Raw genomic sequence first — 139,035 nt, 5'->3', positions numbered from 1 at the left:
CCTCTACAAAGAAGCAGGGGCAGCTATGGTGGTGAAATCAGAAATAGTAGAGGGATGTCAGGCCAAGAAACACTGACACGTTTCTCATGTATGACAGTAGTTTCTGATAGGGCCAAGCAGCTGCTGTGCCTCCTCCTGCCATTGGATCTCTTGTCTGTTTGACTTTTCCCACCCTCTAATGATAGAGAAGAAAAACCAGAAAGGTTGTTTCTCAGATGCATTGGGAATGCACTTAATCAATCTAAATACCTACAAGAAGTCAAATACAAAATCGCAGATTTAAAAATAAAAGGCTCACGCCCCAGAATGGGATAATGCTGCCCAAGGGATAACGGCAGAACCGTGTCCCAGGAAGGCAGAAGCAAGCCCAGCAGAACGAAGCTGGCAAGGGTCTGTCCTACCCTCCAAGGCCCCTCCAGTTTGTGGTGCCCCAGCCCGCAAGAAGGGGCAGCCCATCATCCCAATTCATCAGAGCTCCTGAAGCCTATCTTGCGACCGTGCAAAATATGGATAATGCAAAGCAACCAAAGGGATCTCATTTGAGGAGCTAAGGTAGCAATTTGGAAAACGGTAGCTTACTACTCCAGGTGTCTTGCCACCTTTCAACTTCAACCTTTCCGGTTCAGGCACTTGTACCTTTGCCTCCAACCACCCCCGAGAGCACAGCAGACTCCTCGGTAGACCCGGAACAGCTGATGAGCCTTTCAGAGGAAAGAAGGTAAAATGAGCTCCCTTTGTTTAAAATGAGAACTGATTCCAGTTGATCGTGGTTTTACCTCTCTAATAAACACTGTGGAATGTCAAGGTTTGCAGGGTCTTTCGTTTCAGGAAAATGAAAAGCAAAGAAACAGAAAGGGAAAACAGGTCTCTGGAGAAGAGGCTGAAAGCACACCAGAAGAGAAAAGGAGAGAAGAAAAGCTTTTCGAGATCAAGCGCTGAAAAAATTCAGGAAGGTCAAGAAGCCCAGGTGTATCCAGACACTGCTGTCCATCTCTCAAAACTCTGAACACTGCACTAAGTGCATGAACTATTTTTAGCGTGCACAAAGATGGCCCCGGATAGGAAGCAGACACCTGCCTTTTGGAAAAAAATGCGTGTCAGCAGGAAACTGCCGTTCCCAATGTTGCAGGTTTGGTTTTGCACTTACTGAAGTACTGTTTGCTCAAGGGTAAGCAGACACCTTGCCACAAGAGCCTCGACCCTTAGCTATTTACCTAGCTACCGAAATAAAGAGGCAAAGTAAGTCCCGCTGTTCTGTCCATGTTAGCAATCCTCACGCTGCCCTGCATCATCTGGATCCCAAATATGCAGCAACGTTGTTCCAGGTCACTACATACGCTTTAGATGCTGGCCCTTTTTCAAAAGGCCGCGGTTCACCTGAGGTAATTTGGGGGCGGGTGGTGGTGTTTGTGGTGGTGGTGTGTGTATTGGGATGGACACTTTTTAGTTTCTTACTTCTTCTTCCCTTACCAGTAAACAGAGGTCTATTTCTCAAGATCTTGAGAAATGTCCTGAAAAAAAGTTTTCATGACTTTTTTGTATATAGATGAATACTCTTTTAATGTACACTATTTCACTGTTGCTAGAAGTACTATATTCCACTTCACATGGCTTGCTTCAGTGACAGCCTTGTACCGTAAATTCATATCGTGTACCCCCTTTTTCTTGGGGTCCACAAGTTGCGATGCCTGCAGTTTGTAGTCCCTGCATGCACAGGCTATCTGCCCTGGCTGAAACCTGACAGGATAACAAACGGTGATTGCTTCAGGCAGCTTCCCTATGCAGATGTCCCCGGAACCCCTTTGGAAGAGTAACCCGGAGAGGGTGCTTCAGGGAAACCACAGGCACTTCCAAAGCACGGAACTAATGAGCAGGACATGCACGGGAGAGTCTGTGTTTAGTAGCCACCTTATAGCTTGAAGTGAGCGATTCTTATTTGCTTTCCAAATCCATTTTCCTCCTGCCTAACCCAACTGGAAGAGTGAGTTCCACCGCATTTTGTTGTGATGTACTGAATGTATTCTTTTTTAAAAGCAGGTGCCACCTTCTTGGCTTTGCTTCACGCTTTGTGCTGTCCCCTTTTTCTACGTACAAGAAACCCCGCTGAAGACAGAGCGTTGATGGTTCTATTCAGCTGCAGGGGAACTGCCATGGCGGCTGTAAGAGAGGGGCAGGGCCGGGCGCAGGCCGGGGGGTTTATCCGTTCTGAGCCCCTCGACCCCTGCTGTGCATATCTGACAGCCCTGCCTCGCTCACAGCCGCTGTCCCAGAGGGAACAAAGCCCAGGAGAGAAAGTTCTCTGTCGGCTCAGGGGAAGCACCATGCAGGGGTGCAGCACCCTCGTGTTGCAGCCAAAGTGATAAACGGGCCTTGCTTAGCGCAGCTCTCCGTGCAAAAACCTCCGTGGCTGCAAGGATCTCAAGCCTCGACTCTGAGCGCTCAATGGAGCTCCCTCCCAGCCAGCCGAGATTCCCGACCGTCCTGACGTGGCGCTTTCCCTCCCAGCAGCGCCCATGCCCATTGACTGCCTTTCGCTTGCAGCCGGCTCTAATGCCGGCATCAACCCTGCACTCCAGTTTTTGGCCTCTCTGAGTGTTGCTCACTAGGATAGCCCCGAGAGTGACACCCCCTCACCCCCACCCCCCCACCCCCAACCCCCCTGCCGGCTGCCCCCATTGTGTCCATAGGGATAGCGGTTTGCCTGCGGGCATGGTGGGATGGTGTTTCTTCCAGGAACCACATCTGGGGGGGCTTGCGCCGCCCGGGCTCACAGCTGGGGAGGCGGATTCCCCGCTCGCAGGGGCTGGGGGCGAGGGGAAGTGTTTTAGGGACGGACCATGGGGGCCGGAGGGAGGGGTTTGAGGGACGGACGCCGAGGAAGGCCTCCTGCCTGCAGCGATGGCTCAGGCCCAGGGCAGGGCTCTTCTCTGGATGCCACGGGGTCGGTTGCAAAGGAGCAGGCTGCCCCATGCAGGGAGCAGGTGCGTGCCGGGGCTGCCAGGGGCCCTGCCTGCCTGTTCCCAGCCCAGCCCCAGCTGGGGCCAGCCCTGCGCTGCAGCCCTGGGGCCGAGGCGCACGGAGCCGGGCATTGCTGAGGGTGCTGCACCCTGACGGGCCCCGCCGCCAGCTGCCGGCTGCCCTGGGCTGCCCCTCGCTCTCCCCAGCTCTGCCTGCTGCCAGTGCCGGGGGCATCGCCACGGGGCTTGCCCCCTGCCCACAGCTGCCCTGACCCACATCTGCAGCTGTACGTGGTGCCCACATCGCACAGCTGGGGCGGGGGTGGCAGGTCTCTCTGGTGGCAGCCTGGGGCTGGGGGCAAAGCCAAGCCCATCCCTCGCTTGTGATCTTTGTCCCCAGGGAGAGCCAGTGCAGACGTGTGCTGCGCTGGAGAGTGTCCCGCGGGGAGGTGACGGCCGACTGCAGAGCAGCACTGAGACAGGCGCGACAGCAACGGCAGCCGGTGGCCGCAGAGCAGCCCAGGGGAGCTGGTTCCCTCGACGGGCCCCAAAGCAGCCTTCCTCAGCCCCAGCTTTTGGTGACGTGTGGAGCAGCGCAGGGATGTCTCTCAGGATTACAAGGTTATGGTATGCCACTGGTTAAGCGAGTAAAGTGTTAAAGCGTGTTATTGTTATGGACAGAATGTGGGTTTGCTGACCTGGGTTCCTGGGGTAATGGTAGTGTGATCTTGTGTTCTGTGTGTTGGTTTTTTTTTGTGGAGAGTGCCTTTTCTCAGCTTTTTGGCCTTTGCAGGGTTTGGATGGGGGCCATTGGTTTGTGTGTGAAGATTCTTCTGGTTGTTTTTCTGCTGTGCTGGTGGATGGTGGTGTTTTTTCTGTCTTGAAACCATCCTTACTGGTCTAATATATCTCCTGCAGGTCAGGCAGTGTCACTTCTGGTGTGGTCTGACTCATTTCTGGTGAGTTGGTAGGTAGGTATGGAGGACTTGTGGTCCCTCCTGGGAGGATGACTACTAGAGGACTAAGAGGCAAATCTGTGGAGGGGTGAGAGGACTGCTGGCCCATAAGTAGTGACTGTCAGAGGACTAAGTGTACTTGAATTTACGTGGGCTTCCAAATTCATGGTTGTTTCTCCTGCCTTGCGGAAGAGCCATGGGAAGTCACCAGCCACACGGAAGGATAAAGGGTTTCCCACGGCTACGTGGCTTTCTGGGTTTTGCTTTTGAGTAAGAAAGTCTTGTCTCTACATGAGTGCAACTATGAACGGTCAATTTTGCTGACTTTAGAAAGCAGGGAGCAGCACTTTTCTGATGTGCCTCACAAGGCTGCAAGGACAGAGTGAGAACCAGCAAGAGGATTCCTTCCTGTCACCTTCTCCAGGGGAACAGTGCTGCACTTTCACAAGGTGAGCTCTGGTTCTGCGTGAGGGCACAAGTTTTTGGTCAATTTTCTCACCACAGAAAGCCGGGAGCCAAACTTTTGTGCTGTGCCTCATCACATGGCTTCCAAGTCAGGGTGAGAAACAGCCAGAGAATTCCTCCCTGTCACCTTCTCCAGGGGAGCAGTGCTGCACTTTTCCAAGACGTATTTTTTTGTTTGGCTCTGCATGAGTGCAAAAGGTTTGAGTCAATTTTCTCACCACAGAAAGCAGGGAGCAGAACTTTTGTTCTGTGCCTGACAGGGCTACCAGGGCAGGGTGAAAAGCAGCAAGAGAATTCATTCCTGGAACCTCCTCCAGGGGAGCAGTGCTGCACGTTCCCAAGGTGGCTTCTTTTGGAATGTGAATGATTCCATGTATGAGTGGTCAATTTTCTTTTTCTCAGAGCAGAAAGCAGGGAGCAGAACTTTTGTGCTGTTCCTTACATGGCTGCAAGGGGAGGGTGAGAAACAGCAAGAGAACTCCTTCCTTGCACCTTCTCCAGGGGAGCAGTGTTGCATTTTTACTTTCCAAGGTGACTTCTTGGGTCTGTGTATTATTGCAAATGTGCCGTGTAAATTTTTCTCACCCCAGAGAGCAGGGAGCAGAATGTTTGTGCTGTGCCTCACACGTCTGCCAGGGCAGGGTGAGAAGCAGCAAGAGAATTCCTTCCTGGCACCTTCTCCAGGGGAGCCATGCTGCGCTTTCCCAAAATGTGTTTTTTTGGCTCTGCATGAGTGCAAAAGCTTTTGGTCAATTTTTCACCACAGAAAGCAGGGAGCAGAACTTTTATGATGTGCATCATATGTCTGCCAGGGCAGGTTGAGAAGCAGCAAGAGATTTCCTTCCTTGCACCTTCTCCAGGGGAGCCATGCTGCCCTTTCCCAAAATGTATTTTTTTGGCTCTGCATGAGTGCAAAAGCTTTTGGTCAATTTTTCACCACAGAAAGCAGGGAGCAGAACTTTTATGATGTGCGTCATATGTCTGCCAGGGCAGGTTGAGAAGCAGCAAGAGGATTCCTTTCTGGCACCTTCTCCAGGGGAATTTCCCAGTTCCCGAGAGACTGCTGGTGCCGGCTGCAAGGGCGCTCCCAGACAAAGGGTGGTCCTGTGTGATGCTGGGGTTGGAATTGGTGATGTCTCCTTTCCTTAGTCTCGTTAAGGCTTTGCAGTGACAATTTGGTGCTTCGCTCCTATTGCTCCTTTATCATATCGCTCACAATAGCTACTGCTGTTTCCTTTCATCGTATTGCATGCTATTGTCCTTTATTATAATACAAGAAACTACCTTGGATATGTTTCAATGATTGATGTATTTGATCGATTTGATGTGGAGTTCATCTTTGCTGGGTATCCAGTCAGTCAGCAAGACATAATTTGGTGTAGTGGGCAGCATATGAAGCAAAAATGTCTTTATTTAGGAAAAAAAAAATGTTCCTCGACTTGCTATTGTCAGGTGGGAACCATTTCCTTATGGTGTTTGGGCCAGAGTGGTCTGGTGGTGCTGGGCAGTTGGGCCATGCCAGGGACAGAGGTACGGGGGCAGGGGAGGGGGCGGAGGAAGGGGTTTAGGGACGGACGGGTGGGAATTGATGAAGGATTTTAGGGATGGACCGGGGTGTGGGGGTGTTTGTGGGTATGGGGGGGGGGTGTGGGTGTGGGTGTGTGCCCCACCCCGCAGCTCCCCTCAGCTGCTTCCTCCTCACCAGCACCTGCTCAGCACCCCAGAGGGGCTTCCCGGAGAGTTCCCGGAGAGCCGGGGAAGGGGCTGTCCTGCACCGCCCCTCCAGACGGGCGCCGCGCAGGCAGACCCCCGAGCCCCGCCGAGGCCGCTGGCCGCCCCCCTCCCGCCGCGTCTCCTCACGTGCGCCCCGCGCCTCGCGCAGCCAGCGACCCCGACCGCCGCTGCCACGCGCGCACAGCTGGCGGGAAGAGGGGCCCCTCGGCCTCGTGCCCAGCACAGGCTTCGCTGCAGGCCTACGAGAGGTAAAGCCGGTCCCGGGGCACCATCCTGGTGAAGAAGAGAGAAGTGCGTGACCTGCCAACACAGGGGTGGCCCCGCCCCCATGTGCCCTTTGGTCGGTTGCTATGGGAACGAGTCGGGCTGTTCCCCTGGCAACCGGCTGACAAAGGGCACACAGGGGAGGGACCACCCGTATGTTGGGAGGTCACACACATCTCTTCTTGACCACGATGGCAGCAGGCCCCTCGGCCTCGTGCCCAGCACAGGCTTAGCTGCGGGCCTACTAGAGGTAAAGCCAGCTTGGGGTGTCCCCCTTTCCAAGAGGCTTCTTAGGTTGCACATCCTCTGCCTTCCTAACGAGGAGCTCTGGTTTTGATGCCCACTGTGCTGTCAGGAAAAATCCCCCCTGAGTTTCTGTGTGGTTCAGCAAGAGAACAGGGCAGCAGACTGGCCCTGTAGGCGCTTCTCAAGAGGCCGGCTGGAAAAGTGCTCAGGAAACACGTCATTTGCCTTCCTGGAGTGACTTGTGTGCATCTTGAGTGGTGCTGGTAACAGTGTTGCCTCCTCTGTCTCTTCCAGTGGCATACCCAGATTGTGTGTGTGCGTGGGAAGTCGACGATGAGCTCGGTGGCAGTTTTGAGCCAGGAGAGCTTTGCCAAACACCGCAGTGGCTTGACGCAGCAGCAGGTGAAAGGTGAGAAGACACAGCTGAGTTCCTGTGATGTGCCTCTAAGTAGAGACTGCGCAGGCAAGGTTCCTTGCTCTTAGCCAAGCTCGCTCCATGCCTCCGGCTCCCCCTAATTAGGTGTCCAGGCACGGCGTTCGCCATTCCTAGGCTGGCGGCCTGCCAGACTCTGGCTTTCCACCAACAGGAGCACATCGGTGGTGCTGCACAGTGCAGGGCCAGGCGGAGGCAAGCCTCAGATCTTCACAGAGCTCTGGCTAGCAACGCTGTCAGCCGTGGGGCAGGGCATGTGCAAGCAGGGGTCATTGGGCTGCAAGAGAGCCTCGTGGGATCAGTGTGCTGGATTGTCACTTCCTCCTCTGCTCAGCCAGGTGCTGGGGAAAGTCGGTATAACCGTATTGGCTGACTCACTGATGGGTCTCGGCACCCATTCTCCAGCTGCGAGCTGGCCCGCTTGGCACAGCCCAGTGCCCAGCTGAGTCGAACATAAGCTACAGGCTTTCCCTGGACTCTGCCCCAACTAGAGTGCTTCTGCTTCTCTCTGCCTTCTTCCTGGGCATGTGTCTGTCCTGTCCCCTTCTGACCTACAGCCTTGCTGTGTCCCTTTGATTTCTTTCTCCTTGGCCTGTTGTCCCCTGATGAAGCTCCTCTCAACAAAGCTGGCGATAATGTGCTGTGTTTGCTGCCACCATTCACTTGCACGGTTGCTTCCTGCATCCGTAGCGGCACCTACTGCAGTCTGTGCTGTGCTGAGCTCAGCTGAGCTCCAGACTCGGCTGCTCTCCACAAGCATAACTGTAGCAGGGTGAATAGTAGTGCACAAGTCCTTTGTTGTCCCTCTTTGATGATGCCTCAATAGAGTTGCACTGCCTATGAATGGGGGCGTTTCTGTGGGGAGAGCATCTCATTGGCCTTGTTTGCTTCACCCCAGTAACAGCTTTAAACTCGGAAGAAGAGAAGGATCCTCCCACCTACGAGGAAGCCTTCCCTGCGCTCCCTGAGAAAGCACCATGTTTGGAAGCTGCCCGGGAACCTGCTGGGCCCTGGAGCAAAATCCGGCCAATAAAGGCTTCTGTCATCACTCAGGTTGGTGGGAGTGGGTGTCTTATCTCCCTCCTTTTCATCCCTCCAAAAAGTAGGTGAAGCGAAGCTTTCCCTGGAGTATGAAATCCCTTAGTGTGCCAGAGTAACTGCCTCTTTGCTGTCCTTTGCCCTGGGGCACAAGGAAGACTGCGGCTGAATGCTAGGACAGCTCTGGAGGGGGAGGGATGTGTTGAAAACTGCCCAGACAAAGCTCTGCATCCCTGTTGCACAGTCAGCTGGAACAGGCCTGAAGGGAGGATTGCAGAGGGAGGCACTGACAATCAAAAGCACACTGACACCTTGCTGTGCCCTGCTTGTGTCTGTCCCGTGGCTGAGCAGGTGTTCCATGTGCCACTGGAGGAGAGGAAATACAAGGACATGGATCGGTTGGGAGAAAGCAAGCAGGCCAAGATCTGCCTTGACATCATGCAGAAGACGGGAGCTCACCTGGAGCTGTCTCTCGCAAAGGACCAGGGCCTTTCGATCGTGGTCTCTGGCAAGCCGGAAGCAGTCACGAAGGCTCGGAAGCAGATTGTCGCTCGACTGCAGACTCAGGTGAGGGCATCTAACTGTTTCTGCCTTCAGCTTTGCTCTTCCCCAAGACTCGCAAATGCTTTGAGACCCTTGGGCCCGTGTGCTTGTAAGCCAAAGAGGTGTGTTGTTACATGACTAATTCAGCTTTGCCATACGTTTTCAAAGCACCCAATTGGCAATTTGGAATGGGAATGAGGCTTAAAATAGGGTTCCAAGGTAATTACAGGCCGTGGTGTTGCATGAAGCGTGGAGTCTGCGATCTCTGGAACATTTGAGTTGCAACCAGTGACTTTGTGCTGAGGTGCTGGTGCTGGAGGGGGTGCAGGAGCCTCACACACAAAGCTAGTAGTGTGTGAGAACGGGACTGTGCTTTTCCTGAAGCCCTTCAGAGAAGAACGTGGAAGGCTGGGAGAAAGAAAAGTAGAGAAAAGGAAGTCCTGCCAAAAGCCAAAAGCTTCGGGTCAGGGTTCTGCCTTGTGTAGCTCAAGGCACACTGGTAAGGAGCCACAACCCTGTTGTTTCGGTTGCTTCAGTCCTCTAGGTTTTGATCTCTTACCTTAAGGTTCTTGAGCTCATAGTCAAGGTGGTAGCTCTTGTTAGGATGTATCGCAGCCAGGTGTTGCAGTGTGTTTTAAAGTATAATGCCAAAGGTAGGTAATGCGATGTTAATACCATGTCTGCTTAGTGCTATTCAGCCCCTGTGTCATACCCTGCCAGAGGAAAGAGAAAGGAACAAAACCCTACATCCACAATGTGCATCTGAAAAATCAGTTCAGGTCGTGCCGCCACAGATCCATGAGCCACTGTTCTCAAATATACCTCCTACTGCCCTGGCCCCAGGTCGGGAAGGTGTGTCTGTATTCCAGCTTCTCTTAGGCTTGGCTGGCTTCAGGACAGGAACACAGAGCTGAAAAGTCACACCGAGTGATCTTTTCTTCATCTTTCATTTTTCCATTATAGCTTGAATGTTCATTGTCTGATTGCTGTTAGTGGTTACCTAATCACAGGGACCAGGAGCACGATAGCAGTCATCAGCTACCAGACCTGTACAAACTCAGTGAGAAGGGAAGAAGTCAGGAAGCCCTCGTATAGACCAGCCCTTTAATGGTAGATTGAGAAGGACCCCTTTTGCATGTGGGGCCTTCTAGAAGCAGTCCCAGGAGCAGCACGTGCTACACTTGAAGACACCTTAGCACTTAAGTAGCGGTGAGCATCTGCTAGCTGCCTGCCTCCTGCAGTAGGTTTCTGGTGTTGAATTTCTCTTTCCTAGGAGTCATACTGTATGTCTTGTTCTCTGTAGCCTTGGCAGCAGGTGTCAGAGTTCAGATAAACTCCAGCTGTGCGCTGTCATCTCAGTTGTTGTCTGGTGTCTTACACTGGAGGAGAGGCACCTCCTCGTCTGTGTCGGAAGGCCTTTGCTAATTCAGGGTACCGCTCCTGTGCAAACAGAAGGGTTTTGAGGGAAAGGTGGGGTCTATACTCCTGGCACGGAGGCGCTGTAGATCAACTGGTACAGTGTCAGCCCTCAGACAGAGTGTGCTGGGAAGGCGTTGTGTTTGCTCTGAGGAGCAGTACCACTGAGCAGCGTCTACCTTGCTTTCCCTGGCTCTGTTCCTGTGGATCTGCCAGTGCAGGCAAGGCTTTTCACAGATGCTTGGTTCTTCTGCTGCAGGCTTCGGCAACAGTTGCCATCCCCAAGGAGCACCACCGTTTTGTCATTGGAAAGAAGGGTGCGAAGCTGCAGGACCTGAAGCTCAAAACTGCAACCAAAATGCAGGTCCCCCGCCCAGATGACCCCAGCAACCAGATCAAGATCAGCGGCACTAAAGAAGGGATTGAGAAGGCCCGGCACGAGATCCTGCTTATCTCCGCTGAGCAGGTACCTCAGTACTGTGATCTCTCTCATGGCATTGGCTGCTCAGCCATTTTGCTTCCCCGTGGTGTAGTCGGAGTTTGCAGCCACCGTGGCTACAGTCAGTGGCTAACGTTAGCCTGAACGGAGACGTATGCTGTGCCACTCGCTGGCTGTGTGAGCACCGCTGCCAGGTCCTGAAACTTCTTGTGCTGCGTTTTGTCCATCTCTGAAGCCAAAACAAGCATTTGATAGTTGAAGCGATGCGTCTTAGGTGCCAGCTGAGATAAGGCAGGAGATCACAGGGGTGAATATCGTAAACAAGGAGCAGCAGCAGCAACCGTATTTGTAGATTGAAAGAGGTGGAGATCTACAAGCCCGCCAACTGAGAAGGTTGCTTGGGCCAGAGTGTCAGGCAGGACACCCCTGGGAACTTAGCTGTGCCTGGCAGAGACTGTAATATAGAGGGCAGTTCCCACCAAGGTCTGTTGTGGGCTCTTCCAGGATAAGGGTGCCGTGGAGCGGCTGGACGTGGAGAAAGTGTACCACCCTTTCATTGCTGGCCCTTACAACAAGCTGGTGAGGGAGCTCATGCAGGACACAGGGACGCGCATCAACATTCCTCCACCCAGTGTCAACAAGACCGAGATAGTCTTCACCGGAGAAAAGGAGCGACTAGCCCAGGCTGTGGCTCGAGTTAAGAAGATCTATGAGGAGAAGGTACGCATGGTCCATAAAGCTTCCCACCTTCCCCTGGCACCTGCTCCTAGGCACTCTTCCCTTCTTGTTCTACTTTTGTGCATCCCTCCGTTGCATCTGGCTCAGCAGCCCTTGCAGTACATGACCCCGAATCCTACCGTTTCCTCACTCGGCAGAGTGGGAGCCGGGCTGATACTATCCGGGAGGTGACAGATTTCTCGCTTTTCTGTACCGTGGGAATTAGCAGGCCACCAAGAGCTCCCCTGGCTCTTGTTCACACCGGGGCTACTAAGGAAGGAAAGAAGTGTGAAGTCTACAGCGGTGGCCAGCTGACAGTATCAAAGTTGCTACCTAAGTAGAAGTTGCTGAAGAGCGAATGTCACTCCAGTTTATTTCCCACAGCCAACGCTGCTGTGAATATCCTTGTTGTGGGTTGCTGGGCTGTTTTTCCTCGTGGTTAGGTCTGTATTTGTACCGGTCTGGATTTCAACAATCGGCTTATAGCCTGCACAGTGTTGCATCACAGCACTGCCTGGGAGACGGCTGGGAGTTGAACCCTGTTGTCCAACGGGGGGACGGGGGGGACGACAACGACATGCCTGTGTGTGTGTGTGGTCTCTTCCATGCCGTGTCCCAGGGAGCTTGACACAGCATGCTAGTTTTGTACTTCCCCTGTGAATTTTTGAGCACAAGGCTTTCTGTAGGCAGGGGCCCAAGGGGTGCTAGGGTACTGCCGAGCCACTGTGCTCAGCTTGGCTTTGCTCTTTGCTGGGTGCAGAGTCTGACTGCATCTTGTGCCTCTTCCTGTCGCTCTTGTCCTTCCCCGCCCCCTTGTGATTGACACCTCAGTGTCTCTGCCCCTACAGAAAAAGAAGACTACTACTATTGCAGTGGAGGTGAAGAAGTCCCAGCACAAGTATGTCATCGGCCCCAAGGGGAATTCCCTGCAGGAGATCTTGGAGAAGACTGGAGTCTCTGTTGAGATCCCACCCATTGACAGTAGCTCGGAGACGCTGATACTGCGAGGCGAGCCTGAAAAACTGGGGCAAGCATTGACTGAAGTCTTTGCAAAGGTACTTACAAGATGGGCTAGGCCTCCTTTGAAGGTCCCATGAAGATACATTTGTGAGCACTGACGGCTGTAGCGGGGGTGCTCTCTCTTGGGCCATTAGAGGTGCAGCTTAGAAGTCAATACCGGAGGTGCAGCATGGGAATTGGAACTGAATTGTTGGGAAGGCCTCTTCCAGTTTGTCCATCAAACAGCTTCTCTGTTTTTCTGTCTCTCAGGCCAACAGTTTTACCGTCTCCTCGGTCTCTGCCCCCTCTTGGCTTCATCGTTTCATTATTGGAAAGAAAGGACAGAACCTGGCCAAAATAACTCAGCAGATGCCAAAGGTATGGATGAGCTGGTTAGCTTAGCACCCCCGGCGTAGAAAAAGGTTTAGTCCAGATCACTCGTCACGGGAGAGAGAGGTGTATTCTAGCGTGGGTAAACCCAGGGGGAAATGACACAGATCTTTGCTGTTCAAGGGAACCCTCTCTTTTACTGCTGCAAACACTGCTCATCCTATGTTATTGTCATGGGTTGAGCCCTTCCAAGGAAGCTTTATGTGGTGCTGTTTTGAGAACTGATGTAGCAGGATACCTGGAAATGCTGAGTGCGGCAAGGCTTCTCCCTGGTGAGTTAGACGGTATCTAGATAAAGGCTAGATGAGTAAACTTCTCCAAAGCCCTTGCAGAAACCGGGACAGCACCAGAGCCTTGGGCTCTAGGCACTGCCATATGGCTGACATCGTTAAGTTACTGACTTGGGAAATTGTGGGGATTTTGTTTGGGCTTTTTGGGAAGAGGCGCATCTCTTAGTGGCAGGGATCGATGGTGTAGGCCTGACCAAGGGTATTGGCCTGGCTTGGATCTTGGCAAATTCTTAAGAGATTCATTGTCTTTCACCTCAAGGTTCGCATCAAATTCACTGGAGGAGAGGATAACATCACTTTGGAAGGGCCTACAGAAGATGTGCATGTGGCTCAGGAACAGATTGAAGCCATGGTCAAGGAACTGATGAGCTGGAGTTACTAGTTCCAGTAAGAAACTGGGGGAAGAAGGGGCAACAGAGCAGAGGGGCCCCTGCTTAGGGCCCTGCTTAGGGCCAGAAAAAATTAGAACTTGGTTTTTGGCAATTGTTCATTGAAACACGTACTTTGTGTGCTAACGCAAACTGTCAGCATTCCTAGAGTTGTATGTAACATGCCGCCTGTGTGGCTGAGGGCTGCCCGGCAAGTGTGATGTGTGTGAGAGACACAGTTCAACTGTGAAGTGAGTGGGGGGTCCCGATCTGCGTTTCCGTGTTCCCCGCGAGGGGGCCGGCCAGAGACGGACGAAGCGATTGAAAAGTCGACGTATGAAGTGGTGGAATGCACTATTAGATATTAGAATGGGGAACTGTGGACCAAACACTAGAACGAATGTCATTTGGGAAAAGCACGAACGCGGGGCCCCAGGTCAGTAAAGGGGAGTCAGAGGCCTTGGGAATACAGCCTATTAAACCCTGTTCCACAGGCAGTAACGTAACATTTGAGAACCGAACGGCAAGTCAGGAAGATCCTTTCTTGCTGTGGCAGGCCGCTTGTGTAAGGCTTTTATTGTCTGCCGAGGCTGCTGGAGTAAATGAAGAGAACCAGTGCTTTGGGCGGGAGTGCTGAGGCAAGGCACTTTGTAAAGCGTTCCCCAAAGCAAGGGCAACCAAGTCACGCCTCGTCCTGGCTTTGTGGCTTTAGCAGTGCTTCCTGGCTCTTATTGTTGCAGGTGCTGTTTTCCTGCCTGAAGCCCTGGGGCTCCTGGGTAGCCGCCACCCCCGCAGCCCGCAGCTGCTGTCCTCAATAAAATGATCTTTCCTCTCTTCTGACTACGTCTGCCATGTGATAATTGGGGACTGGGCAGATATTGTTTGGTGGTGCGTCCTAGGGGAGGACTTTGGGATCATCCCTTGGCCCAGACTCCTTGCCAGTGGGCATCACGGCTGAGCTTTATGACTCACAGCACAGTCACACAGGGAGGTGGGGGCCGGATGGCACCTCTGGAGGTGTCACTGTCCCCTCAGCTCCTGCTCGGATTCTGGCTAAGACACAGCCTGTGCTCAGGCTCGATGGATGCTCCACTGGGGAGCAGCGCCATTAGCTCAGAGCCGGGACAACACGCAGGCAGACACGGTGCCGCCGCTGACCATCACCTGCAGCTCGCTGTCCCCTGCGGCCGTCATCCCTGCACACTGACTGATGGGCAGTTTCTCCAGATGCCCACGCTCAGGGCAACGGTATAAAGCAAACTGCCACGCTGGCCACTACAAATAGGTCGGCTCGCCCAAAAAGCTTTTCCAGCAGCTCCAACAGCAGCCGGACTGCTGAGGCTTTTGTGCGTCCCAGTGTGATACGGGAGACGCCCGCACCCTGATGGAGGACGAAGGATGAGCACTCTCACCATCAACCAGCTAACTGTTGCTCATAGGCTGCTGTGGTTCAAGCGGGGCCGCCAGCTGTGCAACACACAGCTGCTCGCTCCCTCCCTCCCTCCCTCCCCAGGGGGATGGCAGGGAGAACTGGGAGGCTCAAAGGGAGAAAACTCGTAGGCTGAGGCCAAGGCTTTGATGTGTGCAGGGGAACGTGCTGGTGCAGTTTGTGATTGAAAACTGCGGGGACATCTTTGGGGAGGAGGTGGCCGGCCCCTCCCCTCCATCAGCTGAGGAGGTGCCAGCACCTGTGGACAGGTGCACAGGTATGAGGAGGGGCTGAGGGTTTTCAAAATCTGGGGCTTCTGGTCCAATTCCTTATTGTGCTGCTGGTGGATTTTGGTTTAGGTGTTGTCCACTTCCACGAGGTCACTTTGCTGCACGTGCTTTTGTGTTCCATGGGTGCGTTTGGAAGATCAAAGGAGCCGTGCAGGTGAAGCAAACGCAGAGCCCCAGGCAAAAGACTTCTTGCACACAGCACCCTCTCTGTTCATCCTCTACAAAGAAGCAGGGGCAGCTATGGTGGTGAAATCAGAAATAGTAGAGGGATGTCAGGCCAAGAAACACTGACACGTTTCTCATGTATGACAGTAGTTTCTGATAGGGCCAAGCAGCTGCTGTGCCTCCTCCTGCCATTAGATCTCTTGTCTGTTTGACTTTTCCCACCCTCTAATGATAGAGAAGAAAAACCAGAAAGGTTGTTTCTCAGATGCATTGGGAATGTGCTTAATCAATCTAAATACCTACAAGAAGTCAAATACAAAATCGCAGATTTAAAAATAAAAGGCTCACGCCCCAGAATGGGATAATGCTGCCCAAGGGATAACGGCAGAACCGTGTCCCAGGAAGGCAGAAGAAAGCCCAGCAGAACGAAGCTGGCAAGGGTCTGTCCTACCCTCCAAGGCCCCTCCAGTTTGTGGTGCCCCAGCCCGCAAGAAGGGGCAGCCCATCATCCCAATTCATCAGAGCTCCTGAAGCCTATCTTGCGACTGTGCAAAATATGGATAATGCAAAGCAACCAAAGGGATCTTATTTGAGGAGCTAAGGTAGCAATTTGGAAAACGGTAGCTTACTACTCCAGGTGTCTTGCCACCTTTCAACTTCAACCTTTCCGGTTCAGGCACTTGTACCTTTGCCTCCAACCACCCCCGAGAGCACAGCAGACTCCTCGGTAGACCCGGAACAGCTGATGAGCCTTTCAGAGGAAAGAAGGTAAAATGAGCTCCCTTTGTTTAAAATGAGAACTGATTCCAGTTGATCGTGGTTTTACCTCTCTAATAAACACTGTGGAATGTCAAGGTTTGCAGGGTCTTTCGTTTCAGGAAAATGAAAAGCAAAGAAACAGAAAGGGAAAACAGGTCTCTGGAGAAGAGGCTGAAAGCACACCAGAAGAGAAAAGGAGAGAAGAAAAGCTTTTCGAGATCAAGCGCTGAAAAAATTCAGGAAGGTCAAGAAGCCCAGGTGTATCCAGACACTGCTGTCCATCTCTCAAAACTCTGAACACTGCACTAAGTGCATGAACTATTTTTAGCGTGCACAAAGATGGCCCCGGATAGGAAGCAGACACCTGCCTTTTGGAAAAAAATGCGTGTCAGCAGGAAACTGCCGTTCCCAATGTTGCAGGTTTGGTTTTGCACTTACTGAAGTACTGTTTGCTCAAGGGTAAGCAGACACCTCGCCACAAGAGCCTCGATCCTTAGCTATTTACCTAGCTACCGAAATAAAGAGGCAAAGTAAGTCCCGCTGTTCTGTCCATGTTAGCAATCCTCACGCTGCCCTGTATCATCTGGATCCCAAATATGCAGCAACGTTGTTCCAGGTCACTACATACGCTTTAGATGCTGGCCCTTTTTCAAAAGGCCGCGGTTCACCTGAGGTAATTTGGGGGCGGGTGGTGGTGTTTGTGGTGGTGGTGTGTGTATTGGGATGGACACTTTTTAGTTTCTTACTTCTTCTTCCCTTACCAGTAAACAGAGGTCTATTTCTCAAGATCTTGAGAAATGTCCTGAAAAAAAGTTTTCATGACTTTTTTGTATATAGATGAATACTCTTTTAATGTACACTATTTCACTGTTGCTAGAAGTACTATATTCCACTTCACGTGGCTTGCTTCAGTGACAGCCTTGTACCGTAAATTCATATCGTGTACCCCCTTTTTCTTGGGGTCCACAAGTTGCGATGCCTGCAGTTTGTAGTCCCTGCATGCACAGGCTATCTGCCCTGGCTGAAACCTGACAGGATAACAAACGGTGATTGCTTCAGGCAGCTTCCCTATGCAGATGTCCCCGGAACCCCTTTGGAAGAGTAACCCGGAGAGGGTGCTTCAGGGAAACCACAGGCACTTCCAAAGCACGGAACTAATGAGCAGGACATGCACGGGAGAGTCTGTGTTTAGTAGCCACCTTATAGCTTGAAGTGAGCGATTCTTATTTGCTTTCCAAATCCATTTTCCTCCTGCCTAACCCAACTGGAAGAGTGAGTTCCACCGCATTTTGTTGTGATGTACTGAATGTATTCTTTTTTAAAAGCAGGTGCCACCTTCTTGGCTTTGCTTCACGCTTTGTGCTGTCCCCTTTTTCTATGTACAAGAAACCCCACTGAAGACAGAGCGTTGATGGTTCTATTCAGCTGCAGGGGAACTGCCATGGCGGCTGTAAGAGAGGGGCAGGGCCGGGCGCAGGCCGGGGGGTTTATCCGTTCTGAGCCCCTCGACCCCAGCTGTGCATATCTGACAGCCCTGCCTCGCTCACAGCCGCTGTCCCAGAGGGAACAAAGCCCAGGAGAGAAAGTTCTCTGTCGGCTCAGGGGAAGCACCATGCAGGGGTGCAGCACCCTCGTGTTGCAGCCAAAGTGATAAACGGGCCTTGCTTAGCGCAGCTCTCCGTGCAAAAACCTCCGTGGCTGCAAGGATCTCAAGCCTCGACTCTGAGCGCTCGATGGAGCTCCCTCCCAGCCAGCCGAGATTCCCGACCGTCCTGACGTGGCGCTTTCCCTCCCAGCAGCGCCCATGCCCATTGACTGCCTTTCGCTTGCAGCCGGCTCTAATGCCGGCATCAACCCTGCACTCCAGTTTTTTGCCTCTCTGAGTGTTGCTCACTAGGATAGCCCCGAGAGTGACACCCCCTCACCCCCACCCCCCCACCCCCAACCCCCCTGCCGGCTGCCCCCATTGTGTCCATAGGGATAGCGGTTTGCCTGCGGGCATGGTGGGATGGTGTTTCTTCCAGGAACCACATCTGGGGGGGCTTGCGCCGCCCGGGCTCACAGCTGGGGAGGCGGATTCCCCGCTCGCAGGGGCTGGGGGCGAGGGGAAGTGTTTTAGGGACGGACCATGGGGGCCGGAGGGAGGGGTTTGAGGGACGGACGCCGAGGAAGGCCTCCTGCCTGCAGCGATGGCTCAGGCCCAGGGCAGGGCTCTTCTCTGGATGCCACGGGGTCGGTTGCAAAGGAGCAGGCTGCCCCATGCAGGGAGCAGGTGCGTGCCGGGGCTGCCAGGGGCCCTGCCTGCCTGTTCCCAGCCCAGCCCCAGCTGGGGCCAGCCCTGCGCTGCAGCCCTGGGGCCGAGGCGCACGGAGCCGGGCATTGCTGAGGGTGCTGCACCCTGACGGGCCCCGCCGCCAGCTGCCGGCTGCCCTGGGCTGCCCCTCGCTCTCCCCAGCTCTGCCTGCTGCCAGCGCCGGGGGCACCGCCACGGGGCTTGCCCCCTGCCCACAGCTGCCCTGACCCACATCTGCAGCTGTACGTGGTGCCCACATCGCACAGCTGGGGCGGGGGTGGCAGGTCTCTCTGATGGCAGCCTGGGGCTGGGGGCAAAGCCAAGCCCATCCCTCGCTTGTGATCTTTGTCCCCAGGGAGAGCCAGTGCAGACGTGTGCTGCGCTGGGGAGTGTCCCGCGGGGAGGTGACGGCCGACTGCAGAGCAGCACTGAGACCCGCGCGACAGCAACGGCAGCCGGTGGCCACAGAGCAGCCCAGGGGAGCTGGTTCCCTCGACGGGCCCCAAAGCAGCCTTCCTCAGCCCCTGCTTTTGGTGACGTGTGGAGCAGCGCAGGGATGTCTCTCAGGCTTCCAGGCCTGAGGAGGCTTTCCTCCCCAGGGGCACTGTTAGAAATCCTGCTCCCAGGATTAAAGCACCCCTCCCCACCATGGATCCGAGGCTGTGTATCCAGCCCCCTGGAGCTGAGTACAGGTTCCCTGAGCGGTCTCTCAGGGAGGATGGGGCCACCTGCCTGGTGGCTCTGACACAGAAATGATGAGCTGAAGCCCTCTGATGGTGGCTGGCCGGCTCAAAGCCTCCGAGTGCCTCAGCCTCTGTCCCCAGGAGCGTTTATCCCAGGCCCTGTTTCAGGGTGTGAAGATGGGTGCCGGTGATGTCCTGGTGCCTCCGTCTGGCTCCCACTTCAAGGTTGTGATGCCTGAGGTCAGGGACCACCTGAAGGCCTTGGCAGAGATCTCAAGGGACTTTGTGTTCCATCTTGTGTTGCCTCAGGGCTACAATGTGCTGTGGTTTGGGGGCAACAAGGTTATGGTATGCCAGAGGTCAGGCCAGTTCGTGTCAAAGTGTGTTATTGTTATGGACAGAATCTGGGTTTGTTGGCCCTGCGTTCCTGGGGTTATGGCATTTTTATCTTATCTTGTGAACTGTGTGGTGGGTTTCTTTGTGGAGAGTGCCTTTTTTCACCTCTGTTGCCTTTGTGGGGTTTGGATGGGGGCCTTTGGTTTGTGTACAGAGTTTCTTCTGGTTGTTTTTCTGCTGTACTGTTGGGTGGTGGTGTTTTTTCTGTCTTGAAACCATCGTTACTGGTCTAATATATCTCCTGCAGGTCAGGCAGTGTCACTTCTGGTGTGGTCTGACTCATTTCTGGTGAGTTGGTAGGTAGGTATGGAGGACTTGTGGTCCCTCCATGGAGAATGACTGCTAGAGGACTAAGAGGCAGATCTGTGGAGGGGTGAGAGGACTGCTGGCCCATAAGTAGTGACTGTCAGAGGACTAAGTGTACTTGAATTTACGTGGGCTTCCAAATTCATGGTTGTTTCTCCTGCCTTGTGGAAGAGCCATGGGAAGTCACCAGCCACACGGAAGGACAAGGGGTTTCCCAAGGCTACGTGGCTTTTTGGGGTTTTCTTTTGAGTAAGAAAGTCTTGTCTCTACATGAGCGCAACTGTGAACGGTCAATTTTGCTGACTTTAGAAAGCAGGGAGCAGCACTTTTCTGATGTGCCTCACAAGGCTGCAAGGACAGAGTGAGAACCAGCAAGAGGATTCCTTCCTGTCACCTTCTCCAGGGGAACAGTGCTGCACTTTCACAAGGTGAGCTCTGGTTCTGCATGAGTGCACAAGTTTTTGGTCAATTTTCTCACCACAGGAAGCAGGGAGCCGAACTTTTGCTCTGTGCCTCATCACATGGCTTCCAGGTCAGGGTGAGAAACAGCCAGAGAATTCCTCCCTGTCACCTTCTCCAGGGGAGCACTGCTGCACTTTGTCAAGGTGAGTTTTTTTGGGCTGTACATGATTGCCAATGAAAAGAGGTCAATTTTCTCACCACACAAAGCAGGGAGCAGAACTTTTGTTCTGTGCCTGACAGGGCTACCAGGGCAGGGTGAAAAGCAGCAAGAGAATTCATTCCTGGAACCTTCTCCAGGGGAGCAGTGCTGCACGTTCCCAAGGTGGCTTCTTTTGGAATGTGAATGATTCCATGTATGAGTGGTCAATTTTCTTTTTCTCAGAGCAGAAAGCAGGGAGCAGAACTTTTGTGCTGTTCCTTACATGGCTGCAAGGGGAGGGTGAGAAACAGCAAGAGAACTCCTTCCTTGCACCTTCTCCAGGGGAGCAGTGTTGCATTTTTACTTTCCAAGGTGACTTCTTGGGTCTGTGTATTATTGCAAATGTGCCGTGTAAATTTTTCTCACCCCAGAGAGCAGGGAGCAGAATGTTTGTGCTGTGCCTCACACGTCTGCCAGGGCAGGGTGAGAAGCAGCAAGAGAATTCCTTCCTGGCACCTTCTCCAGGGGAGCCATGCTGCGCTTTCCCAAAATGTGTTTTTTTGGCTCTGCATGAGTGCAAAAGCTTTTGGTCAATTTTTCACCACAGAAAGCAGGGAGCAGAACTTTTATGATGTGCATCATATGTCTGCCAGGGCAGGTTGAGAAGCAGCAAGAGATTTCCTTCCTTGCACCTTCTCCAGGGGAGCCATGCTGCCCTTTCCCAAAATGTATTTTTTTGGCTCTGCATGAGTGCAAAAGCTTTTGGTCAATTTTTCACCACAGAAAGCAGGGAGCAGAACTTTTATGATGTGCGTCATATGTCTGCCAGGGCAGGTTGAGAAGCAGCAAGAGGATTCCTTTCTGGCACCTTCTCCAGGGGAATTTCCCAGTTCCCGAGAGACTGCTGGTGCCGGCTGCAAGGGCGCTCCCAGACAAAGGGTGGTCCTGTGTGATGCTGGGGTTGGAATTGGTGATGTCTCCTTTCCTTAGTCTCGTTAAGGCTTTGCAGTGACAATTTGGTGCTTCGCTCCTATTGCTCCTTTATCATATCGCTCACAATAGCTACTGCTGTTTCCTTTCATCGTATTGCATGCTATCGTCCTTTATTATAATACAAGAAACTACCTTGGATATGTTTCAATGATTGATGTATTTGATCGATTTGATGTGGAGTTCATCTTTGCTGGGTATCCAGTCAGTCAGCAAGACATAATTTGGTGTAGTGGGCAGCATATGAAGCAAAAATGTCTTTATTTAGGAAAAAAAAAATGTTCCTCGACTTGCTATTGTCAGGTGGGAACCATTTCCTTATGGTGTTTGGGCCAGAGTGGTCTGGTGGTGCTGGGCAGTTGGGCCATGCCAGGGACAGAGGTACGGGGGCAGGGGAGGGGGCGGAGGAAGGGGTTTAGGGACGGACGGGTGGGAATTGATGAAGGATTTTAGGGATGGACCGGGGTGTGGGGGTGTTTGTGGGTATGGGGGGGGGGTGTGGGTGTGGGTGTGTGCCCCACCCCGCAGCTCCCCTCAGCTGCTTCCTCCTCACCAGCACCTGCTCAGCACCCCAGAGGGGCTTCCCGGAGAGTTCCCGGAGAGCCGGGGAAGGGGCTGTCCTGCACCGCCCCTCCAGACGGGCGCCGCGCAGGCAGACCCCCGAGCCCCGCCGAGGCCGCTGGCCGCCCCCCTCCCGCCGCGTCTCCTCACGTGCGCCCCGCGCCTCGCGCAGCCAGCGACCCCGACCGCCGCTGCCACGCGCGCACAGCTGGCGGGAAGAGGGGCCCCTCGGCCTCGTGCCCAGCACAGGCTTCGCTGCAGGCCTACGAGAGGTAAAGCCGGTCCCGGGGCACCATCCTGGTGAAGAAGAGAGAAGTGCGTGACCTGCCAACACAGGGGTGGCCCCGCCCCCATGTGCCCTTTGGTCGGTTGCTATGGGAACGAGTCGGGCTGTTCCCCTGGCAACCGGCTGACAAAGGGCACACAGGGGAGGGACCACCCGTATGTTGGGAGGTCACACACATCTCTTCTTGACCACGATGGCAGCAGGCCCCTCGGCCTCGTGCCCAGCACAGGCTTAGCTGCGGGCCTACTAGAGGTAAAGCCAGCTTGGGGTGTCCCCCTTTCCAAGAGGCTTCTTAGGTTGCACATCCTCTGCCTTCCTAACGAGGAGCTCTGGTTTTGATGCCCACTGTGCTGTCAGGAAAAATCCCCCCTGAGTTTCTGTGTGGTTCAGCAAGAGAACAGGGCAGCAGACTGGCCCTGTAGGCGCTTCTCAAGAGGCCGGCTGGAAAAGTGCTCAGGAAACACGTCATTTGCCTTCCTGGAGTGACTTGTGTGCATCTTGAGTGGTGCTGGTAACAGTGTTGCCTCCTCTGTCTCTTCCAGTGGCATACCCGGATTGTGTGTGTGCGTGGGAAGTCGACGATGAGCTCGGTGGCAGTTTTGAGCCAGGAGAGCTTTGCCAAACACCGCAGTGGCTTGACGCAGCAGCAGGTGAAAGGTGAGAAGACACAGCTGAGTTCCTGTGATGTGCCTCTAAATAGAGACTGCGCAGGCAAGGTTCCTTGCTCTTAGCCAAGCTCGCTCCATGCCTCCGGCTCCCGCTAAGTGTCCAGGCACGGCGTTCGCCATTCCTAGGCTGGCGGCCTGCCAGACTCTGGCTTTCCACCAACAGGAGCACATCGGTGGTGCTGCACAGTGCAGGGCCAGGCGGAGGCAAGCCTCAGATCTTCACAGAGCTCTGGCTAGCAACGCTGTCAGCCGTGGGGCAGGGCATGTGCAAGCAGGGGTCATTGGGCTGCAAGAGAGCCTCGTGGGATCAGTGTGCTGGATTGTCACTTCCTCCTCTGCTCAGCCAGGTGCTGGGGAAAGTCGGTATAACCGTATTGGCTGACTCACTGATGGGTCTCGGCACCCATTCTCCAGCTGCGAGCTGGCCCGCTTGGCACAGCCCAGTGCCCAGCTGAGTCGAACATAAGCTACAGGCTTTCCCTGGACTCTGCCCCAACTAGAGTGCTTCTGCTTCTCTCTGCCTTCTTCCTGGGCATGTGTCTGTCTTGTCCCCTTCTGACCTACAGCCTTGCTGTGTCCCTTTGATTTCTTTCTCCTTGGCCTGTTGTCCCCTGATGAAGCTCCTCTCAACAAAGCTGGCGATAATGTGCTGTGTTTGCTGCCACCATTCACTTGCACGGTTGCTTCCTGCATCCGTAGCGGCACCTACTGCAGTCTGTGCTGTGCTGAGCTCAGCTGAGCTCCAGACTCGGCTGCTCTCCACAAGCATAACTGTAGCAGGGTGAATAGTAGTGCACAAGTCCTTTGTTGTCCCTCTTTGATGATGCCTCAATAGAGTTGCACTGCCTATGAATGGGGACGTTTCTGTGGGGAGAGCATCTCATTGGCCTTGTTTGCTTCACCCCAGTAACAGCTTTAAACTCGGAAGAAGAGAAGGATCCTCCCACCTACGAGGAAGCCTTCCCTGCGCTCCCTGAGAAAGCACCATGTTTGGAAGCTGCCCGGGAACCTGCTGGGCCCTGGAGCAAAATCCGGCCAATAAAGGCTTCTGTCATCACTCAGGTTGGTGGGAGTGGGTGTCTTATCTCCCTCCTTTTCATCCCTCCAAAAAGTAGGTGAAGCGAAGCTTTCCCTGGAGTATGAAATCCCTTAGTGTGCCAGAGTAACTGCCTCTTTGCTGTCCTTTGCCCTGGGGCACAAGGAAGACTGCGGCTGAATGCTAGGACAGCTCTGGAGGGGGAGGGATGTGTTGAAAACTGCCCAGACAAAGCTCTGCATCCCTGTTGCACAGTCAGCTGGAACAGGCCTGAAGGGAGGATTGCAGAGGGAGGCACTGACAATCAAAAGCACACTAACACCTTGCTGTGCCCTGCTTGTGTCTGTCCCGTGGCTGAGCAGGTGTTCCATGTGCCACTGGAGGAGAGGAAATACAAGGACATGGATCGGTTGGGAGAAAGCAAGCAGGCCAAGATCTGCCTTGACATCATGCAGAAGACGGGAGCTCACCTGGAGCTGTCTCTCGCAAAGGACCAGGGCCTTTCGATCGTGGTCTCTGGCAAGCCGGAAGCAGTCACGAAGGCTCGGAAGCAGATTGTCGCTCGACTGCAGACTCAGGTGAGGGCATCTAACTGTTTCTGCCTTCAGCTTTGCTCTTCCCCAAGACTCGCAAATGCTTTGAGACCCTTGGGCCCGTGTGCTTGTAAGCCAAAGAGGTGTGTTGTTACATGACTAATTCAGCTTTGCCATACGTTTTCAAAGCACCCAATTGGCAATTTGGAATGGGAATGAGGCTTAAAATAGGGTTCCAAGGTAATTACAGGCCGTGGTGTTGCATGAAGCGTGGAGTCTGCGATCTCTGGAACATTTGAGTTGCAACCAGTGACTTTGTGCTGAGGTGCTGGTGCTGGAGGGGGTGCAGGAGCCTCACACACAAAGCTAGTAGTGTGTGAGAACGGGACTGTGCTTTTCCTGAAGCCCTTCAGAGGAGAACGTGGAAGGCTGGGAGAAAGAAAAGTAGAGAAAAGGAAGTCCTGCCAAAAGCCAAAAGCTTCGGGTCAGGGTTCTGCCTTGTGTAGCTCAAGGCACACTGGTAAGGAGCCACAACCCTGTTGTTTCGGTTGCTTCAGTCCTCTAGGTTTTGATCTCTTACCTTAAGGTTCTTGAGCTCATAGTCAAGGTGGTAGCTCTTGTTAGGATGTATCGCAGCCAGGTGTTGCAGTGTGTTTTAAAGTATAATGCCAAAGGTAGGTAATGCGATGTTAATACCATGTCTGCTTAGTGCTGTTCAGCCCCTGTGTCATACCCTGCCAGAGGAAAGAGAAAGGAACAAAACCCTACATCCACAATGTGCATCTGAAAAATCAGTTCAGGTCATGCCGCCACAGATCCGTGAGCCACTGTTCTCAAATATACCTCCTACTGCCCTGGCCCCAGGTCGGGAAGGTGTGTCTGTATTCCAGCTTCTCTTAGGCTTGGCTGGCTTCAGGACAGGAACACAGAGCTGAAAAGTCACACCGAGTGATCTTTTCTTCATCTTTCATTTTTCCATTATAGCTTGAATGTTCATTGTCTGATTGCTGTTAGTGGTTACCTAATCACAGGGACCAGGAGCACGATAGCAGTCATCAGCTACCAGACCTGTACAAACTCAGTGAGAAGGGAAGAAGTCAGGAAGCCCTCGTATAGACCAGCCCTTTAATGGTAGATTGAGAAGGACCCCTTTTGCATGTGGGGCCTTCTAGAAGCAGTCCCAGGAGCAGCACGTGCTACACTTGAAGACACCTTAGCACTTAAGTAGCGGTGAGCATCTGCTAGCTGCCTGCCTCCTGCAGTAGGTTTCTGGTGTTGAATTTCTCTTTCCTAGGAGTCATACTGTATGTCTTGTTCTCTGTAGCCTTGGCAGCAGGTGTCAGAGTTCAGATAAACTCCAGCTGTGCGCTGTCATCACAGTTGTTGTCTGGTGTCTTACACTAGAGGAGAGGCACCTCCTCGTCTGTGTCGGAAGGCCTTTGCTAATTCAGGGTACCGCTCCTGTGCAAACAGAAGGGTTTTGAGGGAAAGGTGGGGTCTATACTCCTGGCACGGAGGCGCTGTAGATCAGCTGGTACAGTGTCAGCCCTCAGACAGAGTGCGCTGGGAAGGCGTTGTGTTTGCTCTGAGGAGCAGTACCACTGAGCAGCGTCTACCTTGCTTTCCCTGGCTCTGTTCCTGTGGATCTGCCAGTGCAGGCAAGGCTTTTCACAGATGCTTGGTTCTTCTGCTGCAGGCTTCGGCAACAGTTGCCATCCCCAAGGAGCACCACCGTTTTGTCATTGGAAAGAAGGGTGCGAAGCTGCAGGACCTGAAGCTCAAAACTGCAACCAAAATGCAGGTCCCCCGCCCAGATGACCCCAGCAACCAGATCAAGATCAGCGGCACTAAAGAAGGGATTGAGAAGGCCCGGCACGAGATCCTGCTTATCTCCGCTGAGCAGGTACCTCAGTACTGTGATCTCTCTCATGGCATTGGCTGCTCAGCCATTTTGCTTCCCCGTGGTGTAGTCGGAGTTTGCAGCCACCGTGGCTACAGTCAGTGGCTAACGTTAGCCTGAACGGAGACGTATGCTGTGCCACTCGCTGGCTGTGTGAGCACCGCTGCCAGGTCCTGAAACTTCTTGTGCTGCGTTTTGTCCATCTCTGAAGCCAAAACAAGCATTTGATAGTTGAAGCGATGCGTCTTAGGTGCCAGCTGAGATAAGGCAGGAGATCACAGGGGTGAATATCGTAAACAAGGAGCAGCAGCAGCAACCGTATTTGTAGATTGAAAGAGGTGGAGATCTACAAGCCCGCCAACTGAGAAGGTTGCTTGGGCCAGAGTGTCAGGCAGGACACCCCTGGGAACTTAGCTGTGCCTGGCAGAGACTGTAATATAGAGGGCAGTTCCCACCAAGGTCTGTTGTGGGCTCTTCCAGGATAAGCGTGCCGTGGAGCGGCTGGACGTGGAGAAAGTGTACCACCCTTTCATTGCTGGCCCTTACAACAAGCTGGTGAGGGAGCTCATGCAGGACACAGGGACGCGCATCAACATTCCTCCACCCAGTGTCAACAAGACCGAGATAGTCTTCACCGGAGAAAAGGAGCGACTAGCCCAGGCTGTGGCTCGAGTTAAGAAGATCTATGAGGAGAAGGTACGCATGGTCCATAAAGCTTCCCACCTTCCCCTGGCACCTGCTCCTAGGCACTCTTCCCTTCTTGTTCTACTTTTGTGCATCCCTCCGTTGCATCTGGCTCAGCAGCCCTTGCAGTACATGACCCCGAATCCCACCGTTTCCTCACTCGGCAGAGTGGGAGCTGGGCTGATACTATCCGGGAGGTGACAGATTTCTCGCTTTTCTGTACCGTGGGAATTAGCAGGCCACCAAGAGCTCCCCTGGCTCTTGTTCACACCGGGGCTACTAAGGAAGGAAAGAAGTGTGAAGTCTACAGCGGTGGCCAGCTGACAGTATCAAAGTTGCTACCTAAGTAGAAGTTGCTGAAGAGCGAATGTCACTCCAGTTTATTTCCCACAGCCAACGCTGCTGTGAATATCCTTGTTGTGGGTTGCTGGGCTGTTTTTCCTCGTGGTTAGGTCTGTATTTGTACCGGTCTGGATTTCAACAATCGGCTTATAGCCTGCACAGTGTTGCATCACAGCACTGCCTGGGAGACGGCTGGGAGTTGAACCCTGTTGTCCAACGGGGGGACGGGGACGACGACAACGACATGCCTGTGTGTGTGTGTGGTCTCTTCCATGCCGTGTCCCAGGGAGCTTGACACAGCATGCTAGTTTTGTACTTCCCCTGTGAATTTTTGAGCACAAGGCTTTCTGTAGGCAGGGGCCCAAGGGGTGCTAGGGTACTGCCGAGCCACTGTGCTCAGCTTGGCTTTGCTCTTTGCTGGGTGCAGAGTCTGACTGCATCTTGTGCCTCTTCCTGTCGCTCTTGTCCTTCCCCGCCCCCTTGTGATTGACGCCTCAGTGTCTCTGCCCCTACAGAAAAAGAAGACTACTACTATTGCAGTGGAGGTGAAGAAGTCCCAGCACAAGTATGTCATCGGCCCCAAGGGGAATTCCCTGCAGGAGATCTTGGAGAAGACTGGAGTCTCTGTCGAGATCCCACCCATTGACAGTAGCTTGGAGACGCTGATACTGCGAGGCGAGCCTGAAAAACTGGGGCAAGCATTGACTGAAGTCTTTGCAAAGGTACTTACAAGATGGGCTAGGCCTCCTTTGAAGGTCCCATGAAGATACATTTGTGAGCACTGACGGCTGTAGCGGGGGTGCTCTCTCTTGGGCCATTAGAGGTGCAGCTTAGAAGTCAATACCGGAGGTGCAGCATGGGAATTGGAACTGAATTGTTGGGAAGGTCTCTTCCAGTTTGTCCATCAAACAGCTTCTCTGTTTTTCTGTCTCTCAGGCCAACAGTTTTACCGTCTCCTCGGTCTCTGCCCCCTCTTGGCTTCATCGTTTCATTATTGGAAAGAAAGGACAGAACCTGGCCAAAATAACTCAGCAGATGCCAAAGGTATGGATGAGCTGGTTAGCTTAGCACCCCCGGCGTAGAAAAAGGTTTAGTCCAGATCACTCGTCACGGGAGAGAGAGGTGTATTCTAGCGTGGGTAAACCCAGGGGGAAATGACACAGATCTTTGCTGTTCAAGGGAACCCTCTCTTTTACTGCTGCAAACACTGCTCATCCTATGTTATTGTCATGGGTTGAGCCCTTCCAAGGAAGCTTTATGTGGTGCTGTTTTGAGAACTGATGTAGCAGGATACCTGGAAATGCTGAGTGCGGCAAGGCTTCTCCCTGGTGAGTTAGACGGTATCTAGATAAAGGCTAGATGAGTAAACTTCTCCAAAGCCCTTGCAGAAACCGGGACAGCACCAGAGCCTTGGGCTCTAGGCACTGCCATATGGCTGACATCGTTAAGTTACTGACTTGGGAAATTGTGGGGATTTTGTTTGGGCTTTTTGGGAAGAGGCGCATCTCTTAGTGGCAGGGATCGATGGTGTAGGCCTGACCAAGGGTATTGGCCTGGCTTGGATCTTGGCAAATTCTTAAGAGATTCATTGTCTTTCACCTCAAGGTTCGCATCAAATTCACTGGAGGAGAGGATAACATCACTTTGGAAGGGCCTACAGAAGATGTGCATGTGGCTCAGGAACAGATTGAAGCCATGGTCAAGGAACTGATGAGCTGGAGTTACTAGTTCCAGTAAGAAACTGGGGGAAGAAGGGGCAACAGAGCAGAGGGGCCCCTGCTTAGGGCCCTGCTTAGGGCCAGAAAAAATTAGAACTTGTTTTTTGGCAATTGTTCATTGAAACACGTACTTTGTGTGCTAACGCAAACTGTCAGCATTCCTAGAGTTGTATGTAACATGCTGCCTGTGTGGCTGAGGGCTGCCCGGCAAGTGTGATGTGTGTGAGAGACACAGTTTAACTGTGAAGTGAGTGGGGGGTCCCGATCTGCGTTTCCGTGTTCCCCGCGAGGGGGCCGGCCAGAGACGGACGAAGCGATTGAAAAGTCGACGTATGAAGTGGTGGAATGCACTATTAGATATTAGAACGGGGAACTGTGGACCAAACACTAGAACGAATATCATTTGGGAAAAGCACGAACGCGGGGCCCCAGGTCAGTAAAGGGGAGTCAGAGGCCTTGGGAATACAGCCTATTAAACCCTGTTCCACAGGCAGTAACGTAACATTTGAGAACCGAATGGCAAGTCAGGAAGATCCTTTCTTGCTGTGGCAGGCCGCTTGTGTAAGGCTTTTATTGTCTGCTCAGGATGCTGGAGTAAATGAAGAGAACCAGTGCTTTGGGCGGGAGTGCTGAGGCAAGGCACTTTGTAAAGCATTCCCCAAAGCAAGGGCAACCAAGTCACGCCTCGTCCTGGCTTTGTGGCTTTAGCAGTGCTTCCTGGCTCTTATTGTTGCAGGTGCTGTTTTCCTGCCTGAAGCCCTGGGGCTCCTAGGTAGCCGCCACCCCCCCAGCCCGCAGCTGCTGTCCTCAATAAAATGATCTTTCCTCTCTTCTGACTACGTCTGCCATGTGATAATTGGGGACTGGGCAGATATTGTTTGGTGGTGCGTCCTAGGGGAGGACTTTGGGATCATCCCTTGGCCCAGACTCCTTGCCAGTGGGCATCACGGCTGAGCTTTATGACTCACAGCACAGTCACACAGGGAGGTGGGGGCCGGATGGCACCTCTGGAGGTGTCACTGTCCCCTCAGCTCCTGCTCGGATTCTGGCTAAGACACAGCCTGTGCTCAGGCTCGATGGATGCTCCACTGGGGAGCAGCGCCATTAGCTCAGAGCCGGGACAACACGCAGGCAGACACGGTGCCGCCGCTGACCATCACCTGCAGCTCGCTGTCCCCTGCGGCCGTCATCCCTGCACACTGACTGATGGGCAGTTTCTCCAGATGCCCACGCTCAGGGCAACGGTATAAAGCAAACTGCCACGCTGGCCACTACAAATACGTCGGCTCGCCCAAAAAGCTTTTCCAGCAGCTCCAACAGCAGCCGGACTGCTGAGGCTTTTGTGCGTCCCAGTGTGATACGGGAGACGCCCGCACCCTGATGGAGGACGAAGGATGAGCACTCTCACCATCAACCAGCTAACTGTTGCTCATAGGCTGCTGTGGTTCAAGCGGGGCCGCCAGCTGTGCAACACACAGCTGCTCGCTCCCTCCCTCCCTCCCTCCCCAGGGGGATGGCAGGGAGAACTGGGAGGCTCAAAGGGAGAAAACTCGTAGGCTGAGGCCAAGGCTTTGATGTGTGCAGGGGAACGTGCTGGTGCAGTTTGTGATTGAAAACTGCGGGGACATCTTTGGGGAGGAGGTGGCCGGCCCCTCCCCTCCATCAGCTGAGGAGGTGCCAGCACCTGTGGACAGGTGCACAGGTATGAGGAGGGGCTGAGGGTTTTCAAAATCTGGGGCTTCTGGTCCAATTCCTTATTGTGCTGCTGGTGGATTTTGGTTTAGGTGTTGTCCACTTCCACGAGGTCACTTTGCTGCACGTGCTTTTGTGTTCCATGGGTGCGTTTGGAAGATCAAAGGAGCCGTGCAGGTGAAGCAAACGCAGAGCCCCAGGCAAAAGACTTCTTGCACACAGCACCCTCTCTGTTCATCCTCTACAAAGAAGCAGGGGCAGCTATGGTGGTGAAATCAGAAATAGTAGAGGGATGTCAGGCCAAGAAACACTGACACGTTTCTCATGTATGACAGTAGTTTCTGATAGGGCCAAGCAGCTGCTGTGCCTCCTCCTGCCATTGGATCTCTTGTCTGTTTGACTTTTCCCACCCTCTAATGATAGAGAAGAAAAACCAGAAAGGTTGTTTCTCAGATGCATTGGGAATGCACTTAATCAATCTAAATACCTACAAGAAGTCAAATACAAAATCGCAGATTTAAAAATAAAAGGCTCACGCCCCAGAATGGGATAATGCTGCCCAAGGGATAACGGCAGAACCGTGTCCCAGGAAGGCAGAAGCAAGCCCAGCAGAACGAAGCTGGCAAGGGTCTGTCCTACCCTCCAAGGCCCCTCCAGTTTGTGGTGCCCCAGCCCGCAAGAAGGGGCAGCCCATCATCCCAATTCATCAGAGCTCCTGAAGCCTATCTTGCGACCGTGCAAAATATGGATAATGCAAAGCAACCAAAGGGATCTCATTTGAGGAGCTAAGGTAGCAATTTGGAAAACGGTAGCTTACTACTCCAGGTGTCTTGCCACCTTTCAACTTCAACCTTTCCGGTTCAGGCACTTGTACCTTTGCCTCCAACCACCCCCGAGAGCACAGCAGACTCCTCGGTAGACCCGGAACAGCTGATGAGCCTTTCAGAGGAAAGAAGGTAAAATGAGCTCCCTTTGTTTAAAATGAGAACTGATTCCAGTTGATCGTGGTTTTACCTCTCTAATAAACACTGTGGAATGTCAAGGTTTGCAGGGTCTTTCGTTTCAGGAAAATGAAAAGCAAAGAAACAGAAAGGGAAAACAGGTCTCTGGAGAAGAGGCTGAAAGCACACCAGAAGAGAAAAGGAGAGAAGAAAAGCTTTTCGAGATCAAGCGCTGAAAAAATTCAGGAAGGTCAAGAAGCCCAGGTGTATCCAGACACTGCTGTCCATCTCTCAAAACTCTGAACACTGCACTAAGTGCATGAACTATTTTTAGCGTGCACAAAGATGGCCCCGGATAGGAAGCAGACACCTGCCTTTTGGAAAAAAATGCGTGTCAGCAGGAAACTGCCGTTCCCAATGTTGCAGGTTTGGTTTTGCACTTACTGAAGTACTGTTTGCTCAAGGGTAAGCAGACACCTTGCCACAAGAGCCTCGACCCTTAGCTATTTACCTAGCTACCGAAATAAAGAGGCAAAGTAAGTCCCGCTGTTCTGTCCATGTTAGCAATCCTCACGCTGCCCTGCATCATCTGGATCCCAAATATGCAGCAACGTTGTTCCAGGTCACTACATACGCTTTAGATGCTGGCCCTTTTTCAAAAGGCCGCGGTTCACCTGAGGTAATTTGGGGGCGGGTGGTGGTGTTTGTGGTGGTGGTGTGTGTATTGGGATGGACACTTTTTAGTTTCTTACTTCTTCTTCCCTTACCAGTAAACAGAGGTCTATTTCTCAAGATCTTGAGAAATGTCCTGAAAAAAAGTTTTCATGACTTTTTTGTATATAGATGAATACTCTTTTAATGTACACTATTTCACTGTTGCTAGAAGTACTATATTCCACTTCACATGGCTTGCTTCAGTGACAGCCTTGTACCGTAAATTCATATCGTGTACCCCCTTTTTCTTGGGGTCCACAAGTTGCGATGCCTGCAGTTTGTAGTCCCTGCATGCACAGGCTATCTGCCCTGGCTGAAACCTGACAGGATAACAAACGGTGATTGCTTCAGGCAGCTTCCCTATGCAGATGTCCCCGGAACCCCTTTGGAAGAGTAACCCGGAGAGGGTGCTTCAGGGAAACCACAGGCACTTCCAAAGCACGGAACTAATGAGCAGGACATGCACGGGAGAGTCTGTGTTTAGTAGCCACCTTATAGCTTGAAGTGAGCGATTCTTATTTGCTTTCCAAATCCATTTTCCTCCTGCCTAACCCAATTGGAAGAGTGAGTTCCACCGCATTTTTTTGTGATGTACTGAATGTATTCTTTTTTAAAAGCAGGTGCCACCTTCTTGGCTTTGCTTCACGCTTTGTGCTGTCCCCTTTTTCTACGTACAAGAAACCCCGCTGAAGACAGAGCGTTGATGGTTCTATTCAGCTGCAGGGGAACTGCCATGGCGGCTGTAAGAGAGGGGCAGGGCCGGGCGCAGGCCGGGGGGTTTATCCGTTCTGAGCCCCTCGACCCCTGCTGTGCATATCTGACAGCCCTGCCTCGCTCACAGCCGCTGTCCCAGAGGGAACAAAGCCCAGGAGAGAAAGTTCTCTGTCGGCTCAGGGGAAGCACCATGCAGGGGTGCAGCACCCTCGTGTTGCAGCCAAAGTGATAAACGGGCCTTGCTTAGCGCAGCTCTCCGTGCAAAAACCTCCGTGGCTGCAAGGATCTCAAGCCTCGACTCTGAGCGCTCGATGGAGCTCCCTCCCAGCCAGCCGAGATTCCCGACCGTCCTGACGTGGCGCTTTCCCTCCCAGCAGCGCCCATGCCCATTGACTGCCTTTCGCTTGCAGCCGGCTCTAATGCCGGCATCAACCCTGCACTCCAGTTTTTTGCCTCTCTGAGTGTTGCTCACTAGGATAGCCCCGAGAGTGACACCCCCTCACCCCCACCCCCCCACCCCCAACCCCCCTGCCGGCTGCCCCCATTGTGTCCATAGGGATAGCGGTTTGCCTGCGGGCATGGTGGGATGGTGTTTCTTCCAGGAACCACATCTGGGGGGGCTTGCGCCGCCCGGGCTCACAGCTGGGGAGGCAGATTCCCCGCTCGCAGGGGCTGGGGGCGAGGGGAAGTGTTTTAGGGACGGACCATGGGGGCCGGAGGGAGGGGTTTGAGGGACGGACGCCGAGGAAGGCCTCCTGCCTGCAGCGATGGCTCAGGCCCAGGGCAGGGCTCTTCTCTGGATGCCACGGGGTCGGTTGCAAAGGAGCAGGCTGCCCCATGCAGGGAGCAGGTGCGTGCCGGGGCTGCCAGGGGCCCTGCCTGCCTGTTCCCAGCCCAGCCCCAGCTGGGGCCAGCCCTGCGCTGCAGCCCTGGGGCCGAGGCGCACGGAGCCGGGCATTGCTGAGGGTGCTGCACCCTGACGGGCCCCGCCGCCAGCTGCCGGCTGCCCTGGGCTGCCCCTCGCTCTCCCCAGCTCTGCCTGCTGCCAGCGCCGGGGGCACCGCCACGGGGCTTGCCCCCTGCCCACAGCTGCCCTGACCCACATCTGCAGCTGTACGTGGTGCCCACATCGCACAGCTGGGGCGGGGGTGGCAGGTCTCTCTGATGGCAGCCTGGGGCTGGGGGCAAAGCCAAGCCCATCCCTCGCTTGTGATCTTTGTCCCCAGGGAGAGCCAGTGCAGACGTGTGCTGCGCTGGGGAGTGTCCCGCGGGGAGGTGACGGCCGACTGCAGAGCAGCACTGAGACCCGCGCGACAGCAACGGCAGCCGGTGGCCACAGAGCAGCCCAGGGGAGCTGGTTCCCTCGACGGGCCCCAAAGCAGCCTTCCTCAGCCCCTGCTTTTGGTGACGTGTGGAGCAGCGCAGGGATGTCTCTCAGGCTTCCAGGCCTGAGGAGGCTTTCCTCCCCAGGGGCACTGTTAGAAATCCTGCTCCCAGGATTAAAGCACCCCTCCCCACCATGGATCCGAGGCTGTGTATCCAGCCCCCTGGAGCTGAGTACAGGTTCCCTGAGTGGTCTCTCAGGGAGGATGGGGCCACCTGCCTGGTGGCTCTGACACAGAAATGATGAGCTGAAGCCCTCTGATGGTGGCTGGCCGGCTCAAAGCCTCCGAGTGCCTCAGCCTCTGTCCCCAGGAGCGTTTATCCCAGGCCCTGTTTCAGGGTGTGAAGATGGGTGCCGGTGATGTCCTGGTGCCTCCGTCTGGCTCCCACTTCAAGGTTGTGATGCCTGAGGTCAGGGTCCACCTGAAGGCCCTGACAGAGATCTCCAGGGACTTTGTGTTCCATCTTGTGTTGCCTCAGGGCTACAACGTGCTGTGGTTTGGGGGCAACAAGGTTATGGTATGCCAGAGGTTAAGCGAGTAAAGCGTTAAAGCGTGTTATTGTTATGGACAGAATCTGGGTTTGTTGGCTCTGAGTTCCTGGGGTTATGGTAGTGTGATCTTATTACGTGTTCTGTGTGTGGTTTTGGTTTGGGTTTTTTTGTTGGTTTTTTTTTTTTTTTTCGTGTAGTGTGCCTTTTTTCATCTTTTTGGCCTTTGCAGGGTTTGGATGGGTGCCTTTGGTTTTAGGATTTTGGGGTTTTAGTGTTTTTAGGGTTTAGGATTTTTAGGGTTTAGGGTATTTAGGCTTAAGGATGTTTAGGGTTTTTAGGGTTTAGGTTATTTAGGAGTTAGGGTTTTTAGTTTTAAGTGTGATAAGGGGTTAGGATTTAGGTTGTTTAGGGTTTAGGGGGTTTAGGTTTAAGGGTGTTATGTGTTTTTAGGGTTTAGGCTGTTTAGAGTTTTTAAGGGGTTTAGGGTGTTAAGTCTTTTTAGCATTTATGTTGTTTAGGAGTTTTATGGTTTAGGGTTTTGGAGCTTAAGGGTGCTTAGGGGTTTTAGGGTTTACGGTTTTTAGGGGTTTTAGGCTTAAAAAGGTTTAGGCGTTTTAGGGTTTAAGTTGTTTAGGTTTTAGGGTTTTTAAGTTTAACTGTGTTTAGGGTTTTTAAGGTTAAGGGTCTCTAAAATTTAGGGGGTTTATGGCTATAGGGGTTTTTTGGGGGGTTTAGGGTTTTAGGGATGTTTAGGGGTTTTAGGTTTACAGATGTTTAGCGTTTTAGGATTTAGGTTTTTTTAGGGGTTTTAGGTTTAAGGGTGTTTAGTGGTTTTGGGGTTTAGGGTTTTAGGTTATTTAGGGTTTTTAGGTTTAAGTGGGTTTACGGTTGTTAGGTTTAAGGGGGTGTTCAGGGTTAAGGGGTTTTAGGTTTAAGGGTGTTTAATGTCTAAAGGTTTCGTTTTTTTAGGGTTTAGTTTGTTTAAGTTTTAGATTTCTTAGGTTTAAGGGTTTTAAGGGTTTTTAGAGTTTAGCTTGTTTAGGGCTTTAGGATGTTAAGTGTTTTCAGAGTTTAGGTTGTTTAGGGTTTTGATTTAGGGGGTTTAGGGTTTTGGCGTTTTAGGGATTGTAGTGTTTACTTTGTTTAGGTTTTAGGGTTTTTAGGCTTAAGGGTGTTTAGGGTTTAGGTGTTTTAGGGTTTACGTTGTTTAAGATTTTGGGGTTTTAGGTTTAACGATGTTAAGGTTTTTTAGGGTTTAGGTTGTTTAGGGGTTTTAAGGTTTAAGTTGTTTAGGATTTAGAGTTTAGGTTTAAGGGTGTTAAGGGTATTTAGGGTTTAGGTTTTGGGATTTTTTTAGGGTTAAAGGAGGTTTAGGGGTATTAGGGTTTAAGTTGTTTAGGGTTTTAGTGTTTAGGTTGTTTATTGTTTAGTGTTTTTAGGGTTTCGGTTGTTCGATGTTTTTAGTGTTTAGGTTGTTTAGATTTCAGGATTTTTAGGTTTAAGGATGTTTAGGGGTTTTAGGGTTGAGGGGTTTTATGCTTTTTAGGGTTTAGGTTTTTTAGAGTTTCTAGTTTTAAGGGTCTTAAAAATTTAGGGGGTTTAGGGTTTGTGTTTTTTAGGGGGTTTAGGGTTTTTAGGGGTAAGGTTTTTTAGGGTTAAGGGTGTATCGGGTGGTTAGGGGTTTTAGGCTTAAGGAATTTAGGGTTTAGGGGGGGTTAGGTTTAAAGCTGTTCTGTTTTTTTTAGGGTTTATGTTGTTTAGGGCTTTGGGGTTTAGATTGTTTCAGATTTGGGGGTTTTAGGTTTAAGGGTGTTAAGGGTTTTAAAATTGTTTAGGGTTTAGTGGGTTTAGGTCTAAGGGGTTTTAGGGTTTAGGGCTTTTAGGGTTTAGGTTGTTTAGCTTTTAGGGGTTTTAGGTTCAGCGGTGTTAAGGGTTATTGGGATTTAGATAGTTTAAGGCTTTTATGTTTTAGGTTTTTTAGGGGTTTGGAGTTTTAGGGTTTAGTTTATTGGATTTTTAGGCTTAAGGGTGTTTATGGTTTAGGCCTTTATGGTTTTTAGGATTTAGGTTGTATTGGATTTAAGGATTTTAGTTTTAAGAGTGTTAAGAATTTTTATAATTTAGGTTTAAGGGTGTTTAGGTTTTAAGGGTTTTTAGGGTTTAGGTTGTTGAGGGTTAGCGCCAAGCGACTGTCGTTACAGAAGACAAAGGGAGAAGGAGAAAGAAGTGTCTGAACTGTCACATTCTTTGGACACCGCCAAGAGCGAGAGTCCCAGTCTCCCTGTAGAGGATGAGGCTGGGTTAATTAGCATTGATAACATACAGCTGTGGGCTGGCTGGGGGGTGGGTGGGTTGTCTGTTGTAGACAAGGTGCAGGTGTGGCTGGTTCTGTTAAGAGGTTGGGCAGCCAATGAAGAGAGAGGAGGAAGAAGCAGAGAGAAGAGAGTGAGCGAGTGAGCCCTGGGTGAGGAGAGACCAGGAGGAGGTAGCAGAGGGACTGGCATGAAGCGTATGTTGGTATGTGGTGGTAAAAGACCTTGTTGTAGCTTCTAGTTTGGAAAGTGCTGTGACATCTTCTCTCTTGTGCGTCCCAGGCTCTACCTGCCCCTCCTCTGGCCCCGTCTCTTACCTGTACTGCTGTGACTGTTTTGGTGTTGCAGGTTGACTCGAGCCAGACCAAAACTGCTCTTATGTCTCCCCTTCCTCTGCCAGACAGGGGAGAGAAAATACAATGAAAAGTTGGCGAGTCATAGTTGAGGATGGGGAGATCGCTCGGCACTTCTCGTCACGGGTGAAACAGACTGAACTTGGGGAAATGGGTTCAGTCCATTAGCAGGCAAATCAGAGCAGGAGAATGAGAAGTAAAACCAAATCTTCAAAACACCTTTACCCTCAGCTTTCACTTCCATCAGGCTTCGCTTTACTCCCAATTTCCTTGTCTCCCCTCCCCGCTGGGGAATGGCAGTTACAGTCAGTTGATGGATGTCCCATTGATTCTTCTTCTTCCCCTTCCTCGGGGGGAGGTCTTCTCATGCTCTTTCCTGGTTCCAGTGTGGGTCTTTCCCTGGGATGCAGTCCTTTAGGAACAGAGTGCTCTGGCGTGGGACCCCTGCGGGTCCCTGACTGGGATGAAAAACACTTTCATTATGGATACTTCCTCCCTCAGAAAGACAACCATGTGAGCAGAATGTACTACCTGGGACAAATGTCCTTTCCTGAACAGTGGCATGAAGTGGACAGACTGTATTTTTAACTGTCTGCAGGGTGCTGAAGAATGGCCTCATGAGGAAGGCAATCTGAGTCCATGGGCTTCAGTGGGCATGGGCTCACACACTGAGAGACATAACCTTGTGCCATGTATTCCTTTGACCAGGTAAAATCCATGGACCATTCCTGAACCGATCCCTTTCTTAATAAACCTCAAACTTGTAAAATAATGACAGTTTTAATAGGCCCCAGGACAAAAGTCAAAGCCATGGTCTTAATTGGTCACTTCACTGAAGAGAGAGACTGTGTTTGTAAGCTCAGTCTGCTTATAGTCACCGGATTTCTCTTCTGCTTTCTTCTCTGAGGCTGGGGTTCTGCTAGAGCTATTTTAGACCAGGTCCATGTGATGCAATGCAGACTCTGATCAAGACCATTCCATGCTCCATGTCTAGAGGTGGTAGCTCCCTTCTTCCCTCCAAACAGTGAGTTTGAAACTTCCTATTGTATCACATAAAGGTATTTTTGTTGACAGCCCAAAATATTATTGGTTTATGATCTTCTCCAAATAGAAGAATCCATTACATGTGCCATTTCACCTGTAGCTGTGACTACTTTCATTGCCCTCTCAGTCTTCTGTGCGAGTACAAGCAGGTGGCCATCCAGTGGGTTAGCACATGGGCGGACGAGAGAGGCTGAAATCTTTGAAGTGGCTTGTTAGAAGCAGGCAAGGCAAGCAAAAGAATTTACAAGTGCTCATGGTGCTGCAGCCAAAGATATATGTCAAAAAATGTCTGGAGACAGGCTGCAGGGCAAGCATGGGACTGCCTTTTCCCATCATACCCAGAGAAGTTACCATAATTTGGGGTTCTGCTCTTCTGGGCTGGTGGGATGAAGGTTGGGTATAACCTTGAGAGCTTCCGTGCTAAGGAACTCAGAGGAAGAGTCAGGCACAGAATCTAAAAGAAGTGCAGTCACGGGCATGTCCTTTATGGAAGTGCTCTGAAGACGTCCTCAGACTACAGCACACACAACAATTTGGGAAGCATATGGGAGATGACTCAGAAGGATGCAAATAATAATGTCATTTACCATAAGGAAAGGTGCAATTTCCACATTTCTTTCTCTTCTTTGTTCTTTATAGCATTGTACACTATTGCCCGCAGCCTGGGACAAAGGGACCTCTGCATGAACCACGACCTCTCTACCATGCCGGGGTCCCACAGGAAATCGGAATCAAGACGCAGCTGTGGACAAGTGGAACCCAGAAACACACATGCTATCTGTATTCTGTCTTCACCCCACACAGTCAAGAAGAAGGTGCCCACAGTGGGGACTGCTCGTGGTCGGCCACCTCACAAAGGGATCGGTGACACGGTTGCCCAGCCCCAGGCATAAAAAGGGCTCTGCTGGCTCAGACTGCCAGACAAGGCAGGTGAGCGACAGCTGCGAGGAGCAGGCACCGAGGGGAGGGCAAGGGGGCTGGGGCTGCCCACAGGAATGGAGTATGACTTCTCTTTTGTTGTTTCTCCTGGGAATTACAGCCAGACTCTTGGAAAAGGACGCAACAAGAGCACGGCTCCTGTCCTTTCTCAGCTCATCACTTGGCGTGAGAGTTCTCAGCATTCTACAGGACACATAAGACGGTCCTGGCTTCTACCCCATCCTGGTTTTTCTGGGAGCCTCCCAACACCATAGGCAAAGGTAGCTTCACAACCCTCTCCCCTGGGTAGCCCAGGGCTGGCCACCAGCCCCGGGGATGTCCCGTCCCGTCCATGCCACAGCAGGCAGAACAGCAGCAGTGGTCCGTGTCATGGTGGCTAAGGGACAGCCTTGGTCCAGGGCAGGTGTTGCCTGGCTGTCTGGGATTCATATGATAGACAGCCTTGGCACAAGGCTGGCCCTGTTCCAGGCAGGGAAGCTGGGGCTGCTCATGGTGATAGAGAGTGGCTGCTGAGGTCCTTGCTTCTCCTGTCCTTGACAGCCACACCTTGGATGAGAGCACTACCACACAATGGCACATTCCTGTGGTCTCCCACCACAGGGAGAGAGCTCTCAACACTGCAAAGGACAGATAAGACAGCCCTGCCCCTCTACGCCATCCCGGACTTGCAGGGAGCCCCCCCAAAACATGGGCAAAGGGGGCTCCACAAAATTCTCCCCTAGGAAGCTGAGGGCTGGGACACAAACAAGGCCCTGGCCCAGCACTGGTCATGTCAGGGCGATGTCACAGGGGGCCAACTGCTTATGCTGGTCAACCTTGCAAAGGGGATGGTGATACGGTTGGCCCCAGATGGCTATAAACAGGGCCGCACAAGACCAGAAATGGCAGAGGAGCAGATGGGCAAGAAAACGCTGAGAGGCTCCGCAACACCAACCGTATCAATAGCCAGTCGTGACCACAGAGACAGCCACAAGATGCCCACAGAGGTGGGCATTGTAACTGTTGTGCCACCCCCCTTATCTCTACTCCATCCAGGTACCATAGGAAGATCAAAGGTGCCCACAGCCATGGATAACGGGAGCATCAGAAGACCCACCTTACCTGCACCCCGTCATCATCCAGCAGGCAACAAGAAGGTGCCCACAGCCATGGGCAAAAGGAGGGATACAGCACCCACCCTGCCCTTATGCCACCCAGCTCCCACAGGCAGCTCAAAGGTGCCCGCAGCCAGGGACAACAGGAGAACCACAAAACCTGCTGTATCTGTACCGCGTCATCCTACAGACAGCAAGAAGGTGCCCGCGGCCATGGGCAAAGGCAGAGCCGCACCACCTGCACGATCCACAACCCACCCTGCTCCCACGGGCAGCTCAAAGGTGCCCGCAGCCAGGGACAAAGGGACCTCTGCAGCAACCGCCACCTCTCTACCATGCCGGGGTCCCACAGGAAATCATAAGCAACACGCAGCCGTGGACAAGGCGACCTCGACAACACGCACTGTACCTGTTCCCTGTCTTCATCCCACAGTCAACAAGAAGGTGCCCACAGCCATGGGCAAAAGGAGGGATACAGCACCCACCCTGCCCTTATGCCACCCAGCTCCCACGGGCAGCTCAAAGGTGCCCACACACACGGACAACGGGAGAACCACAAAACCTGCTGTATCTGTACCCCGTCATCCTACAGACAGCAAGAAGGTGCCCGCGGCCATGGGCAAAGGCAGAGCCGCACCACCTGCACGATCCACAACCCACCCTGCTCCCACGGGCAGCTCAAAGGTGCCCGCAGCCAGGGACAAAGGGACCTCTGCAGCAACCGCCACCTCTCTACCATGCCGGGGTCCCACAGGAAATCATAAGCAACACGCAGCCGTGGACAAGTGGATCCCTGCAACACGCACGCTATCTCTATTCTGTCTTCATCCCACTGTCAACAAGAAGGTGCCCACAGCCATGGGCAAAAGGAGGGCTACAGCACCCACCCTGGCCGTAAGGCATCCAGCTCCCACGGGCAGCTCAAAGGTGCCTGCAGCCAGGGACAAAGGGACGTCTGCAGCAACGACCACCTCTCTACCATGCCGGGGTCCCACAGGAAATCATAAGCAACACGCAGCCGTGGACAAGGCGACCTCGACAACACGCACTGTACCTGTTCCCTGTCTTCAACCCACAGTCAACAAGAAGGTGCCCACAGCCATGGGCAAAAGGAGGGCTACAGCACCCACCCTGCCTTATGCCACCCAGCTCCCACGGGCAGCTCAAAGGTGCCCACACACACGGACAACGGGAGCACCACAAAGCCTGCTGTATCTGTACCCCGTCATCCTACAGACAGCAAGAAGGTGCCCGCGGCCATGGGCAAAGGCAGAGCTCCAGCACCCACTCTATCCTCACCACGTACAGCTCCCACAGGCAGCTCAAAGGTGCCCGCAGCCGTGGACAGAGGGAGAGCTGCAAACCCCAGTGTTCCTCTACTCCATCCAGCTCCCACAGGCAGCTCGAATGTGACTGCAGACACAGACAATGGGACCACCAAAACACACATGGTATTTGTACCCCGTTGTCATCCAACAGCCAACAGGAAGGTGGCCACAGCCGTGGGCAAAGAGGGCGCCGCACCACCTACCCGATCTACACCCCACCCAGTTCCCACAGGCAGCTCAAAGGTGCCTGCAGGATTGGGCAAGGGAGCTTTGCAGCAACCACCACCTCTCTACCATGCCGTGGTCCCACAAGCAGCTGGAAGGAACACAATACCATGGACAAGGGGACCTCTGCAACAGCCACTGTAGCTGTACCCTGTCATCATCCAACAGACAGCAAGAAGTACACACAAGAGCATCTGGAGTTCTAGATGAAATTAAATCATTCTTCTCTTATTCCTTCCAAGTATTTTCGGATCCTTGGATGACAGCGCTACCACACAGTGGCACATTCCTGTGGTCTCCCACCACAGGGAGAGAGCTCTCAACACTGCAAAGGACAGATAAGACAGCCCTGCCCCTCTACGCCATCCCAGACTTGCAGGGAGCCCCCCCAAAACATGGGCAAAGGGGGCTCCACAAAATTCTCCCCTTCTCTTATTCCTTCCAAGTACTTTCAGATCCTTCTCTTTACACTGAACAGAGGCATTCGTTCTCAGTGCTCAGCAGTACCTCATGCACAAGCTGGCCTTATTCCAACTTTGATACTTTCTTAAGATAATTGGACAGTAAAGTACAAAGTTTTGCTCCTTAGAGGCAGGTGCCAAGAAACACCATTATCTTCATGGAATCCTGACAGAATTCTGTTACAGATACCGCTTAAATATTTTTCCTGAAAACCAAGGGTGCCTGAGAAGACAGTCCAGGCTGTGGGACCTATGGCAGTTTGGAAGGACAGCAACACAGAGAGAATTATTTGTCCATTTCTGTACCTCACAAGCACTAGGAACTAATGAATTCCCTATTTAGGGAATTAAGTTGTAAATGAAGGATTAGACTGAAATAATTCAGGACATTTCCTTCAAAGACCAAAGTATTCCTTTAATAAATCGCTACTGGTTTAGATTACCCAACACAAATACATCTGGAGCTAGGTTCATTTTCCTCCAGTCCTGTCACAGGCACATGTCGTTTGTCCTAAGAGAGGTCTCAGGACTAGTTTTTGAAAGGGAATCAGACAGCTGAGGTTATCTTTGTCCCAAAGAGTCACTCCCTAAGGGAACACACTGGAGAGACACCACAGTGGAACGACCTACTGCTGGCATCCCTGTCTGGCTTCCTCCCCCAGAGGGTTTTGGAGCTTTTTGCCACCGGGCACACCACCATCTTCTTCCTCTTCTTGGGTGGCATGCTGCCCCGTGGGGACGTCTCTGGCATCCTGAGGGTGTCAGCCAATGTGGGGCACTTGGCCTGTTTGCCAGCAGCCTTGCCTGATCTGGGCACCACCCGGCAGGAGGAGATGCCCGGTGGTGGTGGCAAGAGGGTCAAAATGACCCAGGGCTGCCTCCGCAGCACCTCCTCCACCAGTTGGGCCATGCAGGGTGGATGATGCTGGGGTGCAGTCGGGGGCTGGCCAGGGGACTCTTCAGCAGGATCTGCTGAGGACTCTCTGGGAGACCCTGGTGGGGACCCTCTGAGCATCCCTTCAAGGGGCTCTCCTCTGAAGTGTCCATAGGACCCTCCTGAGAGGGCTCCATGGGACTCTCTGGCAGCCGGGTGGGGAAGACCGCTGCCAGCCCACCCTGCTTGCCTTTGGCGTCCAGCAAGGGGGATGTTGCCACCCTCTGCCAGGAGGGGTTGGTGTCCTCCTGCATTGCAGCCACCACTTGGTCCTTGGGACAGTCGCCCTCCATCATGCACTCCAAGAGGTCAGGGATCCTGTTGAGGGTGGTGGTCAAGACAGGGACATCAGGGACACCACAGTCAGTGTTCTTGCTGTCCCCCAGCCCTGCCACCAGTGATTGCTCCTTGGAGCAGCCACCCTTTGCCACGTACTCTGAGAGCTCCGGGAGCTTGTTGAGGAGGGTGGTCAAGAAGGAGCCGCTGAAAACTTCAAGGAGCTCCAGGATGCTGTCGAGCCAGGTGAGCAGGTCACTGCTGTCCATGGTGGCCGAATGCTCATCCTGAAACTGCAGTTTGTCCTCTGCCAGCTCAGGAGAGGCCTCGTTGAAGGCATCTGGCCCCAGCTTGGGCAGGTCCAGGAGATTCTCTGGGCTTGGCGGGGTGGTCACCACTTCTGAAAAAGCAAACGAAGCCAAGCCACCCCCAGGGTGATGCAAGCCTTCCTTGGTGCAGGTCACCCCCTATGGGCTCTGCCACGCTGCAGACCTCACCTTGGTGCTTGGTCCTGCTTCTGCCAGAGAGCATATCCAGGGTGGGCTCGCAGGGGGTGGCAGCAGGGATGCCATCCTCATTGGCCACCACGTCGTTGTTAAAGGCCTCCAACAGCTTCTGGGCGCTGCCAGGATGGGTGCAGAGCACAGGGGGGACCTGCACGCAGTGCTGAGCCGCAGGGTGTTGGGGTGGCAGGGGCCCAGCATGGGCAGGGACGTTCAGCACAGTGCAGCCCGTAGGGTAGAGGGGCTGCCCCTGGCCCACGTCCCATGGGCCCAGCCCCACTGGCTGGTGGGGCACAAGTGTCCCATCACCACTTGCTGTCCCTGGCCATAGGCAGAGGGACAAGGAGCAGGCAGAGGGGGCAGCCGCACAGCGCTGGGGAGCTGCAGCACGTGTGGCAGCTGCACAACCTGCCCCGAGTCCCCCAGGGGCCCCTGCACCCCCTGCCAGGTTGCCTGGGTGGGCTGGTGGGTGATGGTGTGGAGCTGGGAAGGCCAAACGGTGATCAGCAGCCCTGGGACAGAGGGCAGCACACCAGCAGTGACCGATGGCGGCATGGTCAGAGTGGTGAAGCTTGTGCCGGGCACCTCTGATGCCGTCGGCAGCTGGAGGGGGAACCTCTCTGTTGGCAGAAGCGAAGGGGGGTGATGGGGTGAGATGCTGGCCGGCACAGCTGGTTGGGGGTTACCCGGAGGGCAGGAGCACCACGAGGAGCATGCTGCTCTATGCCGTGGAAGTTGGCCAGCGTGGCGTTTGTTGGGGCAAACAGTGTTCTGGGGTTCCGTCTCCATGGCGATCATTCCGCCAGCACCTGGGTCAGCCAGCGTTGTGACAGTTTCACTTTTAATGACAGAACGACTTCCCATCTCAATGGTTTCCCATCCTGCTGATGCTTTCCTGCCCTCAGCGCTGATTTCCCACCCCCACCATAGTTTCCCATCACAACTGTTTTTTGGTTTGGGAGTCGAGTTTCATGTGAAAGGGGAGTTTTCACCTAAATTTCTGTTGATGTCAGTGGATCCCAAGACCTGGTCAGCTTGTATTCTCTTGCAGCCAGAACTTCCCTCATCTGAAGGCTTCCTTCTGCCTTCTTTCAGCCAGGGCAGGGCTGGGAGGGAGTTTGAGAGAGCCACTCCTCCACTGCCTTGCTTAGGGACCCTGTGGGGAAATTGCTTTGGGGTGGGGGCAATTTGAGAAAACTGGGACCTCAGAGAAGCATAGTATTACAGGAAGCTTTTTAGGGTAAGAGACAGCTGTCGCTTTCAGGATGGCTGGCATTCACCATCCTAAATGTGTGTTGCCACGGCTCCCTAAGCAACGCAGCCTGCAACCTCAGCACGTGCTGACAGGAGTAACGGGGGCTGGAGCGGAGTGGAGACCCCGCGGCCAGGCTCTGTTATGCTCCTGCAGGAAGGGGAACTTGACGGTACCACAGAGCTGATGAGATGTCCACTGCCATGATTTTCCCTTTTATAACAAATTCTACCAGGGACGAGCAATGACAGAAAAGGCAGGAATATGGTTACACCAGTACTTCACAGTCCCTTGAACTTGTTGTAGTTCCAGCGTACTGGATGGATTGTGCCCAGATTCTTTCTTTTCCAGTGAGTCTGGTGGAAGAGAGGCAGCTCCTGCAACCCACCAGACTCCTTGGAATTTAACTTCTCGTGCTGGCCCTTGGCACTTTGACTCTGGGACTTCCAGTCCCAACTTGATTAGTGTTGCCCAAATGTTTTTCATTGCATCTGTAACGCTTTCTGGCCCTTCTGCCCTGCTGAGGATGCCATCAATGTATCGATACACTGCGGGGCCAGGTGGAATGGTGATCTGTGCTAGGACTGTGGCCGGAGCATTGTGAGCGATAGTGGGGCAGTGTTTGTATCCTTGCAGAAAACTGTTTGAAAACATACTGAGTCCCGCTCCAGGCAAAGGCAAACTGGGCTTTTTCTTGTGCGTGGAGCAGAATCACGAGGAATGCATCCCTAACATGTAAAGCATCTAAAGCTAACCTAACATCTATGTTAACCCTAACGTCCCCCCAAAATCACTGGGTAGCTAGGTTACTGAAAACGAAAGGAGAGGAAACAGCACTGTGAGAATGAAAATACCCCACTAAATCTTTTTGTCTTTTTGTCCCAAATTTTTTTGTCTACCTATAAAACAGAAGTGTTCTTTCGTGTTAGTCAGAGTATGTTCTGATTTGCACTGCCCCACTAAATGGTTTTATGCTGTAAAGGTTTACTAAGAAATAATTGTTAGTGTTCTTCTTGGTTATGCACCCACATCTTATAATGAAAAAATTAGATGATAACGTCTTTGCTGTGCTACACTGGTCTATAACTGAGAGTTAGGTTGTGTTTTCATTTTAAGCATTCTCAAAAAAGTACGGATAATTACAGCTTTTACTAACAGCACTGTGGCAAATGTGAATTCACTGGTGGGCTTTTAAGCCTCACCTCGGCATGTTTGATGTAGGAACAAACATTACAAGTACTCTAGTATTTTTGCCAATGCTTTCCTGCACAAATTGTATTAAAAGCATAGATTCTTCCGGTCTTCCATGCAGAAAGTATGGTGAGAATAAATCTGATATTAAAATGACTTCTTCAGATGTCAGAGGTTTATTTAGAAATGTCCACTACCTGTATTTTTTCTTATTTACTTGCAGTGGGTCTTAACAACCTGCAGAGAAGATATGCAAAGTATGTCATCCCTATTATTTCCATTCCTGGGTTATGATAGCATTTGGCACAGAATTTTAAATCAGTTGCAAAAAGTAATGCTGGGCCACACATATACAGATTGATCCATGATCCCAGGTAGCTGTATGGGATTTGGTAATTTTCTTTAACGAGTAAAGGAAAACTGCATGTATTATGGAAATGAGAATTTAGTGAGACAAAGGGCAGGTCCAGTTCCTTTTTCACTAATACACAGAGATGTTCTAACATATCAAACGAAAAGAATTTCTAAAGAAGTAGACCTTTCTGAGCTGGAGAAGAGGTAGATGAAATAGAAAAGATAGATCTAAAATCTGCAGCAATATATTGCCTCTAAAGGAAGATGTGTTGGGGTTTTTTTCTTTCATGGAAACAAATGAACAATTACTGTGCGATTCTCCAAACTGGAAATTTGCAAAAAGCTGTGTAGCGTGGTTTTCAGTAGTATAAAAAGCAAAAGCTCTTTAGGGTTTCAAGTACCTCTTTGCAACAGCTGTTAAAAATATGCAAACATGCAGATTGTTCCATTGTATGAAAACACCTTCATTTACTACTTATTTGTTATACAGGGAGTAAACTAGCAGTGACAACCGTTGAAAAGTTTTAGATGAATAAAAAAATCCTCCAAACCAGGAAAAATACTGTGCTATCAGGTAGCTGCAGCTTTGCTGTGTGAGCTTATTATTCACGTAGAGACTTTTTCTAAATGTGTCACTTAAGGCAGGGATGGCTTCTAATTCTAAAAAGCCATTTGCCTAGAGCAGTCGCTCATGTGCCACATACAGGATTTTTATGCTAACACTATTAAAAAATTTCCCTAGAAAATTTTCCACCTCCTTCAAGTAAATACAACCGATGTCCCTAACTGTCTCAGTTTCCTATTCCACCATAGGTTGCTGTATTTCAAAGACAAAGTTAACCAACGGCTGGTTACTAACCAAGGGCTCAAACCAATTTTTGCAGCAGTCAGGTAGAGAGTTGCCATTTAGTCTGGACCCACTGAAGTGCCAATGTAAATATAAACAAAATAAGGTATATCAAACTTTAGGTTCTCTAGCAAAACAACGGAAAGGATATGAAGAGCTACGTCTTGTCTACTGTCTGTTCCCCATTTGTGTGGTGATCGGCTCCCTGGAAAACAAGAGGCTGGGCTGGTCCTGGCTGTGCCCATGAATATGCCAGCTGAGTGCTGGGTGGTAGCAAGGAGAGCACTAGAGAAAAGCACAGACCCATTGACCCAGCACCGCTGTTCTCATGTTCTTCATGCCTTTGAGGCCTGTTACCCTAAGGCTTAACCCTTAGACTTAATCCTATCTTAAGACTTAACCTTAAGACCCCTGAGACTTAAACTTAAGAAGTAAAGCTGAAACTTAAAGTTTTTAACACTAAGAATTGACCCTAGGTCTTAAATTTAAGACTTAACGTTAAGACGTAACCCTAAGACTTAACCTTAAAACTTAACCCTGAGACCTAACCCTAAGACTTAACATTAAGACTTAACCTTAAAACTTAACCCTAAGACTGAACCATAAGACTTAACCTTAAGACATAACCCTGAGACTTAACCCTAAGACTTAACCCTAAGACTTCACCTTAAGACTTAACTGTAAGTTTTAACCTTAAAAATCAACCCTAAGACTCAACATTAAGACTTAACCCTAAGACTTAACCCTAGGACTTAACACTAAGACTTAACCCTGAGACTTAGCCTTAAGAAGTAACCCTGAAACTTAACTTTAAAACTTTAACACTAAAACTTAAATTTAAGACTTAACCCTGAGATTTAACCTTATAAGACTTATCCCTAAGACTTTAACCCTAGGACTTAAATTTAAGACTTCACCCTAAGACTTAATCCTAAAAGTTAACCTTAAGACTTAACCCAAAGACATAACCCTGATACTTAACGTTTAGACTTCACCTTAAAACTTAACCCTAAGACTTAACCCTGAGACTTAATCTTAAAGATTTTAACCCTAAGAATTAACCCTAGGTCTTAAATTTAAGACTTAACCCTAAGACTTAAACTTAAAACTTAACCCTATGATTTAACCATAAGACTTAAAAATAAGACTTAACCCTAAGACTTAAACATAAGACTTAACCCTAAGACATAACCCTGAGACTTAACCCTAAGACTGAACCCTAAGACTAAACCCTAAGACTTAACCTTAAGACTTAGCCCTGAGATTAACCTTGAGACTTAACCCTAAGACTTATCCCCAAGACTTAAAATTAAGACTTAAACTTATTACTTAACCATAAGACTTAACCCTGAGATTAAATCTTAAGACTTTAACCCTAAGACTTAATATTAATACTTAACCTTAAGACAACACCCTAAGACATAAACCTAAGATGTAACCTTAAAGACTTAACTATAAGTCTTATCCTTAAGACTTAACCCTAAGACATAACTCTAAGACTTAATCTTGAGTCTTAACCGTAAGACTTAACCCTAAGACTTAAACTTAAGACTTAACCCTAAGAATTAACCCTAAGACTTAAATTTAATACTTAACCCTAAGACTTAACCTTAAAACTTAACCCTAAGACTGAACCCTAAGACTAAACCCTAAGACTTAACCTTAATACTTATCCCTAAGACTTAACCTTAAGACTTAACTCTAAGACTGAACCTTAAGACATATCCCTGAGGCTTAACATTGAGCCTTATACTTGAGACTTTACCCTAAGACTTAACCCTGAGATTTAATCTTAAGACTTTAACCTTAAGACATAACCCTAAGACTTAACCCTGTCTTAACCTTAAAACTTAACCCTAGGACTTCACCCTAAAACTTAACCCTAAGACTTATCCCTAAGACTTAAACCTTAAGATTTAAGTTAAATCTTAACCCTAAGACATATGCCCTATAGAATAGGTTTTGTATTTGATGTTTTTTATATAAGTATTGCACCGATGACATGAATGAGAGTGGTATAAAAGCAGGAACCGTCCAATACACGAGGGCTGAGAAATGAAGATGCAGACAAGTGAAGTGGTTGGGGTTGGATTTATATGAAGCTTCTACAGAGGGGAAAAAATAGTTTTCTTGTTGGAAGAAGGGTTCGCTGGGGTCAAGAAGACGCTCAATATGAGTTACGCATCTTGCTCAACTTTATTTCTTAGTAAACCTTTACAGCATAAAACTTTATTAGTTTCTAACACTACTTATACAGAACCGATACACATGCATATTCGTAAAGCAGAAATAGAATTGGTTAGTAGTCTCTAAACGCGCGTGGTTCTCACACCCGTAATTATCATGACTAAAATAAGCATTCTATCCATGTAGCTAATTGTGTTGCTGTGCTTCAGCCTTGTCGTTTGTTACTCCCTATTTTCCCATCCCGCTCCCTCTCTTTCTTGGCCCTGCACCTGCTTTCCCAGCAGCTGTAGCTTGTTACACGGCCTGTTGGCACAACATAATTACTTGGTCTCAGGATTCAAGAATAGCTCAAGGCTACCTTTCTTGTTAACTTCAGCACAGCAACTTCAGCACAATTCTGATTACAGGCCTATTCTAATACCAGGCCTGGATTGTGCAGATCTTCAGAGATTCTAAGGCCACGCTTCTGCAGCCATTCTTCTACAGTTTCTCTTTTAGTTGCTATCTAGATTGAAGAGTATTAGTAATGTCCAGCTGTTGATTTCTGTCTGTGTTTTGAGGATTCTGAGGGGCCTGCCTGTTCCTCAAAGTTCATGTCAGACGGTGACCTTAAGCTTTCCCTTCTCTTTTATGATATGTAGCCACACTCCAGCAGTACTGTCAATCATTTTAATCTGTGACTTGCTTTGTATTCTTACTACCAAAATAACAGGCTCCTTTTGAAGACTGTGTGTGTATATATATATATATATATGAGCTATCCAGAATTTTGTAAACCTAATCTATCAGTATAAAGGCAGTTGTTATTCTAAAACGAGCTCAGTAAGAAGACTACAAGAGGATGTGATTCAACATACTCTTAAAGTGTATCTCAAAAGAGCTTTCAGATATTTGTATTCATTTAATTGTACTTGTATAGTGAAGAAACAGAAGAAAGAACAATCTAACACAAAGTCCTGCCTTCAGTCACCAGAGTAATATTTGCAGTCAAACTATGGCTCTTAGATCACAACAGATTTCTTTGGGTTTTGTTAGAAAAAAATACCCGATTGCAGCGTGTGCTTGTGTATTGTTCAAGGAAGAACAATACCTGAGCCTTTTTTATGTGTTAGGAAACAGAAATCCTCATGAACAGCTGCTGATAGTCGAAGGTGCTCAGCTGAGAAAGATGATGAGAGGTTCATCATCTGCGCAGATGCCTGCTGGTGGCAGGCAAAATTTCATACCTTTGGGTTCAATCTTAAGACAGGTCTAATTGTATAATAAAATAAGTTAAAGGTGTATTTCATGTTCTTAGAAATTTCTTCATGCTCATTTAACTGTTTTGTTAGGGCATGGTTGGACAACTGCAGCAGGAGCTTGCTGATGCACTTAAAAAGCAATCTATGCCAGAAGCTTCACTTGAAGTTACTACACACTACCACAGTGACCTGGAGAGAGACAAGCTGCACTTGCAAAAGGAGTTGGAAAGAAAGTTGAAAACTAATGTCCTTAATGTCTGTAACTATATGAAGAAATCTGACTGTAGCTGTTGAAAGTAGGAGCGAATGTTGTACTTTTGCACCACCTTTTGCAGTGTTCTTATGAAAACTGAAGTATAGAGGGAACCAGAGGAGCTTTGCAGGAAAGCTGTAGGGTGATTTTGTGTGTGCGTGGACACGTCATCTTGTTCCCCAAAGTTGCAACCTCATCCTGTCACTTCTAGAGTATTCCTTCTTCCCATCAGCTCCAGCTTCTGTTCTTGGTTATGGTTCCTAAGGTGTGTTTTACGCTCCACATCAACCTTGGCCATAGGTCTTGGATGGGTGGAGGAGAGCTTAGGCCTGTTTCTGTGTGAGTTACTGCATTCTCCTGCGCTCTTGTCTTTTCCGGCCACCTTACTTTTTCTTCTGCCACTGTTGCTTTCACAGATGCAGAAGCAGAACATGCTGGCTCTGACATCCAAGGACTTGCACAGCACGTGGGAGGAGCACTTGAAGTCACGATCCCACCTTGGAAGAGCGCGTTGCTCATCTTGACGAGGAAAAGGCTGAACTGTTGGAACAGGTGAGCCCAGAAAATTCTCCGGGCACCGAGGCAATACCCAGGAGAACCACATGCACCTTCTGGTCAGGTTCTTACATATCATTGCTTTCTGTTATCCCTGCCATTCAGGCTGCGAGTACCTTATCGTCTGGGGGTCACGGAGGAAGCAAATAAAAGCTAGATGGGTATCTTTGTGTAAGTTCTGGAGTGGCTCTGTTGGGAAGAGTTCCCAGTTACTCCCTCTCGGAAGAGAGAGGAGTAACGCCACCGTCACTCGGAACAACTCTGTGCAGTTGGCCTTGCCCAAGGTCACCCCCTGAAGCCTGTCTCGGGCACGAGTTGAGCAGGAGGCAGGTGGGGGTTTGCTTTTCAGAATGGTGTCTTTGCTTCCCAGGGCACAATGCAGTGTGAGGTGATGCAGAAAAAATGAATGCAGTAACTTATTGCTTACTAGTAGCTGACTCAGTCCGTCTTTCCCTTGTCATGGAGACCCAGAAGCAGAGTTCCCAGAAGTGCTTTTGAGGTTGCTCTGGGTGATAGATTCTAGTTTTTAGTTTTGCATCCTTTCTGGCTAATAATGAACAAATAGTGGCCGTTGTGCCCATAACACTATATCCACAGGACCCATCAGCACCCTCTTACCTTCAAAGCCTGAAACTGAATTTCAGCCCAGCCAGCTACCAAGTCCCTGCCAACTAAAACTGGGTAATCACGGGGGGGTTTAATACCATTCTGAAACATTTAATATTGCACAGGAACTGTAGAGTCTCCTGGTCTTGGCTGGGGAGTGACCTGAAAAAAACCCAAGTTTTTGTGGCTGAGCATGCGTGCACTTGAAAAAACACTGGAGAGGAAATACTTCCTCCTGGAAAGAGCAGAGATTGATTGTGTTTACTGTGTATTGCCATCTTGTAAATAAAATCCTGCCTTTCTTCTAATGTCTGGAAAAAAACAAATACACTCAATTAAAAAATGCATTTTGCTCTCCATTCCCCCATTAAATGGTCCGACTGATTACAGAGCTACTCTTGAAATGGCTGCTGCTCATAGCCATTTCCCAAAACTCATAGAATTCGGGTTTTGCAACCTGAATGTACTTGGCTGTGTTTTCAGCAAAAGTCTTTTTTCTGTCTTTTTAAAATTATTATTATTATTATTATAGCTCTTCCTTCTAGAGATCATGTCTGCAATAACGGAATGCTGCTAATACACTGAGGATCAGCTAAGGAAAGTGACTGTACATCAGCCACTTTGGTCGGCGAGAACACTGCCAGAGCGAAGAGGCTTCATAAAGCTGTGAAGGCTCATTCCAGAAAGGAAAAGGAAGGTTCTAGGAGCTGTACCATTATTAGCGATGAAGAAAAAGAAGGTATTTCAAAGGGCTGAATCTCCTTCCTAAAAAGTGGTACCAGATTCCTGTCCTGTTGTAATCAGTATTTTCAGCGCTAATCACAGTGAAGTGTGTCCCTCTCTCTGATGGAGGTTTTCTTTGCCATCTCTCCCATGTTTCACAAATTCATTGGCAAGAGACAGTTTCTAATAGGAAGTAGTGTGCTGGCAAGGTGTTCCATGAGTCAAACCATCTAGGGTATACTGGACTGTGACATCACCCCACAACCATATGGTACTTATAGCAAGGTTTCACCACGCTGAACTACTTAGTGCCATCACCGCAGCAGTAGAATAGGAGGATGGTTCCCAACTTATCTATACCAAAGGCATGACCTGTCTTTAGATTTCTGGACGTTTCCATACCCTCAGTGCGCGTTTCTGTTCTTTTGTGGCAGTGCCAGCTCGGCCACGTTTACTGGAAAGTAACTTTCTGACCCTGTCCTGGCAAGGCAGGTAACTAGATGATGCCTACAGCCCCCCCCCAGCCCCCCTCCCGCTATATTAACCCTTGCTGTTCGTTCCTTTGGCATCCATTTGCCCAGGGCTAACGATGGCACACAAGCAGGACTGCTCAACAAACTAGGAGGCGAATTGCTCGCAGAGCTGTTTTGGCCATAACTCCCTGACGAGATGCCCTTGCCCTGAACGACAAGCGCTTTCCCAGTTTGAGCCATTTTCTTTTAAAACCAACTCGCCCGAGCCGCCCCGCGAGCTCGCAGCGCGGGCCCCGCCGGGGCCAGCGGGGAGCTGCTGCTGCCCGGTACGCCGGCACCCCCCGGGCTTCCCGACAGCGGCCCGAGTGCTCTGCGGGGGGCGCAGCGCCGCCGCCACCCGCCGGGCCTCTCGCTGCCCCCGGCCCCGCTCGGCAGCGCCGCGGCCGGGCACCGCGCGGGAGCCGCCGGGCACCGCGGGGCAGGAAGTGACGTCACTCGCGCTGGACACGCGCCGGAGCAGACCCCGCCCCCGCCAGCAGAGCCCGCCGGCCGTTTAACCGCCGCGCTCGCCGCTGAGGGAGGCGCTGTCCGCCGCTGCCGCGCTGAGGAGCAGCCTGTGCGCTCGGCTTCCCGCCCTCTGGTGGTTCGCTCTGTAGACAGCGGTACCGGGCCGCTGCCCGGGGCCCCGATCCCCCGATCCCCCTGCCCCGGGGCCCCCCGATCCCCCGATCCCCCTGCCCGGGGGCCCCCCGATCCCCCGATCCCCCTGCCCCGGGGGCCCCCCGATCCCATTGCCCCGGGGGCTCCCCGATCCCCCGATCCCCCTGCCCCGGGGGGACCCCCGATCCCCCGGCCCTGCCCGGGGCCTGCCGCAGCCCGCCGCGTGCCTCCCGCCGTCTCTTCCCTGAGGCGGGACCGTGCCGCGGGATGAAGAGGTTTTTCGGGTTCGGGAGGAAGAAGAAGGGGCGGCCGGCAGCGGCCGGCAGCTCCGCCAAGCCCTTCCCCACCGGTGCCTACGAGCTCCGGCTGAAGGACCTGGGCAAGCTGCACCGTGCGGCCGCCCGTGGCGACCTGGGTCAGGTGCGGCAGAGACTGAAGAAATGCGGCATCGACGAGCGGGACGCGGCGGAGCGGTAAGCGGCGGGGGGCAGCAGCGCCGGGCGGTGCTGGGGCGGGGTGTGGGGGGGTTGCGGGCAGCGCCGGCACCCGCAGGTGCAGCTCAAGGGCGCTGGGAGCGAACGGCAGCATCGCTGCGGGGAGCCTCAGCCTGGGCGGGGAGCCAGGGCTGTGCTGCCAGGAGCCCTTGGAGTCGGCCGAGCATCCCCCGTCTTGCCCCGGCCCCCTCCGTGCCCTCGTTCCCGGGGGTGTTGCCTTGCCTGGGGGCGCAGGAGCGGCAGGGGGCCGGCAGCAGCCTGGCCAGGGCGGGTTGCAGAAGGAGCCTCAGGGCCATTCTCCAGGCAGGCTTGGAAGGCAGAGTGCATGCACCTCGGAGGCCTCAGCGTGCGGGGTTAGTAGTTGAGCTGAGCAAGCTGCACTGCCTCAGCTGGGAGTAAAAGAGGGGTAAGCACTGCGTTTAGGAAAGGGTGAATGTGCTGTGTATTGGTGCTGTGTGGACGGTTGCCCGATGTGCCTTTTGTGACTCTGATGTTGCAGCCAAAGCAACATCAGTCTGATTTTAGGTGGCAGTTACTTTGCTGTTTGCTCTGTGGCCTTGGTACAGCTAATTAGTGCCTTGGTTTGGAAGATCTGGGCAGTGCCATGCAGAGGAAGCTGCTGCTTCTGGCAGGTGTTAGGATGTGTGCTTTTGAGTCAAGCACAGCAAGTACTTGGCAGTTATATCTTAGGGAGAAGCCCTGGGCTGCAGCACAGCTCCTCATGGTCCGCTGTAAGCATAAGGGAATCAGCTGAAGGTTTTGGGTCTTGGATGTGTCGAGCTGTTAATGCCTTTTCTGAAAAGACTGAGTCAAAACATCCATGACATTCAGAGGAGATGCTGGTTTAATCAGAGTACTTCAGCATCCTGGGCTGTCTTTTCTGAAGACTGGACTTTTGCCAGCCAGCTAGCTTATTGCCCTGAAAACACCTGAAACTGTCTAGATTTGTAGGAAGGCAATGAAGAGTGCAGTCAGTCAGCATGTGGGCTGTGTGCCTGAGTGTTGCCAGCCAGTGTTTGTTTATGCAGCTGGAGGTGGGTGATGCCATTTAAGGTGGCTTGAGTGCACTTTTGTGCATAATTGAGCTGCCAGAGTCAAGGTGCCCGATGGCATTTATGGAAATAGTTCGGAACGTTTCTCTCTTTTTCTTCTTACTGCTTACTGATTCAGTCAGCAGTGAGTCACCAGCTCTTAGCAGACCCTGGTATGAAATTTCGCTAGTTTTTGCGTTTCAAGTTCATCTTGTCTAGAAAGCTTTTTTTCCTCTGAAGGGTTTCCTTCTGTGTGCCAGGCAATTATCAGTGTTATAACAGGACAAATACAGTCACAAACTGTAAAAAACAAGCCGGGGGTGGGGGGGGAGACGGAGGGAAGAAAGAAAAGGCAGCATACTATGATGAGCACTGTGGTGGTTTTGCCATGATAATGCCCAGTGCTGAACAGCGAGGCTGAGAGCAATTCGGTGGACAGAGCCTGCCTACTTGCTGCAGCCACTGCCCTCTGTACCAGCCATGGGGGTTGCAAGGCCACCTGTGCCCTCTTAGTGCTTGTGGGGGTGATGTGTGTTGTGAGTGACCACCAGATGCAGTTGTGTTTCAGGGCTTCGTGTTGGAAGACTTGGTATCATTGGAAACAGAGGTGAAGAATAGGAAATAATGCAAAGTAACGGCAAAAATGTGTGCATTGGTTGTATGAATATCTCAGTTTTGCTGCTCAGGATTTCCAAAAGCAAAATCCTGCACCAGGAACATGGCAAGGATCACACCAACAGGTTCCTTCCATAAAGTGGGTCCTGTAGCCCATACGACCTCCCGAAAGTGTGCTTGATACAGCATCAGTTAGGAGCAGGCAGCTTTCAGAGGTGGTCTAGCAAAACCTTCAGCCTCACTGACAGAGATGGGCAAAAGTCAGCACAGAGTTGGAAGCACTGTAGGCACAATGCCAGCTAGTCATCATCCTGGGTCAGAGCTCATCGCTAAGGGAGATTTACCCTGTCAGCTGCCTGTCAGACTGAACTCCAGCACTTTCATTGCTTGGCTTGTAGCTGCTGGGTTGTCGGCTCAAGGGCCATTCAAAGTGCGTACTGCCAACCTGCTGTTTCCCAGTGGGGTTGTTTCGTGGCTGCTCAGCATCAGCAGTTCTCCTCTACTCTATAGGTGATCAGCGTAGCAGCAACAGGAGCAGGAACAGAATCTGGGCAGTGTCCCCAGGGCTGGGTGGCAGAAGAACTTCGGTGTTACTGGAGGCCTCTTGCAGGGACAGGCAACCCTGAACACTGATGTTCTCTGCCAGCCTGTTCCCCGAAGTGGATCTTCTGTGGAGCACAGCAGGCCTTGCTCCAAGCAGAGCCGTCTCCTGTTGACAGACTGAGAGGCTTGGTTGAGGAGGACAGCAACAAGTCCACAAGTTTTCTGAAGGCTTTTCTGTTTGCAGAGCTGATAGTGACTACTTCACGTCTGTCATGCTTCCTAGTGGTTGGTAGTAGCAGCTTTCAGAGGACTGTGGACTCCTTCATAACCAGTCCTGGTTAGCTTTCAGATAATCTCAGCCAGTCATTTCTTCAGAGATGAAGAATCCTGCATGTTTCCATGGAAATTTCTCAAAAAGTGGTGGTAGTTGCTCTTGAGCTACTCCTCTGTCAGTGCTCCAGTCTGTTCCCTGTCTGTAGCAAGACATTACAAATTCTTTGAAGTTTTCTGTATTTCTCTCATCCTCATCTTTGTTGCAGTGGAGGAGGATGTCAGCTGCCCTGTAACAAGTATCTGCATTACAGATTACTGTGTTTCTGCATCACCTGCCACTGCATTTGTGTACCTCTCCCTTTCCATTCCCACTTAGCCAGGGAGCTGTTGTGCTCCGGTCTCAGCAAGGTACCAAAACAATTGCAAGGCTAGTTGAGCTTTCCTAAATACAGAGAAGGACCTACCTGCAGCGATGTGGTTCAGAGCCAGTGCTGGTGTTCCCCTCAGTTCTTGAGGAACTGTGGGATTGTTACTGCATCACCTTCAAGGGAGGAAGGTCCCAGCTGTTTTCTAGCTTGTCTTCTGCTCTGTTGGGACAGGTGTCCTGCAGAGCAGCAGGTGCTTTGCCTTTGCACAGCGTGAAGCTTGTGCTGATTTGTGCCTCTGATTTAGGGGGAAACACATGCAAGGACTTTCTGGGCAATTTCTTTCAATATAAGTAGGCTGGTTAATTGACATCAGACCTAAGATGTTCTGTGGTTTGAAGGAGGGGTTTTTTTGGGTGGTTTTTTGTGGGTTTTTTTTTTCCTCTGGCAAGGCTTTAACTTGAAGAAAAGAGTTTCATTTTCTTATGCTGGTCATGTATTATGGAAACACAGTATTCCCTCCCTGGAGAGGACTTCCTCTGTAGTAGGCTTATTATGACTATTGTAGTTATACATATCTGAAGGATCAGGTATTACTTCCCTGTACTCAGGATTACAGTGTTCTGCTGTCTGGTTTGCTGCATGTGATGGGGGGCACTTTGGTGCAAGTGAGTACTTGGTTTTGTTGCAGTAGTAAGCAACCTAGAGAAAAAGCAGAAATCCTCAAAGTGCAGGGAAATGCTAATACTCTTTATATAAAGCCCATCTACATCTCTGATACTTCTGGCACATGAATAATTATAGAACTTAGAGGGTTGCTTGCCATGGTTCTCAGATTCCCAAGCTTTTTTGCTGTGCCACGGGTGTAGTCCTGCTGGAGGCAGTGACCAATGCTTGGGCACAGGAATCTGTGCAGATTAAGTTCTAGAGTGAAGGAAATGGCAGCTTACTAAGCAGATGCTGTGGAGGGGTTTTGCTGGCCAGTCTCGGGTGTTTGGTGCGCAACTGCTGTTACTGGTAACAGAATGAGAAATCATTTCTTAAGCTTGCTTTGTGCAAAGTGAAACTTGTGGTTGTATCAATTTATCAGAGCCTGAAATTATTTCTCTAGTTGTCTGTTTGTGCTAATTTAATATGTTTAATTTTTAGGACACCTCTGCATCTTGCTTCTGCGAATGGCCATGTGAGTGTTGTTACATATCTCGTAGAAAACAAGTGTAAACTAAATCTTACTGACAGTGATAACAGATCGCCGCTGATGAAGGTATGTGGAATATGTTATGCTCTTTCAAGTGGGGCTTGTCAACTGTGCATTAAATGAGAGGTGGCTGGTAGGATTCTTTACACAGCTCTGTGTAGAAGCATGCATCTGGTAATCAGCGTGGAATAGGCATATGTTAGCTCAGCTTTGAAGGTGCTCTTATTTTCCAGCATTGGGAAGCTGCGGCAATTGTAACAGAGTGCTGGAAGTTCTTCCTTTTTTGCGTGTTGTTCCCAGGCAGTACAGTGCCAGCAAGAAGAATGTGTAGCTATTCTGCTAGAGCACGGTGCCAACCCACATCTGGCAGATGCTGACGGCAACACTGCCCTTCACCTTGCTGTCCGATCTCCTAATACAACTGTAGTGGTGCTGTTACTTGAGCATAATGCCAATATTGATGCTCGGAATAAGGTAAATTTTTGTATTTGTTGAAGAAGTTCTTTCAAAAAGTTGTATTAGTATTTCTCTGGTAGGGTGGTGTTTTTTTTTTTACTTTTATTTTTAACTTTATCTGCCCTTTCAGGAGGGAAACACTCCGCTTATTCTTGCTATCTCTGAACATCATGAAGATATAGCAGAGTTTCTTCTGCAGAAAGGAGCTGATGTGCATGCTCGAGATCACTGTGAAAGGTGAGTGGTTCGTCAAAACTCTGCATGGGTCTCTTTAGTATTCTTTAGGCTGGATTAATCAGAGGCATGAGAGTGAGCTCTGAAAAAAAAACCCCGGGGAGCCACATAGCAGCTATTTCTGTGTGACTTGTGAAAGCACATCTGCGCTTGGCTGTTGTCATACCTCGGTGGGTGCTTTCCTCATTGAGGATTACAAGAAGGCATTGTCTGTGTTGGCCCTTCTGGCAGGAAACATGCTGTTAGCTCAGCAGCACTACCTCAGTTTGTAAAAAACATCTCCTGCATAGTGGCATAGTTTGTATGTGAGTGTTGTCTATGTGGAAGCTTTGTCTGAAGATTAAAGGTTTGGTTGTTTTGACTCCTTCTTGCATTTTATGGTTGCTCTTAATATTTAATGAAAACTGCGTTTTCTTTTGCTCATTCAGTAATGAGGAAAGTAGTTTTTGAGAGCAAATAGGAATAAAAATAATTACAGTGTCTGTGTCAAATGATCTACTTCATAACATATTTTTGGTGTTTCAGAACCCCACTTATGACTGCAGCATCTGGTGGACAGCTTAATTTAATAAAAGTTCTTTTTCGATATGGTGCTGATCTTTTCCATAAAGACACTAACGGATGGACAGCTGAGGATTATGCTGTTACTCATGGATATTCTAGGTAAATTTTTGACTTTATTGTTAGAATAGGTTGTCAGTTGTCAGTGTGGCTTTTGAATGTTTTTGGTAATAGCAGCACGGTTTAATGGTGTGTTGAAAGCTGTCCTGAAGCTGTGCTCAGTGACGTCTTCTGATACGTATCGTTCCCTGTGTCTAGTATTAATCTGGATGTTGAAGAAAATTTCCGCCCCGAATTGTCTGTAGATGTCAAGTTTTGACGCTAAGCTTGCACCTGCCCAATACAAACTCTAAAACATGTCTGTATCCTACAGTTACCCAGAGGTAGAACGTGGCAAACTGAAACGCATGTCAGTCCTCTCCTCAGACCAGCACCATTGTCCTTACTGACTTCCACTACAATCACCAGGAGCTACCAGTCTTTTGTTTCAGAGATCTAACAAATCCCTTTTGTTAAAGTCTTAAGCAGTTTCACCCCTCTTACGGATAGCTTTGTACCTGTGCGTATCCCTTCTCTGAGGTGGTTATGTGTGCTTAAGAGCTCGGCTGAAAATACTGTGCCGAGCTGGAGCTAATAGCTTCGTAGGTGTGGATACGCACCTCTAGAGTGAACATGACTGTAGTGAACATTGAAGTAGGTAGTAGTCGTGCAGTAAGTTCTGTCTGTATTACTCTCAGTGAATGCATACAAGTATATGAATTCATACGGCTATGAATACATGTAGGGTGGGTAAGTGGCTGTTAACTGTTCTATTAAACTGTATAAGCAAGTATGTGGTTGTTTTTACCAAATATGTTTCTTCTCTTTCCCTATATAGTCTTTGTAAACAACTGGTGGCATACGCATTCCGGGGAGACAGAGACGAAGGTGGTGCACAAGGCGACACAGTACCTGGCATTCCTCACCGGGCCAGAGCTGCTGGCTTGACGTTGGGTGCACCTGCTGTGGACAGAGGAGGTAGGATCTTTAATCACGCAGGAGCTCACGAGGAAAATCACTGTGGCCTTTCCTTTAGGGGGTTTGTGTTGTCAGCGCTCACTGTGTTCGCCGTTGACTTTAGTGGAGGCATCAGGTGGGGTAGCGCAAGCAGCTTTGTGAATATGCTGACTTGTTGCTGGTTGGAGGTGCTTCTTGTCAGGGGTGAAGGCAGCTGCGGTTTGTGTGCTACGGGCCCACTTACCGGGTTGTTGTGTTCTGCCTGCCAGATTGCCCATCTGTATAGGTTTTCATACAGAGAGAGAAGGGGGACAGGGAAGGAACTAGGTGAGAGTGGTTTTGGTTTTGGGGTGTGTACTTGTACCTGTAGATGGCCATTCAGATTGTGAAAATGAATTGCAAAAGCAGTAGGTTCGTCCTGAGTAGTTGTTCATCTTCCTGTAGCTGGGAAGCAACAGATGAGTTAGCAGGGCCGTACATGTCTTGTTGATTTCCACTGAGTTTGTGCGGTGGTGTTTTAATATTAATGGTTTCACCTGCACTAAGCTGCCTTTAGTGAGTCGTCTTATTTCTCAGCATCAGTTACGATTGTTTCTGTGTAGGTGCTGTAGAGACATACTTAGGAAAAATCGTCTTGGAAAAGTCACTTTGTTAGAAACAATAATGCAACTTCTGTGTGTACTGTATCTTCATGGACATAGTTTGATTCCAGTAAAAATAAAAACCACTTCTACTTCCAGTAATTTTATGAAATAAACATTAAAAAGTCCATATTAACTTGTGATCCAGGAAAACAATTGAATTGCCTTGTTATCAAAAAATTAGCTCCTTCAGTGAGTTCATTTTAAATTAAAAAAACCCAAAACAAACAACTCCTTAATTTTTAAGATCCAGTCTATGCTTATGAGCTCATATAGCCCTAGAGGAATCTTAGAAAACTAATCTTTTAATATAGATCGAACTTCTTGTACTTTACATCTCAGGCCCTACAGTGGGAAGTTCTATCCTTTCTGGTTTTTTTAAGGGTGTTACATCAGAACTTTGTGGCAAATGGACAGCAGACAGTGTTCAAACACAGTTTATTACTCCTTTTTTAAATATGTCGTGAAATATGAGCAAAACATGGGATATTTTTCCGAGTTCACTTTTCCCAGATAGGGGAATTTAATTTAGAGCCAAACTTTGTTCCTTTGACTTAGGAATAGTTATTTTGATCTAGTCAGCGATGTGTGAAGTTTCTTGATAGACTGAAGGAAGATGCAGAGGTTTTTATATTTTATTTTATTTTTGGAAAGGGCTTGGTACAGGTAGTTTAATCAACAAAATGTTTCTGTTACCCAAACAGCACTCTGTGGCTGCCTCCTGTGCACGTAGATAATTGCTGTGGTACCACATTGTGATGACTGACAGGCCTGGGTTATTTTAAAATATGTGGCTTGAAGAATAATACTGTTGTGTGATTCCAAAATTAATATGCCCTCAGGGAAACAAGGGTTCTTGAACCAAGTAATTTGCGCAGTTCCTTGAAGACAGTAATACTACTAGCATAAGTCCACAATGTTATGGGAAATCCTCACTTGAAGAGGCCTAGTAAGTGTGAAGAGCATATTTATGTGGGTTAAGGACTTGGGAGGAGAAAGAGTGCGCTGTGGTCTCAAACTGTTTATAGTAGGGCTTGTTTTCCTTGAGTAGTACGAATCTTTTTCTCCTTGTGCTCAGTCTCCTGGAAAATGACCCCGGCCTGTTGAGTGAGAGGGATTAGTAGCATGCAGGGAGCACTTGGTGGCATTGATTCTGCAGTCTCTTGCTTGCACACACAAAGGGCAGGTCCTGCATCCTGAGTCCCTTTGACAGGCTGCAGTAAAAGCTTTGAAGCCCCTGTTAGAGGAGAAGCTCAACTGATCGTGAGACAAAGGAGGAATACCCACTTTGAATTCTTTGTTTTAATCTTGCTCTTCATTCCTGTTTTTCTGGGATTTACAATGTAGTCCTTCCTCCTTTTGCTGCTACTTTTGCACTTGTTGAACATTGTTCAAAATATTCGCCTCTAGTGAGCAAGTTGGTATATTTAAGAAGTTTGCTCATGCTTATTTGAGTGTTTACTTTTTGTCAGAACATGAACCTTTTTGTTGATTACAGACAGACTTGCAAAAACCTCCAAATGAATGGCTTCCACCTCTAGCATATCGAATGACAGACTTTTCAGATTTGAAGTTGGAATTTCTTTGGCAAAAAGTAATTATGTATTTTTTCTAAAAGCGAGGGTTCAGATTTCTAGTATGTCTTCAGTGGCAGCTTTTTTTAGCTGCTGCACTGCATATTGGTGTACTGTTCCTACAGAAACCATTGGTTTTTCATCATAGAGCTCTTGGAAAAGAAACGAGTGCTTCAGTGTGCTTTATATCTGCTGTATCGCCTTTTAAGAAAACAGAAATGGAGAAGGAATGAGAAACAATCTTGAGGTCCTTTTTTTAACTCTTACATGTGTATTTTTGATAGGAGTCCTCTTGCCACATCCATTCCATGTATTTGTGGTAACATCAATATAAGCAGGACTCCCTGTTGCTCTGAGGCAAATGTTATGGCCTTGTCACACAGACGTTTGGTGTTGGGTAGCTGCAATAACAGAACCACACCATTCATTGATATAAAAAATAAAATTTTACTAAGTAGGATGAGTAGAGCAGGCGGATGGTGATTTATATTCTAAAGCTTCTGTTCCACAACACATAGACACGCGTACACACACAAGCACACACGCATGACACTCACACCAGCCAGTGCACCCGTTCTGGTCCAGTTGTGGCCTGCCCTATAGCCCTGGGGGAACAGGGTATTCACTCTGACTGCTTGTCATGCCTGCGTTCTGGCTGGTGGCGTAGCTTCTCTATGTGAACAGTTCAGCATGGTCAAATCAATATATGCAGGGCTTTTACCTTCAGACTGAGGTAGGAGGGGGCTGTGTTTGCATCCGGCACCATCTGACACAACTGGCTAGTGTATCTCCAAAGTTTGTTGGCACCTACAGATTTTTGGGATGCTTAAACGGAGGGATTTTAAGTGTGCCGTATGTATAAAACACTCTACAAATATGGAGGAATTGCATTGGCAGTCAGTGCTGGGCAAGGACTAGTCAAGCTGAGAGAAATTCAAAGTTGGCAGTACAGTAAACTGCCAAGAATCTGTTTCAGTGTTTCAAAATATTGGAATATAGGTATTTTACAATGGAGCAAGTAAATTAAGTTACACTGTTTGACACTGTCCCTTAAGAGTAGAGTTCTGTAGGTTGTGATAGGTTTGGCTTCTACTTCTTGTAACTGTAGAGTAGGCTGATGGTCACAGTACATTCTCCCATTGCTACAGCTTTGTTAATGTACTGGTTAGGTTTTCCAAATTTCTGGGAATTCACATTTACTCTGGTGTCCTTGTTTGGTCTGTCCTTGACATGCCTTTCCCTAAACGGATATAGGAATGCCACAATCTCCTAGCCAGACATCAAGAACAGGAAAACCAAAGAAAGGTATTCTATACAGTAGCATTTCAACTGTGAAACATGTTGTGTGATGTACAAATACTAACACACCTGTGATGTTTATTATCTTGGAGGTCTCTATTCTGATGGTTTTGGTTTTATAAATCAGGTTTGAGAGCAGGCTTTGGGCGCTTTTTGTTTGCGTGTTTTGCACGGGTCCTTTATTACTGGATTGAGTGATTGCTTTGTGTCATTAGTGATAGTAAATAATATTTAAAAAAAAATTATGCTCTTCTGTTACTCCACAATGAAAATGGACTTCAATTAAAGTAGAAACAAGTGATCCCTAGATACTACTTTTCTAGATCCCATTTCTACAGTAGGGCATCAAGATCTGTCTGAAAACTATCTCATAAACTTTCTCTCTTGCTTTTTAAAGGAGAATGGGAACTGGTTTTGATCATTGCTTAAAGTTACTATCCATGGAAAGCAAAAGTTCAGATAACTTACTCAACACGATATGCCCTTTGTTTTCTTTTCCTTTTAATGATTTTGTCTAAGACCTCGGTTTGGCTGTCATCATACAACTTTATGGAAGGCCACCAATCTCCTATTTATAAGCAAGTTCATTTTGTGATGATAGTTAACGAGAACTAATTATCGAGGACTTGAGGAATGCTGAAATAGATACGATGTGGAGGCTCTATTTGTTTTTTTCCTTTCTGTCCTGGGAATTGAAGAGGCCTTTTATTTCCTCTTAGTTGTTGGTAATTGAGAGGTTTTCGCACTCTTCAGGCTGGATTCCTAGAGTTCAGATTTCTTTAGTACATCAGTGGTGTGCTAGAGTGCGCTGTCGTTGAGTTTGCAACATGTGCATCTGGGCCACGCTGCCATTCGGAGGGATCTTGACAAGCTGGGTAAATGGACTGTCAGGCCTGTCTTAACAGAATTCAGCAAGGGCAGATGCCAAGTCCTGCACATGGAAAGGAACAACCGTTTGCTACAGCACGTGCTGGAGCTGCCTGGCTGGAGAGCTGCTTTGCTGGGAATAGCCAGAGGGTCTTGGCAGAAAGTGAGCTGAGAATGAGCCAGCAGGGTGCCCTGCCGGCTGAGAAGGTTAACGGTGTCCTGGGCTGTATGAAGAGCAGCATAGCCAGGGGACTGAGGAAGGGGATTGTACGCTGCTACCTGGCAGTCCCTGGGTTGTGTCCAGCTCCCTGGGTATAATTTTGAGCCCCCAGTGCAAGAGAGAGTGGTCTTTCATCCGTGAGCGAGTTCGGTGGAGGGCCATCAAACTTTGCCAGGAGCAGGGCTACTTGCCTTTTGGGGAGAGACTGGGGGAACTGGGCTTGTTCAGTGTAGAGAAGAGATGACTTTGAAGGGGACCCAGCGGCAGCTTCCAGTACGTGTAAGGAGAAGACAGAGACAGGTGCCTCCCAGTGGTGTGTCACATGAAGCAAAGGTACAAGAGGCATAAATGGAAACAAGAGAATTTCTAATGGAATGTGGGCAGCTTCACCATGGTGAGAACAGTAAAACAGAGAGGTTGTGCAGTCTCCCTCCTTGAATGGTTCAAGATCAGAGTGGAAAAAGCCCTGTGCAGCCTCATCTGACCTCAGAGCTGAGTCCGCTTTGAGGAGGCGGTTGGCTGAGAGACTTGCCGAGGTCCCTTGTGACCTGATTTATCCTGTGATCCTGTGTGCAAGTTGCTGTCTTAACATGGATGAAAGCTTGGAGCGTAGTATAGAATGCCCTGGTTACGCCTGTCTTGCCTCTTGAATACCCTTTTTGGTGCAGCGTAGAGAACTGCTGGGGATTTTTCTGCCTGAGGATAGGCATTAGATCTTGGTTATGCTTTTTGACGGTTTTTACCTTTTCAGGATAACCTGTAAGTGGGTAGAGCACCAGCTAGTATAGTATATAAACCAGTAATATCTCTGTCAACAGTGTGTGCTTGTGTGTGCAGTATGAATACTTCAGAAGTTCATTTATTTACTGTCTTGCTAAAGCACCAGTATTTTGTTAACTGTTTATTAACGTAGCATATTCATGCTATGCTGGGTTTTTTTAGTTTAGAGGTAGTTCTTAAACTTTTAGGTATAAAAGTTCAAAGGAGATAAAACTCTAGTCTTTTTTGTTTTGTCAATTCAGTGTGACTTGAGAAAGCAGTTGTTTGGAAATGCATGCATTCATTCATGCTGTCTTACATAAAGTTGACTCCCCAAAGTTTCATTCTGTTATGACATGTAGAGTTGTCCAGGTTAAATGTTTGTATGTGCTGGTTGATTTTTGGCATGCCAAATCTAATTTCAACATGTCAATTAATGTTTGAAGAGCAATAGACGACTTGTCGCAAGGAGACTCAATCAGGTAAGACTTTAAACATACCCAGCACATACCTGAGGAATGATTGGAGAGACACAGTACTCATTTTGCTTTACTTTTTAAGAAGCTTGGAGAAGGAGGGGAGCGATGTCAGTTGGCATACTTCTGAGGAAGAACTCGATTTTTCTCCCAAGGTATGGTGTATTTACAGTAAATGTCCTATAAAAATAAGTGATCTGAAGGCAAGTTTTCTGGGGGATTGAAAGAAACTACAGTTCTAGCCAATATTGTTTTCTCCTTAGAAGCAGTCTCTGACCTGCCAGCCTTTCTTTTGCTGTGAGTTTTTCCTAAAAGACCTGTAGCTGTGGCAGAGCACGCAGTAGATTTGTGGTTTGAGGCAAAAGAGCCATAGGCGACGAGATAAACCACCACAGTTTTGTTTGTTCTTGGTCATTTGAGTCAGATTTTCAGTTTATAAGTTACTAATATAACCTGTTCTGTTCTTCCCCAAACACTGTTAATGTTTCCTGTAGATTTCGTGATAGAATCCTAACTGATAAAGGGCACTTTTTAATGAAGAGGTACTGAAATCCTTCATCACCTAGTTCTCCTTTCCTCCTCATCAGGTTACTCAAGAGTGCTCAGCGGATGAGTTACTCAAATGGGTCATCTTTTTTTCTTCTATTGAGATGGCATTCTGTGCTTGCACGTAATCTCACATTGCATGTTTTCCCTCCTTTTTTTGAATGCTTAGGCAGTATTCTTTTTGTCAGCTACAAGCTCTCAGGCCTGCTTTTTTTGCTAGTGTTCTGAAGAATTATTAACTTCTGCAGGGATGTCTGGAGCATCTGTTCTGTTGCTCTGGGATTCTGCAGCGATGAGGAACCGGTGTTCTAGTTCAACCTACTCTGTAATACTGGAGGTGCAAGCATGTTTAGTTTTAACATGATTTCATTTTCTTGCACTGATTTAAATATAAATTATGCATTTTTTGGGCATGTTTTTGAAATGTAAGGATATTCTGGTAAGTGTACTTGCAGGGACTAATCAATGCATTAAACCTAGGGTTCTTAACAGTTACTTCCCTTGTGCACACTTGCAAGTAAGCATCCAGAAGCTGCGATCTTAAATATAACTGAATTTTACTGAAGTACTACAAATATTAAACCCAGATTTTTAAAACTGCTATGCATGTAACCATAGTTGTGGAAACAATTTTCAGAAGGGTGCCTGCATGGTATTTTGGGGGTGAAATACTCACTGAATTGCGTATGTGAGGAGTGTTTTTGTAGATAGTGGTCAGGTGTTGGCTCCATCCTATACTTCTATCAAAAGGACAGCCTGATTACATTTAGTGTTCAAGGTTTGATGTGACCAAAGGATTTGTTGTTGTCGTTAGTGTTCTAAAAGAAAATAATCATTTATTTACAGAAGCTGCAGAAGCCAAATTTGACATTGTTAATGAATGTTTCCCAGCAGTTCAGGAAAAACAGTAAGCTATTTGGAACAGATTGCATAGTATACTAATGTTTAAAAAACTACTTAGCCAATCTACTTTTATATAATTCTTTTCCTATAGTAAATGAGAAAAGTAGCATTTTGAAAACACAGCACTTGGTCACTTCAGAAAACATAAGTCATGTTGTTAAAATGAAGGTATTATCCCCTCCTAAGCCTTTGTCCCTGGCCAAGTCCTTTCTCCATCCTGCCCATCCTTGACTTGGTTCCTTTTCCAGACGTTCCCAGATTACTCCATTAATCTGGTAACATGCCTGTTGCCATTTCCATAACTCCTTTTGTTGTTTTGACATAACTGCCATGTCTCCAAAGACGGTGAATAATGAAGTATCTTGCAAGTCAGTACCAAAGCAAACTGTCTTTCAAAATCTAAATAATTTGCAAGATAAACAAGAAAGTTGGAACAAGAAAAGCATGATTGGGGTGAAGTTTCGCAGAAATGATGACTCCCTTTTTGCAGAATCTAAGATGACAGACTGGAAAAAAGAGACACCTCAGCTTCTCTCAGATAGTTGTGGTCTTAAGGAGGAAAAGTCAAGCTTCAGTAATGGCTTTGAAAGCGATAATAGTTCTTTGTCAGCAGGAAAAAACCCAAGGCTTGAAAGTCAAAGACCAAACTCTGTCTTTCTTGAACATGTGGATGATGAAGATACAGAAGAAGAGCAATGTGAAGTAGATAATAATAAAGTCTGTGAAGCACTGAAACAAGAAAGTGAACACTTGTGCTTGAATAGGTATGAAGAAAATGTAAGAGCAGCATTTCACTCAGGCACCAAAGTAAGTTATATAAGGATGATTCAATCACAAAGGTATTTTCTAAGGGTGATAAAGGTAAGAACCAAAAGGTAAACTGGATTTCTGTTAATATTTCATGTATATCCATCTTTTGATCATCCTTTTTTTATATTAGAAAATGCCTTTACTCCTAACCAAAGCAGTTTCTTAGGTATAAGAATAGTGTTGGGCAGTATTTTCAATATTTTTTTATTGGTTGCAGTGGTTTTGCAGGAAAACAAATAGGCAGTATAATTTTTCTGAAATAAATTCATTTTTTCTCAGTTGTATGTACAGTTTTTATCTGTCAAGATTTATTGCCATTTAGTAAAATACCTGGTGTGATGGCTGAAATAGAGGAAGCAAAAAGTTTGAATAAGATTGAGAGCAGGAAGTTAGTGATTTTCCTGGAGCAAAGTAGAGGAAAAGGAGCGTGTTCCAAAACAATGTAACTGAAATGAAAGCTAGAGTTAGGCTGACATGAAGAATTGCTTCTCTGGAGCTTTGCAGAGCCAGGGCTAATGACTTAGGGCTAATGTCATTGCTGTCTCCTCATAGAGTCCCATGGAAAAACTGAAGGCCTTGTAAAACAAAGCTCAACAAAGTTTCCCTGTTGTCTTACACAGGAAAAGCATTTTTAAAGTTGTCGATGGGTGGCTAAGAAGGTGCTTGCTTCTGCTATTTCCAGCTGTTTGGTCAATCTCTTTTAGGAAAAATCACCTGAACAGGAAGAAGAGGAGAAGGAGCAGGAAAAGGAAGACACAGGTGAAGAGCTACAAACTGCAGTTGTTGAGGGTGTGAAAAACTCTATTTGTAATGATAGCCATCAAGTCCACAGTGCTTCCAAAGACAACACTGGTGAGAGAAGTGAGTTAGTGAATACTGATCCCAGTTCTTCCTCTATAAATATTAATGCACAGTAAATGAACTGAAATGGTGATTGACTTCTGAAACAGTAAGGTTTTCCCTTGCCTGTGAACCCTAGTGGGCATTGGCAAGGAGGAAAGTAGCTTTTGTTCCTTTTCATTCATTCCTGAAGAACAAATTGTGGCCTTGGATTCCAAACGATGCTACATGGAGCAGGTGTCATTCTTTGTTTTTGTTGCTGTGTTCTCCCTGAAGCGATCAGAACAAAACGCACAGTTGAAAAAGAGGAGGATTAGAGAGTCTTGGTGTGACAGTAGTATTCCCCTTTCTGGCCCGTACTGTCAGACTGAAAAGTTGTGGTTGCTCTTGGCTGAAGCTTGGGAAAGATTTGAGTCGATCTGAGAGAAAGCTGTTCTGTTCCAGTGCCTCACCTTGTCCAGTTTTAAAACGTAGAAAGTCTCTCCAGTGCCACGCTTGAGTGTGCTCGAAAGCATTGCCCCGTCAGTCAGGGCTGAGCACTCTGGTACTCACCTCAGGTCTTGGAGCAGGAGGAGAAGGCACACTTTCCACTGTGTGTCTCCAGAGAGTAGAGTGGTGTGGTAGATGTTACCAGAGCGTGTGTAGCTGCTGATCAAATGCTACAGAGCGGGCCTGGCAGAACCTGCTGTATTCCAGGTGTTGTGCCTATACATGCTCTTCTGTCTGTGCATTTTACCATAAGCCTGCATTTGGCACAGTGTGAGTAGTCCTAGCTGAGGCTGGAACCAGCAGTTCCCCTCTGCTAGGACGGGTGCCCTCACTGGTCTCTAGCTCCTTTCCCGTTTTTTGTGTGCATGTCTCCACAAGAGCGAATCCTGAATCAGTTTTACCTAACGGACTAGCTTAAAACAGAGAGATGAAGATAGTTTAATCTGGCCAGGAACCTACTGAGACTGAGCCTTGCGTGTGCCTAGTAGAGAAGAGATTCGGATGTTAGCCCCCTGAGATAGGGACAAGTTGTGTGTTTGGGGTGAGATTTTGGGCGGTGAGCCTCTCCTCTTTTTCAATGGCAATGCTTAGGTGTCTACCTTCTGGGAAGGTGCAGGGTAAAAACTGCTAGTCAAGGAAGGTCTTTTCTGGCAGTGCTACAAAAGGAGCATTGTTTCTTGGTGATTTTAGCGTGAAGATGTGTCGGGTGGTGTTTCTATGGTACTTCTTGTACAGTGGATAGTGGTAGTCAGTGGCAATTTCTGGAGCTGTGGACTGGAGAGCAGGTGACCTAAACTCTGTATGCCACAGGGCTGCAGCGTGCTGGAGCCTTTTCCTGAGTGTGACCCAAACACGTCTTCAGTGCTGCTTGTAGCTGTGTCAGCTGTTGTGCATAGCCATCTTCTGCTGGAGAGGTGGCGATCCAAAGGAAGTACCATGATGTTGTGTGCTGGGTGTGAAGAAACCCTTGAATTCAACACTCACTCCTTAGTTTGTCCTCAGCAACAGAACCGCTGTGCATCTTTTGGGCGCAGGGGTGATGGGGAAAAGCAGAGTGAAATAGAAGGGCTCAGTGTCTCACCTCTTACTGCCTTTGTAGGTGCCCTGACTGCGGTGGGAGCAGAGGAAGAGGAAGATGCTGAATCTCCCTGGGATTCTGAGGTATTTCCCGTGAAGGACACCGGGGTTCCCAGTGGGGCGGGGGTGGGGAGCGAGATCCAGAAGCACTCGGAGCTTGGGCCCTGCCGCGGCTGAGGCTTATTTCCCCTTCTCCTGGTTCTGCTGTATGTTTGTAACTGGGGGCCCTTGAAATACTTGTGCTGTGTGCTAGCTGTTCAGCGAGGCTTGGGATGAAGGTAGGTCGAGCTAATGCTTTGGGTCTCATGGCAGCTGGCCCTTGGAGTTGGGTTTCTGGTACAGTATTGCGGCAGTGAAGTTTCTTGCTGCTTAAAATAGTCTGAGCTCCTCACGGGGGCTGGCGGGATTGTTGCTTTTTCACCACACAACTCTATTCCGCTGACGTGTTCAGTGGTTGCCCTTAGGGTCTGCAGCCTAGATGATGAGCTGCTTTGGGAAAGAGCCTTTCTACCTTTTTGACCCTTTTTGAGAGTAGCGTTCAACAGAAATACCACACGTGCTGGCTGTGTTTGCCCTTTTAGTTCTTCCTGTCTGTGGGAATGGGTTAGAAGAAAACGAGCAGAGTCTGTAGCTTACGCCCTCTGACTTTTCTTGTGAGGAAGAAGGAACTCTTCCCCGTCTCCTTCTTACAAATACAAGGCTAAAATATTATTGGGGGGGTTTAGGTAGCTTTGGTTTCTGTAAGCTTTGTCTTGCTCGTCTTTGTTCAACCCTTGCAACTGGGAGTAGCAATGTGTTCGCTCCCCACTGCAGGACGTGTGCCTGGGGAACGTCAGCACAAATTTGAGTATTCGGGTACCAGTTCAGTCCGAAAGTTGGGTCCCCCCCAGACCTGCAGTTACGGGTTGGCAACCCACAGCTCGAGTTACCGTGTTAATTCTCCCTTGCGGCTGTGCAGTTTGCCAGCGTGACAGACTAGTTTAGATGAGTTGTGAGGTTTTTGCCTAAGATCTGAAAACACACAAGTCTGCTGTGATTTTCCCATATACTGTGTCTTGACGTGCCCTTTCCAAGGGGCTGATCAAAGGCTTTTGTGATTCCATGCTGTGCAAGTTGGCTTAGCAGGAACATTTTGCGTAGAAATGAGTTGAGAATTTGTACCGATGCTCACGCCCATGTTTTATGCTCTACAGACGGATTCTGAAAGTCCGGAAGAAGGATCACCTGGTGTGTTGCTTCCAGCTGCAGACAGACACGGAGCACGCTCACGGATAGTTTCAGGGGAGCGCCACACCGGTAACTTCGTGGTGGACTAAATGTTTGTCTGTAAACACGTACAGGCTGAAGTGAGCTTTTATCGATGTCTGCCTTAGGAATGCACTTACGGTGTGGGTGCGCGCTATAGCAATGAAGGGCTTAGTATTTGTTAATTAACACCAGCTGTCACGGCGCTTGCTGGCAAGTTGTAAAGGAAGTTACCTTGTTTGCGTTACGTGTGCCCTTTGGATGTGTTTGTATCTCTTTGGGTTCGAGTTCTTGTGGCATAGTGCTGAAAGTGTATGTGGTTTAGGGCTGACCTGTCTGAACACCTGGACATTCTTGGATGATAACGTAGCAGAAGAAAGCTATGATCTGGCCAAGCACTTTTCCCCCCCGTCTTAATTTTTGATACCTTACTGTTACGCTTTGCCTAGGAGCTAAAACGTGACTGAAAGTTCAGGGTTTGTTGTGAAGGGCTTCTGCCTGGAGTTTGTGACGCTGTCTCTTGAGCATCTGGAGTGTAGAATGGCACGGAAGTTTTGCTGTTGGGGTAGAGCTCTCATCTGAAGGATTTCTTTTTTACCAAATGGTCAGTCCTGCTTGTAGTGTAAGTACAATAGAATAGCTGAAGAAGCGAATCCAGTAAGCTGGAAGCAAAACTTTAAAAGCTCCTGGGAGTTTGTAAATCTACTTGTCGAGTAGTTGTCATGAAAGTCTGCTTTGTATGAATCTACTAAGATGAGTTTAAAATGAGTGTAAAAAGGGGATAAAAGGTGATTATGATAATCTTGCTAAGGTATTTCCATACTGCTAGACCACCAAGTTTCCTGAAATCAAATGCTGTTTGTTTTTTAATTATTTTTTTAAAGACAAAAGTTTTGCTATGGAGCCATTCTTAATAACATTCCATACACTTCTTTCATGAGAGGACTCAAACTGTAAGGTGACTAAAGCAGAGGACTTGAGAAATATAGGTGGGCCAGTAGATTGTGTGGGTTTGTAAGTGATTTAATGTTGGAAAAAAATCTTAAAAAAAATGAAACTGTTTGGAACTGTGCTATAAATGCAGACTACAACCAATTGTAATTTGGGTTTTTTCTTTTCTTGCAAGCTGAACCAGAACAACCTGATAAGAACTAGTTTGATTCTTCCTCATTGAATGATGTGTATGCGATTTCTATGTCTGCACCCATGTTTTCTCTGTCCTGTCGATGGAAAGGAAAATATCCCTCAACATCACGGTCACAGAGCTGTTATTTTAGATAATTCGTAGTGTTATTTTATGATAATTCATTACAGCAGACCAGCTTTGGCTTTTGAAATAATCTTTGTAGAAAGCAGGATTCAGCTCCTCAAAATAAGTATTTTGATCTTGTTTTGTTAACAAGCAAATCCTTATTGCTTCCTATGGATTGTCCTAGTTCTGTATTATTTCTTAAATCCAAGGTGCACGATGGGAAGCGTGCATTGTCCATTTCTTGTATACTGATACAAATGCTGGATGATGAGGTAAATTGAATGTTAAGTATCGCAGTCTCGATGAAATAATGCTTGCAACTGATACTTAGTTGTAGAAACTACTGATGTTGAATGGAGTAAAAATTTTATAAATTAAATAAATTTGAATAAAATAACACTTTCTGAAACATTTTTCACTTCCAGGCTTTTTGGAGAAACCCAACAATTCCCAGGTAAGTATTTGTTCATGTCAGACTGACTACTTGTTCTGCTCATTAAATATTACAGAGTTACTTTAAGTGTGTTTTTGTGTTTTTTTTTTTGTCATTGGATTGTCTTTCATAGCTGAAGGCCCCTGAATCTGTTTTGGAAAGGAGTGAAACCTCTCCTAACAAAAAGCAACAGAAATCAGGTAACGTTCACTTCATGTGGTTCTGGGTTTAGCTTCATAATCTTTCTAGATAGGAGTATTTATTAAAGCATCTGATTTGTTTTGCAGATCTTTTGGAGGAACTCGGCTTAGGAGATGCAGAAGATGTTGAAGGTATTCATAACAATCTCTTTGTAGTGTTCTTTTATGGACAGACACTTTGTACTTGCAATTTTCTTTCTAATATTAAATTAATGGCTCTAGCAAGGCATCCCGGGAGCAGAAGGTGTGCTGAAATATACCTCGGTGTATGTGTTTGCTCCCTCCTCTAGTCTGCTGTTCAGCACTGTCCATACCCTTCCATGATGTACACTTCCTACACCGTACTTGCTGTCATCTCCCCTTTTCAGGCAGTCCTGAAGTCTGCTTTTCTTTCCGTGGCTCAACACCCCCCCCCCCTTCCTGATTGTCTTGGTCCTTTGAGCATGTGCTGTGGCTGATTCCAGGCTAGGGATCTGTAGGCTAGGCTGTCCAGGAGCTGCCCGTGAGCCACAAAGGGTAATTCTTGGGCTCGTGCCGTAGCTGTAGTTTTCAGGAATTATTACTTGCCTGGCTTTATCTCTACCTGCCTGGCAGTTGTTTTGAAACATGTACAAACACGTTCCTCTGAGGCTTCCCTCTCTTGTATCATGGAAAATGACCAGCAGGCTCAGAGGCAGGGGAGGGAGGTGAGGAAGAGAGACAAGATGGGAGGAAATTAGTGTCAGCGTGTTTCAGGAATTCTCTTTTCTTCGGAAACAAGGCTAAAGTTGAGGTGGCTAGCTGGTCGGCTATGTATTTGGGAGAGGATATGTAACCTTAATGGGTTTTTAATGTCTTTGTTCTAATGTTTTTTAATTTGCATATTTGATAATTTGTGTTGTATTTTGTATTAATCACACTTGTTAATGATGAGAAACAATTTGCCACTCAGGTTTTAGAGTTTCTACAATCGGCTATTGACAATATAAACCAGAGAGAGGTGAACAGATATGTAGACAAGTAAGTGGACTTGTAACTTCTAAGTATAGAATACAAATAGTTCCAAGTTCTTTGGCATCTTCGCTTTAGGGGAAGAAAAAAAAAAAAGTATTGTTGTTCTTTGGACAATAATAGAGATGTAACTTCTCTCTAGAAGTATCTCCCTCCTTCTCCTCTCGCTCTTCTCCCTTTCATGTGTTTGCAATGGGTAAGCAACAGGTCCCCTTTTGCTCTTTATTTTGCACAGTGTTCTGGTAAGACACACAGGTATTTGTTAGAGGTTGTTCAGTTAAAACGTGAGTTTTCGTTATGTCTGTATTCCACAGTAATGTGGAGTGTAGCCCCATAATGGACCAGTACGTTACAATTTTACAAACACAGAAAGGAAAGGTTGCCTTTTCATGGCTTGTTTCATGTCAGCTGTTTTTCCTCTGTGGCTTTATTCATTTGCGTCATGCTGGTTTTTACCCATATGTTATCTTGAAGGTCAGGTGCTAAGAAGTAGATGCAAAAATTTCTTTCTTTCAAACAGTTTATGTTTGGATTTGGGTTTAAGGAATTTAGGTTGCTTCAGCAAAGCATCATGATTCCTGCAGCACAAATATTTCTGACTCTAAAAGGGTTGAAATGCCATTTTTGACAACTTGATTTCATAAATCTGGAGAACGGGTACAGTATCTTTCACAATTAAATGTTCAGTGAGAGCTGGAATTTCCCATTCTATTTACTTTGTTACTGACTCATAGTAATACATTCTTAAAATTATTTTTGAGTCAAAATAAAATAGCGGTGTTCTCATGTTTTCTGTATAGCAAAGTAGCTGCTGTCCACTGTAATCTGCAAAAAGTCGTTATGTACATTATGTACAATTTATGAAGAGGGAAGTCTCAGAATAGAGTGGAGAGGTAAAGACTAAGTGGAAAGAACTACGATGATGAGAAGTCATCTTTCAATGCTAGCTAGAGAGCAGACAGAGTAAAAGGTGGGGGAATGACAGGCAAAAATACTGGAATCTGGTTTACCCTGTGAATTTTTTATATACTTTTTTTTGAATGACTGGCTCTTCAGAAGCCTTGGAGTAGGGTTCTGCCAGTGTTTTAACTAAGAATTTCTCCCTGTGCTAAAAGTGAAGAACTCTTGACAATGAGGAGTCATCCTCTTTCGCAGTGTTGACAGAAGCCAGTAACACAGAAAATAGACTCATGAATTACTGCTCCAAGAAAAGAAGAAATTTTACTTGCAACAGCTAATGGGAGAAGTCCTTAGCTTTTTAGTTGATGTTTTTTGAGTTATTTTTCCAGTGGTTGGAAAAATAATTACTGACTAGAGTTACTGACAGGATGAGAACTGGAATTTTGAAGGTAGAAGAACACTGTAGCCTTTCACCTTTCCTGCTTCTTCCTTGTTCTGTACCCATCATACAGAAATGTCAAGACTGATTAAACCCTATGGGAAAGGATTCTTAGGGGCTCCAATGTTGTTAAAATCTTACCTAAAAAGGGAGACATCAGACTCAAATAGCTGCTGCTGAAATCTTTCCTGTTGACCATGACGGGCAAGGCTGAAGAGGAGTTAAGGGTTGCTTTTCATTCTAGCAGCATGGCGCCTAATTTTAAAGTGACTGCACTCTGAAACAGAATCCAAAAGACGAAGACACCTACGTACTCTGAACAGAGAATGTGACTTGCATCCTTAGAAGGGCAGTACAAAACCCTGGGTGCTCGCAGGTCTGCTTTTATCCCGCTTTCAGGCAGATACAGTTGAGCAGAAAAGCTTATTCAGTCTGTGTTGTGCAGACAGGAGAGGTGTCACAGCTCTCCTGCATCCACAAAATACTGAAGTCTATCTTCTAAGCAAAATTGTGGTGCCCATGTTACATGATGGGGGTGATGACGCATATCAAATTGTATGGTAGGAAGCTGCATGTGGGGTTTTTTTTGCCTGTGCGAAATGCACGTTCAAGTGAAGAGGGAGATTTGTCTATAATATGCTGATCTGTTTGATGAAACACGCCGGTATTCCTCTTTTGTAAGACAAAGATCAAAGAGAACACCTTGAAATGTGGTGACCTTTCTGAGGCTTCCCCAGCCTCCGCAAAATACGCTCTTGTTTGGCCACGTGAAGTGTTTGAAAAGGGTTTTCTCGGAGGGTATCCTAGAGGGGAATAAGGCAGGCGTCCTGCTTGTGGCGGGCGTGCGGGGCAGGGCTGCACAGCGGGGTCTGGCGTCCTCTGGAACACCCGAAGGGACAGCGTAGCAAATGATTTCCACCCCACAGCCGGGCGTCACGAGAGAGGGACGTGCCTAATTCTAGCAGGCAAAGCGCAGGACTTAAGCCTGTTGCAAGGTGGTAGTAGTTGGCCAGTGAGCTTGGGAAGGGGGAGGGTGAGACAGGTGGTGTCTGGCTGAGGTGCTCCTTCCCTCTTGTGAGCGGAGGGGTCTTTGCCGCGGGAGAACAGGGCCTGGCTGACGAGAGGAGCGCGAGGAGCGTGACGGTCTCAGCCCGCTGGGACACCAAGGCTGCAGGCCCTCTTCAGGAGGCACCACGAGGGGAAGGGGCGTGTGGGCAGGACTGTGACACGGGGCAGAAGCAGTCGGAGCTGTTGAGAAACAGAGCGTGGGGACAGGGACTTGAGGGCGCTGGGTAGGGTTAAGGCATGGTGCGGTTTTCCTGCGAGCTTGGGTTCCTGATTCCTGGGATGAGGGCAGGAGCAGGCAGGTTTCCCTAATAAATCCTTTCCTTTGCACCTTGGAGTGGAATTTATTATTTCTGAAGCTTGGGTGAAGAAATAATCCTCCCTTAGCCAGTTCTCTGTGTGGTGAACGGTAAGAAGCTTGTCATGTTCATTCCCGTTGGGTTAGCTTAGGTGGCCGGGGACTGTACAATGCCAGACGGTAGAGCGCGATGGAGGGAGGAGGGTGGGTGAGAAAAATGTTGGCAGTTTTAATGAAAAACGGTATTAAAGCAATAAAACATGAAAAATAAACATGCTCTGTGACAAATGCCGGCAGTTACAGCAAGCAAGCAGGCGAAAAGGTAAAAGCAACCCTAATGCCTAGGCAAACCTAACCCAAGAAACCGCTGTCTCTGAGTCCTTCTCTTGTTAAGAAGATGGTGTGCAGTGAACCTTTCATTTAGTGTCCCTTGATTTTTGTAGTGAAAATGGCTTTCAAAATGCCTTATTTCTATTATAGGATGAGTTTGCAACAGAAATTGCATAGATTAACTGTAGTAATTTTTCTTGATAATCTTTCTGTCTGTACCTGTTTACTTAAGGATAAATATATTTGAGAAACTATCAACTTGATAGAAAAAACAGCACATGAAAATCACACTGATAAGGCAGAAATTTTCACATCAGAAATTTCACAGCAGAAAATGAGGAATTGCACGGTGCTGACAAGCAGTTCTAAGTCCAAAACCTTGGAAAGAAAGAGATGCAAGAATGTGGGTTGAAAATGAGAAGAGGGAATTGAAAACAAGTTTTAAAAACGTTACAGCAGAACTAAAGCAGCTGCTTGGTGAAATTAATGAAAGTGGGAAAACTCCTTCCCTTGTGGAAGAAATGTCAGAAGATGGCTTCAGTGCTGAGCTGAAGAGTTCTCATGCTGTTTCATCTCATGCAACAGAATCGAGTAACAGCTTAGAAAGTAAAGGTGAATTTGGAGACATTAAACTTACGCTAGGTGGAAAAGTACCCAAAATGGAAACTGTAATCCGAGTCTTGGTGTCCTTCCTGATCAAGATAACTGAAATGCAAACATGGAAGATACCTGGAGTACAGATGAAGAAGATTGCACAAATAATATGGATGATACAAAGGTGCCTCTAGCAAATGGAAGTAGTAGAAACGTAGTGGGAGGTCCTGAATACTCCCCGAGATACAGCTTAAAACCCAGTCTTTTGGATGACATTTCTGATATTATTCCTACAATAAGACAGTTTCTCCACGTGGTGAAAATGCACTTTTTGTAACAGAGAGGGAACTTGGAAAAGACTCTGGATTTAGTGATGACTTTCCCAGGGACTGCTTTATCGACAAAATAGGAGAAGCAGAAATGGAAAGTCTTTTTGCAAATGCTCAGCAATCATACGTCATGCTGAAAAGGAATCTTGATGAAGAACTAAACCAAGATACGGGAAGATTTAAGGGTAAGGTAGGAATGCTGCAAATAGTATTCCTGGCTTTGGAGAAAGAGAAGGTACAGCTGCCAGAAGAGGTAGTTCACCTGCTACTCTTTATTCTTTAATCTCGCTCTGGATCAACGGTCCTGTTCACTTTAGCTGTTCATCATTAAAGGAGGATGCTTCCTACAAATTGGGGTTTGTTCTAATGGAAATGTTACTTGTGAACAAAGAGAGCAGTGGAGAGTTGTCTTTTTCCTCATTTTTGGAAAACGGAATGCATTATTGCTCCACTTTAACAGCAGGTGGCACTGGGTTCCAGTGCAAGTAGTTATCACTACATTGCCTTAAGAAGAAATCCATAGAACTCCATCGGTTCTGATTCTGAATCAAAGAATGAAAATAGCTTCTGAACAGGGTCTTGACTAATAATTCATGTGCTGTGATATCTGCGTGGTGTGTCTTCATTGCCTTTCACTAAAATTCCTCTTTCCTGTGAAACCATTTGTGTTTGTGGGTTTGGGATCTTTTTTTTTTCTTTTCTCCCCTTGTTCAGGGAGCAGGAGCCCAGCGCAGTTCCACTTGATATTCTTTTCTGGTGGTGTTACAACTGACATTGTGCAGTCCTCCTAACTCTTTGTCCATCAGTAATGCTTTCACTTCATTGTTGTTCTCATGTTTTAAGAGACACTATTGTTTTCTTTCTAAGGGCTGTCTTCTTGTTATCTTTAATCATGAGTGAATTCAAAGCACTTTCAATGACATGATACGCTTTGTAGTGTAATTTTGTGAAAAGGCTTCTCTAATGTTATATTATTTCAGGGGTAAACCCTGAATTAATCAATCTTGGATGTGGTGTTTCTGTCTTTTAGAACTACTAAGAAATACATGAAGCTTAACTTTCTTTTTATAGGTTGAGAAGGAAAAAAGCAAACGAAGAATTTCAAAAGTGCAGGCGGTGGCGAAACAGGAATGTCTTGGTAAATTAAATATACCATCAGACAACATCACTAATCGGCAAATGAAACAAAAGATTACTGTAAGGAAGAATGACTGTTTGAAAATGGAGAATGAAAACACTATAGAAGAAAAAGACAAAAAGAATTTTTCATCTGGGGAGAGCTCAAAATTGATTGAAATGCCAATGAAATGGTAAGCTAAGGAAATGATCTCTAGTTCTTATTTGTAGTACTATGTAAGTGTCTTAGGTTTTCTAATACTGTGGTAGGTGAAGTAGTTTCCTCAGTGGTGAAAGCCATAGTGAGTAGTCCACTGCTTCTCCAAAAGTGAAGAAAATGTCTTTTTAGAAAACACAACGCTCACGATATTCAAATCTATTGCCTGCTCTAAAAAAAGAAAAGGAAATAAAAAATAAACCCCCCACCCAAATTCCTGTGATTTCCTTGTCAATACTGAGGCAAAATGCATCTTCAAAACCAGAACTGAAGACTGGAAAAAGCAGTTATTTTTGTAGGAAATGGCCACCTAGAAAAGAAAAGTAGGAACCTGGGGTTTGCTACTACTCCCTTTTCTAGGTGATTTTAGTGATCTCCGTGCAGTTGGTGTTTTCCTTTTCATTAAGTTAATATGCCCTTTGTCGGGAGAGGGGAAAAGATGACATTACCAAACGAATCTCAAAAGTCTAAAGAAGGCACACGTATTTTTATGTAAACCTAAAGCAGGAGTTTTTTCCTGTCTGTCCTTCAAAGGAATCTCTGCTCTAGATGCTTTCTGTAACATGGATATTATAGGTATTCCAGCTTAACCTGGCTCTAGCTCAGATTCCACGTGTCCCCCTCACTCCTAGGGGCAGGTTTTTTAAGTACTTGGGTATCTTCCACGATCTTTGCAGTCAAGTCTGTGTTTTTATAGTAGATATTTTTTGTCTCAGTCGTTTCTGGACATCATCTTATGTCTGTTTCACAGAAATATTTTTTGTAAGCCTACTCACTTGGTGATTTACTTTTTTTTCCCCTTTCTGTTTAATGCAGTAAAATTGCCCTGAATGCCAAAGTTGCAAAGAAAAGTAGAAGGCAGCCTTCAAAGCAGAAGGCTCATCAGCAGATGAGCTCTTCCAGTGGCAATCATGGTCAAGTACAGGATGATAGCACTTCCAGTGAAACATCTGAGGATGAAGGAAGGTATGCATAAAAGGAACGTTGAAAACAAAACTTACTTAATGATGTAAATTGGCCTAAGAGCTAGAGGCAAGTTTGGGGTTTTGTTGTGTGTTGAGGCTTTTTGTAAACCTGATGCATATGAAGATTCTTGTTCTTTCTTGTGACCACACTACCTGGTGCACTTTGTGTTGACAAACACTTTGCTGTTGTTTAGAGTGCTTTGAGCATGCTGGCCAAGTTAATGATAAGGTCACTGTGCACAAATTCTGATTAATTACATGAGTGTGTGCACAGGCATAGAAGTATTTTATGTGTTTAAAAAGGGCGAGGAGAGACTTACAGAAAAGCGACATCACTCTTTCACTGCAGGTATCTCAGGATTTTTTGCCCTGCTCCCCGCTCCACCTTTTCTCTTGCAGCTGTGTACCCTCCTGACTTCTTGCCCACCCTGAACTTACTTGTGCGGGTTGTGGCAAAGTGAGAAAAAGAAGTTGTTGACACTGTTCAGCCCTAGCTAAAAATCTGGTGTGTTATCAACACTGTTTTGGTCAGAAATCTAACACACAGCCCTGTGTGGGCTGCTGTGAAGAAAATAAACTGCATCCCAGCCAGACCCAGGACACCAGAGAATCCAAAATTACAGTTCTTTGACCTGTAGGAGAAGGATTCTCGGTACTGAAGAGAGCTAAACCCCTGGTATTAAACAGGGAATGCACGTAAGCGTATAGCTACATGTCTGTAGCTGTAAGATTTCTGTCACTTTGCGTGAAGTTTAGGGAACAGTTATTTCAACTATTTGCTTAATATCTTGCGGAAAAATTAGCCTTCCAGTAGACATTAATAGCACACAATAATTGTTTCAGTCTTGAACTATATCTAGCGAAGTTACTATACCAGATTTTAGTTTAATTCACTTCTGAAATGAGGTTTTCAAACGAACTTCAGGTATTATTCATACTGCAATGTAAGCATTCCAGTACTGAAATATATTTCTGTTTTCTAGACCTGCAGCAACAACTGGGAGTGAAAAGAACAAGGTACTGTAAAACGAAGTTCTTGATAAACAGTTTCTATCAACTTTTAATCACTTAGATGGGAGCAGTGTTTATGTAGTGATCAACCAGATGTACAAATTGCTGCTGGTATGCAGCTTTATTGTATTTGAGACAAATCTGTGGGCTGTGAAGGAGAGAATGAATCATTCATGCATTTGTAATGGTCTGTAATACTAGAAAGTGGAATTACAGAAAGTACTGTATTTTTTGTAGGTCAGCATCCCAGTGGAAGTAACTGATGACCCTGGTTTAACTCGCTCATCTGACCCAACTTCAGAGGATGTGGAATTACGAACTTCAACCTACAAGGAGGCTATGCTGCTGTTAGAACAGCTTCGTGTGGATCATACCGGTATGTTTTCAAGTCACCGTCTTCAGCTGTTACAAGTTCCCCTTAAAACATGGTTTCTTTGTATGCACTCCTAAGTATTGTTTTTTTGATATAGTATCTCTTTATGATTAGAGATCCCCCTCAAAAGCTGTGAAACTGTCACCTGACCTGAGATGTTGCCTGTATTATCAGCCAAGTGCCTTACATTATCATTGGTTCTCTGTCTAGTCAGAGCTGGAGAAGCAGTTTCTTGCAAAGTACAGTTCAGCTCCTTCTAATGCGGTCATCAAAAGTCAGCAAGAGCTTTTTCTTCTTTATATCCCCCTGATGTGGTTTAAGCCCAGCCACACCTAAACACCTAAGCACCACACAGCCACTCACTTGTTCCACCCCAGTGGGGTGGGGGAGAGCATCGGAAAGGGAAAAGTGAGAAAACTCATGGGTCGGCATGAAAACAGTTCAATAGCAAAAACCACGCACGCAAGCAAAGCAAAGCAAGGAATTCATCCAGCACGTCCCATGGGCAGGCGGGTGTTCAGCCATCTCCAGGACAGCAGGGCTCCGTCACGCATAACAAATACTTGGGAAGACAAAGTGCCATCACTCTGGATGTCCCTCCCTTCCTTCGTCCTCCCCCAGCTTTATATGCTGAGCATGATGCCGCGTGGCATGGCACATCCCTTGGGTCAGCTGGGGTCAGCTGTCCCAGCTGTGTCCCGGCCCGGCTCCTTGCGTACCCCCAGCCTGCTGGCTGGTGGGGTGGGGTGAGGAGCAGAAAAGGCCTTGGCTCTGTGTGAGCGCTGCTGGGCCATAAGGAACACATCCCCGTGCTACCAACCCTGTTTGCGGCACAGCTGTAAAACTTGGCCCCGTACCAGCGACTGTGAAGAAAATTAACACTATCCCAGCCACAGCCAGCACACCCCTCAACAGCTAATGACAAGGAGTACAGCAAAATAATGGCTTTGCTTAAAAATAATAAGTACATATATATAACAAATTTCAACTGTCATAAGATGCTTGCATATATGCACACGGCATTATATAAACATAAGCATCACTTACTAGGGCTCTTAAACTATGCTAAAATTTCATCAGGCAAGTGTTAACCTTGGCCGAAGGCCAAACTCCCCGCCCAGTGCTGCCACTGCCCCTCCTTGACAAAACGGGGTGAAAAAGCTTGTGGGTCAGTGTGAAGGCAGGGCTGTCACTTCCCAGTGACTGTCACTGGCAAAACAGACTCCACCGATTAAAATACATTTGGATAGTGAGAAACAAAGACCCCAAACCTGAGAAGGACACGTCGGCACCCCCCCTGCTCAAGCTCTGCTGCGCTCCTTCCCTGCCACCTCCCCAGGCAGCACGGGGAGGCTGCGGTCTGCAGTCGGGACGTAGCAGTTTCTCTCTGCTGCTCCTTCCTCGTCCCTTTTCCCTGCTCCAGTGTGAGTCCTCCCCCAGGCTGCAGTCCTTTGGGGAAAATCTCCTCCAGCCTGGGCCCTCCATGGGTCGCAGGTCCTTCGGGAAGGATCCGCCTGCTCTGGCACGGGGTCCTGCGCAGCACTGCGCTGTGGGTATCTGCTCCAGCATGGTTCTCTCAGGGGCTGCAGGGGAATCTCTGCTCTGGCACCTGGAGCAGCACCTCTCCCTCCTCCTTCGCTGACCTGGGTGTTCGTTTGCGGGGCTGGTTTTCACATGCTTTTCCCCTTCTCTGCCCGTGTGGTGGTTTCGCCCTTTCCTACATTTGTTTTTCCTGAGGAGCTGCCAGCACGGCTGAGAGGCTCAGCTGTGCCCTGCGGTGGGTCCATCGAAACCGTCCATGTCCAGCACGGGACGACCCCTGGCTCCTTCTCACAGGGACCTTCCCGCTACCGAGACCTGCCACCTGCACCTAATGCAGCAAAGCATTGAACAGCATTGGGCAGTATTTGTGCAGCTTTGTGTCTTTTCTGTCTCAAAACAGGTTCTGCTACTTTGTTGAAACTGCGAAACATACTTCTTGTATATGAACAGAGAATAGAACGTGGGACAAATCGGTATACAGCTCTCTCACTCGAAGTAAGGGAATTGGGAGATGAAAAGAGGGAGTCACGGTTCAGAGCGGAGAAGACTCAAGATTTGAAATCTGTATTGGCTCACCAAGAAGCAGAATGGAAAAGGGATATCCAAAGCCTTAAGTATGTAAATTGTGGTCTGATAATGTATTATCTTGTCAGTGGTTTTGTTCCGAAAGACACTGATGGTGCAGGCAACAGGATGAGAAGTTTCCAGTCTTTTGGGTTTGGGTTTTTTGAATCCCGTGGGCCAGTTATGCTATGAGGTACATAATGTGAGAGGAGAAAAACGTCCGGATATCAGCTCCATGTACAATGTTCTGGATGTTGTTCTAACTTTGTTTGCTAGCAAGAGAAGAGAGCAAGAGAGTGTGTATGGGGAAATCAGATTTATAAGAGAGATTTGAGAGATGGTTGGGTGGTGGGTTTTTTTTTTCATTTTGTCCTTGCGGCTTCAGTGGGCCTATAATACTAGGATTTCTGGTAACTCCACCCAGTGCAAGTCAAACCAGAGCTTAGAGCATTTGTTTGCTTACCTGTTTGTTTGTTGGAAAGGTCAAGTTTGGGATTGCCCCTTTCCCCACACTCCTGAGCTAGACCCGGAGGCGTGAGGTTTCTCATCGCTGTTGACATCACGTCAGACAGGGGTGGCCAGCAGGCACCGTAGGCAGTTCAGCAAGGACAACTGCAGAGCCCTGGCCTGGGAGGGGAGATCTCCTTGTGGTGATCCCCGGTGGGACGGCGTGGCTGGGGAGTGGCCCAGGCAGAGAGCGAGCTCAGCAGGAGCCACCGTGAGCTGGCAGCTGGGGTGGCCCGCAGCGGCCTGGGCTGTATGGAGGGCAGCAGTGCCAGGGCACTGGGGGCAGTGAGTGCCCACCCCTCCGCAGGGCTTGCTGAGCTGTGTCTCGAGCCCGGGGCCCGGTGTTTGGCCGCCCAGCCCAGGAGATCTTGCCCAGTCCGTGTGAGGTCGGCAGGGAGATGCCGGGCTGGCCCGGGGGCAGGAGCACCAGCCCTGTGAGGGGAGGCTGCGGGAGCTGGGCCTGGGGGAGTTGGGCCTCCCAGCGCGGGGGAGGGGGGTACGAGGAAGACGAGGCCGGTCCCAGCTTGGCCTGGGTTTGACTTCAGCAGGTGTTCAAAATCCTCAAACATCTGTCAAGTATAAAGAAGTAGTATTTTCATTCTAAGTGAATTCTCCAAGCAGCGTTAAATTTATACTTTCAAAAGTTACACTTTTTGCGAAACTACACTAGAAACTACATGTAAAGCTTTCTCCTTGCAATATACGCCATTCAAATACAAATGTTTCTGTCAGTCTTTCAAGTAATTTTAGTGGTGGTTGATTCTTGTCTTGCAGAATTTCTAAAGCAGGCTTTCAATTGGCAGTTCTTCCCTTACGTTGACACTTGATTTTTTTTTTCTTGTTCACTGTTGTGAATATATGGGAAAAAATAGTCAAAATAATGATCAAACACAAAGCAGCTTTCTTGTTTGGGTACCATGGGCACACCATGGACCGTTTTTTACCATGTCAGTGCTCATTGCTGATTGTTTCAGTTGGTAAAGAAGCTGACCTTCCATAAGGCTTTCCTTGTAAGTCAGCTTCAAAATGAAATTGCTGTAGTTTCTCCCAGAGGTAGATCCACTGAGGTTTTAAACCTGGTTTTAATCGTATTCAGCTTAAACCCCATGCATTTCTGAATCTGGTTTTGAACACTGACATCCTTCTCGAGTAAACAGAAACTGCTTGTTCTGTCTGTGGGCAGCCTTACAGAAGGCTTGCTGAAAAATTGTTGCCATAGATAAGTGGCGTGCTGATTCACCAGTATTACTTCTGGTCACTGAATCCGTAATATGTAGGCTCAGTATACTAAGAAAATGTATATTAACCATAGTAAAAGTTTATGATGCTTTGATCCGATGAGACTACAAACTCCTTTTTCAACATAATGGCTTTAATATGAAGAGGATTTATTTTTTTATGACAGAAGTGTACACACTAGTGTGCATTTCCCTGTGTAACCTTACAAAAAACTGGTAAATCAATCAATGGTTTATTTCCGTATTTTGTACAACTGATACCGTGGACAATGGAATGAAGTTAGAATTCTTTAAAAAGTTGAGAAGTACAGTAAAAATATGGAATCTGGAAACATTTAAGTTTTTTTATGGTTTGAGTTGTCTCTGCAAGTTCATCATGTGGAACATCTACTTTTGTATCAGTGCTTTTGTTTCTCAAATACTCTGTTACATCCCAGGTGTTCTTTGAAACAAGAAGAAGCAAAGAGACTCAGAGTAGAAGTGCTCTGTGAGAAAATGAGAGAAAAACTGCAAATGAAAGAAGATCAATATTGTAAAGAAAGGGAGGAGAAACAGAAACTTGAGTTACACTCAAGGAATTTAGAAATGGAGATAAGAACACTGAGAAAGCTCTTGAAACAGGTATATTAAATAATGAATTAAACACTTTCTTTTCTGCTTCTTTTCACTTGTATTCCAGTATGCCTAGAGAAGGAGGTGCTTTGTTCATGGAAGAGGCATTGGATAACTATTGCCAAATTTTGAGGGCAGTAGAGAACAGTTGGTTCACAATTGGTCTGTTGTTGTTTTGTTTTGTTGGGCTTTTTTGGCTTTGCAGTTTATTAATCCTTTTTTTCTTTTTCAGAATTTAGGTTTCATTTGTATTTCAGGCAAAGCCTGACTTTTTTCGAAATTACTACAAAACATCCTGTATTTCTTCTTCTTAAATTTTCAGAAGAAAATTAAAATTTATTCTTTATAGGTGGATTATCATAGCTGTGGGGAATCAAAAATCTTTTCAGGTATTCTGGGGAGAGTGGGAAGATGTATTGCTAGCTCTGATTTTTCTCGAGATGCAAGCAGTTGTATTACTGTAGGTTGAAGAGGAACGTGATGAAACACAGACACAGCGCTCTCAGGAAAAGAGGGCCAGAGCCCTTCAAGAAGGAATTTTGAACAACCACCTTGGGAGACAAATGGAACTAGAAGAAGAGACAAGAAGATCTATAGGAAAAAATTCAGAGGTAAGCAGATATTTTTTTTCGAATAATTCAGATTTCACCATATTTGTTTTAAAGTCATAACAAATCTTATATAACTTCCCGTGTTTCTTGATGGTTTATTTACTGTTTACCGGTGTAACTTAACTGTGTAAATACCTTTCCTGTTTTCTCTTACGTCTTTAAAAGTTCTGGAAAGCAGCATCACTCCTGTATGTACCTGAATTACTTGTGCAAGTCGGAAACTAATAGAACACACTATTTACCCCGTTTCTTAACCTATCTGTTATTTGTCATTTCACAGACATTTTATTATCACTTTTTAGGGTTTCTAGCAATGAGACACCTAGCTACCTATGTCAAGGTTGACCAGGAAGAAAGTTGTTTGACAGTGTTTGTGTTTCCATTACTTCTTTTTTTTTTTTTTTTTTTTTTAGTTATTCCTTTATTGAACTTACTTACTTCAAGTATGCCTTTCTTTTCCACCTCCACATACTGAAATTTTATGATCGAATATCAACAATGAATTCAACTCTCTGTAGGAGTTAGAGTAACTGGAGGAGAAAAAGCAACCATAAACACTGTATTCAAAAAGATCTTGAAAAGAGTTTACTGAATTTCCTGAGAATGTGCAGTGCTTTGAAGCCTTGTTTGTTCTTGGCTGTGCTGCCCAATAAATGTAGGATGAGTGTGTTTAAGTCGAAAAAAGTTAAACATATAATAAAGAGGGAATATACAGGACTATTGCATTCTGGGGGTGATTGAGTTTCATAGCTAACTTCCAGTAACACAAAAGGATAAGTGTTCAGAAGACATTTGAGAAGGAAAATACCCTTTCTAGCCTTGTTTTTACCAGATCTGTAGCACAACTAATTCAACCTTAAAGGCAATATTATAAAGGCATGCACATACAAGAAAGCACTGTCATTTTAAAAGCTTTACACTTGAGATGTTTTAAATAATTTTATTATTTGGTTGTAGGTTTAAGGGGGTATTGTGTATTTGGGATGTTCATTTAGGTTTTAAGGATATGTTGCACTTCCGTTGTGTACGTACATTGTACATGTGCGTGGGTTCACAGAGTAGCTTATTGCCTGAAACTTCATCCTTGAAGTCATGCTTCAGTATTAGAAATGTTAAAATGCAGTTTATTGCTGAAGTTTTTTTTGTAGATTCATTTCCCAATTGGCTCTTTATTCATGTTCCCTGTCATTCAGGAATCCAACACTGAGAGAGAAAAGGATCTGTTGTACAAGAATCAGTTACTACAAGATGAGATTGCTGTGCTAAGGCTAGAAATCAATCAAGTAAGACTTAGGCACCAGGAGGAAGAAGGAAAATCTTTAGAGGAAAATAAGACCTTGAAAGAAAAAAATGAAGCTCTCAAAAAGGAACTTAAACTGAACAAGGAAGCATTAACACAAACGGTTCTTCAGTACAATGCACAGCTGGACTTACTAAAGACAGAATCTGCAGTGCTGACTTCCAGACTTGAGCAGACAAACGAAAGCAAAGACAGACTAGAGACAGAAATCAAATCATTTCATTCCCGCCTGAATGCTGCTGTTCAAGAACTTGAACGTCATCGGTCATCAGAAAAGGATGCTGAACAAAGATTTCACAGAGAACGTGATGAATGGCATCGCTTGCAAGACAAGCTCCATCATGACCTCTCCGACACACAAGAAGCCAACAAGAGCTTGTCTCAGCAGCTGTGTAAAGCTGAAAGCAAAGCTAATAGGCTAGAAAATGAGCTTCACCAGTTGGAGCAAACCCTCAGAGAAAAAACTTTGCTTGTAGAAATGACACAAAAAGAATTAAGTCAAGCCCAGCGTCAGGCAAAGGAATGTGATCGTGCTCAACAACTTGAGAAAGATCCAGTAAGCGAACTTGTAATAAAACAGGAGTCCTTGCAGGAGCGATTGGCCCAGCTCCAGAGTGAAAACCCTTTACTGCGTCAGCAGCTGGAAGATACACAGAGCAAGAGGATCATGAAAGAAGAAGTAGTGAATGATGTGCAGGACCGGTTTAATGATACTCTGAACAAACTCAGAGCTGATAGGGAAAAGCAAATTTATCTCATAGAAGAGCAAAACAAGGATTTAAATGCCAAGTGTACTGATTTAAGGGAACAAGTCTTCGAATACGAGACTGACAAAGTAGAAAGAGAGGTAAAGGATATGCTTAGAAAGAACAATTCAAAGTTTGTCCATTCTTGAAATTATTTTGTTTCTACAGTGTACCTGGTATGTTATGTGCATGGGACCAAAGAATACTGATTTGTTCTGGTTTGTTATGTTTCTCTCGGAATTGCGGAAGGTTTTGGCAAACGGGATGTTAGTCCTCAGATCTAAGCAGAGAGCAGAAAAAAGGTATCCAAGTCTAAGCTTTGATCAAGAAAGGTGATTCTTCTTACTTAGTTCATAAAATGTTGAAGAACTCCAAAAGATCAGATTCCTCCACAAGCCCCTGCCTGCTGGTTGGTGGAAGATCCCATGAAAGCTTTAGATGGGTCAGTGTTGGCCCATGAAGTGCATTCCTACGTAATCCCTACTGTGAGCAGAGGCACTGCCAAAAGTGTTCTCCAGCATCTTTTCCACCTTTTTGTCTAGAAGAGGATGGCCTTTGCTTCAGCGAGGGCATCTGTTTCTGTAGTTACGTATTGGTCTGTTTGATGTGAAACCTGAAGGGATGGAATATCCTCAGGAATTCCGTCCCGTGGCATTCTGTGGAACGTGGCTACCGGATAGAGACGTCCGGCAGCTTCTCTGTGGAGAGCGCCAGATGCACAGACGGTACGTAGGTATTTTTCCTGTGCTCTGTGTGTGTGATACATCTTTCTTTTCTCTTTTGAAAGTGCGAGAGTGAAAGAAAGGAGGTGAAGAAGCTGGTAGAGTTGAAACACGCAGTTGAACTACGTCTGGACCAAGAAATGAAAAGAAACCTCGATCTGCAGAAAGACTGTAAGAGGTACGGCTTTTTAGCGTGGTGAAGAGGTATCCCTGCGTAGAAGTCATGTTTTATTGAACTGTAATGTAAAAAATAGGTGTACCTAACTGTGAGCAGATGCCAGCCTCGTGTTAGTTCTTGCAAGGTACTTCTGTACACCAGCCCCTAGTTTTCAATAGCTGCCAAAACAACTGCAGATGCAGGTTGCCCTGCAGTTCTCCGGGCAAAAAGGGAGTCTTTCATTCCTCTTTTCAGGTGAAATCTGGACTCTCCAAGCGTATGTGGCACAGGAATACTGGTTTTTCCTGGTAATTCCTGGTGTGTCAAGCATGTTAAAGATGAAGCAAGCTGTGTCTGTGCTGTTTACATGAGAGTATGTGAAAAAGTCCAGTTTTGTTTCTTTGCTTCATTGTTTTTGTGCCTAATTTGCTGTGCAGGTTGAAGAGGCTGCTGAGCAGAGCTACGAAGGAACTAAGGGTGTATGAGGCGAGAGGGGGACTGTCCCAGCTGAATTTGCAGGGAGAAGTGAAGAACGGGTATTCTGAAATGGTCAATGAAGCTGACAGATTAAGAGCAAAGGTGAGCTTTGCTTTGTTTGGGTTATTTTGGTGGTGGTGGTTTTTCTTTTGGAACCTCTGTTCTTTCTTCGTACTTCTTTTCATGTTGTTGACTTTGACTTTTGTTTTCTTGGCTGTATTTCTGAAATTATTTGGCTGGTTTTTGATGTTCCTTCTATGGTCACAGTAGTAGGCGACTGTAATACTGATGTAGCTCTTAGGGGTAAAGATGGAAGTGTTACGTACACAGCAGTATCTGCGAGGGCGCATCAGGGGTAGGCTGTCCTGCAGAGGAAGGGCAAAGCAAGAGCCACAGCAAGGCTGGCAGGGTCTGTGACCACACAGGCCAGGGATCAGCCCCACAGGCCCTCACCAAGAAGAGCAGAAGAGTTCTGGGGACAGTTCTGGGGACAGTAAGCAGAGTCCTCCAAGAGTGCAGATCACCAGGCCGGTCCATAGGGATGGGCAGGTCTGCAGTCCTACTGGGACGTCACGTCCATGGGTGAGGGCCAGGGCTGAGAGCAGTGAAGGCCCAGCACAGGCCTGGCTGCAGCTTGAGGCCGTGGCAGCATCGTCGGGCTCCGACGGATGCATTCCCTCTCGGAAGAGAGGGGAGTAACGCCACCGTCACTCGGAACAACTCTGTGCAGTTGGCCTTGCCCAAGGTCACCCCCTGAAGCCTGTCTCAGGCACGAGTTGAGCAGGAGGCAGGTGGGGGTTTGCTTTTCGGAATGGTGTCTTTGCTTCGCAGGGCACGATGCAGTGTGAGGTGATGCAGAAAAAATGAATGCAGTAACTTATTGCTTACTAGTAGCTGACTCAGTCCGTCTTTCCTGGTCTTGGAGACCCAGAAACGCTTTTGAGGTTGCTCTGGCTGTTTGGTAGCATGGAACCTTTTATCTGCTTCTCCGCTCATTTGTTGCTAAAGTAGCTGTGTTTCAAAGTTATGCTCCTTTTTAGAAGATACTATTGTAGAATGAGTCAACTGCCTTGAGAGTGGCTCATTTTTAGTTCACAGGTTAGCAGCATATTTGTGTTCCTGTTGGAAGAGTTATTTTGAATGACAGGGAATGGAATTACGTTTCAGCAATTTTAAATAAGTGTAAAGTTTCTACGTATTTTAGAGACTTTCAAGTGTTGACTCTGCTGGTTTCCCCCACTTTTTTAAAACCAAAAGATGATGGGATATCATGTTTTATGGTTAATAGGTATAGACGATGGATGTTTCTGGAGGGGGAAAGAAGGGGATAGAAGCTGTAGTTGACCATTGGGACCTATGGGAAGTCTGATATTTCCTGGAAATCTTTTGAAAACAAACCGTAGCTTTGACCTAAAGAGACTGTCTTCTGCCACCACTGCTGCAAAAGCGGTGTTCTGAACCACTATTTCCAGATCTATTAGCGTAATGGAAGGAAAGGGTATCCGTTTCTTGTCTTGTCAGTTCTGTGACGAAGCTTTGACCGTGTGACAGCATGTGACAGTTCCTCTGAAGCATGATACATGGGGCTTTTTTCTGATGAAACCAGAATGTGGCTGTGATGTAACTGGGTATGGGTGTGTTTGATTTCCTATGATCGTATGAACATCTCGCAGAAGAATAGCCCTAGTGCTTTTCAGCCTAGCCCTGCGGGTGTAATGCCGCTGGTTTGGTACCTCTTGGTCTGTGACCCACTGCAGAACTGAGGAAGGATGGGAACCTGAGGAGTGCTGTCAGAAATGATGTGAAAGCTGTTCTTGTTTTAAAAGAAGAGCCTGGTTTCGCTTTTGTTTTAACACTGAATCAGCAGATGATAAATACAGTGTTGATGGCCAACTCCTTTACCAATTTTCACAGATTTGACTAATTTTAGATCCCTCTGAGTTCCCTGTTTTTTCCCCTTTCCTGTCTACAGGTTGATGAACTTTCCCAGCAGCTGGAGATAGAGTCTAAAAAAGGCATGCAGCTAGAAGCAGAAAATCATGATTTGCGAGAGGAGTTGTCCACCATGCGTGGGAGCCATGAAAAACTGGAAAAGAGCAAAAGCCAGCTGAAAGAAGAGGTGGCTAATCTCAAACACCATATGGAGACTAACACGGTGGATCGCAGCCAAATAGAACAATACAAAAGAGAGGTGGAAGAACGAGCTGCACAAGAAATAAGGCAAAAACTGCAAGAAGTCAATCTGTTTTTGCAGGTAAGTTAATTTCTTATGTGTGTCTGTTATAGACTTCTGTTTTGGTTGTCATTTTTAGGGGTGGTGGTGGTGCCTGATTCCATGTGTTACGCTGTACTTCTGTTTTTCCTGAAGGGCAGTGGGAGAAGGGAATATGGTTGGGCAAGATGCTTTCATGTGCGTGCAGTGTGCCTGCAGGCCCTGAATCAAAAACTTGCCCGAGGTAGGTTTTCATTTTGCAGTTCTTGGAGGGGTATCACTGCCCACTGGTCTTGTTCTCATTGTTTAGGTCTTGTTGTCATTGTTTATCCTTGAATGGGTATTGCAACTTAAGAGTTGTCACAGCCAGCCATACACATCTTCCGTAGTCATTGCACAAGGGGCAACGCTCAGAAAAGAAGTCACCAAAGCTGCAGGGTGGGGGCTGGGGGTGCGGCATCTCCATGATTTCTTTGAGGAATGCTATGCCCTGTCCTACAGAGATAGTGTTCCTTCATCAGTAGCTTTGATGAGTAATAGTGCTAAGATGGGGGTTCTTTCTGAATGAAAAGAATCATTTGGTGTGGTAGTTCCAGGGTTGTGCCCTGGTCGCTGATGGCAGTGAGGAGGCACAGTTGCCTCGCTGAATAGAGCTGGGCCCTTGAAACTGGGCACACGCAATTGACTGGCGAGGAGAGTTCTCTTTTTCTTTGCGGTGGTTGAAAGTGTGTATCTACTTCAGATGCAGGCAGCCTCCCAGGACAGATTAGAACAAATCAGAGCCAGTCGTCATGCTTTGCTGACAAACCAGCTAGAACACAGAATTGGAGACCTCGAACGTGAATTGGACAGGATAAAAAATACCCAACGAGACAGTATTTTTCAAAAAGAATCCGCACAGGCAGAAGCGGAAAAGTACAAAGACCTGTACCTGGAGGAAGTTAAAAATGGAAGATGCCTAGCAAAAAAACTGGAAAGGTAAGTCCCTGCTCTTTTGGGGTGATAATAAGATACTACTTTTTCCTCAAGCAGTTTTCTTCATTAAATACCTTTTCTACATCTGGTCAGCATTATGCATAAGATAGCATATTTGTGATGAAAGTACCTTAAGGGTCCCCCCTGTTCTTTGGAACTATCTTCATTTCTCTTCAGTGTTCCAGCAGTAACAGCACCGATCATGGGCGTTAATAGGATATTTTTGAAGTTGAGTTTGTTTTACCAGGCAGCCTTTTTGCCAGTCTCTAATCTCCTCTTCTTACTCTAAGTATGGCAGAAAAGATAATGTCATGTCCTTTACTGCTTGAATAAGGATAGGCCCTTCAGAGAACGGCATTTGATGCTATGAAGAAGAACAACAAAAATCTTTTGGCTTCCATTTTAGTCGCATGTCATAGGTTTCAGCTTTCTTTGGGAAAGGAAGGGTAGCCCAGAGTTCTTATGCAGGTGATGTACCTTTCAGGAAGAGCTATGTAAACACACGGTGTGCACAGACTGCTTTGAGGCCTTAATGCTGAGAAGCCCAAAGTATTGGTTAACTCTTGCTGCTTCTTGCAGGTAGAGTGACTACTTAGAAATAGGCTCTCCAAAAAAAACCCAGATCCAGTTATGGAGATTTTTTTGGACTCTCTTAATCCCTTCCACTTTCAGAAGTCAGATAATAATCAAAGACCTGGAGGGTAACTTTGCGGAAGTCTTATTACCAAAGATAATTCTTTGTATGCTTCTGAATGTTTCAGAGCTAATGAGAGACTAGCAGAAGCCAACAATAAGCTCCTTCAGGAGTGCCATAGAAGCAAACCTTTAACTGCAAGCAGCGCTGTCAGTGGTCCAGTTCTGTATTCAACTGAACTGGGACATATTAGCAACAGTCCGGCACTGAATAGAAGTCTAAATCTAGCAGGAAGCTTCCTAACCCCGACCGTGAATACGTTACCATCAAGAAACAGAGTTGAAGCCTATGTGGCTAAGGTAAGCGTTTTTAAATACTGTTCTCAACTAGTGTTGAAGAGTATCTGTAAGCAAGGTTGTGCTTTTCAGTCTAAAGTTAGAATCCATTTCTAGTTCCAAACCATATGCTCTGATATGCTAAACCAAATTGCTCATCAAAACAGTACACAACTAGGTGGTAGAAACGAAGACTTTTGGTCATCAGGGTTATACAAATTTCCAGAAGTGCTCAAAGACCAAAAAATACTGAGATCTAAATGACAGACTGCGTAACAACATTCTTTTGCAAGAGAAACTGTGATGAAGAATACTGTGGCATAGGAAGCTGCCAGAGAAGCTCTTCAGTAAAATTTAGTGCTGATGCCCCATCCCTGGCAGTGCTCAAGGCCAGGCTGGGTGGCGCTTGGAGCAACCCGGTCTAGTGGAAGGTGTCCCTGCCCATGGCAGGGGGGTTGGAACTGGATGATCTTTAAGGTCCCTTCCAACCCAAGCCATTCTGTGGATGACCTTTTTTAAAACAGTGAACTTTATGATGAGTGCAAAATCCCATCAGACATCTTTCTTTGAGACACCTTTTCCTCCTTCACTGATGTTCATGCTAGCAGTTTCTTCACCGGAACTTGTTTTAGTACAATACCAACAAAGGGATGCTTCAAAACTAGGATGGTATGAACAGGACACGTAACTTCTCACTTGAGTGCGGGACGTATGCTGTGCATAGGAGGCATTTGATTTTGTGGGTCCTGCTATGTGGTGTTATATGTAACTGCTCCTCAGGAAGTCTACAGAGCTTTCTAATTTGGTAAAAAGCTGCAACCTCTGCATACCTCTGGTCAAAGTATGCCCTGTAATTAGCAGTCAGCATGATAGCACATCCCTCACAGACGTAATATCACGTAAATGTGATATCATGAGAGTTGGAAACCAGATGTCAGTCGTTGTAATCCGTTTCCCACCTAGCATAGGACTGAGGCATGGGCAAGCTTGCCTGTTCAGTCGGTGTCTGTCCCTCGCATATTCTGTTGTTGAATGAATGTGAGAAGCATTCGCTCACTTTTAAGTCTATCTCGGTTCGGTGGTCCCACCTACACTGGAAAGAATCCATTTAAATAACGTGTCTGCATACTGTGCCTGGCTTAAGAAAAAGAAAAAAACAAACCAAACAACAAAACAAAAATGGACAAAGCGGTGTGTAGGTAGTGCGTAGCAGCGGCAGTTAAGAGATGAACTTTTCTGTATCGTTGCGAATGTGTTTTTTGTGTCAGAGGGGTGGACGTAACGCTGCATAAAGAACGTGGGAGGCAATTAGTACTGTACCACCTGCAGGGAATATTCTGCACGCAAGCAGCAGAAAGGAGGCGAAATTCAGGGATCCACTACAAAACTGAAGTAAGGAGAAAGCCAGGACAAGGGAACAAGAGGGACAGGGAGCAGGGAGCACGTGAGGGCAGGGGAAAAAGAGAGAGAGATGGGAGCGAGATGTTACAAGAAGAAAAAGGCAAAGGAGGAAACCATCCCCCTTCTAGGAAAAAAGCTGTCCTAGTTTAAAAGAAAAGGGTTTAACAGTTGTGGTTTCTTTTTTTGAAGAAGAAACAGGAAAAAAAGAATAACCTCCCTGTTACTAAATCCAGCTGCACATCTCTTTATGACGTTTCTTCCTGTAATCACCAGTTAGGGAACAACTGAGACTAATTGTAGTGGCACTGCCTGTAGCCTCAAGTCACCTGACGTTCAGTGTATTCAGGGAAGTCTTAAAACCTGGTCTTCTCTGGAGTCCTTCAGAAGAAAGGAACTGAGTTCTCAGAGGTGCAGTAGTTGCTGGAGGACTAGGTGAGTATTTCACTTAGAACTGCGGGCTTAATTGTTCTCAGTCGGGTGCAGTGTGTCATGTGCATAACATGCATCTGAGAAAAGAGGATTGAATTGGAACGTAAGACTTTGAAGTCAGGAAGTAACAAAAGGGAAAAACTGCATGTATCCCTCTGCATACAATAATGGGTGGCAAATCTCAATCAGTTTCCAAATGCAAAATCACCAGATGCACAGTCTGTGCTGTCATTTCCGCAGGAGTCCCGTGCCATTCAGGAGGCAAGTTGGAGCATGAGGGAAGAAATCAGAGATTATAGTTTTAGTCTGTTTTGAAATGCTTTGCTGGTTGTGCTGCCTGGTATTCTGTCTGTTCAGCAGACTGTTTCAAAACAGAAGAATTTCTCTGACACAGCCCTTTCTTCACTTCACTGTTTACTTCAGTTATGCCTCAGTTTTGTTTTCCCACTAACCTGGTTCCCTTCTACAGAATTTGCCTTGCCTTTAAATTCAGGATGCGCAGTGCTGCCTTGGCTGGAGATGACACATGTTTCTGCCACTGAAGCTCTAAATGACAGGGAGTTAAGAAGCTGAAATTGCAGTGTGCCTCAGGCAGTCCTTTGAGGCTTCTTTTTTTAGTCAAAGCTCTCTGCAGATTTGGTGTTCCTTGTGGTAGCTTCCTCAAGGTGAGAAGGGCTATTGGAAGTAGGGAACATGCCAGCCATTCTGAAGAGGGAGATGTTTGTGTGAATTTCGTTTGTGCAGAAGCTTTGAAATAGCTTCAGGGGCAAAGAGGTGAAAATAGTTCACACTGCTGTTATTCAAAATGATGGTATTCATTGGTCCTGCAGCTGTTGGAAAAAACCCTGGTAAATGATGCTGACAAGAGGAAGGAGTGCTTCACTAGCAAGTGGACACAGTTTCTCCTTTAGACTTAACTAAGGAATTTGGTGTTTAAAGGCTTGAAAGATTGCACCGTTTTCCTAAACATTAAGCATGACTATCAGTGATTACACATAGAGCCGTACATGTTGAAGATGGTCATATCACAAGTTCAGCAAAAAATGAGCGTGTTATTCTTAAAAAAGCATAAAGAAATGTGTTCCATTACAGTATAGCCCCTTCCCCTTTATCAAATATATACGCTACAGAAATGAATAACCTTGAAGTGCAAAAGGATCTTTAAAAATACAAAAAAAGTTCATATTGGCACAAGCTTATTAACCAGTAGAATCCCAATCACATGCAATGTCTTTGGGTTTTTTTTGGTGTTTTTTATTTGTATTAGAGCTTCAGTAATGTGGAATAAATTACAAGTACTTGACAAATTCTGTGCATGTAATTAGACAGTGACCGTAGCAACTAGCAATTCAGTATTTCAGACCTGCTCCCTTAGTCCATAGACTAAGGCAAGGAATGTCTCCTGCAAGTGCTGCAAGGAGGTTTTGGGACTGGAGTCCTGTTGTTAGGTTTAACAAATGTCAAGCTTAAATCCTAACAGCTGTGCCAAAGGCTGGTGAAAATGAACATGGGTGTCTTGACAGACAAGAACAGTGAACTCTGCAACCAGGGTGAATCAGTGGATAAATGAAACCAGTTTAATGTGGGAAGGGAAATGTCTGCTTCCTACTTCATCTTCCAATTTCTGTTCCATTTCTGATTTGGCTTTCTGCACTCTTGTAGCAGTCTTTGTTGTTAGCTTTTTTACTTGCTTCATTTACATGTAGGCCACGTTCTTGTTTCTCACTGAAGACCTGTGAACTTCAGGCTGTTTTTCTTTCTTTTTCAGCTCCTTCATCAAAAATCTGTCCGTCTCTCTTCTCTGCAGCCAGATACATGGCAAGGTTTGCAGCCAGCATTGTTTAATGTTGGGATGGTATTTTATACTGGAAATGTTGTCTGTTTATGCTGTTAGGTTTTGATTAAAACTTACTGATTGTATTCACATTTTCCTAACACTGCGCATATTTTGAACTTTAGTTTGTCCAAGTGAAAGAATGACTGCTGCAGGGGACTTCTCTGCTTTATGTATTTGTAATGCAGTGGCTTCTGTGGTAGTTAACCATCTGTGAGATGTAATGCAGTGGCTTCTGTGGTAGTTAACCATCTGTGAGATGTAATGCAGTGGCTTCTGTGGTAGTTAACCATCTGTGAGATGTAATGCAGTGGCTTCTGTGGTAGTTAACCATCTGTGAGATGTAATGCAATGGCTTCTGTGGTAGTTAACCATCTGTGAGATGATAGTCTATGGATTTAATCTGTTATGATAGAACTTTGAGCTCTAGGAGTAGGCTGGTTTACCCTCCTTGCCACTTCTGATATACAAAAAGTTCTTGGTGGTCGCAGCAGTTGTGTCTAGGAACTCAACTTCAGAACAGTACGATACTCCAGACTCGGAGCATCATTTCACGGAGTCTTACAGGATCCAGCTTACTCTGTGCTAAAGCAGCCTGTGTGGATAAGTAGTAAGTCAACACCACTTTCTGAAAAAGAACTGTTGAGAAGGTGCCTGCTGCAAGTGAACACCTGGTGTGTTACCGCCTGAAGAGATGTGCAGTGAGGTGAGAAGTGCCTGCTCAGGAGGTTTGGGACACTCAGCTGTGATGCCTTTCCCAGGGGTTTGGGGGGAAGGAGAAAAGTGGAGGCAAGTTAAGGTCCTCGGAGGTGTATTTTGCCTGGCTCTTCATTATTCCTTTTTCAGAAATCAGTGTGTTGGCTTTATTTCCACCTATTTCTCTTCCCTCAGACATGGATGAGAATCACAAAGACATTGATGGAATGAAGAAGAGGAAAACAAGACCTTTTTCTTCTCTTGATTGATTTGTACATGTTGCAGAGGGTCCTGTGGACCTTCTAGTCATTGTGAAGACTCAGGAAACCAGGGAAAGTGGTTTCTTCTAACACCACTAACTACTATGACTTTGTGTTGTCTTTACAGGCACGCGGTGACCTGGTTCAGGAACGGCACGGCGGCCGACCCCTGGCCGCGCGGTCCATCAGCTCACAGACACCAATGTGGTGGATGGCAAATGGCGTTTATTTCTGAACGACGTGACACTATATAGCCTAGGTTTACAATGTCACTTCCGTCTGCTTACATCATAAACTAAAAGCTGTTGACTACCTGGAGGGGGGCCCTGTGTTTCCGTACAGCGCGAGATCTTCCGGCCGCCAGGCACTACCTAGCAACAATACCCTGAGACTTAACACTGAGATTTAACCCTAAGACTTAACTTTAAGATGTAACATTCGGACTTAACCTTAAAACTTAACCCTAAGTCTCAACCTTAAGAAGTAACTTTAAGACTTAACCCTGAGAATTAACTCTAAGACTTAAACTTAATAAATAACGCTCAGATATAACCCTCAGACTTAAACTTAAGAAATAACCCTAAGACTTAACCTTAATATTTAACTTTAAGATGTAACCTTAAGACTTAACCCTAAGAGTTAACCTTAAGTGTTGACCTTACAGATTTAACCCTAAGAGTTAACCTTAGGACTTAAATTTTAAGACTTAACCCTAAGACTTATCCCCAAGACGTAACTCTAAAGAGTTAACCCTAAGACTTCAACTTGTGATTTAAACTTTGGACTTAACCCTAAGACTTAAAATTACGATTTAACATTAAGATTTAACCATAAGACTTAACCCTAAGACTTAAGGTTAAGTTTTAACCTTAAGACTCAACCCTGAGACTTCATCGTGAAATTTATCCATAAGACTTATCCCTAAAACTTAAAACTGAGACTTAAACCTAAGATTTAACCTTAAGACTTAACCCGAAAACGTAGCCCTGAGACTTATCCTTGAGCTTTAACCTTGATACTTAATCCTGAGACTTAGCCCTAAGACTTATCCCCAAGACATAACTCTAAGGCTTAACCCTAAGACTTAACCTTAAGGCTCAACCTTAAGACTTAACCCTGAGACTTAACCATAAGACTTATCCTCAAGATTGTACTCTAAGACTTAACCCTAAGACTTAAAATGAAGACTTAACCCTAAGACTCGATCTATGAGATGTAAACTTAAGACTTAACCTTTAGGAATTAACCCTGACACTTAATCTTAAGGCTTAACCCTAAGACTTAAGCTTAAGACTTCAATTTAAGACTTCACATTAAGACTTAACCCTAAGACATAATCCTGAGACTTAAACCTGAGACTTAACCCTAAGACTTAACGTAAAGTTTAACTTCAAAACTTAACCCTAAGACTGAATCCTAAGACACAACCTTACCACGTAACCCTGAGACTTAACCTTGAGACTTTACCTTGAAATTTAACCCTGGGATTTAACCCTAAGTCTTAATGCAAAGACTTAACTTGAAGATGTACCATTAAGACGTAACCTTAAGACTTAACCTTAAAACGTAACCTTAAGATTGACACTCAAAACTTAACCCTAAGACTTAACCCTATGACTTAACCTTAAGGTTAAACCTTAAGACAAAACTTGAAGACTTAATTCAAAGACTTATCCCTAAGACTCAACACTGAGACTTAAACCTAAGATTTAAGACTTAACCCTAAGGCTTAGCCCCAAGACTTAAGTCTAAGACTTAAACTTAAGAATTAAAATTTAGACTTAACCCTAAGACTAAATCCATAAGACTTGAACTTAAGACAACTGTAAGACTTAAACCTAAGACTTAAGATTAAGACTTAAATTTAAGAATTAACATTAAGATTTAACCCTAAATCTTACCTCTAAGACTTAAGCTTAAGACTTGACTTTAAGACTTAAATTTTAAGACTTCACCCTAACACTTAACCTAAAGACATAACCTAAAACTTAACGCTGAGTCTTAACCCTGAGACTTAAACCTAAGATTTAACTTAAGACTTATCCTTAAGACTTGATTCTAAGACTTAACTTTAGGACTTAACCATAAGACTTAACCCTATGACTTAAACTTAAGAAATAACCCTAAGACTTAACCATGAGACTTAAGTATAAGACCTGTACCTAAAGACTCAAACTTAAGACTCAGCCCTGAGACTTAACCCCAAGATTTAACCTTAAGACTTAACCATAAATATTAACTCTATAGACTGAACCCTATGACATAACATTAAGATTTAACCCTAAGACTTAAAGTTTGGACTTAAATTTAAAACTTAACATTAAGACTTAACTCTGAGACTTAAACCTAAAACATAATGCTGAGACATAACCCCGAGATTTAATCCTAATACTTAACCCTTAGACTTAACTCTAAGACTTAATTCTAAGACTTAACCCTATGAATTAAGCCTAAAGACCTAACCTTACCACTTAACCCTGAGACATAACCTTGAGACTTTACCTTGAGACTTAATCATGAGATTTAACCCTAAGTCTTAATGCTAAGACTTAACTTTAAGATGTACCATTAAGGCTTACCCCCAAGACTTAACCTTTAAACTTAATCCGAAGACACAACCCTAAGCCTTAACATTAAATTTAACCCTAAGGCTTAACCCTAAGACTTAACCTTAAGACTTAAATTTTAGACTTAACATTAAGACTTAACCCTGAGCGTTAACCCTAAAACATAACCATGAGACTTAATCATAAGACTTAACCCCGAGACTTAAACTGAAGACTTAACCTTAAAACCTATCCCTAAGAGTGAACCCAAAGACTTAACCTTTAAGACTTAACCGTAAGACTTAACCTTAAAGACACAAACATACGACTTAACCCTGAGGCTTAACCTTGAGACTTAACCCTGAGATTTAACGCCAAGTCTTAATGCTAAGACTTAACTTTAAGATGTACCATTAAGTCTTAACCCCAAGACTTAACCTTAAAACTTAACATTAAGATTTACACTAAAGACTTAACCCCAAGACTCAACCTTAAGACTTAACCCTAAGACATAACCCTGTGATTTAAACTTAAGGCTCAACCTTAAGGCTTAACTTTAAGAATTAAACCTGAGAATTAACTCTAAGGCTTAACCTTAAGAAATATCTCTAAGATATAACCCTAAGACTTAAACTTAAGAAATAACCCTAAGACTTAACCCTTAGACTTAACCTTAAGATTTACATTTAGGACTTAACTTTAAGATTTAACCCTAAGACTTAACCGTAAGACTGAAGCTTAAGACAAAACCTTACGACTTAACCCTGAGACTTACCCTTGAGACTTTACCTTGAGTCTTAACCCTGAGATTTAAGCCTAAGTCTTAACTTTAAGATGCACCATTAAGACTTAACCTGAAGACTTAACCTTAAAACGTAACCTTAGGATTTGCACTAATGACTTAAGCCTGAGACATAAGTTTAAGACTTAACCCTAAGACTCAACCTTGAAACTCAACCCTGAGACTTAACCTTAAGACTTAATCCTAAAACGTAACCCTAAGACTTAACCTTAAAACTTAATCATAAACCTTAAAACTAAGACTTAACCTTAAGAGTTATATTTTAAGACTTAACCCAAGGACTTATCCCTAAGACTTAACACTGACACTTAACCCTAAGAGTTAACATTAAGACTTAATTGTAAGACTTAACCCTGAGACTTAACCCTAAGAATTAACCCTAAGAGTTAACCTTAAGATTTAACCTTAAGAAGTAACCATCACACTTAACCCTAAGACTTAACCCTAACATTTAACTCTATGAATTATATCTAAGACTTATGACTGAGACTTAACTCTAAGAGTTAACCCTAAGTCTTAACCTTAAGATTTAACCTCTAAGATTTAACCTTACAACTTAAACATAATACTTAAATTTAAGACTTATCCTTGAGAACTAAACCTAAGGCTTAACACTGAGAATTTACCTTGATACTTAAACCTAAGATTTAACCTTAACACCTCAGGCTAAGATTTAACCCTAAGACTTATATTAAAGACCTCACACTGAGACTTAAACCTAAGACTTAACCTTTACAGACTTAACGCTATGACTTGAGCCTAAGACATATCCCTGAGACTTATCCTTGAGACTTAACCTTAAGACGTAACCCTATGACTTAACCGTAAAACTTTACGCCAAGATTTTACCTTAAGATTTAACCTTAAGATTAACCCTAAGACTGAAGCCTAAGACTGAACCCCAAGACTTAATCCTAAGATTTAACCTTCAGAATTATTCTTAATACTTAACCATAAGACTTAACCCTAAGATTCAAACTTAAGACTTAGCCCTAAGACTTAACCATAAGGCTCAACCTTAAGACTTAACGTAAAGACTGAACCATAAGAGTTAACCTTAAGATTTAACGCTAGAACTTAACCTTAAGATTGAACCTTAAGACTTAACCTTTAGACTAAACTCTAAGACTTAACATTGGGCATTAAATTTAAGACTTAACCTTTGAGACTTAACCCTAAGGCTTAATGCTGAGACTTAAGATTAAGATTTAACCTTAAGACTTGACCGTGAAACTTATCTCCAGGACTTAACCATCTCCCTGACTTGTGCAGCGATGAGCAACCAGGCACAGAAGAAACCAGGTGTGGCCTGAAACCATGGCAAGGCAGCTCCTTTGGGAGAAGCTGCAGGGGTATTAGATGGGCACATGGGGCTCGGCCCTTCTTTTCATATTCCCCTTGCTGAAGGGGAAGGTCTGTAGCACAAGTTTTGGTATCGCAAGACGGCACTTACAGTGAAAGTGGAAAAAAAATTCCCCAATTGTTTTAATGCATCAGCGTGCCAAGTGCAGTTCTGGTCACGTGTCCACATGCTTATGGGAAAGTGCTCCCGTGATAATAAATGATCTCAGTGGGAGAGAAGTGAATGTGTGAATGTGAGATAGATACACATCAATGCTGTGTGCAGGTTTAGACAGACGGTGGCTTTTTAAGAAACCCCTCTGTTTTGGGGGGGGGGCTGGAAGTGCACACCCCAGTTCTGCATAGGAAGGAGGATTTAGTACTGGCCTGATTTTAAAGCTTTTGTTATTTCTCTTTTGAGCAGGTCTAATGATTCAAGATTTGGCATTTTCTCTTGCTGAACCCGATGTCACGTCGTAGTGCCAGGAGAAACTGTAGGCTGTAGGAAGTGCTATCTTCCGGCAGAGATAACAGACCTGTCATCTTCCTCTTCATCAATGAAGAGTCCAGTGGTATTTTTCGTGAGAAAGTAAACCCCTGTTTATAGTATCCTGACCAAGACTGTGTGTGGAAGTCGTGTGTGTGTGTGTGTGTGTGTAAGACACTATCTCAGTTTCCAAACTGCAGTGGAATCTCTCCTCATTTCAGACACATCCTGCTTTGTGCACATACATTGATTTGTTAGTGTATCTGAGGAGCTAGTTCTCTTGCTCACTAGGACAAGATGTGTTTATTCTTTTTGTTATAATTCTTACAGCCTTTTTTTCCCTCTCTTTGAAGTGCTGAGGTGCAGTCACTCTTATTGGCTGTTTGTGGACAGCGCTGTGGTTTGGTTTGTGCATTTTGCTCCAGATGAAGTCAATATCCTTTTGGAGAAAAATATTACTAGGAGGAAGCTTCTTGTGACACTTTATGGATGCTGTGGACCTCAACTGTTGGGATGTAATGATGTTAAATAATAACAGCAACCATTATTCTTCCTCTGCTGATCATTTTTGGAGCAGTGCTCTGCTATTGTGCTTCTCCAGCTGTCCCTCCTCCTCTCCCGTTCCCCTCTGCCCATCCCTTGGCTTGCACCTGTACGCCCCACTTGCCCACTGTCCAGGTACCTTTGGGGAAGCACAATATGTCTATAGTCCAAAATCCTACTGTGACTTGTTGAAAGTGTTCCAGCAGTGGTAAAAATGCTACATTTCATAGCCAACTCAACAAAAGGAAAGGGCTTTGCATGGATGACTCAGTTAATTTCCCTTTGCCTACAGCAGAAGCAGCTGAAGGATTTCCAGTTGGTTGCCCCATTAGCCAGGGTGTCTCACTGCGGGTCTATTGAAATTGCCATGGCTGTTGCACCGGTGAGCTAAAGAGGGCACTTGAGGCTTTCGAGCAGCAAAGACAGAGTCCTGAGAATAACATATGGAAACCATGCAAACCATCCCTGGCCTGCTGGTCTTAATTCTTAAGGTTGAGTCTTAGGGTTAGGTCTTAGGGTTAGGTCTTAGGGTTAGGTCTTAGGGTTAGGTCTTAGGGTTAGGTCTTAGGGTTAGGTCTTAGGGTTAGGTCGTTTAGTTAAGACTTAGGATTAAGTCCCAAGATTAAGATTTAGGGTTAAGTCTTAGGGTTAAATCCTTAGTTATGTCTCAAGGTTAAGTCTTAAAGCTGAGTCTTAGGGTTAAGGCTTATGGTTAAGTCTAAAGGTTGAGTCTTAGGTTTAAGTTTTCGTGTTAAGTTTTAGGGATAAGACTTTAGATTAAGTTTTAGAGTTGTCTTAAGTGTAAGTCTTAAGGTTGAGTCTTAGAGTTAAGTCTTAGGCTTAAGTCTTAGAGTTAAGACTTAAGATTAAGGCTTAAGGTAGAGTCTTAGGGTTAAGTCTCAGAGTTAGGTCGTTAGGTTAAGACAGGGTTAAGTATCAATGATAAGTCTTAGGGTTAAGTCTTAGGGTTAAGTTTTATGCTTGAGCCTTTAGGTTAAGTCTTAATGTTGAGTCTTTGAGTTAAGTCTTAGTGTTATATCTTAAGGTTAATTCTTATGGTTCAGTCTCAGGGTTCAGTCTCGGGGTTCGGTCTCAGGGTTCGGTCTCGGGGTTCAGTCTCAGGGTTATTTCTTAGCCTTAGGTCTTAGGGTTAATATTAAGGTTAAGTCTTAGGGTTAAGTCTCAGGGTTATATCTGAAGGTTAAGTCTTTAAGTTTAAAGTCTTACAGATGGTGTTTTGGGGTTATATCTAAGGGTTAAGTCTTAAGTTTAAGTCTTAGGGTTAGGTATTAGGATTAAGTCTTAGGGTTTAGTCTGAGCTTAAGTCTTAAGTTTATGTCTTAGGGTTATGTCTTAAGGTTTTGTTTTACGGTTAATTCTTTGGGTTAAGTCTTAGAGTTCAGTCTTAGGCTTAAGTCTTAGGGTTAAGACTTAAGATTGAGTCTTATTACTGGGAACAGAGGTATATTTCTCAAAATCTTGCAACTTAGTCTTCTGCAAGATTGATCGATAGATATTCAGACAGACATAAAAATTACACAATAGGTGCCCTAAATGGTTCAGGGATTTGTTTCAATCAGGGTAGGTCGCAGAACTTCCTACAGTGGCTATCTACTTCCTCATGCTGCTAAGAACTCCATCGTGTTTGCCATCACTGCTAGCAGTTGCTCTGTTCCTTGCTTCTTTGGGTAGCTTTGGAGTCCTGGCTGTGGAAACAGGCTAGTGTGATGAAATTTAGCACATAGGAATACTTCATGGTTTGCTGGCTCTTCAGCAGGGGTTTCCTTCCTCCACTCCCTGCCCAGATCCACCCCTGTTCTCTTCATTCCTCTGTCCCTCTCCTGTCACCACACCGCCCCATCTCAACCCCACGCTGCTGCTCGGAATATTAAGGGAGCTAGATCTGTATTGAAAAAATTGGGGTTTCTCTTTCCTCTCCTGAGGATTTACCACCCAGAGCAGGCTCAGGTTCTGATCCTGCAAACTGCTCCCCAGTGCTTGGATGCTTGCTCTGGGAAACAAGGACAGCTGCTCAAATTCTTTTGCAGGCACAATCTTTGTTTAAATTCTAGTTGAAATGAAATGAAAAGCTGTCATCAGTCCCACCTGTGGCACAGAGAGACACCTGTGTTTCACGCACATGTCTGCACAGAAACACACGCAGAGGGAAAAAAGCACAGAACTGCTTTGTGCAAGGAAGTACGTAAACTCTCCCTATCAGCGTTGCTGCTTTGAGCAACTGAATCGTTTTACAGTTATCCGACAAGCCGACACGCTGCCCATCAAGTAAGAACCAGAATGTATGCCATTTGCAAGATGGGGCAGCAATAAGCTTTCAACCACTTTCCAGCAAGATCAATTCAAGCAAGGTTGTGTATTCATGGATCTTCTCCTCTGCAGAGCCATGAAGAAAACATGAAACGCACTCCCCAAAGGCAAAGGAGCAAACTGAGGGAGAGCAGCTCATCGGCACCTTTCAGAGCTTCAACAGTCTGGAGAAACGGGAAAAACACCCATACAAAGATAAACAGCAGCCAAGATGCACTTTTATAAAATTTATATTGGGGCCTTTTCCAGATCTCAGAATGACTTTCAATATTGCTTTGCATGACTATTAGACCAAGGCCTAAAGTGGCGTGATAGCTTCTGCTTGCTGGGGCACGGTAACATCACTCAAACGAGTGACCTGAGGTTAAAAAAGTGCTGCACTTCAGTGACACTCCCCAAGCTGCTTTCACCACCAAACAAAAAAAGATTTGCTCTCTCCAGTATGGTGGGAATGATAAAGTCGGTCAGGCAGAAAAACCCTCTAAGACTTGCTTGCAAGTTTCAGAAGGCCGGCATTCTTTATGGCAGTACTGGGAGCACGGGGGAATGTTTCCTCTGAGCGTGCTCACCCAGTTCCTCGAGGGTACGCACTATGGACAGCAGAGCACTTGCACACTCATAGCGCATTACACATGCATTTTCAGTCAGGCACAGGATGGGTTACAAGTTGCTTGCTTTAATGCAAACGAGCACACACCCTCAGACAGCACTGCTGAGGTTTTTTACTAGCTCCCCGTGCTCCCCAAGCGGGGCCTTGCCCTCTCTCGGGGGGCTATCTGAGTCAGAGGTCACGATCTCCCCCCACAACAATTACCTTTGTCCGAATTCCAACCAACATTCTGCAGATCCCAGCACGCTATCGGCTTGTCTCCTCCTGCGACCACAACGTCCTCACCCGGAGGCTCTTTCTGCATCACCGAAGAGAACGCAGATCTTTTCCCCACCCATTCTTTCTTCCCCATCCTTCCCAAGGCTGACTCCCTGGATGAGAGGTCCCTTAATTCGTCACTTCTAACAGCTTTAGAGAGTCAGCTTGGCCTAACCTTTGTGCGCAGGTGTGTTTAACGTAGAGCTACACACCAAATCAGAGCGTGGCAACTGGGGAGCTCAGACATCTTGTCCCTTTGCCGAGCCAGCAGCTTCCCCTTAACAGAATCCCTGGACATAAATGTATATACAGTGGAATCTATACAGTGGCATCAAACGTCCCGCCAGACACCACATCCGTCCCTAAAATCCTTCCCCCCAAACAACCCTGAAAGACTTCCCTTGACACCCTCCTCCATCCTGGCTGTTCCTGAAATCATCCCCCACCTCCACCTCCCCGCCCTGGCCCTAAAACCTGTTCCCCCAGACCCTGGTGCAGCCCTCCCCCACCCTCGGTCCGTCCCTAAAATCCTTCCCCCAATCCCCCGGTCCTTCCCTAAAGGCCTCCATTAACCCCCCGTCCGTCCCTAAAACCCTTCCCCCAGGCTCACCACTCTGTTCTCTAAATAACACACACACCCTCCACCCCCCCCACCCGCCCCCCCCCAGTTTACCAATACACACACACCCACCTCCCCCCACCCCCCACCCCTACACACCCACTCCCACAAACACACATCCTTGCCCCATCCCCACACACCCCACTCCATTCCTAAACACCTTCATCGATTCCCACCCGTCCCTCCCTAAACCCCTTCCCCTCGCCCCCTCCCCTGCCCCCGTCCCTCTGTCCCTGGCATGGCCCAACTGCCCAGCACCACCAGACCACTCTGGCCCAAACACCATAAGGCAATATAAGGCAATAAGGCAGCAGTGTCAGGGCAGCGTAGGGTACGGGTGTATTTCCTGCCCCTTCTCACAGCGTTATAGGGCCAAGGCTGGGGACACGCACCCTTCAAAAGCCACCTGGTCCATCTCCCCACACCAGAGCTGGCTCAGCTCCAGACCCAAACTGTTTTTGCAAGAGGTTTCACAAGTACTTAAAAGCACTAACAGTTCCACCCCTGCCCTCAGCAGCCTACGCCAGCTCTGCGCTAGAGTTAAAGGGTGTCAGTTCTTCCTGTGTCTGAACTCCGTTTCCCTTTACATCTCACCCAGCCTCAGGGGACACAGAGACATCTCTGGCTGATGCCTTAATCACACCCCTCTGTAAGGTCTGTTCTAGAGGAGTAAGTGACGGGGTGCCTGGTTAGCACACCCACCCCAGGCAGGCGGCATCGGGAGCTGCACACGGGGGACACTCAGACACCCCGCCAGAGCAAAGCCGGCTGTGCATTGCCAGCCACTGCCTTCTGCAGAACAGAGCCAGGCAATCCCCCCCGCGCCCCGGCTGTCTGGTGTTTAGCAGCAGGAAGGCAAATCAAATTACCAAAATCATGTTACTGTAGAGATGAGCAGAGCAGTCTCCAGATGTATGGCATGGTGTCGCTGCGCTGGAACTATCACCTTGCCCCCACTGAAATCAGTGGTCAAACTGCTGCCATAGGGCCAGGAGCCATTACCCCCAGCAGCGCTCTTGTTGATGAGCTGATAAAAGCTCTGCTTCTCATCACTCACCGGCTGCCCTGATGTTTTCCTCAGTGCTTTTAATTAATTTGATATTTTTGTCATTGTTGAAGCAGCAAGCACTTTGATTTAGGAATTGCATACAGCAGCAAACTCCCTTCAGCAGAACTGATCCAGACTCCTCCACGGCTGGGATTTCTGCTCCCATCCCCATCCCCTCCTGGAAGGGCCCTAAGGCAGCCAGCCCAGGCACAGACACGTACCTATTGCTCTAACACAGGCGCTGACAGCCAGCGCCTCACCCGCCACCCAGCACCTCGCCTACCACCTGCTCAGCTGGGGTTTAAGGTTGTCAACACAGATGCTGCCCCATCCAAGACAAAAAGAATAATCTCTTTTTCTAGACATCTCAAATATTCACCCTAGAAACTGCACAAGGGCTTTTGCTTTTCCTATTTGGAAGGTAAAATACTAGGAAGGGAACTGCAGCAAGCAACCTGCATGATTTAATACCAGATTTCAGGAAAGTGTTTCACCTTCAGCAAGTCATTCTGAATTGGCAATTTTGTACTCAATCTTGCAGCTAAGCCCTCTAAAGTAAAAGCTATGGGCAGCCCATGTGAATTTAAAGCACCTGTTATCTGGGTACTTCACATCCTGCACTGTTTCGATCCTCAGAAACTCATTAGCAAATGAAGAATGTTATTTGCTTTTGTTGTTGTTGTTGTTCTTTTGGCCACACTACTGTAACAAAGGCATTGCAAAGCCAATTGAAAGCTACCTGCCTTATTAAGTCTTGGCATGCCATATTTACTTAGCTCCCTCTTTCAGGTGCCAGGTAGGCAGGGGAGGATGCAAGTTCAGATCAGCAGGAGGATAAAGAAAAAAGGAACTTCAACAACTGGAGCTACTTGAAGGAAGTAAAAGGAAGTAATTGTCAAGTCGTTGTCATTGCTAAGGAGCAAATGGATCAACAGCAATGCAATTAAGAGCCCAAGAAATAAATCCCCCCCAAAAGCAAGCACAGGCAGCCTTCCCAGCTCCCTTGCTGGTGAGGGGCACTGGGACCACCTGCACAGCAACGAACAAGGAAAGGGAATTCTTTGTCCATGGACCTGAGGGCAAGGCTAAAGCAGCAAGGATTTGGTTTCACAGAGACAACCACAACCTTGAGAGAGAGATGCCTCTCGCCATTCCTGCAGATGCACATTATGCTCCAAGCCCCCTCTCCAGGGACACCGTGGGACATGGCATCCCATGCAAGGCTTGACTCAGCCCTTCAGAGCGGGCTGACCCTTCAGCCACGCTCTACCACCCCACCAAAGTGGGACCTTGCACCAGGCTGAATGCAGCGTCAGCCCAAACAGGGGGAAGCCAAGGCAGAGGGGTGCTAGGCAGAAGCTGGCTGCTTGTGTCGCTGTGAACCCATGGTCCCTTAAGCTTTTGAAAGCTGAATTGCCCTCCCTTGGGGGTAAGAGGTTGCAAAGTCTCTACTGCAGCACTGCCTCATGTTACCAGGGCGCTAACTCTGCTACGCACTTGCTTGCAGCCTAGGGGCACAGTTGAGACCAGTGCAAAATGTTGTTCTGCTTTGCAACTGCAAACCCTTAGCAGACTGTTTAAGACCAGGTTTCTAAATAAACGTGTCTGGATGACAGAGGGGTTGCATCCCATCTATGCTTTAAAGTTTGTTGTGTTTAGACACAGCTTCAGGCTATAGGTTTTCATGCAAATACGACTTCATCCTTCATACAACTCCCCTCTCAATTTCAAGGAAGATCCAGACAGTTGTACGATGGTTCCCCTTCTCGTGCTCCCCTGTGACAAGCAGTATATTACAAGCTCTGGCCTTCCAGGTATCACCACTGGCATCTGAACTGGCACCCACTGAGACTGAAGCGGCTGCTCGTCTTTGGTGCTGTTTCAGGCTCTTTGTAAACTCAGGCTAACAGTAATTACTGTCACAGCAATATCAACCCTAACTGCCCAGAACCCCAAACTCAGATGTCAGTTTCCCTGCATAACCTATCCCAAAGGCTTCACTGAACTCCTTGCAGCAGCCAACCTGCACAGAAAAGATCCTTGTAGCATGAGGTAACACGGCAAGCCAAGCAGGGAAAGCTCCCGCTGAAACCCTGATATCAGAAAGGCTGGAAAATAAGGGCCATCACAAGACAGGAGAGACCGGAGGATGAAGATCCGTTTGCAGCAGAGGGGGTGCCCCTGCGCCTGCCCCCCTCACCTGCCGGTTCGCAGGAGTCTTTGAAATGAGTCACTTGGCTTCAGGTTCCTGTGGCGCCGGGCCATTTGCCTTGGTCTTCTGCTCCTTTCCTCCTCACAAGAGTCATCTTAAAAGTATTTGTGGAATAGTTTCTGTGCACAACAAAACATCTAACAGGGCTGGGCTGACTTTTAAAGGACTTATTTTCAGTAATGCAATAACTCGCTGTCCTGTCGTATTCCATAGTAACCAATGAGCATTAATTCAGTCTCCACCGAGCATCAGCAATGAATTTCACAAACCTCACAGACTGAACTTGCATTGCCTGAAAACAGTGCACTGCTACAGGGAAAAGAGCAAGAGGACAACACAGAATAAGCTGTGCTATGTTTTTATGTGCTTCTTACTTCCTTCTTCCTTTACAATAAACTATTAATAAGCCTGCAGGACGCACAAATGGAAGTATTTCTGTCTGTTGTTTATCTGCCAGTCAGTGCCACAATGGTTTCCAATTCAGCAGAGGCCGTCAGACCATAACGCAAGAACACACGGGAACGTGGGCTGGCACGAGAACACCCACGCTGTACAACTGGAGCCATAAAACAGAAACGTGCAAATCAGAAGCAGCAAGAGTAACAAATTGGAAATGTTGCCCAGCAGAAAAATTAGCAGTTCATTTATAACACAAGTGCCAATAAACCAAGAGGCACACCAGCTATTTCTTTTCTGACAGTCTGAGCACGTGGCACGTTCCCAAATGACTGCGAGACAGTAGGAAACTGCTCATTTTCCAAGAAAGGGCTACGTGGCATTTCAGCCACTAACAACTCACATGGCCCGATTAATTAGGGCTTAGCCACAATTTTACTCCTTTCAATCAGGAGTGACTTCACTGAAGTCAGACTTACTCCAGGGAAGAACAGATTCAAAGCAAGAGAATTATACAAACCAACTCCCCATCAGGAAGACCCGGACCCCAGTTCACTGGGTTACCCACAGTCCCTGTGGATCGTGCAGCATCAGGGATGTAGAGGTTGTTCAAAGGCAGCACTCCTGAGCCTTCCACAACTAACACAGATACTCTGCAGGCAAGCAACTGCAAGCCCAGCACAGGTGGCTTTACAGAACCATTTCCCAAAGCCTGCCTCTTGGCCAAGGGCTTTGCAAGGTGCTCTGCACCTCCTGACCACGCTGTGGATGCATTTCTAGCTGAGCGACAGCACTGCGGGACTTTGCTGACTCACACTCCATCAAGTATGAGACAAAAAGTCTGATTTGTATAACATTCTGGTTCTGCTGTACAATCCCCATGCGCTCCTCACCAAGCAGCCCACATCCCTCCCCCAATGCCCTGCAAGGAGCACAAAACCCAGTTTGGCAGAAACCGCCGTGGTGTCGCTGCAGCTGTGCAGAGGACCTTGCTGGCACAGCTCCCTAATGCCACACACTCACCAGTTCAAGGGCAAGACAAGGGACAAAGTACTGGACATGAGTGCTCCTGGGGGTTCTCTCACCCTACTTCTATTTGGGGTGATGTTCATCTGTTGCTCTGCTGCTTCTCTCTAGTTGAAGAGCAGCAATTTGCCCTTCATGGGAACCAATTTACTTCCACACCCAAAACGAATGCTAATTCATACTAATAAATCACATTTTAAAGGAAGCAGTGCCCTCTGCAAAGCCTACCTCGGTGAGATTAAGCTCTTATGTCATTGGGCAGTATGGAGAACTGCCCTAGGCCAACATCATTTTAACCTTCCATACGAATGACGTAAAACCATTTCTCAGTCCCTCCCCAAAGCAACAGATCATTTCACAAGCTCAGGGAGCCAGGGACCGCAGGGCATTTCCTCTCTAGTTTGCTACAGCCACGCTGTTTGAGGATAGGACAGGGCATTAAACTAAATCTAAGCAGCGAACGCAAGATGAGAGAACAGCTGTGCCCAAAGGGATCCTGCGCCTCTGGCCTGGTGCGGAAACGCCAGCTGGCTCAGAGCGACCCCCTCACCTTGCATCACCCACAAATTTACACAAAGAACCCTGCCAAGAGGCAGCAGAGTGCTGGTGCAAAGAATCAGCCTGTCTGTCTGTGTTCCCCTGTAGGACAAGGCCTCAAGGACAGGAGTCCAAGTACTGATAGCCTGATGAATAGGGACTTGTTAGAACTTGCAGGGCACAAGCCCTGGGAACCAAGGAACAAGCTAACTGCAGACCCCTGAGCCGTTACAGCTGAGGAGGCAGCCAGGCGGACAGAGAAACAAGTAGCCAGATAAGGGAACGGATGGCGCCGATATGTAACTTTGTTAATCAAGAAAGCCGCCTAGAAAGAAACCTCCTAATTTGGGAATAGAAATTGTTGCTATGTCAAGGTAAACTAATAAGTTCCTATTGTTCTAACGGTGTGCCTTAAATGTCAACCAATCCCTGTTTTTTACGCTTAAGATTTAACCAATCAGTGTGTAATATGTAGAAGGTAGAAACGTATAATTGTAAGAAAATCACTAATAAACCGACAACTTGCTTGCATCAAGCTGCGTCCCGTCTCTTCATTCGCCGCAAATTGGTGACCCCGACATGATCCGGTGAAGGATCTGATGTGGACGGACTCTGGAATCGCCTATCTGAGCGACATGCAATGGATCCCACAGAACTTTGAATGATCCGCTGAAAGGAAGCGGGAGCCGGCCTGAACACCCTCCGGAGTTGAGAGGTGAGCTGTGGGAAATCCGTAATGGGGAATCAGGCTTCGTCCCCGGAAAGAGACGTATATGAGCTTATGAAAGGTCTCCCTAACAAACATGAGAAAAGTATTTCTGGGCATGACCTTAAAGCAATGCTTAAGTGGGTGCAAGTAAATATGCCTGCAGTGACCGCAACTACAATTTTTATGCGGGAACTTTGGGACGACACAGGGGTGAAATTGTGGGATTCTGCGACAAAAGGCAATACTGAGTCCCACCGTCTGCTCTCTTCATGGAGAGTTATTTTTGAGACTCTGAAAGCACAAAAAGAAAAGGCAGAGGAAGGAGAGGAGGAGGAGTCGCAAGCTCCTATAGCCCTGTCCTTATCAGCCTCTAAATCACAGTGCTCTAAACCCCTGGGTGTCAATGCAGTGGGGTATCCGCCAGAAGAAGACCCCTTTGACCCGGGACCAGTAGAGCCTGAACAAGAACCTGATTTATACCCTCCTCATCTACGTGATGTGTGGGCAAAAATAAAGAAACAAGCCTTAAAGGAGGGGGATCTAGAAATGGCTAAAACTACAGTTGCTCCGGTCTTGTATTCTCAGGGTCGGGCAGGGGGAGCACGATGGGAGGCTCTTTCTTTTTCGGTTGTTAAAGAACTGCGCCGCACGGTTACGGAACGTGGTATTTCTTCTCCCTGTTTTATAAGTCTGTTATCTTCTGTGTTTGATGCTTATGTCATGACTCCTCATGATTTGAAATCTTTAGCACGATTGCTGCTAACCCCGACTCAGTACACGTTATGGGAGTCGCACTGGAGAGGGGGACTGCAAGCACTCCTGCTCACGTACGTTAACCATAATGATGCTGCATCAGCTGCGCTGACAATAGAGCATCTTACGGGCACCGGTGCACGTGCTGATCCGGTAGCGCCGGCTCAACACTGCCCCCGTGCGGCTCTCGAGGCAATTAGAGAAGAGGCGAAAAAGGCTTTTTTCCAGGTCTCTGACGTACAAAAGCCACAAAAAGCCTTTACTAACATCACTCAGGAGTCTCGAGAACCTTATATGCAGTTTATTGATAGACTAAAACAGGCTTTGGAACGCCAAGTAGATAATGCGGAAGCTCGGGATATATTGTTAACAAAACTAGCTGTTGAAAATGCTAATGTTGATTGTAAAAGGCTACTGAAGTCTCTTCCCAACCCGAACCCCGCTCTGGTGGAAATGGTGGAAGCATGTAACCGAATCGGTACGGTTGACCACAAGTTTGAAGCTATGGCTGCTGCTTTTGCAGCGATGCGTGGTGTGGGGAATTGCTATGGTTGTGGTAAGCCTGGTCATCTAAAGAGAAATTGTCTTGTGAGGGCTGCGGGGAATAAACAACAACCTCCTGGTCCTGGAGTTTGTCCGATATGTCGGAAAGGGTGTGATTATGCTAATCGATGTCGATCTAAGTATGACTTCCAGGGACAACTGATACAGGGAAACCGACCGTGGAGCGCGGGGCAGCTAATCACTAATAAACTGACAACTTGCTTTCATCAAGCTGCATCCCATCTCTTCATTCGCCGCACTGACCAACTTTTTGTTTGGCTTCAACCACCGCTGGAAACCTGAGTGATTTCCCTCCCATTATGAAGGCAAGATCCATGGTGGATGGAGATCCAGAATCATTCATGCTGGAAGGGACCTCAGGAGGTGTCCAGGCCTACATGCTGCTCAGAGAGCGATCAGTTATGGGGTTGAAGCAAGTAGCTCAGGCTTTCCTTCAAGTGGGGCTTGAAAAGCTCCAAGGATGGACATGTCACAAGCTCTGTGGGACATCTGCTCCACTGCTTGACTGTCTTCATGGGGAAGGACATTGTCTTCCCTTGCTTCAGCTGATGCCCATTGGCCCTCACAGTCCCATCAAGCACAACAGGCAAGAACCTGGCTGCCTTTTCCTGCTGATATGGCCCAAGAAGATATGGGAAGGCTGTTATTAGGTGTCCCCAAAGCCCCCTCTTCTCCTGGCTTTGCACCTTTCGAACAAATAAGGCCCACGGCATCCTGGGCTGCATTAGGAAGAGCACTGCCCAAGGGTTGGTAGAGGTGATCTTTCCTCTCTACTCAGCCCTGCTACAATTTGTCTTGCTGACTTGCCCTTGATTTCTACTTTACCAACGTCACCCATACTTGACTCAAACGTGCCATCCACATTTTCACCACTCCTGCCTTGTCTTTTTGTTCAAAACAAGTCCAGGAGAGCTCTTGCACTATGTTGGTCAGGGATCTTCTTCCACCTTCCCTTCAACAAAGGCCTTCAAGTAAAGGTCCCTTTCTCTAGTGCTCTAAAGGAGATATTGCTCTCCTTCTAACCTTCATGAGGTGCTTGAGAGAATCTGAGCAGAAGACCTTTGTACATGGAGGAGTTAGTGATGAGTGTCACAGAAAATCTGAGCAGGCCTGTGCTGTGCTCCACGTACCTCTTGGCCTTCAGGCTGGGCTGTGCTGAGTGTGTCCCTGGGTTGCAGAACAAGCCATACTGGAAGAAGAAATCTGCAGGAAGCTGCTGGTGAATGGCCAACCGCACGCCCTTACCTTTGTCTGGGACTGCAGTTACCAACTCCCAAGTGAACATCTCCTCTTAGAACACGAGAAGTGATGACTAGAATGGGTTTCCCTGGCAGAAAGCACTTCAAGAGCTGACAGGAGCGGTGTGGGATAACCCTTCTGCAGGCAGGATCTGCACCACTTGCTGCACCACCCTCCCAACGCTGGAAACTCCGTGTTCCCGGCCTCGGAAGGGACGGCATACAGCTGACACGGTTGTCTCTGTGTGTAGAGAGTTTGCTCTAACCAAGGCCATTTGAAATGACACTTTGTCTCAGAGTCCAAGTGCCTTTCTTACTGCAGCCATAACCAGCTGGGCTGCTGATGGCCCATCCCCCAAGGGAACTGGACACTCCAGGGACCTCAAACTTGCCTTCATGGCCACGTGCCTCCAAGTGGCCTATGAGCTTCTCAGATGTAATGGGTGTCACAATGATAGCCCAGATCATCAGCCTGCGTGTGGCCTCGGTTACTCCTTGGTTAGCGGCTCCTGAATGGGAGAAGGCAGTGACAAAGAGACGCGCAGCAATGGAAGAGATGGCCAAGGACCCTGCAGGTGCCATGAAGGCTCTGCAGGAAGAAGTGTGAGAAATAGCCCCTATAGCTTTTCAAAATGGAATGGCATTAGATATGAAGCTGGCGGCTGAAGGCAGAGTCTGTGCTGTTGTTGATACCAGTTGTTGTGTATATGTAGATCAAAGTGGGAGAATTTCTACAGATATATGTGTTAAAAAAAATAAAAGAACACATCCCAATATTGCTCATGAGTTCCAGAAATTTCACGCCTTCTATGAAATTGAAGACATTTGGAATACGCTGACGTCCTGGTTTCCTGGTTTACAGCTCTGGGTTAAGAAGTTCATCTCTAGATGCCTTTCTCCTCTTTCTCTGTGATCACTCCAATCCATTTTACCTATGTAGCTTCTGCTTTAAGGTTCAGAGAGGAAAAGTTGGACTGTCTTTCAGTAGTGTCTGTAATTTTCCCTATGGGCAACTCTTCAGTTGTGGCAATAGACTTCATGGGGATCTGCACGAACTAGCAATAATACAGCTGAGAAATGTATTTTTTATTTATTAATTTCTATCCCAGTCCCCTCACCACCACCACCATCCACCATTCACCATTAGCAATCCCTCTTTTAGTTCTGGTTACACCCCATACTCTAAGGAAATCAGGCAATATTTACTGCCAAGAATTTGCTACATTCAGCTCTAATAGTGAGGCTGGAGAGTTGAGGAGCAAGGCTGTCCACACAGTGTTTAGCTCCAGGGACTGATTTTCCTACCTGTCCGCACCTCCTCAGGAGACACTCTGCATCAATAGCAATTGGGAAAGCCTTCTATCATTTCTCCAAAGTGCTCATTACCTGCCTTTCCCTTTCACTGTACGGCTGAAACTTATCTCATTAAGTGTAGGAGCCAAACTTGAAGACCAGATGTCCCTGATGGAGGAGACAGGGCTTGTCAGGGCATTCTTCCTCGGCATGAGCCCAGGGTGTCTGTGGTGCTGTGGACTTCAGGTATTCAGAGGAGACTCAAGAAACCTCTCAAGAACACCAAGTCAGGAGCAAAGCCCACAGTCCCTGGAAGCGTTAACAGGCCCCGCTGAGGGCCATGGCTGAGAAAGCCTCCCCATGGCCTTGTTAGAGCCCATCCTTGGAGGCTGTGAGTGCAGGTAGGCAAAGGCGCTGTGCAGGCAGCTCTGCTGCTGAGCAAAGCCTTGGCTTGCTTGATGAAGCAGAAAGGCCAAGCCGTGACCTTCAGCCTGTGGGAAGGTCGGTGCTGTCCCTCACACAGGGCTCAGGGCTCTTCCTGGGGACCATGGAAGGTGGGCATCCAATGCCGAATGGGATTGCTGTGGGAGATGGTGTTGAAGGCTTCCCTAATATCCAGGTAGACAGCACCCACATTGTTTCCCTCACCCACTAGACAGGTCACCTTGTCACAGCAGGAGATCAGGTTCATCAAGCAGGACCCGCCTTTCATAAACCCATCATGGCTGGTCCTGACATCCTGGTTTTCCTTTGCCTCCTGTGTGATGGCGCTCAGGACGATCTGCTACACAACGTTCCCTGGCGCTAAGATCAGGTTGACAGGCCTGTAGTTACTCAGATCCTCCTTCTTACACTTCTTGTAGGTAGGCACCACTCTGAAAAACCTTCAGTGTTCTGGGACCTCTCAGTTAGACAGGACTTTTGATAGTCATCGCTGTGGTGAAACAGTTGAGGAAAAAAGCAATGATTTTCACAGTATTCCTGTATCATGAGATTTCCTTAGCCAAGAACACTTTCCAAAGCACTTTGTCCTTCCTGGATATAAGGTTCACCTGCACCACAGGTCTTCTGTGGCTGCAGAGAATTCACTGGTAGCAATGCCCTCTGCTGCCAGCATTGCACAGTCCAGCCCTGCATGTCTCTGGTCCCAAGAACAGCATGGATTGCTCTCCTTAAGGGCATCTCATTTCACCTTTACAGTGCCAACTGCCAACCACCCCAACATGATCTGCAGGAAAACTTCTGCTTGTGTGTGACCTTGGGTACCTGTAGAGGTATTTTTAAAGTACCGAGAAGACATGTTGCCATTGTCCGGGTTAGACAACCCAGGCCTGTTAGTTGAAGCTGCAGAGCAACTTTAAATTGTCCTGGGAACAAGCAGTGTGAGAAAGAAAACAAGCTATGCACGGACAAGAAGCCAGGTGCAGAAGTCCTGGGAACCGCGAAATCAGCACGCTCTCATCGGCACACTCTGATCAGGCGCCTGCAGCATGCGCACCGATCAGTGACACAGACACCCACGTGGCCAGAGACTTTTATCCAATCACCTGTGTGTAAAGTCGGGTGGGCGGTCGGTTTAAGTTATAAATATGACCTGTTTGTTTAATAAACTGAGCACGACATGTAGCCATATTGATGTGATTGTCGTGACTTGGCCGACTCTCCACGGGGGACCCTCTTTGTCTTCCCACTGAAAAAACGCCCCAGTTACTTGTAATATTATTTAAATGCAGTCATTTTAGTACTGGGGAACACTGCAACAGACTGACAGCATGATAGTCTTAACAGTCCTATCTTGTAGAAATCTTTCTAATTTCTCAGAATGTATTTGGCAGTATTTCTTAGTGTAATAATATCATCTTCAACCTCAGCTTTTAAAAAGGTTTTGGGGAAAAAAAAAAAACACACCTGCAACAAAAATAGAAAATTCCAACATGTTTTATGGCAACAGTTTTAAATGAAACTGTTTCAGCATTAAAATTCCATTAGAAGTGGGACAAAACCTCCCAGCATAAAGACAATTATCTAGAGATTCAATTACTGAAACTGCTTGCAATCAGCTTACTTCAGTGGAATATTCTTTTTTCAAGCTTACAAGAAAAAAACATTCTTGAAATGAATCAGAAGTCAACACCAAAGTTTCTCTACATGACAAAGCAATAAGGCAATTTAATATGGTATTAACACATGAAACAGAGGTTAACTATGCTTTTCAAAGATCACTTAAAACAGAACTGAGAAAAATGGGCTGATGATATGTTCTTAGGCTTATGTTCTAAAATTGTCATGTTCCATAGTTTCAGATGAGTCAGCTGAGTAGGAAAGTTGGTTGTCTGGTACTATGCTCGTGCTTCCAGACCTAATCCCATCCATAATTAAAAATAGAGATTATTTGCCAAAATTTGTCAAATCTGAAAACAGTTTTGAGTTTTGTCTTATCTGACTTATTAGCAAAAGCATCTAGGTCCTTCTTTCCTTCCTAATTAAGATGACATGGATAGAAATATTCAATGTTCACTTATGTTGATTCAGAACAAATTAAAATGTAGTAGTATGAGACTCTGCCTTAGCTGTGTTACAAGAGGTCTGGAGCTCAAAGATTTGTACTGCTATACATCAATAAGAAAATAATATCCATCCTTCTGTACTAGCTGATTATTTCTTTAACTAGAAAAAAAAAAGTAAGAAAAATCACTTTTCTTCCAAAATGTTAATTCTCTAGGGAATGTTTTTCAACTGTTCTTTGTTACCTTCCTAACAAAACTGAAACTAATTACAGCAACACTTCTTACCACTCACAGATCTAACATGCATATAATCATGGTAAGAACAGTTATTTTCCAGCTTTATAGTATATATGTACATTCCTCTTATGCATTTAGAGGTGGACTTTTTCAGCCCAGGAAGGGTGACTGTACGTAGCGTGTCTGGCCTTCTGCAAATTACAGGCTTGATAATGTAAACTGGTCACTTCCTCAACTAACTGGTAGCTGAACAAAAGCACACATTGATTTAAATTTTCCAGGTGATGAAAAATTCTCCACTTAACCTGGTAAAACCTTCCAGGGATTAAGTGCTGCCTTTACTAACAGTAGTATGTCCTTGGATGGTAGTCAGGGTCAGCACACTGCATGGAAATGCAGCTGTCCTTGCCCTGACATACAGTAGACAAGCTAACAATAACATTTTTGTTCAGCTCTGCAGAATCAGTTTGCAAAATGTGTAATTTAGATCGTTCAGTTGGTAGGGGTTTTTACTATATATATATGTATAAGCAAGGGAAACATAGAAAACTAGGAGGTTATTACAAAAGGTGGGAATGGAGATTAAGCACTGGCAGGAGAAGAGGATTATGAATTTCTGGCAAAGGCCCACCTTCTCGTGTGTAAAATAGGCACATCTCTGGTGTCCCGCAGCAGGGAAGGAGGAAGAAAGCTAGCTGCAGAGAAAGGCACAGCTGTGAGAGAGGCAGACACCAGGGAGTAACTGCCATGGTACATGGCAAATAGGGGCGTGCGGGCTAACAGCAATTTGAGTTCACATGGGTGAAAAAGAAGGAAAGCACTGAGTCCATAACACAAATTAGTAATAAGCTATTTATTCTTGCAGCTCCCATCACCTTTGGCTAATAACAATCTTTGACAGCAAAGTAACGATTAAAGTCCTCAGGACCAAATTTAACCCACTGACCATGAAGTGGCAAATGAATCCGCTCTTGTGGCTGAAGTCAAGAATGGCCAGTGGTACCAAAGGGACCGATGTTTCTGTGCATTAGTTCTAGGGAATCATGCTCTGCATTTCAGTGATGGACTACGTATTGCTGGCTCTGCCCTGATTTACGGATGATACACTAAAAACCTCACCTATCCCACCATCAGGTAGTCATGGTCTTCTGGCACTCTCGCTGCACAGGGGGAGAGAAACCCAAATTCATTTCACTGAAGTAATGCAAAAGACAACCTCAGGAATGCCGAGAAGAATTTTTTGTGAAGTGGACATCTTTCTGGATTTTTCAGATTTGCATTCAGTATGCTTTACTTAAGTTTTAGCTGTTTACACTGAGCAACATAATTCTTAATAAATTATTACCGAGGGGGAAAAAAATGCAAAGCCTCTTGGGAAGACGACAGCATGAGCTTACTAGAATCGCAGGCCATTAATTCCTTGGGTAAAGCAACATCCTGCTGTGGTGCTGGATTTAGCTTTGATGACAACATTGACAACATTTCTGTTTCTGGTTTAATTTGAAGTGTGAAACTCTGTTAGCAACCCCGCCCAAACATCATTTTCCTCACTTCAGCTATGCGGAAGAGCAGAGGGATATTACTTTCAGTTTAAAAATAGGAACAGTTTCCCATCAGTTTATTCAATTTTGCCCCCTTTCTGGAACTTACTGCGCTTTTGCTTGCCTTGGTGGTTAGGGGCTGTGCTGTAAACCAAAGCAATAAGGACGACTTTAGTTAAAGAAGAGGTTTGGGTTTGTACCTTCTTGCTAAGAAATCTTACGACAACTCCAAGATAATGTATTTGAGGTCACGAAACACACGGATGCTCAGTCTTCTCACTACTGTCTTGCTTTGAGGGCAGCCAAGACAGAGGAATGTCATTTTCTTCCGCCGCTGCTGGTGACCTGTGGGCAAGATGCAAGCAGAGAGAGAGATCACCGCACTCTTCCTTCCCCAGCTCCCTGCTCTTCTTTGCCTGTTGGTTCATAGCAGATTCCTGTTCTGCAGCGGTAAGGATGGTTCTGCTGGTTCCTGCAGTCTGCCTGCAGCCACAGCTGACAGCACAAGGCTGAGGAGAGGGCAGATCTGCACCAGTGCAGCTCAGGCACCGCCTCAGAGCTGTGCCAGCGCACAGTGCAAGCACTCGCAGTGACAAAGGTGCCACTTAAGAGTTCTGGTCTTTGTGAATATAGCTAATCTTGTTCTTTTTATTCTTTCCTCTCTTTTTTCTTCACATACACGCACACCCCCACACCCTCCCTTAGCCAAGGAACATTGTGGTACCCAAAACATCCTGTGGCAATTAGTTCCCCGGTTTCCCTGTGATTAAGTACCTGATTTGATTTCTCCTATTTGAAAACCTCCATTAGCCGTGCTTGCCTCCTTTACACTAACTACAACTTCACTACCTATCTTTTTATACAATAACCGCCCCTCTGAAGATTCCTTCTTCAGCATTTCCTTCCGCTGAAGCTAGTTCTTATACTCGCTGCTGATTTTCGCTGCCCCATTTTAACCCCACCTGATCTGTTCTGGTGTGGGGATCAGAACTGCACAGGTCTCGGGGGGTTTAGGGCAAATGTGACACAATTCCCGATTCGTTCCGCGTTCCTCTGCGCTCCTGATAAATTTGCTTTTCCTTTTGTGAACTGCCAGCGGTTTTTAAGCCGACACTTTGCAACACCTGCTCTGCCGGCAGCATTCCTCCCGGCGGGGTAAGCACCAGCCCGGTGCACCCCCGGCACACGGAGCAGCTCCCCAGCCCCGCGCTGCCCGCGTCCCCCTCTGTCCCCCCGGTCCCGTCCGTCCCCGCCGCCCGCACCCCGCGGCAGCCGCGGCAGCCCGGGCAGGTCCGGCTGCTCAGCAGAACCCGCCCCCGCCCCGCCCCGCCCTTCCCGAGATCGCCCCTCCCTGGGATTGATGTGTCACGTGGTCCTGCGGTCCCGCCCCTTTTCCCGCGCGCGGTCCCGGGGCGGCGGGCAGCCATGGCGGGGCGCGGGGCTGCGGGACGCGTGCTCCCTGCTCTGCCCCGCCTGCAGCCGCCTTCCACGGCCCGGCGCCCACCCGCGCCGTGGTTCAAGGACCTCCAGGCTGCCGCCGGGACGGCTGCGGGCTGGCGGCGGGGCCGCCCCGAGCGGCAACTTTCGGCCCCCGGGCCTCAGCCGCCCGGTCGCTCACGGAAGCTACGGGAGATGCTGGTGGCAGCGGAGCTGAGGGGCCGGCGGGGTGAGGGGACCGGCGGGGCGGAGGGGATGGCTGAGGGACATGGTGGGGGTTGAGGGACATGGCCCGGCTGAGGGGACTTGGGGAGCTGAATGGACGGGGGGAGTGAGGGGGGCGGCGGGGCTGAGGGCACCCGGCGAGCTGAGGGGGGCGGCGGGGCTGAGGGCACCCGGCGAGCTGAGGGGGGCGGCGGGGCAGAGGGGGGCGGCGGGGCTGAGGGGGGCGGCGGGGCTGAGGGGGGCGGCGAGCTGAGGGGGGCGGCGGGGCTGAGGGGGGCGGCGAGCTGAGGGGGGCGGCGGGGCTGAGGGCGCCGGCGAGCTGAGGGGGGCGGCGGGGCTGAGGGCGCCGGCGAGCTGAGGGGGGGCGGGGCTGCGGCCGTGCCGTGCCGAGGGACCGGGGCGCTGCGCGGACCAGGGCCGCGGCGGGGCTGAGGGCCGGGGGCCGCGCGCGGCGGGCGTCGCAGCAGCCCGTCCCCGTCAGTGCCGACACCTTCCCCGCCAGACTGTGGCGGCTGGTCAACAGCCCGCGCTGCCGCTCCGTTCGCTGGGTGCCTCCGGCCAGGGGCTGCTCATCAACCAGCCGCTCTTTGGGTGCGAGCTGCTGGGCACCGGGCTGGCCGTCGCCGCGCAGCTGGGTGGCTGTGGGGCAGCGGCAGCCGCCGGTTTCTTCAAGACCAAGAACTTCATCAGCTTCATCCGACAGCTCAATCTCTACGGCTTCTGCAAGGTGGGGATGTTGCTGGGGAGCAGTGTGGTGGGGGCCGGGCCCAGAGGGTGGGCAAGGCAACGGTGGCAACTGCACTGGGTCCCTGCATCACTTCCGCAGCCCCCACTTTTGCCGTGACCGCCACGAACTCCTCGTCCACCTGAAGCGCCTGACGAAAGGCAACAAGGCGAAGATGGCAGCGGGCCTGGATGTGACCAGCCGCCCACCTAACCGCTTCCAGCGCTTGCTTGGCATGCCACTGGCCAGGCAACTGCTGCTTCCGCCCTCGACGCTCAGCAATGCCAACAGGCCTGGTGAGTCGGAGTGGGCCGTGTGGGGCCTTGGTGGGTTTTTGAGAAGCGCTGGGTGGCATGGGTTTTGAAAATCAGCACTCTCCTGAGGGAGAAGGGTTACCTGTCCTTGCCGGTGGCATCTCAGTTCACCTGGTATAGGGAAGCTGTTGTTGTTTATGCAGGTAGATCTGCTGCCAGTAAGCATGAGTAGCATGGTTCACATGTATTTCAGGCTGCCTGTAGACTATAGTACAGTCTCCATTGCGTACTACACTAAGAACACCCTTGCCTGATCTCTGTGGAGCTGGCACAGCTCTACCAGATGAACGTTACTGCTTCTTGCCCGTCGGTAAGGATGCCCATCAGTAGGGGTGCTTAATAAGCTGTCATTAAATGTGTGCGAAACAGTGAGTCATGTGAAGTGATCACTAGAGCATCCTGTTAGTTTTGTGCAAAGGAAGCAAGACCTGGTAGTAAGATTTTTGTCAGTTGTCTCCTGAAAAAGAATTCACAAGCTACGCAGTTTTTAAAATGGATCGCATGAGTAGGTGAGAGCTAATTAGAAAATAATACTGCTGAAAAGCCCTAGAATGTGTTTTCTTTCTTTCTAACGCTCTTTGGGAGGATCTGAGTTTTCCCAAGACAAGTCTGAGCCCTCAGGATTATTCCACACATTTTGTGTCGGCCCAAAAGCTTTGTAGCTGGTGCTGTGTAAGGAAGATGTGAATATCTTGCTCTGCAGTGCTCTTGGGCTGCTCTAACTGTGGGCTGCTGCCAGAAGAGCACTCCTGCTTCCCATTCCCTTGGTGGCGTGTTAACTGTCATCTTCCTTGCAGCTGATACAGCAACGTGTTGGTTCAGCGCAGTGATCGGAGAAGACTTTAACAGCCTTTTTGTGGCTGGCTCTTGGACCCGGGTGATGCACCCCATGGGTGCAGAGCTGTAAGGCGCGGTGTAGGAGGAGCGACAGGACTGTGCGACCAGGAGAAGGGGAGAAGCAGTTGATGGTACTGCTCTCTGCAGCACCGGCTGGCATTTAGAGCAGAGTAGGGTATCACCATACTCTTGGTTACTGTGTCAGGGTAGGAACTGTCATCTAATTCAAGTGGTGTTTTCCGTGATGTGTGTGGAACTGCACGTGCAATACCAAGAAAACAAAATGAAGCATCGGAGAAGGGATGGAACTTATTTCGGTAGGGAGGCTAGGAAGCATTTAAATTAATGATTTGATGTGAACGTTGTTAACGCTAAGATGAGTCATTGCAGACTTCAATGACATGTGGTTTGTCTGATGTAACGCAGACCACTGGTAAAGGAAATTATTAGAAAGAGACGACTTGTTCATTTTTTGTCCTGTTTTGATGGCTGCAGTTTCAGAGTTTTTGCTCTAGGAGTCTCATTTTCTAGAAAGACAGAACAAGGAAAACATTGGGGTTTCTATGCAGTCAAGTTCTGACAGGCTGACAATGCGCTGTTGCGCTCTGTACTGACTATTTAGGGACACGTCTTTGCTGTAAATGTGAGGTAATTTGATAAGAGATACCTTTGTTTGCAAAGCGTCAGTCTGTTCCCAATGTCTTGCAGCATGGAACGCTGTGTTAAACATTCAGGAACAATTCCTGTACAGCAGCGGGAGGTGGGTAACTTGGCATCCTGTGGTGTCTTGTGTATGTGTTAGAACTAGATAATCTTCATGTCCCTATCCAAAGGTGAAATATAAACAAAAGGATTTTCATACCCCTGTTCGTTCTCTCTGTTTATAAATGGTGAAAGTACTGAACAGGAAATAAACAGTCTTATGCATTAAGTCTTAGCAAATCTTCAGGGTCAGCTGGTATTTATTTAGTGATTCTTAATGGTTAAATGTGAACTTGCAGAATAATGACTGTATGTTACTGATTTCTTGAATTAGCTTCCATCAGAGGAGTGCCAGAGGTAAATGTGAGGCTATTTTTTAAAAAAAGTCCTTTTGAGTGAGAATTGGAAACTACAGGTCTGAGAAAGCCTGGCTTCTAGATCAACCCTATTGATGTGAACCATCCTGAAACTTGTAATTCTCCTGGCTAAATGCAATCCTGCAGGGGAGTCACAAATGCAGTAGTTCTTAGAGAAATCAATGAGCACAGGCGTTCGGGGTGTTACTGTCAGTGTTTCAAGAAAGCCACCAAAACAGAAATCGAGCTGTCATGGTATAAAAGCAAATACCATTTCATGAAACAGTAACTGTCTGAGAGATGAAACTGTAAAATAATAGAGAAGAATAAAAGGACTATCTAGGAAATAACAAAATGGCAAAGTCTGGGATATTTTAGTCTGCACCGAACTAGTTGAGCTGACTGAGAAAAAATGGGCTTTGAATTTTTTTTCTTGACCAAATAAATGACTTGTCATAAACTACTTGCAAAGTCCTTTGGAGGATTTTGTCATTGCCCTTCCCTTAGCTGTTTGTGAACTGTCAGTAGTGGAGTTTGGTAAAATCTTGCTTTATGATGTCCCTTTCTTAAAATGTATTGTCTGATTTAACACACAGTACTTTCAAAATTGCTTTTGTTTGGTTTAGTAAGTTACTACACTTTCCGATGTATGGCACATTTCTAAATACGGGTAACTCATTACTGCCAGTTTAAGGAGATTGAATGCTACGCAGACACCTGTGTTGGCGCTTCACTCGTGTGCCACACAGCAGTTACTGCATGCTCGGGTCTAAGAGTACAGTCTCCTTTCTGGGTTAAGTATGCTGGAGCAAAGGTAGTCTTCCCAAATAATGTTGCAGAGCCTTGGCTCCTCATATTGCCTTTCTTTGCCTGTGAAAACTCCTTTCCTTAACACTTGTTTCACTTTAATTTGTACCCACTGCAGGACTGCTGACTGTAGGGCAGTTTCATCAACTTTACGGTCAAGGTGTTTTCCCTCCTTACTCCTACACGGCAACCTCGTGCCGAGCCCCCAGCACTTCACCAGCACAAAGATTAGATCCGACTGCAGTCCCTTCCACTTGGATCCAGCAGGGACCACTTGGGTTGCTGCCAGGGCAAGGGGCTTGCCCAGCTTTTCCAGATAAAGGGGCTGCCTTTCCGGTACTCCAGACGCTTCCAACGGGAGCCACGTACACACTCCAGCCTGTGGCTTCTCTTCCGCCACTTCAGCAAGGGACTCAAAGCGTTGCCGCATCCATTGCAAATTGTAGCAGCTCTGCATCTTCAGTGCCATACTCACAAGCCTGCTATCCAACAGGTATGGAAAAAAATTTCTGCATTTGCTTTTCAAAAATAGATTTTAAAGTGAGACTATTTTTCTATAATACTCTGCCATGTGTATATCTCAAGTGAGAATTGGAAAGTGTCCAGTCTAAAAGGAAGATGGACCTTTAAAGCAAAAGGAGTTTCTGTTTGCTATTTGTGTCCTTCCTCCAGATTTTGTTTGTCCCCTTGTGATTTTCTGGATAGCCTTTCTGTTGAGGTGAAAGGGTGAGGAGAAAAACATTTGTCCAAAATGTCGGTGTGAGGCTAACTTTCATTTTTGTTTTTTCAATTAAGCAAAACTTGGACCATGATATTAAAGCACTGAGACCTTGTTAAGAAGTAGTATCCTAGGCCGTGGTCTCATGTTTTTCCAGGTCAAGGTTTTAAACCTTAAAGATCAGTCAAACGTACTGTGTAGAACAGGGGTCCTCAAACTTTCTAAACAGGGGCTGGTGCGCGGATTAGGTGGCAGGAAGTCATCTGTGGCTGCTTGGTTTCCCCCTCCAACCCCCGGCAGGGTGGTGGTGATGTGGTGGTTCTGTAAATACGGGGGGGCGGATTGAGGACCCTGGGGGGCCATATCTGGCCCACGGGTCGTAGTTTGAGGACTCCTGGTGTAGAATATTTCATTCTGCTCGTACTATTTTTGTATCCAAATTTTTTTTCTTGCTTAGCTTCTTTATGTTGTATTTTTTTATGCACTGAAGACTAGAAAGTACAAAAGTCTTGGCTTCTTTCTTTTTTTGAAATTATTTCTGCCACAATTGTCAGTCTCACTTAATCACTTGATTACAAAATAAATCAGTCTCACTGAAGTGTTTTTATTCTTCAGAAGAGGAGTTGAAGCAAATTACTGTTCTTTTCCTTGCCCTTACCTTGAATTGGAAAAATCACATGATGGGTTATTTTCTGGGGAGTGGTGGTCTATTTGTTGTTGTTTTGTGGTGTTTTTGTTCAGTTTCCCTAAAACTTCTGAAATTCAGAACAGTGACCCTTTCCTTGAACAAACTAAAGCTCAGTTATTATTCTTTCCTTCTGCCTGCTCCTCCTTTGGCAGCTGCACCTTCACAAAGACAGCTATCTATCCCTGTTTAGAAATCCTACACAGTGAAATCATTACATCTTTTGTGCATCTCTTCTGAGACCTCTGCTGAGAACATTTCAGACAATAATCACTAGTTTCCATAACGTCATTTTTGTCAAGGAAGTGTTCTGAGGAGCTGGGCATTTCTTGTAGACACATGTAAATGTTTAAGAGACAGGCAGTTTCTGCCACGTGCTCCTTGCCTTGTGCCCCTTATGCAAAGATTACTGTGGTGGCCAAAGTGTGGAGCCTGCCTTACCAGCTGCTAACTATTAAGTCTTCTCCCAGGAGCAGGTGTCCTGAGAATCACAGAATGGTTTGGGTTGGAAGGGACCTTAAAGATCAGCAAGTTCCCACCCCCCTGCTGTGGGCAGGGACACCTTCTATTAGACCAGGTAGCTCCAAGCCTCATCCAGAATACTTGCTTCATTAAGGTGGGAGGTGGTCCCCGCTTTGTGTTTCTGTTGGTTACAGAGCATAGGCTGAAACTCATCATGATGAGTGGTAGTTGTCTCTATCTCAGCTAAGGCCCCAGCCCTCTTCCGTAGTCAAGGGAAGGAAAGGGGCGTCTCGGGTGCGATTCACATTGCTCGGTTTAGAGTTTGTCTTGGGGTAAGATTACTGGTGTCCTGGAAGTGCCTGTTTTGAAGTACTGCCTGTAGGGGAGCTGAGGGAGACCAGCGCAGATTTAGACATGAATATGTAGATCTCTCTCACTGGATGACGCTCGTTGCTTTAAGTTTAAAGGATAACTTGGCTATGTTGCTCAGGTAGAATCTTCTGGGGTGGGAGGTGGGTGTGAGAATGTGGTGAAAACATACCAAATTTTGCAAGGTGTAATCAAAACTAAAATACAGAAACTTAGGGAATCTGAGGCATTTGAAAACTCCAGTGAATTAATTAGCGTTTCTGAGAGTGTAAGTGACATTTCACTGGAGTATGATAAATCTTTTAATTTTCACTGTCACTTAGGACTGTCTCAGTGGTTTTACTTCTGTGCCTGTGTATCTCTTAATCTCTCCGTTATCCTTTCTTCTGTATATTATAACATACAGCATGCTGAAAGCGTGTTTCTTCATATGTCCACATGAAAAAGTCTGGTTTCCTTCATCATGAGAGCATAGCAGCAAGATTAGTTTGTTTGGAAAGTGATAGTTAACCTTAAGATACATATTTAATAAGTGAGAGAACTGAAGAATGTATGTTCAATCTTATTCTTGACTCTTTTCATTTCACTTTTGAAGTCCCATTAAATGAAATCAAAGTAGAACTTTCTGAAAAGATTTCTTTTTATGTGTATTCAAACTTGTTTGTTAACTTCTGTGACAAAAAGTTTTCCCTGGTTTTTCATTATGATTCTTATTGAAAAGTCAGTAAAATAAAATATGCTCGTCTAAGTCTTTTTTTCCCCACTAGCCTTAGACCAGAATTATTGTAAGGATTTAGTTCTGTTTACTTTCGGCTATCTGCAAAACCTTTGACAGTAGTAGAATCGGGTCAAAGAAATGCGTTGAAGCTTCATTATCTGAAAAATTCATTATAATGAAAAATCAGTCATGGAGACCATGTGAGACATTATTAGTTATTGGTGCCACCTGACAGCACAAGTCCAATTGCGCCTTTTGAATACATCTGTTCCTGTAGGGTTCATTTACAGATGAAAACCTTTCTGGTGAGTGGTAGTTCAGGAGTAGTCATGATATTCTTCGGAATGATACACTCTTGGTTAAGATAATTCATTTTCTTTGTAAGTCTTAAAATTCACATGGTCACAAGTGTGTATGAACACCTAGGCTCAGCTATGTGAATACACTTTTTGTGGTGTATTGTGACAAGAAACTCAAGCAGCCAAATCAGAGAGGTGATATTAAGACACAAAAGACTGATTATGAAGTTTCTGCATGTATGTGTGTGTTTTATCAATTTTACAATATATATTTTTAATATATCTATACATATCTTAAAATAAGTATTTTTAAGATTAAGAAATTGGTCTTAAAATCACTTGGAAGGTAACAATAAATTTCTGGAATTTCACTTACTGTGTGATTATTGAAATGTTTAATCAAAGTAAGCTATAGAACTCTGCACACCAGACACAGGTTCCGGCAGTCTGATAGCTGTGTTTTGAATTCTTGCAGCCACACCACAGAGCTGTTCAGCAGCAGCCCACACAGATCCTCTGGCTGGCTGTGCTGGTCCTACTGCTTCAGCGTGCACCCACGACAGCTTTGTCCAGGTGAGCGTAGCCTACTGAAAGGAGGTGAAAGCGAAGGAGACTGTATGAATGAACTGCAGGTTTATACACTTGTGAAATTCAGGATAAAAATTTGAAAATTGATCTGCTTGATAAAGTGAAAGTGATGTGGTTTACAAATACCTATTTCAAAGAACCACTGAATGTTAAACGGGTAGTTTTGTAATTCAGGTTAGGTTTCAGGGTAGCAGCATAGCGGGTGTCCTCATCAGTGGAGTGTTTTTTTGCTTGACTTCACCAGAATCACTTTTAGTTAATGAGCCTGCATTTGTCTTGGAAGAATGTTCTTGCCTGGACAAAAAGAGATTCTTTAATATTATGAAAATAGTGAGAAGCAGCTCCACTTCTTTGTCCCGGACAGCTTCCTGCAGTCCTGAGTTTCATTTGTTGAACGAGAAAAACTAAGGTGACTTTTTGGAATGGGCCCCACCTCAGAGATCTCTTATTAAAGATAACTCCAGTACTTCCTGTAAATGCGTTATGTAATTCTAGTGGAAACTGCACCTTATTTGGAGGGCCTGGCTTATCAGGTATCGGAAGATCTGAAGGAAGAATGCAAGGGCTTCCTTTTCTATTACAGCATAACGCATATACTTTTTTCCCCCCTCCCAGAGGACAAGCGTAGCAAGTTATGCTTATGTGTGTTGAAAAAGGGTTGACCTACCCAAGCTTGATCATCCAGTTTCCTGTCTTGCAAATTTCAACCTTTGTCTTCTATTCATGAGGTTTTTTTTTAAAAAATAAGCTTATCCAAGATGGGCAGGTTATGGCCAGGGTAACACGTTAGTGTAAGGCTATAAATAGCCAACAGCCAGTCATGCCGTCGATATTGTAGTATTTATTTTTCGCACAGTGCATCTTTGTCCTCTCACTTTGATCGTGAGCTGCTTTTTTCATCCAGGACGTGAGGATCCATCTGAGCGATGGGAAGTCACAATGAAATAGCTTATCTCGGAAGGCCGAGATCAATGGGATAGTAAACCATTCCAAAGGAGTTGTCAAAGGTGGTGTTGTGGCTAGATTGAAGGATAATATACAGTGTCCAAAGGGTCTAGTAAAAATCAGTTGTTTGGAGAAGCAAGTCCGTGGGCAGTGTGTGGAGTCAGAAGAGCTTTAGGCCACTTGCTAGTGGTTGCTTTGTTTCCTGGAAACCCCCAGCAAAAAGCTGCCGAGCATCTGGGCAGACTGCGGGAAGGCGATCCTCTGCGTGAGAAGGCCAAAGGCGAGCAGTGCCCTGTATCAGTTCCACCAGGTCAGTAACCAGCTGTCTCTGAGCAGGGTAACACAGCTATCGTACCGCGTGGATCAACGGGACTTCTAGAGATTTCTGAGTCTTCGCATAGCATAAGTCATTTCTCCTGGAACGTGGTGACAGGCTGTGCAGGTGGTACAGAAGACAGCAGTTTGCCTGCGGTTCTTGCTGAGCTGTGGGGAATAATCAGTTTGCCTTTTGTGTGTTCTGGGGCATATACTTCCCCAAACTTCTGCTGGGGGATGGGGCAAGCTGCAGTATTGAGCATCCTGCCCTGCCGGTGTATCGATCATCCATCAGTAACCACTTGCACAAATCCTCAAAAGCGGTAAAATTCATCAGCTCTGGCTGACTAAGCATTTTTATTGTTCTTCACAAAAAATAGAACTATTGCATGGTATATTTCCTATCGTTCCACTCAATACCTTCCACCAGTTGCAGGAATTCAGTGCAATGCTGTTGAAGCGTGGTTTGCGGGGTGTTTTAGGCTGTTTGGTCCCGCTGTGTGCTGCTAGATAGGAGTGGCAAAGCCTATACGAAACTGCTGGACCAGTCCCGAAGACAGTGAACCGTATTGGCGCGCTAGTAGTCAGCAAGCTGGTTACCAGCCCCGTTTCTGTTGGATCCAGATGGTGCTTTGTGGTCTCAGAAAGAAAAGCTGGCACTCTTGGACAAGGAAGCTTAAACCTTGTGCTGTTCCTTACTGGGTCTTGCAGAGAGCATCACTTTTTAAGTTTAGGAGAGATTAAGACAGGTGGAGTTTCTGGGTCTTGGAGGCCAGCTGCTGGGCTTGTACAGTACGCACCTGAGCTGCTGAAAGTGTTAGGTGACCCTGACTGGAACACGGGCAGACAAGGCCTGTAACTAACTGGTTGGTTGGCTGCAGTTTGCTCTCCAGAAAAAGCTACAGAGAATTACTGCATGGAATGGCAAGGGGACATAGGTGGTTATACCCAGACATGGTGGCTGATGATGGTGTATCTCACCAGGTTTCTGAAATCGGGGTTTCAGAGGTTTGTATTACACTCTCATCACAGTTGGTTACAAAACAGGGAGCTCGGGTACAACTTCTTGCCCATTTTTCATTTGGGATCTCTTAAGTGGGGTTTGGATTAGTGTGATGAATCAGTATCCTTGGGTAGGAATGAGTCTTTTGAGAGGCCTCCTGCTATCTTCTGCAACAGCAGTGCTGGCAGCTCACAACCATTAGCTCAATACTTCCCCGCTGCTTTATCATAGATGTGAACTGAGGCTACATGTTGGATTTCAGGGATTATTTTTTTTTTCCTGCCCTCACCTCATTTTGTTTTGTTTTGTTTTTTTTTTATAATAGCAGCCCTGCTGTTTGATTATTGCTATTACCATGGTTATTAAGCTGTCAGTATTTCCTTGTGGAACTGAAGCAAGAGGTAACAGGAAATGGAGGAAATGAATGTGCAAGAAAAAAGAAGAAAAACTTTCTGACCTTAAAAGCAAACTACTTAGGACTGCTTTTATTTGTAATAAGGAATGATAATCAGCCATGTTATTTCAAAAAGAAATCAAGTCTGAACTAATTCCGATTTCCCAAGCGCTCAAGCCAGATTTGTGTAGTACTAGCAGTCCCTGAAAGTCCCATGTAACTCTGTTAAACATTCAGGAACAATTCCTGCACAGCTTCACTTCACCCGCTTCAGCACTTCCTGGACCATGGTCTCAGCCATCTCTTGAAGCTCCTGGTCTTCTGCCACCATAGTTCAGCAGCCTAGGCGGTGTGCTCTTAGATGCTTTTTGTCCGGCAGGCTTGGAATGCTAAAATGGGGAACAGCTGATGAGTCAGTGTGTTCCTTCACCTCGATTTGCTTTCCTCTTCCTCCCAAGACCCACGTCCAGACAAGTCCCTAGCAGTCAAGCTTGAAAAAATCTGGTTTCTCTGTACGCCACCTGGCACACGCAGGTTTTGAGAGCACAGAAGGAAACGATCCTTTTCCTTGCATGACCTGGCTGTAAGCTGCCAGCCCAAGGAAGTGTTCTTGGGACAGGAGGCGCTCTGAAAGTCCACCGCAGGCTGCCAGCCTCACACAAAGTGGGGAAGAAGTCACGAGTCGAGAACAGAGCCTGGCGGCAGCCCAAAGTTGTCCTCTCCCATCAAATGCTCTTTTGCAGCTTGACAGCTTGACTGTCATGGCAGAAGGAGCCGAAGCCTTCACCCTGGCACAGATACCACCCCACACTATGCAGAAACGCTTCCAGAGAGGCTCTTGCAGGGCATGGAGCCAGGCAGCTTTTAACGGGCACCCTGCTAAGGAGAACCAGGCAACAGCAGGCTCTCCACTAAGCCGATCAAAGACCTCCTTGAAGAGAAAACCAACTCACAAATGTCCCATCACCGGCACTTTCAGGTTCAGGGGTGCTGCACCTTTGGATGCAGAAGTCTTTGGATGAAAACCAGAGTTTTCACCCGCACGTGAAACCAGCACCATGGACGCTAAGCCCATTGAGTGCACCTCACAGGTTCATGCTAAATGTGAGTCTGTGCACAGACGGGACCACTCAGGGTGCCCAGGCACACTTTTGCATCACAAAGGGCTAGTGCCTCATGTCCAAGACGCACAGGGGAAAAGAAATAATAGAAGGGGGGAGACGAAGTAGTCCCCGGCGAGGCAAGGAATGGGTTACAACCCAGTGGGCTGGCAGAGCAGACCCAGGATCTGACAGCCACCCTCAGGTGAGGACGCATGGCACACCAGCCAGTTGCCACCTCCTCAGCAGCCAAGCACTTCTCGCAAGCCCCAAGCACCTGTGTGCATGGCAGCACCTTCTCCCAAGGCCCGGCTACCAACGCACTGCTGCACAGCAGAGGCAGCCCCCAGCATCCACCCGGCTCCTACTCACTGGCCTCCCTTTGCTGGCAGGCTTTTTGGAGCTGCTCTGGCTGCCTGGTTGTCTCCTCTTTCCCTGCTGCTGCTGTTCTTGGCCCTCAAGCTGCTGGAGGCGGCGTCGCTCTTTCTCAAGAGCCTCCAGTCCTTCAATCCTCTTCTCGATCACGGTGAGATGCCTGTCAAGAGAAAGGCAGGCATCTGAGAAGGAGCCGCTCTGTCCGTCTTGCACAGGCCATTTTCTGCTCAGCCACTCCTGTCATCCTGCTACGTGTTGTGCTGCTCCAGCAGTCCCTGCAGCAGCTTACAGCTGCCTGTCCAAGGCTCCAAACACAGACCCCGCCGATGGGTTTGCAGCCAGCACAGGCTCCTTCCACCTCTGGGCTTCGTGTGTTTACTGGAACGTGAGGCTCCAGGACTTTGATCGGGGATCATGGGCTCCCTTCAAGAGCAAGCGTTACTTGGCCTTTTCTTACCTCTGCCTTTTCTTTGCAGCTGGCAAACTCCTCCTTTGCTCCTGCAGCAACCACTCTCGCAGGCAAGAAACATCAGTCCGTCCTGGCAGTTTGGAGGTACCCTCTAATTTGGCCAGGTCTTCCCAAAGCTTTTTCTGAAAGGTGACACCAAGTTGTGGCTTGCTGTTGCCTGGATGAGCACTCCTGCCCGCGTGTGCTAAGGCATCCCACAGGCCCAGGGCAGCGCTCTGCTCCAGCCACGCAAGGAGGGCAGAAGAGGCCCTCGGGGCTCTGCATGCCTGCATGTGACTTTCCTGCCTGCGCCCTGCACTAGCTCAGCCCGCTGCAGAGCCCAGCCCGGCAGCACAGCCCTCACCTCTCCTGCACTGACCGCCTCCCCAAGGTGCCACAAGTAAAGCCCCAGCCCTCGGCACCGTGCCGCTGAGCGGCATCCACAAACACTCCGCTTTGCTCTACCTCCTCTCGCATGAACATCTTCTCTGCCTCCAGCTTGAGTGTGGTCAGATACTGCCTGTAATCATTGAACTCCTTCAGAGTGCAAACCACCTATGGAGAGATGAGGGGAGACATCCCTCAAGAATTTGCCAGCCAGCTATGCAGACTGCCTTCCCCAAAACAGCCCAAACCCAGCAGGAGGGGAGATGCTCCTCTGCTCACCCTTCCCTCCCCTTCCCGGTGGCAGGGCCCCTGA

The 139,035-nt window shown here is 47.4% G+C and overlaps 7 protein-coding genes and 1 long non-coding RNA gene across 12 annotated transcripts; all 8 read left to right on the top strand.

The window, feature by feature from the left end:
* Window positions 1–7,808: 7,808 nt before the first annotated feature.
* Window positions 7,809–10,988, top strand: LOC308058048 (vigilin-like). Its single transcript, XM_080412061.1, has 3 exons — window positions 7,809–8,108; window positions 8,445–8,660; window positions 10,312–10,988. The coding sequence occupies exons 1-3, from the start codon at window positions 7,899–7,901 to the stop codon at window positions 10,633–10,635; spliced, it is 750 nt and encodes a 249-aa protein (XP_080268187.1). The 5' UTR covers window positions 7,809–7,898; the 3' UTR covers window positions 10,636–10,988.
* On the top strand, window positions 10,646–12,305 carry LOC308058087 (vigilin-like; the record flags this gene model as incomplete). The annotated part of the gene is made up of 3 exons (XM_080412093.1): window positions 10,646–10,666; window positions 10,996–11,211; window positions 12,057–12,305. 3 exons carry the CDS (start codon window positions 10,646–10,648, stop codon window positions 12,303–12,305), a joined length of 486 nt encoding a protein of 161 aa, XP_080268219.1.
* Window positions 12,306–23,489: 11,184 nt separating this feature from the next.
* Window positions 23,490–29,528, top strand: LOC308058086 (vigilin-like; the record flags this gene model as incomplete). The annotated part of the gene is made up of 7 exons (XM_080412092.1): window positions 23,490–23,744; window positions 24,081–24,296; window positions 25,948–26,154; window positions 26,632–26,847; window positions 27,693–27,899; window positions 28,114–28,221; window positions 29,481–29,528. The coding sequence occupies exons 1-7, from the start codon at window positions 23,535–23,537 to the stop codon at window positions 29,526–29,528; spliced, it is 1,212 nt and encodes a 403-aa protein (XP_080268218.1). The 5' UTR covers window positions 23,490–23,534.
* Window positions 29,529–40,361: 10,833 nt separating this feature from the next.
* On the top strand, window positions 40,362–43,219 carry LOC308058084 (uncharacterized protein; the record flags this gene model as incomplete). The annotated part of the gene is made up of 3 exons (XM_080412091.1): window positions 40,362–40,466; window positions 40,525–41,501; window positions 41,744–43,219. The coding sequence occupies 2 exons, from the start codon at window positions 40,362–40,364 to the stop codon at window positions 41,470–41,472; spliced, it is 1,053 nt and encodes a 350-aa protein (XP_080268217.1). The 3' UTR covers window positions 41,473–41,501; window positions 41,744–43,219.
* Window positions 43,220–60,099: 16,880 nt separating this feature from the next.
* On the top strand, window positions 60,100–69,407 carry LOC308058103. Of its 4 annotated transcripts, none has more exons than XR_013925652.1 (4): window positions 61,163–61,430; window positions 67,218–67,400; window positions 68,638–68,698; window positions 69,308–69,401. It is a non-coding gene; the product is annotated as an uncharacterized lncRNA (long non-coding RNA). The 4 variants fall into 4 exon arrangements; XR_013925653.1 differs by having other exon boundaries at window positions 69,305–69,401; XR_013925654.1 differs by lacking the exons at window positions 68,638–68,698; window positions 69,308–69,401 and adding an exon at window positions 60,100–60,515 and having other exon boundaries at window positions 61,291–61,430; window positions 67,218–68,469.
* A 1,955-nt stretch (window positions 69,408–71,362) lies between these two features.
* On the top strand, window positions 71,363–123,992 carry LOC308058047 (uncharacterized protein). 2 transcript variants are annotated; one of them, XM_080412060.1, is made up of 6 exons: window positions 71,363–71,994; window positions 73,104–73,206; window positions 74,833–74,861; window positions 74,974–75,040; window positions 75,128–75,172; window positions 121,559–123,992. In XM_080412060.1, exons 1-6 carry the CDS (start codon window positions 71,635–71,637, stop codon window positions 121,588–121,590), a joined length of 636 nt encoding a protein of 211 aa, XP_080268186.1. In that variant the 5' UTR covers window positions 71,363–71,634; the 3' UTR covers window positions 121,591–123,992. The 2 variants fall into 2 exon arrangements, with proteins under 2 accessions (XP_080268186.1, XP_080268185.1); XM_080412059.1 differs by lacking the exon at window positions 121,559–123,992 and having other exon boundaries at window positions 75,128–75,413.
* LOC308058034 (ankyrin repeat domain-containing protein 26-like) lies at window positions 80,461–97,136 on the top strand. The gene is made up of 13 exons (XM_080412045.1): window positions 80,461–81,295; window positions 82,135–82,284; window positions 83,267–83,300; window positions 83,532–83,670; window positions 85,610–85,823; window positions 87,956–88,139; window positions 88,595–88,741; window positions 89,935–90,888; window positions 91,575–91,687; window positions 92,104–92,245; window positions 94,116–94,397; window positions 95,098–95,333; window positions 96,092–97,136. The coding sequence occupies exons 1-13, from the start codon at window positions 81,165–81,167 to the stop codon at window positions 96,414–96,416; spliced, it is 3,051 nt and encodes a 1,016-aa protein (XP_080268171.1). The 5' UTR covers window positions 80,461–81,164; the 3' UTR covers window positions 96,417–97,136.
* Window positions 123,993–125,877: 1,885 nt separating the features above from the next.
* Window positions 125,878–137,357, top strand: LOC308058050 (heat shock factor protein 5-like). Its single transcript, XM_080412063.1, has 6 exons — window positions 125,878–126,180; window positions 126,679–126,903; window positions 127,003–127,196; window positions 130,035–130,409; window positions 133,643–133,740; window positions 134,120–137,357. The coding sequence occupies exons 3-6, from the start codon at window positions 127,076–127,078 to the stop codon at window positions 134,147–134,149; spliced, it is 624 nt and encodes a 207-aa protein (XP_080268189.1). The 5' UTR covers window positions 125,878–126,180; window positions 126,679–126,903; window positions 127,003–127,075; the 3' UTR covers window positions 134,150–137,357.
* Window positions 137,358–139,035: the final 1,678 nt, after the last annotated feature.

This window comes from Falco punctatus (genome assembly GCF_963210335.1).
Source record: "Falco punctatus genome assembly, contig: scaffold_23, whole genome shotgun sequence".
Classification (NCBI taxonomy): Eukaryota; Metazoa; Chordata; class Aves; order Falconiformes; family Falconidae; genus Falco; species Falco punctatus.
This window is presented reverse-complemented; position numbering and strand designations above follow the sequence as displayed.

Excerpts from the sequence above, each read along its gene's own strand:
- LOC308058048 (XM_080412061.1), top strand. The coding sequence starts at position 7,899 with ATGGGGGCGTTTCTGTGGGGAGAGCATCTCATTGGCCTTGTTTGCTTC. Across the intron at positions 8,109-8,444 it reads AGGCTTCTGTCATCACTCAG|GTGTTCCATGTGCCACTGGA; the intron begins GTTGGTGGGAGT and ends GTGGCTGAGCAG. Across the intron at positions 8,661-10,311 it reads TCGCTCGACTGCAGACTCAG|GCTTCGGCAACAGTTGCCAT; the intron begins GTGAGGGCATCT and ends CTTCTGCTGCAG.
- LOC308058047 (XM_080412059.1), top strand. The coding sequence starts at position 71,635 with ATGCCACAGGGCTGCAGCGTGCTGGAGCCTTTTCCTGAGTGTGACCCA. Across the intron at positions 74,862-74,973 it reads AGAAACCCAACAATTCCCAG|CTGAAGGCCCCTGAATCTGT; the intron begins GTAAGTATTTGT and ends TGTCTTTCATAG. Across the intron at positions 75,041-75,127 it reads CAAAAAGCAACAGAAATCAG|ATCTTTTGGAGGAACTCGGC; the intron begins GTAACGTTCACT and ends TTTGTTTTGCAG.
- LOC308058034 (XM_080412045.1), top strand. The coding sequence starts at position 81,165 with ATGAAACAAAAGATTACTGTAAGGAAGAATGACTGTTTGAAAATGGAG. Across the intron at positions 81,296-82,134 it reads ATTGAAATGCCAATGAAATG|TAAAATTGCCCTGAATGCCA; the intron begins GTAAGCTAAGGA and ends TGTTTAATGCAG. Across the intron at positions 95,334-96,091 it reads CTAGCAAAAAAACTGGAAAG|AGCTAATGAGAGACTAGCAG; the intron begins GTAAGTCCCTGC and ends TGAATGTTTCAG.
- LOC308058050 (XM_080412063.1), top strand. The coding sequence starts at position 127,076 with ATGGCAGCGGGCCTGGATGTGACCAGCCGCCCACCTAACCGCTTCCAG. Across the intron at positions 127,197-130,034 it reads CAGCAATGCCAACAGGCCTG|GACTGCTGACTGTAGGGCAG; the intron begins GTGAGTCGGAGT and ends TACCCACTGCAG. Across the intron at positions 130,410-133,642 it reads ACAAGCCTGCTATCCAACAG|CCACACCACAGAGCTGTTCA; the intron begins GTATGGAAAAAA and ends GAATTCTTGCAG.